At 48.1% G+C, this 139,352-nt stretch overlaps 1 protein-coding gene across 1 annotated transcript; it reads right to left on the bottom strand.

The window, feature by feature from the left end:
• Positions 1–19,147: 19,147 nt before the first annotated feature.
• Positions 19,148–101,523, bottom strand: SLCO2A1 (solute carrier organic anion transporter family member 2A1). Its single transcript, XM_049629797.1, has 14 exons — positions 101,413–101,523; positions 64,528–64,665; positions 59,245–59,407; positions 39,903–40,130; positions 38,949–39,047; positions 36,496–36,632; positions 34,659–34,737; positions 33,940–34,104; positions 32,698–32,887; positions 30,619–30,784; positions 28,100–28,263; positions 24,637–24,701; positions 22,075–22,198; positions 19,148–21,120 (listed from the first exon to the last, which is right to left on the bottom strand). The coding sequence occupies exons 1-14, from the start codon at positions 101,506–101,508 to the stop codon at positions 21,000–21,002; spliced, it is 1,935 nt and encodes a 644-aa protein (XP_049485754.1). The 5' UTR covers positions 101,509–101,523; the 3' UTR covers positions 19,148–20,999.
• Between the last annotated feature and the right edge of the window lie 37,829 nt (positions 101,524–139,352).

Raw genomic sequence — 139,352 nt, 5'->3', positions numbered from 1 at the left:
AAAAAAAAAAAAAAAAAAAAGAACTATTGGGACCTCATCAAGATGAAAATCTTCTGCACAGCAAAGAAAACAATAAACAAAACTAAAAAGCAACTGAATGGGAGCAGATATTTACAAATGACATATTGGATAAAGGGTTAGTATCCAAAATGTATAAAGAACTTATCAAACTCAGCAACCAAGAAACAAATAATCCAGTGAAGAAATGGGCAGAAGACATGAATAGACACTTTTCCAAAGAAGACATCCAGATGGCTAACAGACACATGAAAAGAGGCTCAATATCAGTCATCATCAGAGAAATGCAAATCAAAACCACAATGAGATACCACCCCACACCTGTCAGAATGGCTAAAATTAACAACTCAGGAAACAACAGGTATTGGGAGGATGCAGAGAAAAGGGAACACTTTTGCACTGTTGGTGGGAATGCAAAGTTGTTCAGCTACTCTGGAAAACAGTATGGAGATTCCTCAAGAAATTAAAAATAGGACTACCCTATGACCCAGCAATTGCTTTACTAGGTATTTATCCAAAGGCATTTATACAAAAATGCTGATTCAAAGGGGCACATGCACCCCAATGTTTATAGCAGCGCTATCAACAATAGCCAATTACAGAAAGAACCCAATGTCCATTGACTGATGAATGGATAAAGAAGATGGTGTGTATTTTTATATATGTATATATATATATACACACACATAGATATGTATATATAGTTATGTATATATATGAATATATATACACACACATATATATGTACACATATATATGTATATATGTATATGTATATATATGTGTGTGTATATATATATGTATATAGTACTTGCTGATCAAAAAATGTAATCTTGTCATTTGCAGCAATGTGGATGGAACTAGGGTGTATTATGCTAAGTGAAATGTCAGTCAGAGAAAGACAAATATCATATGATTTCACTCATATGTGGAATTTAAGAAACAGAACAGATGAACATGGGTTAAGGGAAGGAAAAATAAGATAAAAACAGAGAGGGAGACAAACCATAAGAGACTCCTAAATATAGAGAACAAACTGAGTGTTGCTAGAGGGGAGGTGGGTGGGGGGATGGGCTAAATGGGTAATGGGCATTAATGCCCTCCTTAAGGAGGGTACTTGTTGGGATGAGCACTGGGTGTTATATGGAAGTGATGAATCACTGGGTTCCACTCCTGAAAATAATATTACACTGTGTTAACTAACTTGAATTTAAATAAGTAAATTTAAAAAAAAAGAAAATTTCCATTGTCAGAAGGGTCCCTCATGTTGTCATTATATTCTCTTCCTGGCCTAACCCCTTCCTAACTTTTGGCAACCAACCAACTGTTCTTTTCAATAATTTTGTCATTTTAAGAATGTTATATAAGTGGAATTATACAGTATGTAACCTTTTGGGGGTTGGTTTTCACTCAGTATAATTCTGTGGTGATTCTTCCAGTTTGTGTGTATCAGTTATTGGCTCCCTTTTTACTGCTTGGTTGAATCCATGGTATGGATTACCCCAGCTGTTTTTGTTTTTTGATTTTTGTTTTTTATTTTTTTAATTTACTTTTTATTTTTAGGGAGAGAGATAGAGAGCATGAGCCAGGGAAAGGGGCAGAGGGAGAGGGAGAGAGAATCTCAGGCAGATTCCATGCTCAGCATGGAGCTGGACATGGGGCTCGGTCCCATGACCCCAGAAGCATGACTGGGGCCGAAATCAAGAGTCAGTCATGGGGCACCTGGGTGATTCAGTCAATTAAGTGTCCAACTCTTGATTTCAGTTCAGGTTATGATCTCCTGGTTCATGGTGCTGAGCTCCGAGTCAGTGTCTATGCTGACAGTGTGGAGCCTGTTTGGGATTTTGTCTCTCTGTCTCTCTCTGCTCCTCCCCCTTCCCCTGCTCACATGCATGAACAATCTCTCTCACTCTCTCTCGCTCAAAATAAATAAATAAACATTAAAAGAAAAGAGTTGGATGTTCAACCGAGCCACTGAGGTGCCCCTGGATTACTCCAGTTTGTTTAAGCACTTACCTATTGAAGGGCTTCTGGGTTATTTCCATATTTTGGCCACTACCAATAGAGCTGCTGTGAACAATCATATACAGGTTTTTGTGTGACTGTAAGTTTTTATTTCTCTGGGATAAATTCCCAGGAGTGCATTTGCCAAGTCATATGATAGTTGCATGTTGCATTTAGTTGTTTGTTGTTTTTTTTTTAAATCAAATGCCAAACTATTTTCCAGAGTGGCTGTACCACTTTACCACTTTACATTTCTACTAGCAATGTGTTAGGGATTCAGTCTATCCATATCCTTACCAGCCTTTGTTTTCATCACTTTTCATTTGTTTTTTAAGCCATTCTGAGAGGTATGAAGTGATATGTCATTGTGGTTTTAATATGCATTTCCCTAACCACTAACAATGCTGAACAATGCTTATTTGCCATCTATATATTCTCTGTGGTAAAATATCTGCTTATGTTTTTTGGCCATTTTTTAATTGGATTGTTTGTGGGGAGTTTTTATGTTGAGTTCTGAGAGTTCTCTATATATTTAAATACTAGTCCTTTGTCAGATATGTGGTTTGCAAATATTTTCTCTCACTTTGCAGCATGTCTTTTCAACCTCTTAACAGGGTTTTTGTTTGTTGGTTGGTTGGTTGGTTGTTTTTGTTTGTTTTTTTCGTTTTGTTTTTTTTTTTTTTTGTAGAGTAAAAGTTTTTACTTTTGATGAAGCCCACTTACTGATTTTTTTCTTTTGGTGCTTTTGGTGTCATGTCCAAGAATGCTTCATTTGATCCTAAGTCCCGGAGATTGTTTCCTATGTTTTTTCTAAAAGTTTAAAAATAGGTTTATGTTTTACATTTAAGTCTATGATCCAGTTTGAATTACATTTGTATGAGGTGTGTTGGAGGGTTTTGTTTTGTTTTATGCTGTGGATGTCCAGTTTCTTCAGTACCAGTTTTTGGGAAAGGCTATATTTTCTCTATTCAATTACTTTTGCACCTTTGCCAAAGGTTGGGCCCTGTTACTGTAGGGGAAGGAAGGGTGAATGTCCAGACTTCCCGCATGGTCTCCACTGATAGCACAGGTTGAAGCCCTCAGTCCTGCCTGGTGGGGATGAAAGGCATTGTCTCCCATCTTGGCCTTCCTTGACATACCATTGCAGCTCTGATATTGCTTGGTGGTGGTGGAAGTCCATACTCACAGCTTGGACATTTGCCAGGATAGGTAGGTAGTGGGGGAGATCTCAGTTTTTTTCTGTGGTATTTGACTAGAGTAGAGCAGTTATTGACTAATGTTTTCTTTCTTGCTAGGCTCTCCTTTTCTTAGCCCATTGGTTAGAGAGAGCAGGCTTTCGTTGGGGCTTTATTTTTGTCTGTACTAGGCGATGTGTTTTTTTTTTTTTAAGTTTATTTACTATTTGAGAGAGAGAGGGAGAGGGACAGGGACAGGGAGAGGGAGGGAGGGAAGGAGAGAGAAAGAGAGAGAGAGAGAGCACAGAGGGGAAGGGCAGAGAGAGAGGAAGAGAGAGAATCCCAAGCAGGCTCTGCGCTGTTAGTGCAGAGCCTGATACTGGGCTTGATCTCATGATTTGAGCCAAAATCAAGAGTTGTGCACTTAACCAACTGAGCCACCCAAGCACCCCTCAGTGGCGTTTTGAGTCACCAGCTTCTTCTGCTCCAAGTCTAGGATATATGAGGTAAAAAGAAAACATAGGGAATTCATCACCATGTCATTCCTTGTGTCCCAAGTTCCAAAACAGGTTTTCTTCTCTCCACCTTTCAGTTTTTTTAGCTTTATTTTCTACATAACATCTAGAGTATTCACTTATATTTAGCAAGAGGAATAGTGAAAAGTGTGTGTGCTCCACCTTCCGACGTATATATTACCAATACCCTGGAAGTCTCCATCACCCTTTCAGTCATTATGCTGCTCCCACAAAGCAAATAACTATTCAGATATGTCAGCATGGATCGGTTGAGCCCATATTTGAACTTCATATAAGTCAAATAAAACAATGTGTACTCTTTTACATCTAGCTTCTTTCATTAAATACTGAGTTTTTGAGATTCACCCATGGTGTTGCATGTAGTTACAGTTGATTAATTTCCCTGCTGTGTAGTATTGCATTGTGTGATTGTATCAGTTCATTTATCCATCAGTTGTAGAGGGACATTTTGGTTGTTTCCAGTGTTTGGTTATTACCAACACTGCTGACTTGTCCAGAATCAGTAAATGTTTCTGGGGCAGAAGTAGTTCAAATGTTGAGCACACTTTTCTGGATTCTCATTTTCTCCAAGATCTAGGCCTGCCACTTTTTTTTCAATGTTTTAAGTTTATTTATTTTTGAGAGAGAGAGAGATGGAGAGACAGAGAGACAGAGCATGAGCGGGGTAGGGGCAGAGAGAGAGGGAGACACAGAATCCCAAGCAGGCTCCAGGCGCTGAGCTGTCAGCACAAAGCCCTACATGGGGCTCAAACCCACGAGCTGTGAGATCATGACCTGAGCTGAAGTCGGATGCTTAACCAACTAAGCCACCCAGGCGCCCCTAGGCCTGCCACTTCTTTACTACTTTGCTCTCTCTCCAGTATCTTCAAGTATATTTTTAAAACTCTGTGCCTAGTTCCTCTTGTTGTCCTGAATGAATTTCCTGTCCTTCTATCAGAAGAGGCACAGGTTTGTCTTCTTTTATTGCTTCTTGTTCCTTCTTAATTTTACCAATATTCTCTCTTATATCTTTGAATATATTTGTTATATTTATTATACAATCTTATACCGTTGATCTGTCCTAGACCTACATTGTGTTTGGTTTGTTGTATAATCTTGTATAATAGTTTTACTCCTTGGGTCTCCATTGATTGTGGCTTGTGAGCTTCTGTTTCCCTTGTGGTTATCAGCTGCCCAGTCTGATAATGGGTGGGGATATAGTAGAGGTCTGTTTTTGTCCCTCCAGTGAATATGAAGGAAAGAGTGGAGTTGAGCCCTAGGATGGAGAACTTCAGGGACTCCAGAATTGCTACTCAACATCCCTCTTGCCATCGTGTCACAGAGAACTTTCCCTAGTCAGAGATTCCTCTTAAATTCTTTGAAAAAAAAAAAAACAGCACTGAAAGAAGACAAGATCTTTAGAATGGTCAGCCACCATTCACAAGGAGATCATCCCACTGTCATTGAAATGCTCATCTGTCAATCCACGAGGGTTTTGAGGAGACTGGGATGGAAGAGTAAATGCCTGGGCATCTGGTCAGCCTGCATGTGTTTTTATCAGAATCTCAAGTCAGCATGGCTCCAATATTACTCTGCGATTCCTGAGCAGCCAAGCTATTGCCAATGACTTCTTTCCTCCAGTGGCAGAGGCTACCAGTCACCTTCCCTGCGAAATATGGGAGAGAGGAATGAACGGAACTTAAAATCTCCCCTCCCGAGTATTTCTTCCCACCTCTGTACCTCCCACCCCCACTTGAGACTGCTATTGACTTTTCACATTAGTTCACCCCAGCTTTAGTCGCTCCAGGAACCAGTCACAATTTTTATATTAGTTGTGTGACATCATTTCTGTAATTTTTTTTATCACTGATAGTTTTGGAAGCAGCCAGAAGACAAGGCTAGTTCTGTATGTTGTAAGGCACTACTATCCCTCTTTCTCCTCCAACCTTTTCCTCCTGGAACTCCTTGTCATTATGATTAATGTCCTCTTCTTTTTTTCTTTGTCTTTCTTCTTTTCTTTTTCTACTTACTCTAAGTTTGATTATAGTTTCTTTATCTCTACTTTGCAAAATAGTCTGCAAGAGAGTCTTTAAAGTTTGTTTTTATTTCTTTACTCTTTTGATTTGTTTTGACTTGTATTTGTCATGAATAGCCTTGATCCAATCATTCTAGTTGTGAATCGCTTGTTTGAGTGAGCAATTGAGCTTCTGTCATGTCAAGTTCTTATCGAGATCCATTAAAGTGGTGCGTCCCTAATATTTAACCTACCATGGGGGTGGGGAAAGTTAAAGTATGTGTAAATTGCAAGTCACTTCTAGAGTAACTGGGTGTGGATGGTCGGAGAGCTAAGCAGTGGGTCAATCGATAGAAGGTTGTGACTGCAATAAAAATATCAGGGCAATGATGAAGGAGGTCTACAGGATTCCAAATGTAGGCAAAGTTTCTGCCTCATAGTCTTAGGTTATAATCTTTGCTGATGACTCTTCAATAAAGAGAGGATTAGTTACTGTACGAAGATTAGTAGGTTCAATTATTGGGGTGTTACAGGGTACCGTAAGACCCACAGTCTGTTGCAAGAATTTTCATATGAGTGAGAGACAGGTAGGGGCTCAGCCTCATTATTGTGCTCATGGAATACTGTGGTCTTCTCTTGGTGGCTAGGAAATGGAACAAGATCAGAAAAGAATCTTAGAAGGAGACAGCTCCCTATTCTATGGAAGGTGTGGTTTTCAGAGTTGTCGGTGACTGGATAAATTGATAAACTGGTTGAATGAGTAGATGAATTAATAGAAAGAATAAAAGGATCCATAGGAGATAGAATGGACTGATTTGGGGGCACCTGGGTGGCTCAGACAGTTAAGCGTCTGACTTCAGCTCAGGTCATGATCTCACAGCTTGTGAGATTAAGCCCCGCATCGGGCTCTGTGCTGACAGCTCAGAGCCTGAGCCTGCTTTGGATTCTTTGTCTCGGTCTCTCTCTGCCCCTCCCCACTTGTGCTCTGTTTCTCTCTCTCTCTCTCAAAAATAAGCATTACAAATTTTTAAAGAGAAAAGAATGGACTGATTTGTAAAAGGGTAGCTTTGTTGGTGAGTAGATGGATAGATGAATGTCTGGATGAGGGGTTGTATCTATGTATGCATCCAAGTATAGGTAGATGGATGGATGTTGGAGTATATTAATATAGAAAAATGGATAGATAGGTGAATGGAAGGATGAAGGGTTGATGGACAGGTGCAACAGGTAGAATGTCTGGATAGGTGAAGGACTATGTATATATATGTATGTAAGTTTGTATCATATGTGTGTGAATGGAATAATGAAGAAGCAGGTAAATGGATGTCTGAAGGATGGATAGAGGTAACAGATAGATAGAAACAGAGCTGCACAGGTGAGGAGTGATGGATAATGAGCGAATGTATAACTGAACGGTGTCAGTGGATAATGGATAGATGACAACAGGGTGTGCTTTGAAATTAGGCCTGTAGGGCCACCTCGGTGGTTCAGACAGTTGAAGGTCAGACTCTTGATTTCAGCTCAGGTCATGATCTCACCGTTCGTGAGATCAAGCCCCGTGTTGGGTTCTGCGCTGACAGCATGGAGCCTGCTTGGGATTCTCTCTTTCTCTCTCTCTGCCCCTCCCAGACTTGCGCTCTGTCTCTCAAAATAAATTTAAAAACATTAAAAAAAAAGGAAAAGAAAAAGAAATGAGGCCTGCATTTGCATACTGACTTGGCACACTAGCTGTGTGACACTGGGTAAAAGCCTTTAATTCCTCTCAGCCTTGGGAAAAATTTATTTTTATTTTATTTTATTTTTTTAATTTTTTTTTTCAACGTTTTTAATTTATTTTTGGGACAGAGAGAGACAGAGCATGAACGGGGGAGGGGCAGAGAGAGAGGGAGACACAGAATCGGAAACAGGCTCCAGGCTCCGAGCCATCAGCCCAGAGCCTGACGCGGGGCTCGAACTCACGGACCGCGAGATCGTGACCTGGCTGAAGTCGGACGCTTAACCGACTGCGCCACCCAGGCGCCCCGGGAAAAATTTAAATATTCAAGAAAATAGAAGTCACAAGTTACAGTAAAAAATTTAAGGGGAAATACTATTGAAAAGAACTATTTCTGAAAATAAAAGCATTCAAGAAATAAATATCATTAGCTGGGAGGGTATAAAGATCTTATTTGAAATTAACTTTCCATCAACTGAAATGAAGATTTCAGGAGTAGAGAAGCTGGTAAGATTTGGAAACATTTAACTATTTACTAATATTACTACAAAACACTTTACAAATTATAGTTACAAAATAAAATATAAATGCTATTTATGTAAGAATATTAATATCACAATAGGTAAAGATGTGGGGGAGGGGAAAAGAAGGCTCTGGATCTAATGTCCTCATTTTTTCATATCAAGGCATCAAAGGATAATGCCTAAATTGAAGTATGGAATGTAAGAACAATTACTGTAATCTCAATGTGTTTTCCTCCCAAGTCTTTTTTTGTAATCATAAAAAGATCTTTTAAAAAAATATCTAATATTGGGGCTCCTGGGTGGCTCAGTAGGTTAAGTGTCCGACTTCAGCTCAGGTCATGATCTTGCAGTTCATGAGTTCGAGCCCCATATCAGGCTCTATGCTGACAGCTCAGAGCCTGGTGCCTGCTTTGAATTCTGTGTCTCCCTCTCTCTCTGCACCAGCACCCCCCCGCCCCACCACCTACCTCGCTCATGCTCTCTCTCTCAAAAATAAATAAACATTAAAAAAAATTTTTAAAATCTAATATCTAACATAGCTAATAAAAATATATCTAATATATCTAATATCTGAGAAATATATATTTCTCAACCTAGTCTCAAATATATAGCTAATGTATATAATTATATATTTTGATATTATTAGGCATAACAATTAGAATTAGATGTAATCTTTTAGATTCCTTTTGATTTCTTTTTCAAGTTTTCAATATAAATGAAATTAAATGGAATGACATTACAAATAGCATATATAAAACAATCACATATTTATCAAAGTCTTTTGATGTATCTATTTAGCCTTTCTGCAACACACACACGAGAAGACCCTCCTAATGTAAATGCTAATTATTTATGAGCAGTGGCATTTGAAATTTTTTAACCTCCATGCAGTACTTGAATAATTTATAATATGTATGCCTTCTTTTTACAAAACTCATACTGGTTTTCTTTCATGTAAAAGAAAAAAAATTTTAAATTATCTGCCCATTCTAATCTTGCTATCACTACCGTAAGTAGTTTATTTGCAGGAGTGTGCTGTAATCTTCTACAGTTTAACTCTAGAATTACCATAAATTTTCTTGGGAATGTAACCTCTCACTTTAAGGCCTTAGAAACTGAAATGTTTGTTTTATTTTGTATGTGTAGTAGAGAAAAGTGTTATTTTTTTTATGTCTGGTAGAGAAAAGTAGTTATCAAGATGCTCGTTATAAAAAATTATGAATGTTCACCCAGAGCTGAAAACTATATAGGGGGTAGGAAATTGATTTGCTCACAACCACTTGACAAGTAATCCTAGACTATGTCCCCTCTGACCTTGTTATAATTAATCTGGGTTTATAAACTAAGGAGAGTGTCTGTGGAATACGAAATTGAAGGTAAGCTTTCTTCCTTAAAAATATTTAGGCAAGAATTTATAGCATATTCATTTAAAAAGAAAACATAGGGTGTCTTTAATGACAATTATGGAGTGTGGCCAGAGAGACAGGCTGCCTGGCCTCCCCGGCATGGAGCTTTATCTGGTGGGATGCCAAGGGTACAATACTTCCCTACCAGCTCAGAGCTATGAGGGGTTGATTTTGCTGTGTAACCACTAAATCATATACAGAAGGAGTTGCCTGCCCGCCAGCCAATGGGGTTGAGGACCAAAATTTTAGAAGCTCGGTCACAAGGTGGTTTTCATTGAGAATGCAGGGTTCCGGCTGACAGGCAGTGTCCCAGCTTCCTGCGGCCACTGTAATAAATGACCACCACTTCAGTCGGAGTTGGTTCTGACCAACAGAGGATGACAGAAATGTATTCCTACAGTTCTAGAGGCCAGAAGTCTGAGAGTAGGATCACTCGACTGAAATTAAGACGTCGGCAGGGCCACACCGTCTCTGGAGATTCTGGGGGAGAATCATTCCTTACTTCTTCCCATTGCCTTCTCTTCTGTGTGTGATCTTCCTCTGCCTCCCTCTTAGCAGACACTTGTGGTTGTATTTAGGGTCCACCCAGATAATCCGGGATAATCTCCCCATTTTATGATCCTTAATTACATCTGCAAAGTCTTTGCCATAGAGCGTAGCATTCACAGCTTCCAGGGAATTTGGGCATGGACATATCTTTGGGGGCCATCATTTAGCCTACCACAGGTGGTAAGATTAAGAAAGCTAGAAAAGTGTCTAGCTCTACAGTGAGGCTCTACAGTGCCTCACACTGTAGAAACTGAGGTTTCCATTTCAAAGCTGTGAATGCGTGAATTACTCTGATCGGAAGCCCCCACCTGGGCGGGGTCTCTCGCTGTCCCAGACCAAGGTAGAGGTTCAGGCTTTCCTCGGGGCTCCCCTGGCACCCGCTGGCCTCCTTTGTGGGGCCTCTCTGCAGCTAGAGGATAAAGTCTCAGTCAGAGAAGATAGCTGTGCTGGCTGGCTTGAGTGTTTGTTGTTTTGGGCCCTTGGCAAGGACAGGAAGGAAGAAGGGGCTGTACCGATCCACAAATGGGGTTTCACGCTTCTGGTCCCAACTTGTTTCAACAGGAGTCAGCTCTGATCCCATTGTCTCTTTTCTTAACTGTGCACAGGGCATCTGTGTGGAGCACCATTCACATTTAAATGATGGGGCCCACGGTTCAGGAGCCAGAACAAAAAGGAGGTGTTTGCTGTGTATGTGTCAGGATGCGTAGCCCCCTCTCTGGTTTGCACCATCTGCTTTGCACCCCCAGAAAATCCCCATACTCGACTAAGTCATGTGGGTTGAGAGGCCCTCCCAGCACGGGGTTGAGTACCTCCGTGCCACTGTTTGAGTGTGCAAGATGTTCCCCAGGAACACAGTGAAGTGGGCAGAGACAGAAGGGTGTGTCTCTGGGGATTCTCACCCAGCACATATGAATCATGGCCACATGCAGTTATCTATCCAAAGATGTGGAATAATACTCCAGAGGTATTCAGATAGACAGTACAGTGACTTATGTATTCCTGACTCATTGTCATAACAACCAAAGGCTTGATGAACATGTTGTTCTTTCCCCCATCCCTGCAGTCTGAGGGGGCCCATCTTTGCAATTTTACAGAAAGCCAAATGAAAGAGTATGATTTCAAAACTCTAAGATGTGTAGGGGTGCCTGCGTGGCTCAGTTGGTTAAGTATCCGACTTTGGCTCAGGTCATGATCTCCTGGTTCGTGGGTTGGAGCCTCACATCGGGCTCTGTGCCGACAGCTCGGAGCCTGGAGCCTGCTTCGGATTCTGTGTCTCCCTCTCCCTCTGCCCCTCCCCTGTTCACATTCTGTCTCTCTCAGACATAAATAAAAACATTTAAAAAAAAAAACCCAACCCCTAAGATGTGTGTAAGCATATTAAATGAATATTAAAATTCATTGTTAAAGGACAGACTTTATAAAAAACCCAAAACTTTATTCTTGAAAGAGGTAGCTTGTGGATATCAAAGTAAGCTATGTATTAATAATTAAGCTTCCAGGGGTGACTCAGTTAAGTGATGGAGTCTTGATCTTGGCTCAGGTCATGATCTCATGGTTCGTGGAATTGAGACTTGCATCAGGCTCTGCTCTGACAAGGAGGAGCCTGCTTGGGATTCAATCTCTCCCTCCCTGCCCCTCCCCCGCTCATGCTCGCACTCCTTCTCTCTCTCAAAATAGATAAATAAACATTTGAAATAATAATAATAATTAAACTTCCACTGGGGTGCCTGGGTGGCTCAGTCAGTTAAGCATCCAACTCTTAATTTGGGTCGGGTCATGATCACATGGCCAGATCAAGCCCTATGTTGGCCTCTATGCTGAGTGTGGAGCCTGCTTAAGATTCTCTCTCTCCCTCTCCCTCTGCTCCTCCCTGGCTTGTGCGCTCTCTCTCTCAAAAAAAATTAAGGTTCCATTTAATAAGTAAATATTGTGCTCGGACAAGAGAGAACAAATATATGTAGATATTTTTGGGTAAAAAGCTATTAATTATAACATTTCAAGTTCCAGATGAATTTCAAACAATGAAGATTAAAATGTTATTACAATTTATGCTGAATGTTAAAAATGATAATCCAATTTTTTTTTCACATAATTTGTTTTCTCCCCTATCAGTGCAGCCTGAGAAAGCGGGGAATGGAAAAGTCACTTCTTTATTTCTTTTATTAAGTTAAAAAAAATCAGACTTTTGGCTTGAAGCCACCTCCATCTATAATAAATTACAGGGCAGGTGGTACCTTGCAACATGGTAACATCGGCCCTCGTTAAAAAAAAAATCATAAAAGTAAATTGGTAAAAGTTTTACGATAGGGAATGCTTTCCATCTGAGGGCATTTCAATACAAAGACCATTTACTTAAAAAGATAGTAAAATGTTATTGTGTAATGAAACCATGAGGACAAATCTAAAATTTACTCAGAAGCCCGAATTTAACAAACTGTTGGAAAATCAAATCTGAAGTGTGAGTTTTACTTTGAGGACGATGCTGTGTTTTTTCCCTGGGGTGAAGTTATGGTAACAATAGTGCCCAACTGAGATACGTGCGTGACATTTTGCCACTTTCTACTGTAAACTATAATACACGGAAGCGCATAAAGCTCCACGTACAACTCCATGCGTTATCACAAAACAACGCACCCACCACAAATTCAAGACATAGAACACGGAAGGCTACAACCACGGAAGGCTCCCTCATGCCTCCCCAGTTACTAAGCTTTCCTTCCTTGTTTTCTTCTGTCTCCAAGTTTTTGGTCTCATCAGCTAGAAGGCTGGAGTGCCACTAAGTGAGATGGGAAAGTCAGTTTGGGCAGAGAGATGGGGAGTTCAGTTTGGACTTCACTCTCCAGCCGCCTGGCGGTCCGCACCGATTCCTCCCACCTTCTACCCGCCAGTCATCCACCTGCTTGTTATTTCTCAAACACGGCCCTTCTGTCCTCCTCCAGGCCTTTCCCAACATTCACCTGGATTCTCAGTGGCTTCTCTGGACTTTTTAAGGGTGTGTGTGTACGTGTGGAAATGTAAATACTCACAGGGTCCAAGCCAGTGCTGTGGAGACCGCAGCAACCCTAAGGGTACAAGGAGTGCTCTGTGCTCAGCTCCAGTCCCTTGACATCAGGCAGGAGTGCCGGGCCAGGGTTTTTCAAGAGAAACTCCGGATTTCAAACTCTCCCAATGTTTGCAGTTAACTTAAAAACACAAATGTCACGTGGGCCAATTAGAACCCATGTGCTGGGCCCAGAGACAGCCAGTTCCCAATGTCTGCTTTATAACAAGGCACATTCTAGGCACAGGGATCGGCTCCAGCCCTTCAGGCAGCGCACAGCCCAGCTGCTGGGAGCCTGTGTGTGGCTGGGGTGCTCCTGCTGCTGACTGGTCCTTCCCTCAGCTCTGGACCCGCTGGAGCATCCCACTTCCGATCTTTTGCAGCCCCAGTGCCTCCAGCAGCCATAATGACAAGAAGGAGGCCTCCTTCCCTAGAACCCACCTTTGCCAGCCAGGCTCCCTTTCCCAAGTACACCTGCAGCCCCAATGGCCTTTTATTAAGCCCAGAAATCTGGTTGCATCTTGCCTCTTACACTGTCAGTGCCTTTCCATTACCCACAGGCAGCATCCAGGTACTAAAGCAGGTGTGCACGGTGCAACCTAGCACTCATTACACTCTGCCAACTGAGACCTATGCACCCCCTGCCCTCCAGGTAACATACCCCAAGCTTTCTGGCCTCTGAGCCTTCACTGCTGCAGCCCCCTCTGCCCAGAACACCTCCATTCTCAGGCCCTGCTCAACAAATTTGACCCATCCTTCACGATGCAGCCCAAGTTCACTGCCTGTACTCCTGACCCCCAATCTGCTGGGGAACTGGCCTCTCTCACCTTTGTGGTACCACCACATACCTGTTCTTCCCCCTGCATTCCGAGACCGGTGTCCTTCTGTCTATGTGCACTTCTTCATGGCACTGCTGGCCCTGTAATAGGTTATTAGCCAGTTGCCACACTATTTGTGTGCCTTCTTGGTTAGGTCTGTTTTGCTTCCCAAATTGTAAATTCCAAGGGTGAAGGGGTTCCGTTTGTCATGTTCACTCCACAGGCCTGGTGTCCACCACTTACCTGATACCCGAATCCACAGGATGGGCAATTGGGACACTCCCTGAGTGGAGATGCCCAGGATACAGACATAGCTTTCTCTCTGAAGCCTGCTCCTATTTCAGGGCCAAGCCCTAGGAGGTGCTCTGGGAACTGAAGGAAAGAGGGGTCAGAGGGACCTGAGGCCCCTGGAGCCACGGAACAGGGGTTCCGAGAGGGCGACGCTGTGACGACTGACTGCATATGCAGGCTGAGTGAACCGTCTGCCCACAACAGGTCCGATTGCCTCTGGAAGCCCTGCGTGCCTTTTGGTGCTTCCCGGCATCTTTTTCTTTGCTTTCCTTGTTCTTTAATGTGTTCATACACATTCGTACTGAAAACGCAGGTAAACAGACTAAATCGTGCTTTGTCGCGGGGCAGGAGAGAAGGACATTTTCTCAAGGCTATGACCTGTGAGCGGGTGCCCAGACTCTGGGCCGCTCTGGAGGCCGCCGTGGGATGGATGTGTGGAGCCCCGCAGGGCCGAGGGCGCCGGGGCGGGGAAGCCGGGCGGCCGGAACCCCGGGCAGAGCACCCCATCCGGGCGCGGAGCCGGCCCGGCCGCGCGTGTCTTGGGTCCGCGGGGCTGACCTCCTCCGGGCTCCCGGCAGGACCAGGGCCCAGGGACGCGCGCGCCCCCTGGTGGCCGACTGCCACTCGGCTGGCGCACGTGGCCCCTGCGCGGCGCCGCTCTCGGCTCAGCCCCTCCCCACCCCCCCCCCCGACCCCCCGCGCCGTTCCCGGCGCGCGCCGCCTCGCTGCAAAGGAGGGAAAAGCAGCCAAGACCGTGGTCCTCCTTGCCTCAGGCTCCTCGTCTGTGAAATGGCAAGATAATTGGATCTCATAGGGCTGCGGTGATGGGTCTAGGTGCAAAATTGTCTAAAGCATTTGGGACGGTGTCTGAGCGCTCCACACACCCGATGTATTGAAACTCTGCGCTTCAGGAGCCCTTCTGGAATCTCAGTATGTCTGGGGAGGCTGCCTGGATCTAGAGGCCAGACAGAAACAGTGTGAAATCGGCCTGGGTCCTTTGCCAGTGTAGATGGCAAAGGGAGAGCTTCTGTCTCATCCAGACACCCCCGTTCCTCTTCTGTAAACTAGGGGTAATGAGGTGTGATGAGGATCAAGGTTTAAACCAATGTTGGTTCCTATCTGGGATCTCTGAGGTCACTTTTATGGATTTGGCATCTGGAAAAGGGGATACCTCGTGTTTCTCACGCTGATGGATGACAGAGTAGAGGGAAGAGGGTTAGCAACACTGGGGGACTGAACAGGTGCCCCTTTAAATTAGTTACTCTATTCTGCCCTGAGACTGAACCTCTCTGACTCCCAGCTCCAAGCCTGGGGCTTCAGGGCCCAGATGGGCAGAGAGAAGCAGTGGGAAGAAAGGGATGGGGATAGAGTAGTTTTCACCCCACTCTGGGCTGGGACAGCCTTGAAGCTTTGGCCAAGAGGAAGGCTGCAAATGCAGCCTTCAAGCACTGCATTTGTGCATTGTGGCTCCTTCAAGCACAAGCGGTGAGGGGCTCCCTGTGTGAGTGCTGGGAGTATTGAAAGGGCAGCCCCCTTGAGGGTATGGCATGGCTCACCAGGATCCCCCCAGTGTAGACTCCAGGAGGGGACCCTGAGCTAAGAGCACCTTCCTGGGATTGGCTGGCTGGGGCCCTAAGGCCCTTCTCCAAGCCCCTGACCCAGGAGCCGGGAGCAGGCCGGCCCCACCACTCACAGCCTGGTGTAAGCCAGCCCTCAAGACCCTCCAGAAGTCTCTAAGCCTGGACCTGACTGCCTCTCCAGGCCTTATCTCTGAACTCCTTCATGGGTCCTGTGCCCAGTGGTCTCTCAGAACTTGTCCAGGTTTTCCTGCCTCCTTCTCTTTGCCTGAAGTGTCTTTGCACCTTGGAGTCTCTTGAGATCCAGTCCATCCTGCAGGACGAGCATCAACCCATTTTTCTGATCTCTCAGCCAAATGAGCTCAAAGCACTTGAACTCTGCCCTCTGTTAAAGTCTTATTCTGGTTCCTGATATGCCCTTAAAGGCTAGCGACCCTGTGTTTGTCATCTCCAGTCCTCATCTGCATCAGGTACTAAATGAATAAATGGAGACACAAGTGACAACTAGAAGGGGACTCATTTTCCCCATTTGTAGGATAGGACTAGCCATACTGGCTTTCCAGGGCTGGTATGCACTGGCTCATCACTACCTCCTTCCCAGGGTCACTCGGGCAGCTGTACTTGTCTGGCTCCTCAGCCTCCCCAGTCCTTTACCCCTTTCTTTGCTCAGCAAATCTCTCCTGTCTCAAGAGGAGACCCTGTATATCTCTCTCAACTGCCACCCCAGCTCTGCTTCCTCTGCTTCCTCCCCCACCTCCCCATCCCTCTGCAAACTGTCTGCTGGCTCAGCCTTGCCTGGAAATCATCTCATCACCTTTTGGGAGCCAGCATTGATGCTGCCTTCTTTGGAAAGCATTTCCCCCTCCCCGACAGCCTGGCCTAAGTGTCCCTGGGAGCACCCACGTCCCCCAGGTTCGCCCCCAGTGGTAGAAGATTCTAGTACTGTCCGTATCTGCTTTTTATTTCTTCTGAACTCACCCCACACCTGCAGTTCAGTCAGGGACATACATGCAAGTTCTGGCCAACAGGCTGGGAGCAGAGGTGAAAGCATGTTACTCGGGGCCAGAACATTTACTCACCAGTGCAAGACCTTTGAGGATCTGCCCCTGCCTTGTCAACTGTAATGGCATGTTATGAAATGGAGGGACCTCAGAATACTGGATTACTGAGCCACTGCTCCAGAGAGCCACCTAGACCCACAGTGGACTTTAGGTGAGCAAGACAGGAACTCCCGTTATGTCACATGACAGATTGGTCAAGTGACCACAGCATAGCCAAGCCTGTCCTGACTGAATTCCAATTAGATGAGCTTGTTAGGTGAGTGGATGGAGTGGATGGGTGACTGGGAGCCATAAAGATCCATGCATTTTAGTTATTGTTATTGTCATCAAGGTGTGGCAGGTGCCCGGGGGAGGGGGAATAGGGACTTCAGCAAGCTGGAGTGACCCCTGTGTAGTGTGGGGACGAATGGCAGGAGAAAAACTTTCTTTCACTTATGATTTGCCAAGGGCTTGCCCACGACCTCTTTACATATTTAATCTCTGAGGAAAGGTTATAATGAAGCAGGTACTATTGGCAGGAGATGGATATTTTTCCCAGGTATGTACTTCCTGTGCTTGTAGAAGATAGGATATCTCTTTTAGATTTGCACGGTTTCTGTCTGCCTCTCTCTCTGTCTCTCTCTGTCTCTGTCTCTGTCTCTCTCTCTTTCTCTCACACACACACACACACACACACAAAGACAGAGCCCCTGCCAATCTCTCACTTTGGGATTCGGTAATATAATATTTTAATATCAACCCGAGACTGACTGGATTCAGCCCCCAGTTTAGCTGCTTCTCTCCATCTTTGAGAGCGGTTAGAGAACTCCCATTATGGCTTTGTTTCCTAAGCGGGACTCTGCTAACCCACCACCAGGTGGGGGTGTTCCCTTGTGGGTCTGTGTTCAGCTCTCTCAGGGCCTTTTCTCCTGAAAGTTTTTTCCTCCTTGTCCCGTTTCTCTGCGACTCTCCTTTAACTCAGCAAGGGTAATGTTCTTGCCACTTGAATAGAAGCTGGGTAAATGAAGTGGTACCTGGTCCTCCCTACCTCCATAGCCTTCAGTAGATTCTGCCCCCACCATGGGTCAGTGAAGTTCCGTGGGAATAGAGGGGCTTCCCCCCATTTCAGCAGAATAACTCAGTAGGGGCTCTGGGGCTGCAGCTGGGGCTGGAGTAGAAAGATCTGGATAGCCTGGTTTAAGTCCAGACCCAGCCAGGTGTTATATGGGTGAAGTTGGCCACAATGATCTCCTCGATTTCAGATTCCTCGTCTTCAAGTGGGGCCTTAGGACCAGGCTGGTCTCCCTCATGGGGCTGTGGTGAGGATCACCCTAGAGGGCTTTAGGCCAAAGGATAATTTATGAAGATATGGTATTTGATTTTCACTGTGGGCCTAGCCCTGCATCTGGCCTCTGCAAGGTTTCCAGGCTCAGGGGGAAGCAGGGCAACTAGGGAGCCTCAGCCTGGGAAGGGACCAGAGATTCATACTGGCAGGACCCAAGTGCTTTGGGAGCCAGACCTGAGGATGGTTGGTGCTAAATTTCCAGCCAGCCAGCAGGAAGACGGCAAGAAATCAAACATAACTGATTTAAAGAATAATTGTGACTTTTTAAAGCACACTTAAGCTTGGAGAGTGAGAATTCCACTCTCAGTACTGGTATGAACTTAAAATAAATGTGAGCTCTTAGACTGTTGTTCATGCCCGCTGCCTCCTGATTTCAGCCACCCAGGAGATCAGATTAACAGGCACCCCTTCCCTAATCATCTTTTACTTACCAAAGGCCTACAGAGTCTCTAAATTTCTCAGTGGCCTAGGCACAAGTGGGCGTCCCCAAGGTTCTGCTGCACTGATGGCCCACCACACAGGGTTTAGAGACCACCCACATCGGCCTCACATGAGGAGCCGGTTGAAAGTGCCACTCCTGGGCCCTCTTAGATCCACAGAGATCAACTCGGGGGCTAGCTGGAGAGGTCGGGAATTTGCATTTTAACCACATCCTCTATGAGTGTCTAGCACTCTAGGAAGTTCCTTCAGCTTTGCTCTAGAAGTGAAATGAAGGTGACACCATTATATTCTCTGCTGGCAATCAGAAGAAAAGATTTGCTGTGGAGCAGTAGCACTGGCTGTGACCAAGTGACCGATGATGATTATGATATTAATTCTGATTTATGTCATGGACTTAGCTGTTGGTGTTCAATTCCACTTACAGCTATAAACTCAGGCAGGGATTATTAGGCCTCCTGAGAGCCCAGGACCATGGGCTTTGACAGTTATCTGCAGAATGTCACTGAAGGAACAGGGAGCGTCTGCGGCCTGCTCTATACCAGGCTAATGGGTTGAGAGTCGCATTATCTCCGATCTCCATGGCTATGGGCCCCTGAGGTTGTGGCCTGGGCACCTTCTCTGGCCAGAAAGTACAGTTCTGTGGGCTCTCTGACAGATACACATGACAGTACAAATTCATAACCAAGTTATAGCAATAGCAAAATTATAATATATTAATAGCAATATCATAATAGAATAAAGCCTTGGGAGGGCAACCAATCTTCCAGAATCTGCAGGCTGGCATCTGATGTTTGTGAGCTCAGCTGAAGGTAGTGCCTTCAGAATTTGGTTACATCACAGCGAGAAGGACCAGGATTAGTTGCAGGGAATCATTTTCCAAGCAGACCCATTTTAAATGCTGAAACTGGCCCCTGAGGTTGCATGGAGCCTCCCTTCCTGAGTGAGATCTTTGGAAATAAAAAGGTGGCTTAGGTAATAAAGCCATCTCTAATGGTGGCTTTCACAAAGACTTCAGTCTCATGGCAGTTTGGCCACTGACATACATTTTTTGGCTTACTACCATATAAGCCGTTCTCAGAGGTGGCTTCTGGTATGCTTCTGAAGGGTTCTTCTAAGAGGAGTGGCACTCAAGAGAGTCATGTATGGCAATAACCAGTTCCCAGGTGCTCCAGAGGACATGGTGAGCCAGGTGTCTATCTGGCAAAGGGCCAGGTTCAGGGGCAACCTGGTGGGACACTGATGGCCAAGATCCTGTTCATAAGCTCTGGGCTCGTGCTGTGCCTCTCCTGCTGCTGTCCACTGAGCACACTCTGGAAGAAGGCCCAGTGTAGACAGAGGGAGGTGAGGGGAGGTCTCAGGAAAGCTCGGTGGAGCACCATGTACTAGCACTGCCTTGCACAAAGCTGCTTTGCAATAAATAAAATACTTGTTGATGAAAGGCCTCCTTTGTGGACTTCTAACTCTGAACCTTTCCCACATAGCAGCGGGGTAGTGCAACCCAGGCCCACAGAGGGGCAGTGAGAAGAGGCTGAGAAAATGTTAATACAAGCTTGTTTGGAACAGGGGAGCCGACCATGCTGGCCTCTATTTTGCGAGCTGCAGCTTGCCATCCAGCTTGGTAGCCCTTGACGTCCCCTCAGCTTCATCACTTCCTCTGCTGACATCTGGACTGCCCGTCTTTACTCTTTGACACACAGGGTGAGGTCCAGACAGGGAGGCCCATGTGAGGCCACCTCGTCTGCTCCCAAGAAAACTTGGGGAGGGTCTTCTCATCAGTCTGAGTCGAATGGTCTCGTCCTCACTTTGTGGGTGTGGGAGGTCGGGCTACGGACCACTTCACAGCCCTCCTCAAGTCTTCACCATGGTGTGGCTTTCTTAGCACAGAAGGGTCTAGAGTTAACGTGAACAGCATCTGGATGACCCACCCTCAGGTTTCTTGGTCCCTGCTCTGGTGCCTGAGGATGAGGGAACTGAGAGGAGACTGGCCATACTTCCCAACATGGCAGCTTCCAAGATGGCCTTTAAGAGCAGAACACAAAGATCTGAGGGGAAGGAGGCCAGCCCCTCCTGGGCTCCGTGCTGATGCCGAATGGAGACTCAAAGGGGCTACAGCCAGGCTCCCCTCTCCTCTAGCCTGGATCTGGCCATTAATCATAATCCAGCCCTCTTCCTTTTTCCTCTGGGAAGATATGCCTTTCCTCTCTCCACTCAGGAAACCACCCCCACCTCCCAAGGCTGGTGAGGGGCCGGGGCTGCTTCGGTGGTCATCCAGCACTGAGGAGAGCCTCCTGAGGATCCAGAGAAGACCTGGCCCTCCAGCTCAGTGCCCATCCGGCCCAGGTGCACAGTGGACCTAAGGAATTCTGGGGGAGGAGGAGGCAGGGAAGGCAAATGGTGACTGGGGTTTCTCTCTTATTTAAAAAACAAAAAGGAAGTGATGTGTTAACAGTGAATACAGGTGGGTGTTGGGGGGGCAGGGTCCACTTTCTGGAGCAGGGCAGTGGCCGGGCCGGGCCGGGCATCCAGAGTCAGATGAGGCCCGCAGCCTTCTCCTGCACATTGTATTCCTTGTTCCTCTTCACCCGCCAGCTGATGAACACGAGCAGCAGCGTACCCAGCGCCTTGTAGCCCACCTGCAGGCCCAGGTACCTGTATAGCAGGAGGAGGCGGGGCCAGTGAGGGGGTATGGAGGCTCTGTGGACCGGGTCCCAGGGCCATGGAGAAGAGCATCATCATTTCCACAGTGGCTCAGGGACTATGTTGTCAGGTAAGGATCCATTACCACCCAGCTGGGGACCACTTTCCTCATCTCTCTGACCCACGGGCAGGAGCCTCCCAGAGAATAGGCATGATATTCCCAATCCAGTAGTCCTTCCCCACCCCTGCACTGCCCCCCTCCCTGCTCCCCTCTCCCTGCCCCACCACGCTCCCAGGGCCAGAGACAACACTGTAGCCCCAGCCAGTTTGGAGCATCTGGTCCTCCCAGCATAGCCAGGAGACGGGTGTCTGCTCACTGCCCTCTTGGTCCAGCCCTCTCCCAGCCTTCTATGCCACTCTGACACCGTTTCCAGACTCTGTTCCACCCCCTCAAGCCCACTCTCCCCTCGGTTTCTGGTCTATATGGTGATGAGCAACAGGTGAGATGGCTGGAAGGGGTGCTGAGGCAGGTTAGGCCCACCTGCCCTTGACCTGTGCCATGAGCCACGGTGGGGCCACCTCTCTCAGAGCAGTGGGAGATGGCCTGCATCATTCCACAGCCACAGCCTCGCCTCAGACTCCAGCCAGTCCCTTTCCCTTTGACAAACTTCTTTCTGCTGCTGCCCCTCCTGAGGGACTATGGACTAGGGGCTAGCTCCCAGTAGTGTGTGCGTGTGCTGGTGGGCTCTCTCTCTCTCTCTCTCCATCACCTGGACGGCTCTCTGTCACCAGTGACCCCTGGTCCCTGTCCATGGCAGCGCCCCTCTAGTCCCCTCCCTCAGAAGCCTGGCTGCCCCCTCCCCGCCCCCCCCCCCAGAGCTGCCACAGCAGATGGCTGCCCTCTGCTCTGGGCTGGGGTCTGACCCCCCTCTCCAGCCCCCCCAAGGCGGGCTGCCGGGCCCTCACCTGTCTCGGAGAGCATCATTGTTGTAGTAGGCACAGGCCCCGCGCCTCCCTGAACACTGCAAGCTCCACCGGATGCAAGAGTAGTCAATGGTGAGGCCGTAGAGGGCTGGAGACGGCAGCCAGGCTGGTGTCGGTGGGAAGAGAGTTGAGAGAGTGCAGTCACATGGAGCTGCAGGCTGAGGCACCCGACTGGGTGACAGGAGAGCACACCCACCCACCCATCGCCCCTGTGTGGTTTGCCTGAATGAGACCAGCTCTGCCCCAGCCCTGGGAACCACAGTGACTTTGGAAAGTCGAATAGCTTCCCGAGAAGCACGAATTCCTCTTTCACTAGAGGCTTAGAAAAGCGACCTGAGCCATCCTTTCAGGGCAGTGAGTCACAGAGGCCACCATGATGCCAGCTCAGACATACCACATCGTTCTCATGCTGGATTGGTCCCAAGTGGAGATAGGCTGACCTCCACCTTGTGGCAGGAGCCTCCTGAGGGCATCGACTCCTCAAATCCTCACAGGTGGGTGGGTACCCTTGTCTTAAGAAGGAGGAAGGTGGGCATGGCTAGCTCACCGTTGCACAGCCGGGAGGGTCAGGGCTGGGCTCCGAACCCTGGTTTCCTCTGGTCCCACCTTTCACCACAACAGGCTGCCTCAGTGGCTGAGACAGCACCCCCACAAGACCCCCCACACTCTGACTGCTCAGAGCCTCTACCCCAGCCCCCTGAACTTCCCCACAGCTGAGTGGTGAGGCAGAGGCTATGCCGTCCTGGTGTTAAATATTCAGAATGACTCCTGTATTGTTAGCTATAGTTCTAGGCACTCTCGGGACTGGGGAGGGGCTTGTCCGGGATTCACACCCCAAACCCTGCCCTCAGAACAGTCTCCAGACTGTCTTTAGGGCCCTGTGAGAAGCTGCTTCAGGAGGAAAGAAAGAGGAAATCTGCTTGTGGCTCTACCCATAATGGGAACCTTTGAGAACCAGCCTCTCTACTCAGACCCTGCTCACTTCCAAGTCTCCAGCTAAGCGGGGGATGGAAACTGGCCACAAGGATTGTCCACCAAGGATGCTTCCCTAAATAGAAACAAAATCCAGAGAAATTTTCAACCAAATTTCAGTGGGTAATTTAAAACTTGCTGGGTTTTATCCATGTCCTTCTTTCCACCCCAGAGTGGGGCTGCGTTCATGGGTGATGAATGGAAATGCCTTCAGCCTGGATTTTCTAACTGTGGTTCCAGATGGAGTTGTCTGAGCTCCAGTGAGAAAACAAAGGCAGCAGGTGCTTTGAGCAGTGGGACCGTGACTGTTTTCAAGGCGGCTAGGAGAAGGTCCTCAGAGCCCGTCCTCGCTGCTGGCTGTGTTGGGCACAATGCAGGGTTTCCTTCCCAGCAGAGATTTTGGAGCAAGTTATACATGAATCATACATGACAGGCTAAATGACAGCAAGGAGGTGTGGTGATGGCAGTGCCTCTGCCACCAGGACAGGGTAGAGCCCACTGCCCTGCATTCTCCATGCTGGTAATACAGGCCTGAGGAGGAGGGTCCGAAGGCACGGTGCTGGAAGGAGGGGAGCAAGTGACCCGAGCCTGAGAAATCCCATTGAAAAGGCTGGTTCATTCCTCAAAGGTTCTCGCTCAGCAGGCCCCACCAGGGACATCACCAACACACCCCAGAACGATAATGGAGGGCCAAGCGCGGCCTGGCTCCTGGATAATAATGCACGGTGGGCCCTGAAGGGATTTCAGCATGTAGGGTCAGAAAGTCCACTCCCATAGCAACTGAAGTCCCTCTGGGGCAATTGCCATATTCCCCACTGCAGTGTGCACACACTGGGTCCTTCATACTCAGTTGAATTTAGTCCCTTTACTTGGTTTACCTGTCACTGCAAGAGTCTGCACATTAATTCCTGAATGTGTCAAGAAGGGAGGATCCAGCATGAGCCTCTGGGAAAGGGCAGTGAGGTCCACACATGCCCCAGCCTCCCCCAGACCATGCCCTCAGGGAGCTTGCCCTCGGGTGGGGGGTGGGGAGCATTACTGATCCTGTGCTCACAGCTCCATCCCTCCGGAGGGTGGGCTCTGGGCTGCTGGAGCGTGGGCAGGGCTTGTCGGCAGAGGCTTCCCCCCCCCCCCCATCCCACCTCAATGAGAAATATTTGCTGCATAGAGGCAAGGGAGGGAGTTTTGTAAAATGGGAGGGAAGCCAGGGCTGGGCTCAGCTGCTGTTCTGGGACAGGAATGCAGGGTTTTTGTTCCTACAGCCAGTTCTTGGAGAGAGATGAAAAAATACCTGCCTTCAATTCTTTATTAGGTATTCTCAGCTGTGTCCACTTTTCATTTTTCTTACATGGTTTTGTTTGGAATTAATGCCATAGATGGAATCTTTCCTAACCTCAAGGAACAGGGAAACCGTCCATATAGGGTCTTGGCCTTTGCTGATGCTTGATTATGCACAGCTTCTCTTCACAGCAGAGATGAGAGAGGGCTTCCTGCAGCCCCAACCTGCACTTCACAGCCCTCAGATGCCTGGTGCCACTCCCCAGGAAGGAAGGGGGCATCGCAGACACTTACCCAGCAGGCGCATCAGCAAGAACTGTACCCCAATGGCAAATGACTTTTCTTCCTGGTTCACCACGCTGTAAAGGAAGATTGGAAGTCAGCAGCCAGAGGACTGAGGGCTGTGCCTTCGCTCAGGGGCAGCCAACCTCAGAGCATGCCAGAACCTGCCCTCCAGTGGTCTGACAGCCACCTGACCGAGTGGATTCACCTCAGCCAAGTGCTCCTGTTGTTTATATCTGTGGTTCTCAAAGCATCATCGCTGGACCAGCAGCATGAGCACCTCCCCACACCCCAGGAACTTGTTAGAAAGGCAGATTCCCAGGCCCTACCTCAGACCTAAGAATCAGATCCTCTGGGAGTGGGGCCCGGCCATCTGTGCTTTAGGAAGCCCTCCACGAGATTCTGTTGCACACTCGCATTTGAGAACCACTGGTCCCTGTGACTTTCAGGGTTGCCCAGTGTCCCCTCCAAGAGGCAGAGGGCAGAAAAGGCTGGGAACGGACAGAAGGATGGGGAAGGGTGTGTTCAGAGCAGCAGGCCTGAACAACTCCCATGGAGTGTAAATAGCAATAAAGACAGCCCTGATGAAAGTCTAATTGAGGCCCCTGGGCTGTAGGCTTCTGTGTGCAACGAAAAGAATCCTCTCCCTGGGGCCAGCTTCCTGGGCGTGTGGCCTGTGCAGCCTCCCAGGCCCCAACCCTCAGAAAGGCCCCACGTTTGGTTTAACGGTCTGCTGCGGCCGTCTTGAAATTCTCAATAATTTTGGAACCAGGAGCCTCCCATTTTCATTCTGCACTGGATCCTACAGATTATGTAGCCAGTCTTACCCCTACCCTTCTTCCCTCAAGAGGGGATGAATGTTTGGCTGAGGAAGGAGATTCAGAGAGAGATGGGGAAGGTATCTGTCAGTTGTATTGCCAGGCCCTGCCATCCCAGCTGGGCATGGGGCAGAAAGGGAGGACACCCCATCCACAAGGTGGGGAGCCAGGAGGTGGCCTGCAGAGGCATCAGGCTTCTCTGTGCTCTGAAAACCCACACTCCTGGGTGGGTATCTGTGGGGGAAGGGCATTCGGGGCCGAGGGGACATCAAGGAAGGGAAGTCAGAACTAATCTCCAGGTCTCTGCACACGTTTTGTTCTGTCCCTACAGTCCTGCCAGCAGAGTGGAATGGGACCCTCTTCCAGTTCCTCTGAAGGAAGGCCCAGTGAAAAGAGTACTCATGGGGTGCAGCAGGGGAAAAAGACAGCCACTTGGGACCCCCCAGTGGAAAGTGCCTCAAATCTCAATCTAATGGATGCTCCCTTTATGCCTATAGGTCCCTCCAGTGGCCCAATTCATAAGTCTTGGTTATTGTCCCTGGGCAGACTCCCCTAGATTCTGAACTGAATGGGGCTTGGGCACCCCAGTTTGCCTTCTGATGGACAACTTGAGCCTCTTATGGTGTCTGCTGCCATTGGAGGTGAATTAACTCTGGCATTCTGCCCACTCTCTCCTTCCACATTTCTGGTGAAGCTTCCCTCCCAGCCTGTATTTCCATGCCTAGTTGGGGGTCAGGGTACAAACAACAGTTGGGTCACCTACAAAGTTATCTTTAAGCTTCACCTTCTCCACACTAAATAGCATCCGTTTTCCCATCTTTCCCAGTGGGATTTATCTTTAAACAATTTTGGGGTCCTGGGGCCTCTTCAATTTCGCTTCAGCTCCTGCCAGACTTAGAAGGGAGAGGTTTCCTAGGAAAGCCCATCCTGTGGTTGAAATGACACTCCTTCTCCACATCTTCCCTATCCCTAAGGCTTGTTGTAGTCCTCTGGGAGGCAGACTGCTCAGGGACTTCCCTGTGAAATTTCCTTATCCTGTTCCCTCTCCTCATCCTGGCCACCCACAGATCTTTCTCAGGGTTAGAGGGTCCTCCACGGCCCATCTGGTCCTGGTGCAAGAGGTAACCCCACCCAGGGGCCTCAGGTGAAAGTACTCATGCTTGGAATGCACAGGGTGGGGAGTGGTAGAAAGAGGGTACTGATGGTATTGGGAGAAGCAAAATGCTCTGGCTCTGAGCATCCCCACACGTTCCTGTGGAATATGCTAAGAACACAAGATTCTGACTGCTCTTTTTCTGTGCCATTTCTCAGGATGGTGGTTGCAATGAGCAACCTGGAGGCATGGGGTAAAATCTTCCCCTAGACAAAGAGCAGTCTTGGTCTATATAGCTGTGCCTCTCTCAAGCTCAGTGTTCCTCACTGTGTCATAAGCTCACTGCATGTGAAACATACACCTGGGTGCTCCAGGTCACCCCATGGGATGTGGGACACAAGGATAAATGATGTTCACGCTCCTTACTGTGCTGTGAGTAATAGTCCTTTATCTTTGAACCAGGAGTCTCCTGTCTTCTGCCAGCATTCTTGAAACAGTAACAAAAACAGGAGCTTGGTAGTTTGCAAGCTAACTTATAATTAGGATAAAATCCCAGGTCCTGACAAGCGGCTGCTTCTGTTCTTCATCTCCTAGACTTTTGGGAAAAATAGGTCATTGGCACCTAGCTACCTGTTAATGATTCTTAGAGTTTGGTTAATAGTGATAATTAACTAATATGTAGGATACCTTATATTTACAAGGCAATTTACCAGGTAATCCTAACACCAGTCCTTTCCTGTCAATTATCATTAACCTCTTTTCATAAATGAGGAAACTGAGGCTCGGTGAGGTTGGCATTCAGCCAACGCATGGCAGAGCTGGGTCTCTGATCCCAGCGATGGGCATCCAAATCCTGTGTTTTTCCCTTTCTTCTTTCAAGGTGGGTGAGGACAGGAAAGAGGCGGGCAGGGGTGGGTTAGGTGAACTTGGTTGAAATGTTTTCCCTTTTGCAGAGGATGAGGTGAAGGAAGGGTCAGTTCCCTGCTAAAACTTCAGAGACATTTCACCGCCACTGTAATGGAACACCTCTGTCCTCCCCTCCCACCTTGGCCAGCTTCTCCCTTCTGACTGGAGAACTTGGTCCTGGCTCCTCACACACTGGGCTTTTCTTATTTTCATTCTTCCTCATAGCCTTCATTCTGTCTCTGGAAAAACTTTTCACATTTTTCTTCCTTGATTTTGCGCATCTAACTCAATTCTCCTCCTTCTTCTCAGTTCTTCCAGGATTTAAATATGAGTGAATCTACAGGCATTTCCACAGCATGGAACCAGGCAGCCCGGCTTCATCAGGACTTAACTGTTCATGGCTCTGCCCTCCCAGGGCTGGGGTCTCTCAGTGCAGAGTGGAGGTGCCAACAGGGCACATGGGTGCCCTGAGACAGACTGAGGCAGCACAGTGAGGGGCTCTGCACCGAGTCTGGCTCGGCAGGGCCCCCGGCATTGTTGTGTTAGTATTACCATCCCACATCATCCAAAGAGCATTGCAGATTGGCGTTCAAAGGACTCTGAGGGAAAGGAAGGAGAGGCAGAAGCAGGCAGCATGGGGAAGGAGAGGCGCACTCACCGCAGAACCATCATGTAGAGCGGGTTGTGGGAGATGCAGGCTATGAGGGCCACGAAGGAGATGAGGAAGATGGCCGGGAGCAGGAAGTGGGCACAGGGGATGGGGCATGATCCTGTCTTGGCTGAAGAGGACGCCCCGGTCACACAGCTGCAGTTCAAATAGGTCTTGGGAAGGAGAGGGAGAGGGGAGGGGGAAATCTGCTGTTATTATTTGGCCTCCACACATGACAAACGCTTGCACCAGCTCTAGCCTAAGAGCCCCTCAAGTTTTGACAGCTCTGCCCTGGGGAGCTGGGCGATGCTGCATGTGGAAGCTGGAGAGCAGACCCGGTGAGGGGTTCAAGGTGCCCCATGGATACCACCTCTGACCTCTGTTTGGGCAATCAAAACCATCTTCACCAAAACCGGTCGTCTAGCATGGGCTGGGCCCCTCCAGCGGTTCCACTCACATCAGGACATGCAGGATCCCACTGCCAGGCAAGGCCTACCCAGCTTGGGACCAGGGGCTGGGAGGGCTCTCTTCAGGGCCAGGCTGGCCTGTGCCCAGCAGCAGTGGTTTCGTGGGTGGTTGTTCTTGCAGTTTGTGTGCTTATTGCACGGAAGGTAAGAAAGGTATAAATAGGAGACAGCAGTGGGAACCCAGCTGAATCCGCTGAGCTCTTCATCTGTTAGGCCTCTGCCTAAGCGGAACTCCTCCTGTCTGTGAAGGCCTCTAGCGAAGGAGGTCCCTGTCTCAAATCTGCAAGTCCAGATGGTTCAGCGCTCTTGTAAGACTGCCCTTGGTGGCCACTGCCTGTGACAGGTGGTCTTCACCTTACCTTTCACAGCATCTGATGGACTAGCCTATGACCATTTAAGTGTCATAGCAGTTACAAGGCTAGGACCAGAACTAAGGAGCTAGTATGCCTCCTTCTGGCAGACAGCAGGAACTACACACCTTCTTTGTTTTGGCTGCCAGGAAGCTCAGAAATAAGTTATGTGCAGTATGGCTATTAGTTCCCTCAGTCTGGATTTTTTTTTTTAACATAGATCTTTTCCCTTTGTAATTTACCGTCTGTTCTTGATATTATGCTAATGGCTCTGTGTAATTATTGGAAACCTGTCAAGATGATTTCTGGAAGCAGATGAGTCAGAGGTAAGTAAATAAAGATAAGGAAACCACAGAAGCCACCACAGACTCATTTGACTAGAAGGCAATGAAGAGAGCATCATGTCTGCACTCCTTGTCCTCCACCTGCCCACAGAGGTGGCTGTGGGAGCAGCCTTGCCCTGTGCTCTCAGAGGATGATGCTAAGTGGAGCTAGCCTTGTCCATGCCTTCCACACAGGCTTAAAGGAATGAGGCATATGCTTTTCCTTAGGGCATCTTTAGCAGAACTGAACAGACTTTCCATTGCTTTTAGGAAAAGGTAGATCCAAATCCTAGGCCTGGCCTGTCCAGCCTTGGCCTATGTGTGACATGCCTCTCAGCACCAACCCTGGCCTTCTCTGCTTTCTCCTGCACCCAGCTAGGTCATGCCCTAGGGCGTTGCTTTTGCTGTTTCTTTACCTGGAATGCCTCACTTCCAGGACTTTCTAGGGTCTTCCTCTTCTGGTTGTTCAGTTCTAATGTCACCTCCTCAGGGAGGCCCCCAGACACTCTCTGTCCATTAAGTCTCTTGGGGGCATGGGTTACATTCTAAAACTATCTTGTGCGTTTATTTGATAGAATGCAAACTCAGTGAGAGCAGGCACCTTGTCTGATGGGTTCACTGCTGAATCCTCAACTTCTGTGGCCATGCTGGATATTCACTAAATATTTGTTGAATAACTGAACAAATGTCTTGACTTGGTTTGCTGCTGAATGACCCTAGAATCCAAGAAGCATAGCACTCAGAGGGCTATTAGAGCCTTGCCAGGTGGGCATAGTGAATGTGGGTTGCACCACTGGAAGGCTGGTGGTGAGGAGATATATGACCTTGAACAGATGTGTCCCAGACTGAGGCCGGGTCCTGGGTTCTAGTCCCAGATCTGTCCCTAAATAGCTTAGGACTTCAGGTCAGTTGTGTGGCCACATGTAGGGGCTGACAGGTTCCACTGAATGCCCTAGGTCACACTTCCAGCTCTAACCTTCTGGGGCCACATCACAGAAGATCCTCTGCCCTCAGTTTATCTAGGCCTGCCTCTGTGGCTTTCCACACAGCCAGTATGCAGGATCCAGGATGCCCATTAGGATCCTTCGGGATGAGGCTCAAAGGCCTCAGCTGAAGCAGTTCTTTGGCTTGTTTCTGCTCTGAGCATTGTTAGGCCTCAGGAATGTGAATCTGTTGAACATCGGCCAATCTTTAATTGACTTTGGGCTGTAGGCATCTGGTCATGACCTTAGGGAAGGGGAGGTGGAGAGAGGGCGGGTGTGGCCCAGAGGCCAGAGGCTGGGAATGAGTGTGGGGCGGGTGGCAGTCTGCCCATCCTGGAGCCTAGGAGTGGTCTGCGAGGGCACATGCTAAGCACAGAGACCCCACAGGGCTTCTCCCACCCTTACCAGCTGCTTGGAGGCTACCGAGCTGACGTTAATCTCACTGCAGCCGGCGTGGCATGGGGAGAGGTACTCCACTCCATTGTCTCCGCAGACCGGGTGGAAGATGGAATCTGGGCACGAGCAGTCCTTGCGGCAGGCAGGAGGCTGCGGATGTATAGGACTTGATGTCCTGCCAGCAAAACAGGAAATGGGGAATCAAACAAAGCAAGACCAAAGAAAAGTCTCCTCACGCCAGCCCAGTGTGAGTTTCCCGCCTGTTTAGTGTGCCTGTGCGTCTCTGTCTTGGGCCAGCGCCACCCTGGGACCTGAATGATGCTTATCGGAGCTGATGGTGAATTGACTGCCTGATCAGGGCTCATGGCATCACCAGGTGCAGCTCAGCAAGGCATGGTCAGCGAACCCCACACTGAAGAAGGACGTCAAGACACCCAACCAGCCAGGACTCCAATGAAAGAGACGGCAGGTGCTACGCAAAGTCACAGGCAATATTTCCCTTCCCTTCTCCTTCATCTGTGCTCAGGCCGAGGGAAGGCTGGGGCTCCTTGAGGCAATCTGGGGTCGAGAGGGCTCCAGTCTCTGGGTCTATGGAGACATTGCCTAGGTCGCTCCACCCCCTGTGCTGCACCCAAGGGGGTTTCACCAGCTGACCTCACCATTCTCACCACCCCACCCCCCCACCCCCCCGCCACATCTGATGTTCATGATCGTCTCTGGGGAGGGTCGGCATAGGCTGACAAACCACAAGCCAGGGGGCTGCTAAAACAATGACACCACTGATAGTTAACAGTAATGGGGTGCCTCTTATGTGCCAGGAACCATGCTCACGGCTTTTCACACAGCCATCATGACAACTCTTCAATTAATTCCATTGTTTCTGTGATGAGAAAACTGCAGATGAGACAAGTAACTTTCCCCAGCTACAAAGGGCTGTGCCAGACTCTCCCCAGTCTGATGACAGAGCCCTGTGCTAAAAACACCCACTGAGGGGCGCCTGGGTGGCTCGGTCAGTTAAGCGTCCGACTTCGGCTCAGGTCATGATCTCGCGGTCTGTGAGTTCGAGCCCCGCATCGGGCTCTGTGCTGACAGCTCAGAGCCTGGAGCCTGTTTCAGATTCTGTGTCTCCCTCTCTCTCTGCCCCTCCCCTGTTCATGCTCTGTCTCTCTCTGTCTCAAAAATAAATAAACGTTAAAAAAAAAAATTTAAAAACACCCACTGAGAGCAGCCCAGGGGCTCCAAGCTCTCTCGGCCCCTCTCAATCCACAGTCAGCCTGCAGAACAACGCACCCTGGTGGTGGTGGGGGGGGGTCCCCTCCCTGAGCAGCCCTCCCTTCCCTCCTTCACCCACCAAAGACAGAAGAGGTAATTTCAGAGAAAAAGAGAAAACACCAAGACAGAAAGGTACAGTATGTCCAAACGTCGCAACCTTGTTAGGCAAAATGTAAAAGAAGAAGTCGTTGGAAGAGGCACTCAGGTAAAAACAAATGCTCTTTGTTCAGCACCCTTCCCTCACAGGCCCCTAAAGCTCTTCCTGAACATGACACCAGATTCAAAACTTAGGACCAGGTTGCTTTATGCAAACTGACAGGTGTACTTTACCTGCCCTCTTCCTCACCTGCCCTAATTTTGTTTGAGTCTGCCATCACTTTCATTGTTCTTTCCCAGATCTTTTCAAGTCCCCTTCTCTCATCTTTCTTCAGCAGCTCAAGGAGACTTTGTAATTGTAGCTGGCACAGAGCTGATGCTAAACATAGCTTATTTCCTGGTTCCTGAGGCTCACAGCCCTACAGATTCATCCTGAAACCAAATTAACCAGTTTTTGGTACTTCTTAAAAACAAAACAAAACAAAACAAAAGACAGAACTCTGACCCTGATTGCTGGTGACCCAGTAGGACTCTCTGATTTCTTTTCATAATTGAGCATATTATTCAAGGCCTCATTTTCTAAGTTGCCACACAGGAGATTAGATCAAAAGCGGAAAGGAGAGAAAGAGGAGTTGAGGAAGCAGAAAGGAAGATTCACGGCAGCCAGATCCAGGCTCTGGCCTCAGTGAAGGGGATCTTCTCACCTCTCATTCCCATTACCTGGGGGGGTAGACCTCCGCTATAGTGGGGGTAGAGCATCCCATGAAGAAGAGAGGGGCACAGAGGATCATGGAGATGGTGATGATGGTGGCAGCCACGCGGGGAATGGTTTGCAGAGAGAAAACGAAACGTTTCATGAGGATTCCTCCAAACAGCATCCCCAAGGCCGCAGCAGGGAGGTTTACAGCACCTACAGGTAAAGAGAAGCTGGTCTGGGTGTACAGGACTGGGAGTCTTGTGAGGAGCCGCAGACATTGAGCTGAGCCATGGACAAGGATACACGACTACCTGGAGGGACATTTGATACATTCAAATGCTGTGGTAAGAGCTGACATTAATTCAGCGCTTACTGTTTGCCAGACACATCTACAGAGTTCTCTTGATGTAGCAGATTGTCCTGCTTGTGCAAAGGATACAGAAATAAATGGGGCCCTTGCAGTCACAGGGATGTGGGTTGAATGTGCATTTAGTAAGTGCTTTTCATTACCTGGCCCCTCACTGCACCCTCACTGTGACCACATGAGTCACACAGTGGTGCTCCCTGCCTGATGTGCCGGTTGGTGCCTGAAAGCTAGAGGGGTGAGACCCTGGCCACCTTGCCACATCCCTATGGTCAAGCTCACCTGTGGATTGGGCTCAATAATTCACTTCGGTACTTGGTTGGGACCACATCAGTGATTCTCAATCTCAATTGGCAAAAAATACCAATGCTGGGCCCCACCCAGAGATTCTGCTTTCGTTGACTGAGGGTGGGGCCTGGGTATCTGTACTTTTTAAAGCTGTCCAGGGGGTCCTAAAGTGCAGCCAGGGTGGAGAATCACTGGGCCACATACTCCTTACCCAGGCGAATGTATTCAAGTCCTTGGTGAAGAAGGGAAAAAACCAGGAGGCATTTTGCCTAGTCCCAAATTACACCTTTCTCTTTCCTCTGTTGCCCCGGATGATGTCAGGACCTTTGAGAAGCCCTTAGGCTTCCAGCCCCTCTGATGGAAAGGAAGGCAGACCCCAGCCTCTGCCTCTCCCTGCCTGGAATTATAGGGGCCCCAGAGATCTGCCAAAGACCTTCTAGATGGCTAACCAGGAAAAGTGTCCTTAAAATTCTTTCCCCAGGGCCACAGTCCTCTTCTGGCTCTTATCTGTGTCCGGTCTGGCCTCACCCATCCTGTATGGGCGGCAGAGGGCCCAGCCTCTCCTTCAGGCAGGCCCCCTAGCTCCTACAGCGCCCTCACCCTCTGGACTCACCGATGAGGAAGTTGGCATAGGCTGCGGAGGCACCATACTGCTTCTCCAGAAATTTGTTGAGGAATGTGGAGAGGCCGGCAATGACAGAGGAGAAGGTGCACTGGGCCAGGACCACCAGCATGAAGAGCGGGTTCATCAGCAACCTCAGGAAGATGCGGGGAAACCCTGTAATCAGATGGCTGTCAGGGGCCAGGCCTTCGTGGTAGTCATCCCAGGGGTACCTTGATACTAGGTCACTGCCCTTCCTCCTCCTCCAGGCAGCTCTCCTCTCTTTCTCATGGCAGATCTGAGGCACCAAAGTGTTCAGTGGCCAGTCTGGGGGCACAGAGCCGCTCGACTCCCACTCAACATACTCACAGGCTAAGTAAAATGAGGACATGCCTACAGGATATCAGGCGGAGGCTGGATAGAAATAGGACTAACACCGGGAACATTCTCCTCACATGACAGCCACCTCCATGTGAAAGGAGGGGAGAGAACACGGGGCCAGACCATGGAGGCAGGGCTGACTGCTAAATCTGAGTCTCCTGAGACCTGCAAAGAAGCAGTCACCAGGACCCCTGGCAGAACCCCTCCTGGGAGATGGGCCAGTTACAGACCACCTGTTCTTACTGACCTTCACCACACACAACACCACATGGGCTGGGGTACCTCCTGAACCTCCCTCAAGACAGACCCCCACCCCCCACCTCCAGGGCTTTGCCAGGTCAGTCAGTTACGTTTAATGAAATCCAGCAGGGAGCTTCTTGGCTTGACCTCGTCCATCTTCCTTGCCTCGTCCACTATGGCAGGAGACCTCTGAAGGCAGCGAAGGAGGTAAATGTTAATGTCCAAGGCTCCTTGTCATGACCCTTCCCTGGGCCCTTGACCCTTCTGGTCTCGGTGGCTCAGGGATGGGCAGCAGTGAGCTGCCCACCCCAGGTGGGTGTGGGTGTGGGTGTGGGAGGGCACCCAGAGAATGCTCTCTTGAAACGAACACCACCTGCATGTTACTGAACCCAGAGTTGTGGCTGCCGGCCAGAACACATCTATGCCAATGCCTCCTGAAATACCTCTGAGCATGTTATCACCTCTAACTTTCCCTTGACTGATGCCAAAAGGTATCTGATCAGATCTCACTCCCTGTCTCTCTGTCGTGGCTGCACTGCTTCCCTGTCCTCAGATTCCATGGGCTTCAGGCTTCTGGGATACACTGGTCTAGAATGACCTCTGTTTCCAGCTCTTTCTTTCTATCTCCTCTATGGAGTCACTGCTTCCTTCTGGGCCCAGAGTTGAGTCCTGCTCAACCAAGGCTTGGTCCCGGCCCCTGGCCCATGCTTTCTGTTCATACCACTTCAGTGAGCTCGCCTACCACTTATGAACTCGTCAGCTGCAGCTCTGCACCCCTACACAGGTGTGCACGGCCCCCCAGGGGAACACACTACCAGGCGTGGGAGCTCCCATGCACTGAGTGCTTAGTCCACATCGGACACCGTGCCCAGCATGCCACATGCACTGTCACTCCTCATGGCCTCCTCTGAGACAGGTGCTCTATCTCCAGTATTGTAAAGGAAACTTAGACACGAGGAAGCTTGTCCAAGATCACTTGGCAAGGTTTTAAGTGACACACCAGGACTCAGACTCAGGTTTGCCTGACTCCAGAACTACCACGATGTACTGCCAACGTCCAAAACTGTTCCTCAAGACAAGCGAAGGCTCTCCTACCCCTGTTCCTCCTCCCACACAGGGGCCTACATCTCACTGCCCAATGTGGAGCTTTGGCTCAGAACCTTGATGCTAACTTCGGTCCCTCTTCTCCTCCAGTCTGGCTCACTGCTGAGTCCTTGGCACCCCCTCCAAGAATATCTCTGCCTGCCCTTGCCTCAGCTGTCCAGCAACCACTGCCCCGGTGCTCGGTCTCATCCCCTGTCTCTACACCGGCTTTTTCAGATGGTCAGCCTTCACTCCTCCCTGACTCCCTGACCTTCAACCCAGCTGGCCACCCAGTTACTGCAGTGCCCCAGAACTTTAAGTTTTAGACCCTCAGCCTAACATCAGAGCCCCACCAGACTTCTCTGTTTTCCATTTTCATCCTTTCCTGACTTCGTCCCCAGCAGACAGGGCTGGCAGACACATGGAACGTCCAAGTGCTCAGAGTAAGCTCACTCTCAGGCCACCCTTATGCTCTCTAGCTCTAGGAACCCCCTTCCCACTCAGTCCTGCAGGTTCATATGGTGCCAGGTCATATATTCTGCTTTTACTAGCTCTTAACTCTTCATCACAGTTTAGATGAACTCATTTGTTCAACTACTCATGTAGTTTCCCAAACTACATTCCCTGAAGCTGTCCTGATACCTGAGGTGTTGAAGTGGTAAGGGGACACTGGTGAGAACCCATCTTTAGGGAATTCCCAGCACTCTCACCTAAAGCCTTTGAGAAGTCCTGTATCATGCAACTCATTTAGATTTCATGCAGAATTTGCATAAATTGCTGCAGCTTCTCAGTTCAGTTTAATTTGATCCCCACCTCCCTTTCTTGAAGTTCTATAGGTAGAGTCAGGGGTTCTCAGAACCTTACCTCCACTTCTCTGATCATTGTTCGAGGAAAGAAAAAAAAGGGGAAAGAGGTGAGAACCAAGGAGGCTGAGGAGATGAGCAGCCCGAGCCACCAAGCTCCAATCCACCGGGGGTCTCCGGGGCTCAGGTTAACTGCAGCTGGAGAGAAAGCAAAGGGAACAAATGTTTTCTGGATGAATACGGAATCTCACTTAACTGGAATGAGGGCCTCTGATCAAGGGAACTTTCCTCCCATGATAGAGAAGAGATAAGCCATGAGCTAGAACCTGGGTCAAGACAACATTCCCTCTCCAGGCCATCTGGTCTCCAGAGCATAGCGGCCACTCTGCATAAAGGAGAGCATCAGAGAATCCCCAGGCTGAAGGAATCAGAACCTTGGCCTCACCTTATTTTATTCCAAACCCCTGGTAGGAATAATAGCAAAGGAGGCTGCATCCATTCTCCTCTAACCAATCAGAACACTGAGGACCAGAGAAGTCAACCTTGCCCTGGTGCAAGGTTAAGGCTAGTGAGTGCCATTTGATTGCTCAATTTTAACCATTCTTAACCACTGAGTGCTACTGCTTCCCAACTTTATTGACCCTAAGAAAGGAGTCCCCATAGTCCTTAGGAGGAGCCTGAAGGAACAACCATCATCAGAGTGGGCTCCTTAGCCTCCAAAGGAAATGGTTTTCCTGGCAGGTCTCCCATCTGCATCTGAGAGTCTGCCATTGTGTTTCTCTTTGTAAAGAAACTACAGGGGCATAGAGGGAAGGAGAAGGTAGCAGTATGGCCCTCAGCCAAACAATGACAGACATCTCTAGGCACTGTCCCTGGTACTGAGAGCTCAGCTGCTAGTCTTTTGGGGCAATAAGAGGCAAGAATCAACTCAGGAAGTGCCAGTAAAAGGGCAAAGATGGCTTGACCCTGAGGCAGAAAGCTCCTCCTAGCTTTTCCCCATCATGTGAAGTCAAGGCAGGAGATACCGCAAGGAAGGCATCACGGTCTGATGGTCCCCAGGAACAGGAGTCTGTGGACTCTGGCAGCATGGCAGGTTTAATGCCTGTCTACATTCTTTGTGAGATGGGCAGACCCTGATCTGTGTGTGAAGAACTGTTGAGAGCATTATTCCTGAGGGTCTGGCTCAGACCTGCCTTCCAGCCATATCTTCTGGCTGGCAGGAACTTTATGTATCACCCTCACACCCCACACACATTCCACCTTTTGGCTTTGTCCACGAGTTTTTCTCCACCTGGAGGGCCTTCCCTCCCAGTACTACCTGCAGAAATCCCACCCATCAGTGGGGCTTGACGCAGACATCAGCTGCCTGAGAAGCCCTCCCTGCCCACCTCAGAAAGTAGCACTGTCTCCTGCCTGCTTGGAGCTTCCAAAGCACTTCGCCCGCCCCTCTGTTATAGTGCTGGCCCTCCCTGCCTTGTGGGAGGCTGGGTGCCATGGAACAAGCTTACAAAGTCAAGGAGCCCTCGCAGGATTCATCATGGGGCTGGCTCCATGAATGGTTAACTCAGTGCTTGTGCCCTGGTCTATGGATTGTATTTTCTCTTTCTAAGATACACAGTGATTTAGTCCATACCATTTTGTGAAGAACAAGAGCTCACACCTGTGAACCTCTTAATATATATCAGGCATGTGCTAATCCTTACAACGACTCTATTTTACTATCACTAGCCCCATCTTACAGATGAGAAAACTGAGGCACAGAAAGATAAAGACACTTGCTAGAGAGCACTCAGCCAGTGAGAAGTGGAATCAGCATTAGACACAGGTTGTCTACTACCAATGTCCACAGAGTTAAACACGATGTTATACCCTTCTGGATGTGACTCATAATCCATGTGTATATTTTGTGTACTGCTTGGTTTTTTTCCCCTCAAAACAGCTCTTATCAGATCTTTTTTTTTTAAACAATCAAAACCATCTTAGAATCAAAGAACCATAACACTATTTTTTTTTTTTTTTGGAGAGAGAGAGAGACTGAGCACGAGTGGGAGGAAGGGCAGAAAGAAAGAAGGAGACACAGAATCCAAAGCAGGCTCCAGGCTCTGAGCTGTGAGCACACAACCAGACGCGGGGCTCAAACCCACGAACCATGAAATCATGACCTGAGCTGAACTGACTGAGCCACCCAGGTGCCACCCCCATAAAACTATTTTTAATACCACCACCAAGACGGGCAGCTGTGTTAGCAACACCTGAGGCCCTGCTCCAGGTCTCAAGGTGTCCTGTTACAAACTTCTTGAGGACAGAAAGTGTGTTTTCCAGCCCAGCCTGGGAAGAGGAGGTGTGCTGTCTGCTTCTGGCTGGCTGTCTGAGGCTCTGCAGGAGTGAATGAGTGAGTGAAAGAGGAGTCCTGAGCATCTGGAGTTGAAGTTTCATTTTTTCCTCGACTGTCTGGGGCTTGGGAGGCTGCTTCGTGGAACTGGTGATGGAATGGGCATCCTCGCCCACACTCACCTGTGTCCACTCTGCCGTAGTCCACGAAGATCTGCAGCATGACGGAGCCCAGCAGGTACCCGAAAGCCGGTCCGAATACAGAGATGGCAAATAAGATGGCTGGAAACGGGAGCAGAGAAAGGAGGCTGAGGAGACTGAAAGGGTACCAGGTTCTTTCCCTAGCTGAGGGATTCCTGAGATGTCAGGAATCTGTCCCCTGGCCCTGACAAGTCCACACTGAAGGCATTTCCCATAGACAAGACCAGAATCCCTCAAGGATGCGCACAACCAAAACTGTTTCTCCTCCAGCCAGCTGCCAGAGAAATCCACTTGCCGAGAGGAAAAGCCTCCTCAGCATTTAAAGTTTGCTGCTGGGGGTGCTGGTGGGTGAAGCTTCCTGCAAATGCAGGAGCTGTGGGGCCACCAAGTGGGTGGGTGTGCCCTGTCTGCTTTGGGATGTGGGCCCTGAGAATGCTCAATGTGCCGTGCTCTAAGGGAAGGATGGGGCTGTCAGATGGTCATCTGTTATCTGCTTTGCTTTTGCTTCTTTGAAGCCAAACTGCCCCTAAGTGGACGGTTTGAGAAGACATGTGTACCCCGGCCCGTGCCTGGAGGACAGGACGATAATATTAAGGGGCTGATAAAGGAGCTGCCGTGTGCCCAGCATGCGGCTCAGTGGTTATATACATTACTTATGTAATCCCACAGCTGCCCAGTGCACAGATACTATTGGCCCTGTTCTGTAGGTGAGGAACCTGGGGCCCTGGGGCCCAGCCACCTGCCCAGGATCACACATCTGGTAGATTAACAGAGCTGGCCTTCAAACCAGATCTATTTGCCCCCCAAAGCTCTGCCCTCATTTGCTGTGTTGTGGCACAAAGAGGGTTAGGCCTCAATTCAGTCCCTCAGGGCCTGAAGGAGTGCCACATCAGGACTGGGCCCCTCCCCACAGCCTTCCTCAAGCTTGTGACTCACAGATGTACAGGGGTGAGTTGTTGGGCTCAGAGAAGTCATCCACGTAGGAGATCCCGAATGGCTGAATGGGAACTGTCCCAACGCCTGCCAGCAGCTGGGCGACCACCATGAGACCCCACATGCTGCTGGTCTCCTTCCGGGAGTCCCGGGCGGTGCTGTGGCACTTACTGGGGGGCAGGTCCTGCCAGTGCTTCTGACAGAGCTCAGCTTGGAAGCGGCTGCTGTTCCCTGCAATGAGAGAGCATGCCGGTTACCACCACCCCAGTCTCCGGGTTCCACCAGCCGGCCTCTGAGGCTGGCCTTTCTCCCAGGCCTTTTGAGAGTGAGTGGAGGTGACAGAAAGGTGAGTGTGGGCTTCCTGTCCTGCAAGCAGCCCTTCCTAGGTGGAAGAGGACACTATCCACTCATGGGGAACCATTCTTTGTCCTCTATGGGTAACAGGCAGGGAGCTGTGCATGGAGACCAATACCATAATTCCTGGAGGAATCCCCCAGTTGCAAAAGGGGGATCCAGGATCAAACCACTTACCAGCCTGAAGTGCTTTGTGCTCAGCCTCAGGCCTGGGGTCCCCAGGGTGTGGCTCTCTTTAGCAGGACAAAGGTTATTCTGTCTCACAGAAGACAGTGTCACCCCCACCTTGGATGTGTCCCTCCTGTGTCATGACTCCTGGAGCCTGATTCCTGGATAAGCCTGGCACTGTGTCATATTGGAGAGCCTTTTGCCAAAGGCATTTAATGTCCTTACCAAACATGGGCAGCAATCAAGAATCATACGACTTGGGAAGCTGGAAAGGACTTTGAGACCTTCTAGTTCAATCTCTCCTCTTACAAATGGGGAGCCAAGACTGCACACCCAGGAGCCAGGCTGCACCTTAGACCCTTCTGTGAGGCCCCCAGAAACTTCCAGTGGGCACCATGCTGCCTGTGGCTGTGGGGACCTGGTCAGGCTGGACTGCCATCTCATGCCCACACCAACCAGTAAGCACTGTCAGCTCTCCAAGGCCTTGAGAGCTCTTGAGGACTCCCTTCCCATAAGATCCCTTCTTTACTTACCTTGTCCAGGCCAATGGAAACCACTGAAGTCACCAATCTTGCTCTACTAACACGATTTCCTCTAATTCTCATTTGGGATGCTCCCAGAGAGGGTATAGCCCTGATCTTTGTGGGCCTCAAAGCCTTACAGAGAGGAAATATGAAGGCTGTGGACCAGATCTGCCCCTCATGCTTTGCCCAGGGCTGCTCTGGATGGTGGGGCTAGGGAGGTTCTGCCCTCCTCATTGCCCTCTCTCTTCCCCCAGGCACAACATGCTCTGTACAGCCTGGCCCCGCCCTCACCTGTCTTATACGCTGGTGTTTGTATAAGACACACTTGAAAACTGCTGGCCTGCAGGGTTCCCCCATCAAACAGGGAGTCCTGTCCCAGGAACAGCAAGGGACGGCAAGATGTCTTCTTGTCAGGGCCATCCAGACAGGGAGAAAGCTTGGATGCTAAGTCATGAAAAGACTACTGGACCAAATTTCATTCGTCCTCAGTTGTTCAGTTATTTGGCCAATAGTGAGTATGGGCAGACACACCACTCAGGTGAGGACAAGAAGGTGACTGAGACAGGCATAGGTTCTGCCCTTACAAATTCTCCAGCCTTTTGTGGTACACAGATCATTGAAGGAGCACCCACAATAGTGCCTGATCCAATCAAAACCCAATGAGATATCTTTGCACACTCATCAGAATGGTCATTGTGTGTGTGTGTGTGTGTGTGTGTGTGTGTGTATAAACCAAAACAGAAAACATCAAGTATTGGGTAAAGATGTGGAAAAGTTAAGGCCCTTGTACGTTGCTGGAAGGAATGTAAAATGGTGCAGCCATATGGAAAACAGTATGGCAGTTCCTCAAAAAATTTAAAAATATAACTACCAGGGGCCCCTGGGTGGTTCAGTTGGTTAAGCATCCGATTCTTGATTTTAGCTCAGGTCATGATCTTGCTGTCTGTGGAATCGAGCCTTGTGTCAGGCTCTGCCCTGGCAGTGCAGAGCCTGCTTGGGATACTCTCTCTTCCTCTCTCTTTGCCCCTCCCCTGATCACACTCTCTTTCAAAATAAATAAATAAACTTTAAAAAAATACAACCACCATATGATTTAGCATTTACATTTTTGGGTATATACTCAAAAGAATTTAGAGCAGGACTTGAACATTATACCAGCCTTCATAACAGAGTTATTCACAATAGCCAAAATGTAGAAATAATCAATGTGTCCATCAATGGATGAATGGATAAATAAAATGTGATATAGACACACAACGGAATATCACTGAGCCTTAAAAAGGAAAGGAATTCTGACACGTGCTGCATACACAATGGAAGACCCCTGAAGACATTATGTGAACTAAAATAAGCCAGGCACAGAAGTACAAACATCGCATGACTCCACTTATATGAAGCAACTAGAATAGACAGATTCATAGAGGCAGAAAGTAGAATGTTGGTTACCAGGGGCCAGGGGCAAGGGGGAATGGGGAGTTGGTGTTTAATGAGGACAGCTTCAGTTGGGAAAGATGAAAAGTTCTGGAGATGGATGGTGTTGACAGTGGTACAATAGTGTAAATGTACTTAATGCTGTTGAACTGTACGTTTAAAAATGGTTAGAATGGTAAATGTTATGAGATTATATATATATATATATATATCTCCACAATAAATAATATAGCTTGGTCCACATGAGTTGGGAGAGAACAGAAGGCACGTAGGAGGAGCACCATACCCAGTGTTGGTTGGGAGAGGGTTTGGGAAAAGATTCCTGGGGAAGATGGCCCTGAACTAAGAGGAAGCAAAGGGAGTAGACAAAGATTGGTAGTGAGGAGGACTGAGAAGCAGCTTGTGGCAGGGCTCAGAGATGTGGGTAACACGCTCCATGGCACAAAATGAAGTTCAGGGTGGTCAGCATGCAAGTATACTCAGGGTGAGGCATGGCTGCTTCTGGAGGGCTTGTGTGTGCTGGGAAGGGGCATGGATTGTTTCCTAAGGAAAGTTCCAGAAGATCATGAGTGGTGGTAATGCAACGAACACACTGGAGGGATTAAGACCAGTTTGCAAGGCCCCTGTGTAGGGAGTGGAATTGACCTGGTAAAGAGATATTTCAGTGGCAAAATAGGTAAGGCTGTGCATTCCAGGAGGGGCAGGGGGTGCTGGCCGCTCCGTGGTTATGTAGATGGTGACGCACAGCCCAGAGGCATATGTGAGACACAGGCCAGGCTGGCTGCAGGAGTGCAGGTGTGTGACAAATGAAGGAGTGGAGAAGTATTTTTTTCAAGAGTTGTAGTTCTTGGAGTGCCTGGGTGGCTCAGTCGGTTGAGCATCCAACTTTGGCTCAAGTCATGATCTCACAGTTCGTGAGTCTGAACCCCATGTCGGGCTCTGTGCTGACAGCTCAGAGCCTGGAAACTGCTTCATATTCTGTGTCTCCTTCTCTCCCTGCCCCTCCCCTGCTTGCTCTCTTTCAAAAATAATGAACACTAAAATATTTTTTTAAAAGTTATACTTCTTTATTTCTCTGATTCTTGTTATTTTACTACATTCACATTTAATAGAACACTGTTGCTGTCTTGGCTGGCAGAATTATTTTTTTGTGGGACATTTCATGGTCATCGAAGATCGTAAAAACGTTGACTGGCTTATTAAGTCTTCACACGGCACCTTGCATGCTACACCAGTGCCACAAAAATACTCACGAAATTTCACCTAATGAAATGTCCAGGAGGCGAAAACGATCTGGGGATCATTTGTTATTATTAACTTCTAAAGTATCAGATTATATGTCAGGAACTGCCTTTATTAAAAATGTGTATTTAAAAAATATAACCAGTTGGCCCCAACTCCAAGTCTACAGAATTCCTCTTTGGCTCTTCTGCATTCCAAATCGATTGAATATCTCCTAACAAACTCTCTTTTCCTTCTGCCAGTCCTGAATGGGGCCAAATCCACCCTGGCGCAGGCTGTGACTCATGCGAAATTCACCTGCAGAGGGCAAGGATTCCTTCACCAGGGAGCAGTGCCCTGAGGGAAGCAGCAGCTGGCTGTCCTGGAGGCAGCGAGACCTGGAGCCAGGAGGAACAGGGCACCGCAGTGGGTAGGACCCACTGCTCCCTGGCTTGATGTAGGCACAGGTGTTTATGTCAGAGACAGACATAGTGTGAGCTTCCCAAGAACTCATGCCTGGGACTTTCTGCAGTGGGTAGTCATGGCCAGCTTGCTCTGGTGAGAGCAGAGTCTTCTAGAATTTAGACCAGTAGGCTTTTCTCTTAAAAACCTAGAGGACAGGGGTTGGTGAATCCAAGGGCTGGAAGAAGGGGGAGGAAAAGACCTTGTATCAGAAGACTTTGGCACAACTGGGAGTGGTGGGGGAGCTCGGCTTTCTTCACCTCACTGCATCCCTCTCCTCCCTAGAGTGGATTTCTCAGCTTCCTTCAGGAGCTCAGGCCCATGTGAAGGAGAGAGAGCAACCTCTCCCCATTTCGCAAGCATTCCAGCAAAGGGCCTATACCCAGTTACTCTCCATTGACTTATGGAAGCACATCACCCTCCTCTTCCAGTGTTGCTAGCTCCAATCTTCCCACCGTGTCAAATCCGGTGGTAAGGTCAGAAAAATGCCTGCCTCTTCCAGTCACCGCAGACTCCAGAGGCTGCCTGCCCACCCAAGGTCACTTTCCTCCATCTTGGAGGGCCCTGGGAAAGGGAGGGAGGGGAGTCTTCATTAGAGGGATGTCAGTCTGTTTCTCATCTTCCCTGAGGCAGACTTCTGGAAGGCTCAAGTTCATCAGAACACATTCTTTTCCCACAAGACACCAGAAGTCTGGCTGTGCCAGTTTTCACAGGGCTGTGAAATGCTAACTAGAAACAGGCTGGGACCTCTCCCCTCCTCCAGCTACCCCAGCACAACCCCAGCTGCACGTGAGTCAACCCTCTGACTCATTTCACAATATAAATGCAGAGTTTCAGTTCTAATTTCTAGACCTCTCAGTGGGTTTGGAAAGATAGGGGACTGTGGGAAGAAGGTCCACTTCCCCAGAATGGAACCCATAAAGACAGGGCAAATCTGGGCAGACCTAGGTGTAGCCACTCCATTGTTCAAGCACACACGTTCCAGGTGTGGCCAGCCTGAGGTCAGGCTCCCAAGCACATAAAGATCTGAAACTGGGTCCAAGAGAGAAGCCTAGAAGGGTCAAGCAACACAGGAAGGCCATGGCAAATGGGGCTTTCCTTTGATCATTTCATCATTCTGGTAGAGGAAAGAGAGAGTTCTTCTGGGAAACAGCAAACAGAACAGCAGCAGTGAGTCCTCCTTCAAGTCATTTCCTTGAAAGCCACACATTACCTCCCTGCTCAGAAGATGGCGTGGCTTTGGGTGAGTAGAGTCAAGTGAGGAGGAGGTTAGCAAGACCCAAGTCCCAGATGCAATCCATAAGAGAATAATAGGGAAAGGTAGGAAGGTGCTTCCAGAGAGTTTTCTGGAAACATGGCCAAGGTGCAAGCCCTCAGACTATCAGCAAACTCCTGGAACCTCATTCAGAATGTTCCACTCTGAAGGACCTATTTCCCCATCCTCCTAAATTCAGCTACTCAAGTTCTTCCCGAAACTCTGGCAACACCCACCATCAGGCCTGGAACAGACTGTCCCAAACCTGGTCCATGATTCGAGATCTCAAAGTGGTTTGCAAAGTGGGTTGTTCACACGTCAGAAGTGATTAGATTCTCAGTGGAGTTCTCAAAGCCATATTAATCTGTAAATACCCCTGTAGTAATATGTGGTCTATTCCCATTAGACTGACTTTCATTTTGGGAAACTAGGAGAACATATTCTTCTGCACCAGCAGAAAACAAAAGAGTTAGGGTTGACAGCCTGAGTCACATCATGGGGCAATGGAAGGAATTCACATTTTGGAGCCAGATAAACTAAGTTCAAATCTTGGTTCCACTGCTCACTGGTTGGGGGACCTCTCAGAACCTCAACGTCTTCATCTTCAAAATAGATATAATAATAATACCTACCTTGTAATGTTATATTAGGATTAAAAATAATGAGTATATATCATAACCTGGGACATAGGGATCACATAAAATCAATTTTCATCCAAAGGGGTCAGAAGCTATAAGAAATTTAAAGGGAAAAGGGAGATGGCAGAACTCTGGGGACAGGCAATAATGCCCAAGTTTCTAAGAACTTGGGGACTGGGTCTAGAAACCAGAGACAAGTAAGATCAGTGCTGATCACTGGCAGTGGATAGACTGTAATAAAGGAGCTGCTTGGAAGGTTTCCTCTCTGTGAAGGAAAAGAGAGCTTGAGGGAGGAAAAGGAGAATATTCTTGTGTTCTGCTCTCAGACTGAGTTTCCAAAACTAGTTCTGAGGCTGAGGCTGGGCACCCCTTCCCACACAGCCACCCTGGCACTAAAGGGGCCCTGGGGAAAATGCCTACTTGTACTGAGGAGGCCATGCGAGCAATGAGCTGCATTGAAAGGGCAGGTCTACTGCACATTATATTGCAGGCAAGGGGCTTACCCCACCCATACCTTTGCCCCTGCACCCTGAGGAATTGCCACCAGGCCAAGGAAGGAGGCATCACCTGGCTTGGCTTGTCATCAAAACTGTTTCTTAGTGGATAGGAGGGAAGGAAAACATACCTCAATGAGCAGGATGGTGGCTCAAAGTCATTTAATTTTAATTCTGGAAGAGATGTGCACTTACTATGCACCCTCCAACTGGGAATGAAGCAGAACTTATTCACAGATTTATTCAGTAGGCTGATGAGGAGCTCTTTGGAAAAAAAAAAAGTGATTAGCTGAGCCAACATGAGTTCATCAAGAGTCAGCCATGCCAAACCAACCTCATTTCCTTTGTTAGTGGGGCTCCCAGACCAGCAGGAAGTTGTAACATGGTGTTACTTGACTAGAGGAAGCCTTTTGACAAAGCCTGTCATAATATCCTGGTAGACAAGATGCGGACACGTGGCTGGAGAGTCCTCTGGGGAGAACTGGCCCGAAGCATGCCCAGGGCAGGCATCAATGGGCCAGTGTGACCCAGAAGATGGTGGCCCTAACTGCCCACAACTCAACACTGTTGTCATGGCCTGGGGTGAAAGCAGGAACAGCTGACAAATTGTGAATGACACAAAGCTGGGAAGAATGGTTAACAAGATAGTCCAAAGTCTGAAAGCTCAAAATTAGGTCTGAGGGTATAAAGTGGGGCTGCAACCAAAGAGAACAAATCTAATAGAGTCAGTTTGGGCTGTTATACCAAAGTGTCATAGACTGGGTGGCTTGTAAATAACAGACATTTATTACAGTTCTGGAAGCTGGCAGTCTGCGATCAGGGAGTCAGCACAGATATGTTCTAACAAGAGCTTCTTCTGGGTGGCAGACTGCTGACTTCTATGTCCTCGCAAGGCAGAAAGAGAGTGAGGGAGTTCTCTGATGTCTTATAAGCACTCTGATCCCATTCATGAGGGCACGACCCTTGTGACCTAATCACCTCCCAAAGGCGCCACCTCCTAACACCATCATGTTGGTCCTGACTTCTCTTTGCTGTTCTCCCCTGTTAGATCTGAGCCTCACATCGTTTCTGATGGTGGCCAATCTGAGCTCTGAACCCTGAAAATTCCTCTTGTCCCTGAGAGAAAGAAACTGCTCTTGCTGGTTTCCTGCCTCCTAGTGGGTAGCACACTGCCCAAACGTGCCTGGTGATTCCCATTTCAAGCCTTTGGGCCACAGGAGGTGTCTGGGTACCGCCAGAAGTTCTGCTCTACCAGGTGTGGCAAGAAGAGCAGAAAGTTCCTCCCTGTGTCCCCCAGGGATCCTCAGGGAGCCCCAGGCCTCCTGCAGGAGAGATCAATGGTTTCTTCAAACCATATACTCCAGCAGGACAGGGGCCTGCACTCTTTCTGTGGGGCTACCTCTCACTCCCTAACAGTTTTTCTGGGGTGCCCAAAGCCAGTAGAATTGTAACCAGCCTTTCTTTTCTACTCCATGTGCTGACTCTCCCAAGGAGACCCTCCAAGCCCCCCACCGCACCTAAGGGATCCTGCAGAAGTGACTCTCCCCTGGAGCAGGATGCAGGATACAACTTGCAGGATACAGCTCACCCGGCCCCAAGCACAGCTGCCACCCCAGCCTCATTCCTGAATGGGGGAAATGACTAAACAAGCCCTGAGGGCCTGACAGGGAGGGGGAGCCAAGCTCAGGTCCCTACTCAGACCTCAGCCGGAGACCCAGGAGAACAGGGGGTCTCATTTCCAGTCTGGCCAAGGTTGGGGGCGGGAATTGTGGCTTGCCCACAAAACAGATGGGAAGAAAGCCTGACAGAGTCGACTACTCTCATATCAACTGCTTGGGCCTTTAGAGAGACCATGGTGCTATTGCCATGGAGATGACCCATTGGCTCCTTCCCCTAATGTCCAACACTGCAGCTTAGCATTCTCTATCACTTCTCCACAGTGGTTTCTATTCTTTCCTGCACTCCGCAGTAAAGAATGTTCCACATCAAATCTCATTAGTTTTTGTTGGGCTCATCCGTTTGGGGCTGTTTTTTCCTCAGTTGATTTAATAACCCCCATGTGTCTTGTGATTTCTCCCCTCTTGTTGTTTTCTCTTTCTTTTCAGGTTAAATAGATCCAACTGCGCCAACTGCCCACCCACTCATGCCCCCCAACACACACACACACACACACACACACACACTTACACCTCCCTCCATATGCCCCCCACCTCCACATCCCCTCCAACCCCTGCCACACTCACTTTTCCCTCTCACGTATATCCCCATCTCCACCCCCCACATATCCACACTGTTCCCCTACACCCTCCAAACACCTCCCCCAACTTTCTTCCCTTGCATATGGCTCCACCCCCACCTTTCCCATCTTCAAATACATCCACCTCCCCTCCACACCAGTACACCTCAACTCCCTACACATAAAACACCTCCCTCCCCTCCACACCTATACACAATTACCCCACAAACACACTCATACTTCCCGTCTACCCCGCACAGCTTCTGAGCATACCCATCTCACACCACAGCTGGGTGTTCCCCCACTGAACACCCCTAAGCTGGTCTGCCATGAGCAGCTCTCCCAGCGGAAGGGCGCTGCATGGCTCCCACCATTCAGTGGAGTGCATTCTGCTCTGGGGGTTGGGGAGCTCATTCTAAGCCTTGCTTATCATCCACTGAGCAAGGGGCACAGTCACTCAGGGCCCAGAGGCTTCCCCTCCCTACACCTCCTTCCCATCCTCCTTCTCAGGGATGAATGAGCCTGGGTGAGGGGCTGGCACATTTATGAATAAAGGACTAGAAAATGACTCTTCCCTTTCTTTTCTTGACTGCTCCAAAAATACAATCCAACCCCCACCTCTTATCTTACAGGAAACTCCTTGCCTGTGTGCATCCATTGTCTGTGTAGGGGCCCACTTCCCTCTGGACTTGGCCCAGGAGCCTTCAGAGGTTACACCTCGTCCTGCCAGACTCTGGTTTCCGAAGACTCCTCTCTTATCTCCTGAGAGAATTGGTGTCACATTGGCCTGTTTCCCATCTACCGAAACGTTGCTGCGCCTTCCAGAAGTGGTCTTGGAGGTTTGGCTGGGTAGCTAGTCTTTTCTCTAAAGGCGCCAGGGCACATTTCCGGACCCCTCTGACATTTAGAAAATCTAAACATTCATAAATGTCTGCCTGGCCTTTTTAAAATTAGCAATTAGTTGTTAAAGGTCTCCATGATTTCCACAATGTTCAGCCCCTCTTTTTTTTTTTTTCCTAAAATACATAGTTACTCTTCATTTCCCATGTTCATTTCTGGAGTAGCTTTGCTCCAAGGAGACGAAATCAGCAATCAGGACATAATAGGTCTGGGGGTCATTACTCATGAGTAACAAATTTCAAATGTCACAACAAGGGCAGGCCAAGAAAAATGTGCTGGACAGCTAACACAGGCCAGGCACTTTACCTATACTATCTTGTGTTGATTTTGCCCCCAGGACACCCTGAAAGTGAAGGTATTATGGGTTCTATTTTACGGATAAGGAAACGGAGGTTCAGAAAGTTAAAGTAGGAGCTTGGCAAGTAGATGGCTTAGCCATTTAAATGTTGAAGTCCGTGCTCTCTCCATAATACCAGGCTGCTCTAACTGAGGGTCTGGGAAGAGAGCAGAAAAGCAGCCTAAGCTTCAACTAAGAGGAATCCTACTGACTCACATATGGAGGATGCAGCAGGGACTAGGTTGAGGGACAAGCCCTGCTCTGAGCCAGAGCAGAAGACCTACAGTGAGGACCGGGGGGAAGCTGCCTTCGAAGCCCCCAGGACAACAGGCCCATCAGTCATGAGCTGTGAGACTCTGCTCACCACAGGAAGCAGGGCCTCCCCTCATTTGGGACCCTAGTTTAACCAGCATAATACATATCTTGTCCCCACCAAATTCTGAGCATGCATCTTCCCAGCCCTTGAAGCCCTGTGAGCGAGGGTCCATTTCATGTAGGGAGGAACTGAGCCTCAGAGCTGTGGAGGAGGTTGCCTGGGCCGCACTGTGAGGGAGTGTCAAATCCCGAGGACTGCCTGACTCCAGAACACCACTCAGGGTGGTGCATTTAATAAAATTCATTTGTTCCTGATCGCCTTGCATAATTCAAAACTAAAGTTCCCATAGGAATGCATTTGAAATAGGAGTCGCATTTCAAACTTTTCCCATGAAGTAAGACTTTCTGAATATTTTCATTTGCACATTTTAGCAAAGCACCAGCCCATGCTGCACTGGAGCCCAGCACACAGCCCCTGATAGATCCTATGGATGTGGCTCCTGAGCCAAAGTCCTCCTCATCCCACCTCCTGGCACTGGGAAGATGCCCTGAAGGTGGCTCTGCCCAAGCACTTCCAGCTGCTGCTCTGAACCCAGCCAGAGTAAGGGAGACTGCTGGCCTCACCATCGCAGATAGAATTTACACACACAAAATGAGCAACGACAAAGAAAAAGTTTCCTCTACTGGCCTGCGATTCCTCCCCACAGGCTGAGAGGCAAGCTGTGGTCCCTGTCCCCATGCCCTTCAGTCCCCTCTCACTGGAGTTTGGCTAAGAGCACTGAGGTCAAGGAGGGAATGCCAGAGTGAACTCTGAGCAGGGAAGATCTTGGTGGGCTGAACCCCAGCCAATGGACCATCCTTAACAAGGAGCAGAGTGACTGCTTTCAGAGGCCCGCCTGTCTCTAACCACCCTCTGTGGTGGCTTCTCTGTGTGAAGGAAATGCCACTGGTATGTGGCCCAGGCTGCAGGCGGCCAACCCACCAACCCATGGTGTGTGGTGCCTGGCAGGAAGCCCTCCCATCAGTCTGGCCCCTGCGCCCAGGCTCCCTTGCTGATTTCATCAACCCAGTCCTCATGCTGGTGGGGAAGGGCAGGGACACTGGGTCTGGAGTGGGCTTGGCACACAGCTCCTTGGGAGGGTGGCCAGGAACGCCTGACTCTCCTTCAGAGCTGGCCTCAAACCCCTTGTCTAGACTGAGGAGGAGAAAGAGCATGGTAGAACCCCTAGATTTGGTTCTGTCTTCCTCCTGGACCTACTTGAAGGATTCACTCCCTACACAGTCCAAATAGACACAAGGCCACAATGTGTTCATGATAAAAGATTAGTTCGCTGGTGATTTATGTAGAAATCTAAAATATTCCCATGATCAGAACCCAACAGACATCTCATCACTAGATGCTATTATTCCTGTTCCATTCTTTTTCCAATCCAGCCACCTGTCTCTCTCTACCATAGGTCTCACAACCTATAAAGGAATCCCTTCTATCATTCTAAGTGATTCACCTCTCGAATCTGACCTTCACATATAACAACAACAAAAAAGCCTGGTATTTAAGCAAACAGAAATCAGTTGTCCCTTGGCCTGTTTTCTGATGGTTCATTTATCCTCAGACATCTTCAATTCCAATACAGCGGGCCAAGGATGAGCATTTGTGGATTGGCCTCTCACTGCTGTTCATCACAAAACCACTGTCCCTTCTTACATCCCTGAAAAGAAGTGCAAGTTTATCCCAAGCCAATAAATTATCATAAAATTAGCACCAAAGCAGGGTTGTTCCTGGTGTGCCAAGTGAATACAAATGCAAAACCACTTTGTAAGGCTATTTCCCAACCAAGAACACACAAATTTCTTCAGAAGAAAAAAATCCCACTGCAAATGACCCCACAGCCAAACATGACAGAACACACAGGAAATAAGCCACTGTGAACAAGAACAAGCAAACACAAAAATGGGAGGATTAGCATTCCCAAAACTTCAACTAATGTTCTGAAAAAGACTATAAAATTAAAATGTTTAAAATAACTCAAGAGACCTAAATAAAAATATAAATCATAAGTAAATATCAAAAAACCATGAAGATCGAGCAGATAGATTTGAGAAACTATCATAATAACTTTTGGAAGTTAGCAAAATATATAGAGCCATTAAGATATAAAATGTATACTAGGAGTTGGACATCAGATGAAGAGAGTTGGAGGGAGACTAAGTGAACAGGAAGACATATCTGAGGAAATCACAAAGAAAGCAGCTTAGATGAATAAGGCACTTGAAACTATGAAAGATGAGAGACAAGGAGAACGGGAATAAAAATATATATATTTATGGATCTTTAGAGGAAAGAACGGAGAAATAGGGCCATGCAATATGCAATATCAGGAACATTCTTGACGGAAAATTTCTCAGAATCAAAGAAAAACTTTAATCTTCAAAAGAAACAGCACATTGAACTTCAAAATAGACATGAAAAATTAACTTATGTTTAGACACTGTATGGTACACATGCAATACCACAAAAATAGAGAGAAAAATCTTAAAGACAACTAGAGAGAAAAAATGGAATTCCTACAAAGGGATGACAATTTGACTGATGGAGAAGCCCCAATGAGAGAAGCCTGAAGACAGAGGCTTTGAGGTACCTTCAAAGCACTGAGAAGAAATAACTGTGAATTTAAAATACCGCTTGCAGCTAAACTAAACTAACTAAACTACAATGTAAGAACAAGGGTAAAATTGTCATTTTTCTGACATAGATTTAGATATTTTCTCATCCATGGGTCCACCTGAAAGTAATGCTAAAGAATATATTTCAGGAAAAAGGAAATTAAATCAACAGGGGGTAGGTGAAATGCAAGAAGCAATTGTGAGCAAAGAAACCGGTAAATGTGTGGGTAAATGTGCATAAGTGCTGACTTTATAAGTAACAACAATTATAATAATAATGAGCACTGGGGGGAGGTTAAAGACAGGCAGAACTAAAGTACTGGTCAACAAAAACATGGAAGATGGAAGAGGAGACCAAGTAGTAAAACATCCTAGCAACCTTACTTTGTTCTGTTGGAAAATAGAGACATTTGTCATCTTTAGAGTTTGTTAAATCATAGGTCAGTGTGAAAATGTGAGGGTAAGGGTGAGGCATACTGTGTTCATGGACTTGCCAACTGAGTAAACATGTCCGTTATCCCCAAATTGATCTATGAATTTAATGCAATTTGAATAAAAATTCCAGAAGGATTTTTTTAGATATACACAAACTGTTTATAAAATTTATATGGGAAGAAATAAGAATTGATAAAATAATTTCAAGAAAAATAAAATTGGAGGAATCACAGTACCCAATTTTAAGTCTCAAAACTATAAAACTGCCTCTTAATTATGATATAATGCTCTTCTTTATCTCTTGTTACAGTCTTTGTTTTGAAGTCTAGTTTGTCTAAGTATGGCTACTCCAGCTTTCTTTTGACGTCCATGAGCATGATAGATGGTTCTTCATCCCCTCACTTTCAATCTGCAGGTGGCTTTAGGTCTAAAATGAGTCTCTTGTAGGCAGCATATTGATAGATCTTGGTTTTTTATATGTTCTGATACCTTATGTCTTTTGATTGGAGTATTTAATCCATTTACATTGAGAGTGATTATTAAAAGATATGAATTTAGTGTCATTGTGTTACCTGTAGATTTGGTGTTTCTGGTGATGTTCTCTGATCCTTTGTAATCATTGTTGCTTTGGTTGTCTTCCCTTCCACTCAGAGAATCCCCGCCCCCTCCACTCAGAGAATCCCCACTAAACTTTCTTGAAGTGCTGGTTTAGTGGTCACAAACTCCTTTAGTTTCTGTTTGTCTGGGAAACTCTTTGTCTCTTCTTTTATTCTGTATGAACAGCCTTGTTGCATAAAGAATTCTTGGCTGCATATTTTTCCCATTCAGCACATTGAATATTTCCTGCCCCTCCTTTCTGGCCTTCCAAATTTCAGTGGACAGATCTGCTAATCTTATGTGTCTCCACTTGTAGGTTAAGGACATTTTGTCCCCCGCTGTTTTCAAAATTCTCTCTTTATCTTTGTATTTTGCAAGTTTCACTATGATATGTCATGGTGTTAACCTGTTTTTGTTGATTTTGAGGGGAGTTCTCTGTGCCTCTTGGACTTGAATGCCTGTTTCCTTTCCCAGATTAGGGAAGTTCTCAGCTATAACTTGTTCAAATAAACCTTCTGCCCCCTTTCCCCACTCTTCTTCTTCTGGGACTCCTATGATATGGATAGTGTTTTGTTTCATAGAATCACTAAGTTCTCTAAGTCTCTCATGATCTAATAATTTTCTTGTCTTCTTTTTTTCAGCTTCATGATTTTGCATAATTTTATCTTCTATATCATCTATTCTCTCCTCTGCTTCTTCAATCCTCATTGTCATTGTATTCAGTCTGTATTGCATCTCAGTTATAGCATTCTATATTTCAGCCTGACTAGTTTTTAGGTCTTTGATCTCTGCAGCAAGGGTTTCTCTGGTGTCTTCTATGTTTTGGGAAGAAGTCCCCATCTTGTTATTTTGGCTAAGTTTCTGTTGTTTGTGTGTTTTAAAAGCTTGTTATGTTTCCAGCATGTAAGAGTAATGCTATATCAAAATCCAAAGGAGAACTCAGGCAGCAATCTCTTTGACCTCGGCCACAGCAACTTCTTACTAGACATGTCACCAGAGGCAAGGAAAACAAAAGAAAACATGAACTACTGGGACTTCATCAAGATAAAAATCCTCTGCACAGTGAAGGAAACAATCAACAAAACTCAAAGGCAACTGACAGAATGGAAGAAGATATTTGCAAATGACATATCTGATAAAAGGTTAGTATCCAAAATCTATAAAGAACTTATCAAACTCAACATCCAAAAAAAACAAAAAAAAAAAAAAGAAAACAAACAAAACAAAAAACAAAAAACAACCCAGTAAAGAAATGGGCAGAAGACCTGAATAGACATTTTTCCAAAGAAGACATCCAGATGGCTAAGAAACACATGAAAAGATGCTCAATATCACTCATCAGGAGGGAAATACAAATCAAAACCATGATAACTACTTCACACCTCTCAGAATGGCTAAAATTAATAGCACAAGAAGCAACAGGTGGGGGTGAGGATGTAGAGAAAGGGGATGCCTCTTACACTACTGGTGGGAATGCAAACTGGTGTAGCCACTCTAGAGAACAGTATGGAGGTTTCTCAAGAAACTAAAAATAGGGGCACCTAACTGGCTCAAGTGGTTAAGGGTCTGACTCTTGATTTCAGCTCAGGTCATGATCTCACAGTTCATGAGTTCTAGCCCTATATCAGGCTCTGTGCTGGCAGTGCAGAGCCTGCTTGGGATTCTCTCCCTCTCCCCCTCTCCTGCTCACATGTATGCTCTCTCTCTCTCTCAAAATAAATAAACATTTTTAAAAATTAAAAAAAAAAGAAACCAACTAAAAATAGAACTACCCTATGATCCAGCAATTGCACTACTAGGTATTTACTCAAAGATACAAAAATAAAGATTCAAAGGGGTACATGCACCCAATGTTTATAGCAGCATTATCAACAATAGCCAAAGTATGGAGAAAGCTGAAATGTCCATCAAGTGATGAATGAATGGAGAAGATGTGGTGTGTGTGTGTGTGTGTGTGTGTGTGTGTATTCCATTTGCAATGGATTGGATGGAACTAGAATGTATTATGCTAAGCAAAATAAGTCAATCAGAGAAAGATCAATATCATATGATTTCACTCATATGTGGAATTTAAGAGACAAGGAGATGAACATATGGGAACGGGAGGAAAAAGAAAGAAAGAGAAATAGACCACAAGAGACTCTTAATGATAGAGAACAAACTGAGGGTTGTTGGAAGGAGGTGGGTGGGAGATGGGCTAGATGGGTGATGGGCATTAAGGAGGGCACTTGTGATGAGCACTGGGGGTTGTATGTAGGTGATGAATCACTTAATTCTACTTCTGAAACCAATATTGCACTGTATATTAACTAATTAAAATTTAAATAATAAATGAATAAAATGTTAACCAATACAAAAAAACTATAAAACTGCAATAATCATGACAGTGTGATAGTGGGAGAGAGCAGACACAAAAACTAATGGAAAAGAATAGAAAGTCTAGAAAAAGGCCCCCACAAATATGACCAATTGATTTTTTTTTAATGTAGGCTTCATGCCCAGCCCAGAGCCCAACACGGGGCTTAAACTCACAACCCAAGATCAAGATTTGAGCTGAGATCAAGAGTAGGGTGCTTAACTGACTGAGCCACCCAGGCCCTCCCATTGATTTTGGATAATGGTGCAAAAAATATTTAGTGGAGAAAAGACAGTCTTTTTTGACAAATGATACTAAAACAACTTAACATCCATATGCAAAAAGAAGGAAAGGATCTTATAAAAAAACTAACTCAAGTGGATCATAGATCTAAATATAAAGCTATACAATTTAAGGAAACACAGAAACACACACACACACACACACACACACACGAGAAAATCTTTCTGATCTGGGATTAGGCAAAGAGTTCTTAAATGTGCACCAAAAGCAGATCCATTAAAGGGAAAGAATGATAAATTGTATTTCATCAAAATGAAAAACTTTTGCTTTGCAAATGACACTGTTAAAAGAATATAAAGGAAAAGCTGAGGACTGGGAGAAAATATTTGCAAATCTGATGTCCAGTAAAGAATCTGTATTCAGAATTTATAAAGAACTCTCAAATTCAACCATAAGAAAACAAATAATTCAATTACAAAATGGGCAGAAGGCTTGAACAGACACCTCCCCCAAAAGAATACATGCCTGACAAGCACATGAAAAGATGTTCGACATCATAAACTTATATTTACCAAAAAAAAAACTATATGTAAATATTTACAGCAGCTCTATTTATATTGGTGCAAACTGGAAACAATTCAAATGTCTTTCAACAGGTAAATGGATAAACTGTGGTAGAGCCATACAATGGAATACTATTAAGCCATAAAAAAGGAATGAACTGCTGATACGTGCAACAATGTAAGTGAATTTCAAATGTCTATGGTGCAGAAACAAATCTAGTTTCAAGATGTTATATGCTATATATTTCCATTTCTGTGATATTCCCAAAAGCCACAAATTATAGTGATGGAACTGGGCTAATGGTTGCAGTGGTTGGGGAGAGCATGACCATAAAGGAATAGCATGATGGGGGTGTTGGAGTGATGGGACTGCTCTGTATTCTGACTGTGGTGGTTACACAATCTATAAATGTATTCACATTTATAGAACTGCATGTCACCCCTAACACAAAGGCAATTTTACTCTCTAATAATTTTTTTAATGTTTCAACACAAGGATAACTAATAATGTATACCTTCCAAATGAGTAGAAGAAAAAAAAATAAGACTAAAGAAATAGGACATAACAGTAGAAGGAAGAAAAGTATACAAATAAACAACGGGCTTAAGCACACCAACTACAGGAGAGTGGCCACCTCTGGGGAAGAAGTGAGGAGTCAAGAGGGTGTTAATGTCTTCTTTCTTTTTTGAAAAGGGGTATCTGGCAACCCAAGTGTCCATCAACAGGTGAGTGGATATATAAAATGTGTTGCATCCATACAAGGGCATACTATTCAGCCACAAACAAATTAAGTTCTTGATACAAGTTCAACGTGGATAAATTTTGAAAACATGATGCAAATTGAAATAAGCCACGTACAAAAGGACACATATTGTATGATTCCACTGATATGAAATATCTAGATTGGGCCAATTCATAGAGACAGAAAGCAGGTTAGAGGTAACCAGGGGCTGCAGGGAGAGAAGAATGCGGAGTTACTGCTTAATCAGTACGGAGTGTCTGCTTAGGGTTGACGAAAAAGTTTTGGAAATAGTGGTGATAGTTGCACAATACCGTGAATGTAATGAATGCCACTGAATTGTACACTTCTATCAGTTAAGATGGCGTATTTTATGTTTTATATATACTTTATCACAATTTTAAAATAACATGCCAGAACTGCTGGATTGTACACTTTAATTTTTTTTTATGTTTATTTTTGAGAGAGAGAGATAGAGTGTGAGCAGGGGAGGGACAGAGAGAGAGGGAGACACAGAATCTGAAGCAGGCTCCAGGCTCTGAGCTGTCAGCACAAAGCCCGACGCGGGGCTCAAACCCACGAACTGTGAGATCATGACCTGAGCCGAGGTCGGATGCTTAACTGACTGAGCCACCCAGGCTCCCCAAAAATAAAATAACTTTTTAAGAAAAGGGAACTCTTACTGGGCAATCGGGTGTTATTTAATTCCTCGTTCATTACTTGTGTATAATCCTCCTACATCTCTCCTTATACTACAGGGCACATCACTAAGAACCAGGGACTCCTTGTCACAGAAAGGCCACTTATCCAAGAATCGGGAGACCCGGGTCTGTCTCTCCCTAACTGACTGGTACCCTTGGGAAAGTTACTGGACAGCTTTGAGTGCCAACTTCTCATCTTAGACCTCTTCTCTCCCCTTCACAGGTGTCAAGGGGACTCCAATGAGATCACAGTGTAAGTGTGTTGTGACCTCAAGAGTGATGGATGAGTGTAAAATGTTGGGAAGTTTTGAACACATGATCAAACATGCAGAAAATCCACAGATCTCATCATGGTCAATGCTTTGACCCTCCACAAGCCCATCACAGGCACTGCTCACAAGCGTCCCCACTTGTGTGTGCTGGGTCATTCCTGGCACAAAGCACAGGGAATTACAGAGAATCACAGGGGGAGGTGAGCCACCAGCTTCACGCTCTGACCTCAGCAAGCCAGGGCTGCTCCAAAGTTCTTCATGATTCCATATGTTCTCACTTTCAGATGTGCTTTGGGGAGAAACAAAACAATGAAATCCAAGGATGCTTTCTGGTGGGAGGGGACAGCATGGCCCAGAATGGTATCCACTGCCCCAGTGGCATCCCAACCAACTTTGGTGAGATGCCCACTCCTTCCTTATCCTCTTGGAGGCCACTTACCAACACTGGTCAAGGTGTACTGGTAGGGCTCTGAGAGGAAGTGTGGGAGAGTGAGGACAAAGGCACCCGAAGCTAGGAGGAGACCCCCAATGCCAATCAGCCGTGGACGGTGCACCCGGCTGCCAAAGTAGCTGACGAAGATGATGAGGATGGCGTTGCTGATCTGCAGAGAGAGCAGAGGGGCTGAGTGAGACCTGAGACTCTGTCCCTACCCACCCACAGGGAAGACCTGACTGTACCTGGTCCAGGAAAAGCAGAGAGGTGAGAGGCCGCCCAGGGTCAGCCTTGCCCAGAGACCCTCACAGAGGGTCCAGCATGCGCTCTTTCAGCTCTCCCCTATTGGCAGAAACCCTTACCAGCCTCAGCCTTCTGGACCAGACCAAGGGAAGTATCTAGAGACCATGTAAAGCTCACAGCCTAAATTTCAACCATCTTAGAACCAAATCTTTTTGGGGGCAAAGTCCAAGGGAGCCTCCAGTTCTGGCTGGCTCCTATCAAAGCACATGTTCTCTAAATGCCCTAAAGACTCTGGCTTGGTAGTCAGAAAATCACCAAGCAACGTGTGCTATCTCACTTCATCCTGGAACAACTCTCTCTTTATGACAAAAGTGGGGCTCAGAATATCAGATAACTTGCCCATGTTATGGGGTTAGGAGGTGGCTTGAGCAGGGACTACTGAATTTAAAGCACCCAGTCTTAGGTAGACTGGTCTCCTGTCTCTTGGAGCAGTGGGTTCCTGTCCCAGCACGTCTGCTACTGACCTGCCCCTGGCCCTCCTTGGGCCTACTTCCACTCCTGCTAGTGAGGGAGGAGGACCAAACCACCCCCTGAGTTCCTTCCAGGCTGCAAACATCAGTAACTCCACATTCTTGGTGCTCCCTGGAAGGTGTGGTCTCTGAGCCCCACCCTGAGCCAGGGAAGGGAACTGAAGGCTCAGCCTGGGGAGCAGGGTCTCAAATGATAAAAAGGGGTGCTAGCAGATCTTCTGACTACAACTCTATCCAAAGAGATGTCCTCTGCCCCAGAATGTAAGCTCACCTGGACTGGAGGAGCCTTAAATGCCAGCACTCACAGCCCTGCCCTATCCACACCACAGTCTTCTGGCTGGAAAAGCATGCACCCCTGTCTCAGGAAATAGGGGTCAGAGTCTTGCTACATGGCTCTTGCCAAACCACCAACTGGCCAATTCTCAGTTTTCTTCTTACATGACCTCTCAGCACCATGTGATTCCAATGACCATTTCTTTCTCCCTGAAACACTTCTTTCACTGAGTTTCCAGGACACCCACCTTCTAGTTTTCTTCTCCTGGGGGCTCCTTCTCCATTTCCTTAGCTGGTTCCTCCTTGCTCTCCTGAACTCTCGACTCTGCTCTTGTCTTGGTGACCTTACCCGGTCCCACGGCTTTACATGTTCTGTGTGTGCTTCTAATTCTCATAGGCTTAGCACACCCAAACCTCATGTCTCAGTCAATGGCACCTGCATCCCGTCAATGCCCCAAGCAAGACACCTGAGCATCATCCCTGACTGATTTTTCACACCCATATGCAACCATCAGCACGTCCCCCTGGCTGGACCTTCAATAGCCACCTGAAAGCTGAGTGCTTCTCTCCACCTCCCTCACTACCTCCTGGTCTAAGCCACTGCCACATCCTGCCTGAACTATTGCAGCAGCCTCCTAACTGGGCCCCAGGGGGGCCACTCTTGCCTTCCTGTAGCCTATTTTCCACCTGGCAGACAGAGTGATCCTGTTGACATGTCAGACCATGCTTCCTTTGCTCAAACTCATAACAGTAAAAGGCAAAGTCTGTCCCAGAGCCTCCCGAGCCCTATGGGGCCTGCCTCCCTCTGTGTTAAGGCTCTGATGTGCTCTTCTCCATCCCCCTTCCTCCCTCACCCCAGCTGCTCTGCCTCTAGCTGTTCTAACACATGCCCTCGTCGGGCCTTTGTACTTGTTGCCCCTTCTCTTACGTGTCCACAGGGCTCCCTTGTCATCTAACCTACTTTAGACCTCTGCTCAGATGGAAATGTCTCATTAAGGTCTTCTCTGAAAAATAAGGGAGTGGCGCTGGGTGAAAGGGGTGAAGGTGCTCAAAAGGTACAAACTTCTAGTTATAAAATAAGTAAGTACTGGGATGTAATGCCCTCCATGGCGACTCTAGTTAATAACACTGTATTGTTTATTTGAAAGTGGCTAAGACCGTGGATCTTAACTGTTCTCATCAGAAGAAAAACAAGCTGTAACTGTGTGAGGTGCTGGATGTTAACTAGACTTATTGCGGAAATCATTTTGCAATATACGCAAAGGTCGAATTGTTAGGCTGTATACCTGAAACTAATATTATGTTAAATGTCAATTATATCTCAATAAAAAATGAATTAAATATAACTCATATTTATGATAATTAAGTATAACTTATAATTTAAGTTATTTTAAATATATTTTATAATTTAAATTGTATTTAAAAATTTTTATAAGTTATATTTAAATACATATCTTTTAAATTTATTTTAGAGAGAGCGTGTGTACGTGCATGCACACAAGTAGGGAAGGGACAGATGGAGAGAGAGAGAATCCTAAGCAGGCTTCATGCTCAGTTCAGAGCCTGATGCGGGGCTTAGTCCCACAACCCTGAGATCATGACGTGAGCCAAAATCAAGAGTCAGACGCTCAACCGACTAAGCTACCCAAGTGCCTCTAAATACATTTTATAATTTAAGTTCTATTTAAATATTTTCATAATTTAAATAGAATTTATATAAAAAGTTATTTAAAATAAAACCACCACTTCACTCCATGACTTTATCTTTCTTCATAGCACTTACTGTAATCTGATTTACCAAATTTTATTTATTTCTGTAAACAAATGTCCTATTTATCATTAGAATGATATATGAGCAGAAGTTTTTATCTGTCTGTTCATTTCTGCCTCTCCATACCTAGAGCAGTGTTTGACACATAGTTAGTGCTCATTAAATATTTGTTGAATAAATGAATGAATGAATGAATGAATGATAGGCTTTTTTAAGAAGGCACAATTGCTCAGAAGATTCCTGCTTTGTGGCCAAGAGTAAGATGGTTTATAATATATACAGAAAGGGGGTGTGAAGGTACGCGGGGAGGCAGCCTAGCCTGATCTAGGGGGTTGCTCCGGCCCCTGGCTAGACATGGTTCTAGAAGATTCTGAAACCCATACCCGGAAGCAAAGCTTTCATTTATGCTTCTTAGATTTTTATCTCCCCATCCTTTTATTTCTCTATCATTTTTTCAAGAAATGATTGTAACTGTCAGACTAGAAAGGCTAAGCTACCTGAGGCTGACTTTAAAAGGTCTGGGTGAGGAGGGGTAGCAAAGCACCCCACAATGGGGAGGAAGGCCTGTGGTGCCCGAGCCCTGTCCATCTGGATTTGGCCCCTCCAGCACTGCCAGGGCCTGGGCTCACTTCTTGGAGAGAAGTGGGGCCTCCACAGCACTTATGGCTGATGCTGGCTTAAGACCTTAGTCCCCAAAGTTCTCTTCAGCAGTGGAGTCCCTTTGAAAAAGCCATTTTTCCATAGTAAAATATAACATCATTTCATACACATGAATGAGGCGGTTCTAGCTGAGGTGAGGAGGGCCCTGCCATCCACACCTCAGCCCCTCGGCAGCCCCTGAACAGCTCGTTGACATCCCGTTAGACCCCTGAAAGTTGTTACTGAGCCCTTTTGTGACACCTCCCTGCCCATCAGTGTCCCCAAACACGGGTGTCCCCAGGGCAAACTGGTGGCAGGCATTAAGGGTGGAGCCCCGAGGGCTCCCTCTGACTTTGCCCAGGCCTGGCCTGCAGCAGTGAGCAGAAGAAGAGGCTGCCTCACAGGGCAAGATGCCCATGTCTTCTCCCGCCAGCCAAGCTCCTCGTCCTGTCGCTGGCCTTTTGCACCCAGCCCTCCCCTCCCCTTCACTCACCCGCCAGCCTGGAAGGCTCTGGGACCAGGCAGCAGCCCGAAGCCTCATTCACCTGGAGGCTGGCCACACACTCCACAGTCAAGACGGCCTCACCTTCCCCTCCGCCAGGCCCATTCTCCTCTAGCACCTCTCAGGCTTCTGGCGGCAGCCTCCCTGTAGTCTGTGAGACTTCAACCCTGCACTCCAGCAGCTGCCATATCCTGCCTTTTCTTCATTCGCACTGTTGCTGGGGTCCTCTTCTCCCCCAGCCTCTCCAGCCTGGCTTGGTGGCACCAGCTCCCAGCCAGCTGACTTCTGGATGCACTGTCCCCCACCTCTAGTGTCTCCCAGTCACCTCTTCCAGGGGGTTCCCATTCATGAGACTGTTCATCCTTCCTGGCTCTGTTCAAGTAGCCGTGCCAGTTCCTTACCACCTACCACAAAAGCTGGAAGCCTTGAGCTTGACCATAAAGGCCTCCCCTGATTTGGCTGCCCTCTGCTCTCCTGCTCTGCTGCTAAGAGCCCTACTTTACTACTCAGTCTGTTTCCAAATGCCTGCATCAGAAACAACAAGAGTGTAGAAAGCTCTTTGGCTGAGTTTCCTCTCCTACCTTCATACACTCACCCATCTACCTCCCCCACACACAATGACATACACAAATACACAGACAGATACACACTGGCACAGATCTTCATAGACACAGAGACACAAATAACACATACACATAGTCTCACATAGAGGCACAGATCACAGATACATATATGTAGTGACACACGCAAACACACACAAATACTGAGATACAGATGTACACACAGGAATACACAGTCACACATACACACACACGGGATTGTTAGGTCTAAGAAATAAACCTGCTCGGGGCGCCTGGGTGGCTCAGTCGGTTAAGCGTCTGACTTCGGTTCAGGTCATGATCTCACAGCCTGTGAGTTCGAGCCCCATGTCGGTCTCTGTGCTGACAGCTCAGAGCCTGGAGCCTGCTTTGGATTCTGTGTCTCCCTCTCTCTCTCTGTCCCTCCTCCGCTCGTGCTCCGTCTCTCTCTCACTCTCTCAAGAATAAATCAACATTAAAAAAAAATTTAATAAAAAAAAAAAAGAAATAAACCTGCTCGCAGGGCTGCTGTGACTAGGCCCCAAGTTTAGGTGCTGCTAGAGGCTCTTAGCCCCGTGCCTGGTTCAGCAAAGCCTCGGAAAAGGTAGCTGCCTCCATGCCTGAGGCATCTAGCAGTCTCTAGGTCCCATGTATGCATCCCCAGCTCCCCTGCCCCTCTCAGAGCCCTCAAGCAGACCCTGTGATCAGGGTGGCACACAAGTGGGGTCCAAGGGACTGGAACCTCCTGCTTACCTCATTCAAGCTGGAAATGAGCCCTGAAGAGGAACTGGAGAGCCCAAAGCGCTTCTCGATGGTGGTGAGGCTGCTCTTGAAGTAGGCGCTGTACAGGAGCTGACAGAGCTGCAGGAGGCCATGGCAGAGCACGAACACCTAGGGGAAGAGACAGTGAGCCCGGGCTAGGACCTTGGCCTTCCACCACGGGACCTCTGCGGCATGGAGCCCCAGCAGTCCGGCCTGCCTCCTCACCTGTTACTTGGGAACACTTACTTTATGGCTAGGTCCGGAGGGTGAAATGATATGGTTGCATCAGTGCTTTGCCCCACGGACTCACTCAGGGCTGCTGGCCATTGCCATCATTCCCGCCATTCCTAGCCCTGTCAGCATGAAGGTCCCCGCAAAACCACAGGGCTGGAGAAGCACCCTCACCCCCAAGGGGAGGGAAAGGCGTGACTCATCAGCCCCACATCTAGAGCACTCAGCACCTTGAATTGTCCCCTAACTACACCACAGTGCCCGCCCCCCCCCTCCCCTGGCACTGCTCTGCCCTTCCTCCTGAGTCCTGTGAAGACTGGAAGCCAATCTCCAGCTGTCCAGGTCACTCTCAGGGACACAGAAAGCCTGAGGGCACTTGCTTCACTCCTCTTGACCTGTTCTCCATTCCCCACTCCACCATCAATTTCCATTCTCCAAGGCTGGTCTCTAATGCACCATGGTGGGTTCCCAAAACCCCTGGTTTGAATGAATGTCCCCCAGCTTGCTATCACCTCTTATCAGGGGTTTCTGTGATTGTGCTTGCTCCTCCATGGATGAATGATAAGGGTCCCAGGAAGACCCTGGGCCACTGTCTCTTCATCCTTCCCTGCCCTATATGTCTGCCCTAAGAGTATGAGTAAATATGAATGTGAGTTTGGGGTTGATGGGACAGATACACAGCTGGGAGGGTGACAACGGTTTGTAGCACCTGGAGTTGGCTCCAGGCTGAGATCTGGGACCTTTTGGTTCTCAGCCAGTGGGCTGGGCCAGAGCAGGCTCAGAGCCAGGAGTCCCACATCCCTGAGCTCCCCTGCAAGGTGCCCCTTGCTGGAGATTGCACTTTTCCTCCAGGGAAGGGTGCGGTGCCCTTGTGTTTCATAGTCTGCCAAAACTCTTCCCTTAATTAAGGGCTGGCATCTTAGAAGAGCAACTGGGTCTCCTCCTTCATTTCCGTTTCCTTGCACAGCCGAGGCCACCCCCTGTGCGGGGGCCCCCCTCCAGGCTGTGGGATCAGAGCTGACATTCCCTCTCCTACCTGCCAGGGCAGAGCCCTTGTGAGGGCAGCCTGGGGCCTCCGACAGGGCCCGGCACTGGCTGTCTGCCCACACATGCATCCATGCTCACAGTCTCCAAATCCGAGGAGGCCAAGACACCCACAAAACCACACACCTCTCCAAAGTGCCGCCTACTAGAGCCCGCGGCCACCTAGCTCCTCACCAGGGACAGAAGGAAGCCTGTACACCTGGAGGTGGAGGGAGCACTCCATACCTGCCTCCCTAGGGAGGCCTTGCTTAGCTTCATATATTCATATATTGCGATTCTTAAGATTTTGTGATAAAGATGTTTTTGAAAACGATCTAGTCCCACTGTCTTTTATAAATGGGGAAACTGAAGTCCCGACATGGGGCTCCCAAGTGCCTTGCAGAGTATTCTGCATGCAGTCAGCACTCTGGGCTCAGGTGCCAGGCAGTGAGATACCAGGAGTGCACCAGTTCTGGCCCTGCCTCTTGGGGTCTTGATTAGCCCTGTGAGGGCTAAATTGGTGGTTGTTAACTCAGTTCTTATCCATGATCGCTTAATGGGGGCTGGTGGTGTCTCTGAAATATAAGGTCAGGCCCAAACTGAGGCCTGCTGAGTCAAAACTGGTGGAGGTGAAGCCCGAAGTGTGTTATTTAGACAAATTCACCCAGCAGAATCCACTGGGCAATGCGTGTTATGACGCCGTGGCTCTGACCATTTGTGTGCAGAGGGTAATGTATGAAGATGAGGAAAAGAAAACAAATTGAACACAGACAGTCCCGAATGTACAGGGGCTTCTGTTGAGGATCGGCCAGATGGAAAAGCACCTTAAGATAGTGAGGGTGGCAGTAAAGGAGAGTGAGGGACTTTTCCAGTATGGACACGGCAGTGGAGCAGGCTCGAACCCCACTTCCTGGCCCAGGACAGATCCAGGAAAGAGCCAAGTGATCTCAGATGCCTCACCAGACCTCTTCTGACGCTCTGTCTGTGGTCCCCATCTCTGGGACACAGCACCCTTTCTGCACACATTCATTGGAAAACCCATTTGTGGCACCCACATCTCAGTCCCTCATTTAGAACTTTCCCCAGGGCTTGACACTCAAGTCCATCCTATTGTCTGCTGATTGTGTCCACCTGGACATTCTCAGACCCACGTCCCAAACATGACTCATTGTCCCCACAAACCTCTCCTGTTTTCCCTTCTTTCCCCAGCACCTTCACTCAGCTCCCCAAGCTAGAAACTGGGAATCCTCCTAGATGCCCGTGCTTCTCACACTCTGACATCTGGTGCCCTTGCTGAGCCCTGTGATTTCTCCTTGGCACCTCTTGTATTTGACCTGTGCTTTGTCTGCACGGCATGCCTTGCCTCAGGCCCTCCCCTTAAAATCCCCCATCCCACCACCCCAGAGACAGCTTTCTCAAACTCAGATGTGAGCAGGCTATACCCAAATGAACACCACTCACTGGCTCCCCACTTCCTACAAGATAAAAACCAATGCCTTGGTTTTTAAGATGCAATGGCATGGTATTTAAGATACTACAGATCCCAGACTTTGCCTGCCTCTGCCTACTCTGCTGTGGCTGATTGTATTTTATGAAAATGTCTATAACAATATCTGCCATCCCATGTGACAATGACATTCCTTCACCAAGAGGTGGGGTCTTGTGTTCCCTCCCCTTCAATCTGGGCCAATCTTATTTACTTGCTTCTAATGAAGAGAGTGAAGCAGAAGGTGATGCTATGTGATCTCTGAGGCTAAGTCCTGACACTGACAGAGAATCCTTCTGACTCTCCTGGGACCCTAAGAAGCCAGACATCCTGCTCAGTAAGGAAGCCCAGTCTTCCCTGCTCATGGAGAGGTCACGCGTCGTTGTCTCAGCCAACCCCAGCTCAAGTTCCAGCATCAACTGCCAGACATGTCACTGAAAGAGCCCCTGGAGGGTTCCAGCCCCAGCCTTCATGCCAAGTGGAGCAGAAATGAGCGATCCCACCAAGCCTTACACAGATGGCATATTTGTGAGCAAATGAATGCTGTCATTCTTTGAAGCACTAAGTTTTGCATTGTTTTGTAATGCAGCACTAGATTGCTACAACCCCCATGGCCATACACTTTGCCCTTCAAACTCCATCAAGGTCATACTACTCCAGTTCTCCACAGCACACATTCATTGTCTGTCTCTGCTCACAATCTGCGCTGAATTATCTTCTCCTTCTTGATCTGGATAACTAACTCTTCTTGGCTCTTCTTGCCCAGCATGTGGCTCAGTTATGTGTCTAGTTCAAGGTTGCTTCTAAAAATCCCAGCATACTATTGCTGCAGAGGCCTCTTAGAGGCTTGGCACATAGTTGGCATTAAGGGCAGCAGCATCTAGCAGAGGAGTGAGGGCCGTCATAACAGCCTGGGAGAGAGTATGAGATCGGGATGAAGGGTCGGGCAGCGGAGATCCAGGGAGGCACCCACAAAGGTTGAATTCACAAAGCTATCAGTGATTTGAGTTGGAAGAAAAAGGGCAGAGTTTCCAGCCTCAGGGCCAGGAAGGGGGCAAGGCTGTGTGTGGAGATGGGGTCCCAGGCAGGGGAGTGTATATGGAGTGAGAGGACATTGAGTTCAGTTTTGGAGTATCCAAGTTTCTGAGCATAAAGCTCAGAAAAGACCAGTCTCCCTCTAACCAAATTAGTAATGAATTAATAGGAATGACTAACCTCTACCAAATTCCCCAGCAGTCTCATGAGAGGAAGGTGAGGACAGTGGGAGAAAAAAAAATCTGTCTCCAATCTTTCCTGAAAGATCTGCCTTTTCTCTCTCCAGGAAACACAGAAATTCCCCGTTTTCCCCCCCAGATACTAGGTGGGAGCCTCTGCCTAGAGCCAGCTGGCACCTTTCCACATCCTACACCCCCTCACAGAGCCAACCTCATCACCAGCTTTCAGCCAACTTTCACCATACTTCTCCAACCGAACCCTCTCTCTCCCTATCATCTTCAATCCCCTCACTATATTGTTTTTTCTTTCTCATGGCACTTCTTGCTTCCTAAATTATATCATTGCCACTTATTGGCATCTTGCCCCACCAGACAGAGACTGCACAGAGGAAAGATGATGAATGGTTTTTAAGGTGCCACTTCCCCATTGCCTGGAACAATGCCCGGTCCATGTCAGAGCTCAATTGTTGTTGAGTGAATATATGTGTCTTTATCTTTATTTTCTAATTTTGTTTATTTATTTTGAGAGAAAGAGAGAGAAATGCATGAGCAAGGGAGGGGCAGAGAGAGAGAGAGGGAGATAGAGAATCCCAAGCAGGTTCCTCACTGTCAACTCTGCCTGATGCGGGGAATCACACTTGATTCCATGAACAGTGAGATCATGACCTGAGCCAAAACCAAGAGTCAGACGCTTAACCAACTGAGCCACCCAGGCACCCCATGAGTTAGAGTATTTAAAGAAACATTCAGGGGCTCCTGGGTGGCTCAGTTGGTTAAGCGTCTGACTCTTGATTTCGGCTCAGGTCATGATCTCATTGTTTGTGAGTTTGAGCCTCACATCAGGCTCCTCACTGATAGTGAGGAGCCCGCTTGGGGTTCTCCCTCTCTCTCTCTCTCTCTCTCTCTCTCTCTCTCCCCCTCCCTCCCTCCCCCCCCTCAAAAATAAGTAAACAGAAAAAATAAATAAATACTCTAACTCATGAGTCCTTGCTCAAGAAATTCGTCCATCAGAGCCACTGAGGAAGCTGCAGGTTCATTCCAGTGATCTGTCCTCAGTCATTTATGAATGCCCCCTCAGTGCTGCCTTTGATCAGTTTATAAGCCACATAGGTCTCAAGGCACAAAATCACATTTATCCACTCTGCTGCCCCATTCATTTTCTTGGCTCAATGCTAAGTCACTGTTGGATTTTTCTAAACCCAAACTAAAAAGTTCAACATTCGCATTTATGTCTGAAGGGGCTTTCTGGGGTAGTAGAAATATTTTATATTTTGATTGTGGCAGTATTTACACAGGTGTATACATTTGGCAAAACTCATCAATCATTTAAAATCTGTGCACTTTTGTATATACACTAGAGTTCAATAAAGTTGATTTAAGGAAAAACTGATTTTAAAAGGACTTGCAACCATGAAAGTATTCAAGATAATGTTCTGAGGCTTTGAAGGGAGTTCCACAGTTTGGTTTTGTTTTTTAATATGAGCATTGGTAATGTCATTGGAATACATTTATTTACTCAAAGAGCCCACTTTGAAAGGGTCAGAACCCACGTAAATGGCTATGCTTGTGTGGTGTGCCAATATAAGCAGCTAGGTTTCCGTGTGTGTGTAAAACTGTACATGTCTTTTGGCACATCTTGTAGAAGGAAGCTCGAGGAGAAGGCTAACACAGGGGAATATTTCTGCAAGGCGTGGTAGAAGGGAAGCTCTTAGACCCAAATGCTCATGCCCACAACCCCATTCCTTCTCTCAACCCTAACAATCATGATGAGGAGGCTTGGAGAGGAGGTAAGCAGGGAAACTGGGGTGGTCATGAAGGTCTTTCTTCTAAAGAAGAGAAATCTTTTTGCTACATGTGCCAAAGAGCTCCAAAAGGCTGACAAGATGGCTGAGATGCCAAGTGAGGGTTCAGAGTGAGGCCCTGGGCCCCAGCGAAGCTTCAAGATGTAAGTAATACCACCATAGAGGGTAAGCCATAAGGACAAGGAGGGAATCCTTCGCAGCTCAAGATAAATGAGAAAGGGTCAAAGTGCAGCTAATACATGGTGTCCTTTACACGTCCATCACCCTCTTTTCCAAACTAAGCATTATGACTATGATCTGAGGCATCCACTCACGATTATAGGGACACTGGGCAGAGGTTCTGAAATGTGATGCCCATGAGGTTGCTACCTGTTTAATCATGGACTCTGCCGTCCACCAATTCTGATTTTGTACACACACATCCTAGGGAAGGCAAAACTCTAAAAAATTCACTTGATACGTGATGTCCACTAGGATGTGACATCTCTGAGATAATTTAATCTACCAAGAGAGGCTAGGAGTAGGAAGAAAACCATTCAGGAGCAGGAGGTGGGGCTGGACTGAGACCTAGGCTGTGACCTCCCAGTTTGAACAACTACTTCCCTCCATACATGGCAGCTGCCATGAATCTAAATGGAACTATTCTTTGGAAGGAGGGAAGGGAGGAAAGGAGGGAAGGAAGGAATGAGGGAGGAGGGGGAGGGAGGGAAGGAGAGAGAAGAAAGAGAAAAGAAGAGCACAGTGAGACCTTATTCTCACCCTCCCAGCAATTCAGGGAGAGTTCAGGGGTGTGCTGAGGACCACTCAGCAGTTCTCTGAGTGAGGGCGGAGACCCCAAGGCACTGCTTGCTTTCATTCCTCCAACCTCTGGAGTCAAAATCTGGCTCCAGAGACCATTCTGCCGCTCCTGTCCCCCGGCTGGAGCTGACCACACCCCAGACAGGCTCACACGTCTCTCAGGAAGCATCAGAGCTGCAGAGCCACGCTGAAGACCCTCCTGGGTTTGAGCAACAGCTGGCATTCGGAACCCCCTTTCCACGGTCAACTGGAATCTCTCCTATGTAATCAGAAACCCATTTACACTTCTTTTCTCTTTTTCATTCTCTCCCTTCGTTTTGTATCAATGTAAGATGTGCATATATTTTTAAAAATCAGGTAACACGGAAGGGCTTAGACTGCCAAGGCTCCGCCCTGCCCTCAGCTCAAGCCCAGCACCAGTGCAGCAGGAGGTCAGGGACAACCACCTTTGGTCTGAGCTGTTCGGTGGATTACATCCACACATATCAGAATAACACGCTTGTTCTGCAGTCTCCTGATTTATCACTTTGGACTGCATGCCATTAGAGGAGAGGATTTAGCTCATGTATTCCTACATCTCCCACCCCTCTCCCAGTTCCTTCCAACTTGCAATAGTTCTACAATATTGGATCTACCAAATGACCCAACACTGGATCACTTTGCTCTGCGGCAAGCAGGCAGGGAGCCAGAAGGCGCAAAACTCCCCTTCTCAGTGTGCACGTGTGCCAGCTGATGGTTCCTCAGCTGAAGGTTGCCTGTGTTTCCCAAGGGTAAATGGATGAACCCCTTGGGGTTTGGCCCCACTTCCCATCTCTGTCTCTGCCAGCCCTCCACATTCTAAATTGGTTGCTCTCTAGGGCTGTGCCCAGTGCAAGGGTTCCACACGCTGCAGGCCCCATGCGTGCACCTGACAGCGGGCCTTCCTCGGCCCATCGACGTTCTCAGCTGCCTCCATCTACTGAGATTATTGCAACTGTTCACCTACTCATAATCTCTCCTTTCTCTTTTCTGTTACTGGCTTTCACCATTCTTTTATTCATCACTCTCATTATACTGAGGGTGATGGAGATGAGGGGAGACAAATATGTGCCTGGCCTGCCATCTTGAATCATAAACACAACGTCTTTCCTGATGCTAGGTCTAGCAAACAAATTGATAATTCTGTGCCCACTTTTACAACGGAGAAAAAAAAGCAGTATACACCTGTCTGTGGACGAAGTAGTCAAACCAAAACGTGTATCCAGGTCTTTCTCTACAACTCTCCCCCACGACCTCCCTACTACATTCATGCATTCTGATACCTCATTTCTTTGATCAGAATCTTCCACAAAGTGCTATTTCCAGTGGTATCTCCAAAAGAAGGCACATGGCTGGAAGGTGGTGCTGGCTCTAGGTGTCTGCCCATCTCCACGTGTATTTGCGTCTTTCAGTGTCTCTACCCTCATAGCCCAATCTCAGTCCTGGCTGGCAGTTCACCACATGGGTAAGACCTTGGAGGTGAGGCCCTGGGCTCAAGATGCCCTAGTGCAACGGGGACGAAGAAGAGAACTCAGAAAGGGTGATGCTCGCCGTTTCCCAGTGACCTGACAGACCAACGCAACTGAAAGGGGAGGAGGCTCTGTGTTAGCTCCTCTGAGGCCCACTTGAAAGGCCCCTCAGACAGAGTTGGATGGGAAACAGGGATCCCTTTCCCCTGTCCTGACACAAGAAAAAGAAGGAAGCAAAGCAAGGACTCAGAGGTGAAAGGCCTCCTTCATCAGTCGGCTGGCTTACCCCTCCTGTACCTTCTGCAGGGTGTGGCTTTGGATCCCAACCATGGCCCAGTGGCCCCAAAGGGGAACGTCTCTTTCAAGAAGTGATTCAGGAAATCAAATATTTTCCCATGCAGGAAGAATGCCTGAACAAGATAAAGTTCAGAGATTCAAAATAGCCAGCCTAGGGTCAAAGTTGGTGGTATTCATAGGGGCAATAATAAAAGGTATCTTTAGTATTATTATAAACTAGAAAAAGCCTTTGATATGACAGGGCCCTGGGAGACCCTTGGAAGTATAAAAATCAGGATAATCTAAGAAGAAAAACATGATTTCCACCACAGCCTCCTTGTTCCTTAAGAAGGAAGTAGCCAGACTGGAGAGTTGTAACTGGGACCCTGCCTGGGAGGGGAAGTGGTCAAGCCAGGCCCCTGTCTGTTCTCTCCAGCGCCCCCTTGCCAGCCTCTACTGTCCACAGAATGGCCTTACTGTATGGCAGGGTTCTCCTAATATGACAGACAAAGGCCACTCTCTGAGGCCTGTGAGAGCTGCTTCAGGGAGGAGGGAGGCTCAGTGGAGGCCAGGAGGCCACTGGAAACCACAGCAGGCACAGAGGGACATCATGCGCAGGTGGACGCTCTCCCGCTTTCACACCGCCTGGGGGGTCCTGGCCAAGGCACTGTTTGGAGCCAGGTCCCCAACGCTCTGAATTAGAAAAAAGATCTTTTGGCCATTGTTTAGTCTAGTCTACTCAGTTTAGATAAAAATCTCACCTGAAAACTCTCGCCTGTAAGATGAAACTAGATGGACCATGAAGGTCCCAATCTGCATAATTCTGTAGTTTTTGTTGTCATTTTGTGTGTTCTGTGTTTAATGTTATTATGAGCCAGAACAGGCCTTTGATAAGCCCAGGCCCTGGGGGCCTTGCAAGTACAAAGATCAGAACCATCTGTAAAGAGATATGGGGATTGCCATTCAGTCCTTGTCGGAGGGGACACCGGCACAGGAAAGGGAGCTACATGAGCTTTCTAGCTGCTAACACTAGTGATTCTCACTTTTGGTTGTGGTTGTCTTAGGTTTTATCCTGCTGGTGCCTGTCCGGCACTTGGCCCCAGGGAGGGAGAAGGCAGAGGGCTAGATTGATCTGGTAGCATTTGAGAGGGAAAATAAAATGGAGGACAGAGGGTGAGAGACTGCCTGATATAATAGGGACCTGCAGTTCTGGGCTTTAGAAATCAAATTTCTGGAAGAGATGAGACATGAGCACATGAGACTAAATGAGTTTATCAGATTAGCTAGAAGTATGGTGCTCAAGTGTCCCCAGAAAAACAAAAACTGTGAAACAAACATATCATTGACATTTATGTAAATATGTGTCCAAATTCTTCCTCAGAAATTCCCGAAGTTATTATTATGTTTTTAATTCAGAAAAGCTTCCCTTCATGGAGTACAAGTGCCATTTGTCTTTTTTGGAAGTTGGCACAAAAGTAATTTGTTAGATTGAAATAAGGCGTTATTAGGGAAACTTCTTTGAATCCACTTATGGCAGGAAAAGAACATCCAGACTGTATTAATATGGAGACTTTACCTATTTTATATTCTTGCTATTCTTTGCAGTAACAAGATAGGATGTTAATATTTTCCCTTGCTTCTCTGAAGGGTTTGAAGATTAAGCCCGCAAGGAAGGGAAAGCTAGTTTTTCACAGAGAAAGTGGGGATGGGGGATGTGGAGTGAGAAGAGCCTGGAACCCTGAGAGCTGATCCCCAGGAAGCTGGCCAGAAGGGAGGCTGGCTCGTGGCCATGGGGGAGCACTGAGGGGCTGTCTGCTTTCTTCATATCATCTTGTTTGCTTACTTTTTTCTCTTTCCCTTTCATCAGTCTTGGTCACCCTGTATCTTCTGCATTTGGCTGACCATCTGGCACATAATAAATGTCCAATTAATATTTGCTCCGTTAAGTTAGTCCTCGTACTGCCCTGAGAGGTAGGTAGGATTCCTTTTGTTTATGGATGAGGAAATGGAGGTTCAGGGAAGCTTACACAATTGTCTCATGTCACACAGCTGGTAAATGGTAGGCAGACAGCTGATGCCAAATCAGGCCATCACCCTGCCCCACCGAGCTGCCCGATCTTATGAGACTTTGGTGGAAGGAAGCATCCCTGAAGTTGTTTTCAGCAAGATTACTGGTTATCTAATTGCCAATCCAGTGGCCTCCAACGGTGGCTCTAAGTTTTGTTAGCATTCGACACACTTGGTTTCCCTCACCTTTGTGATATTACTTATCATCCCTCTTGCTCTGTCTGTCCCTTCTTAGAAATCCTTGGAGGGGGGCGCCTGGGTGGCTCAGTCGGTTGAGCGTCCGACTTCGGCTCAGGTCACGATCTCGCGGTCCGTGAGTTCGAGCCCTGCGTCAGGCTCTGGGCTGATGGCTCAGAGCCTGGAGCCTGCTTCCGATTCTGTGTCTCCCTCTCTCTCTGCCCCTCCCCCGTTCATGCTCTGTCTCTCTCTGTCTCAAAAATAAATAAATGTTAAAAAAAAAATTAAAAAAAAAAAAAAGAAAAAAAAAAGAAATCCTTGGGGGAGCCCTTTTCTGGCTCCCCACCTAAAAAGGGTGGTATCTGTGCTCTATCCTCAGCCTTTTTGCCCATCTCTCTACACACATTGGCCCTGGGAACCTCGCCCACCAGCCCCCAAAGGGCCACCCTGGCGGGATGCTGAAGTCCTGCCATCGCTGGAGGGCAGACCCCTCCTCCTCTAGCCCAGGTCCTGCAATGAGCTGCATTCCACACATTTCAGCTTTGACTCTCCTCCAGTATCTGAAATCCATGCCCCAAACCATGATCTTACCTTGGATCTCCTCTTCTCAATGTCAGTTCTCACCCTGGGACTTCAACCTCCAAACCAAGACTCAAATCCAGCTCATGGTCTCCAGCTCCACTGCCGCCCTCCACTCCAGCCAATGTCAGATCTCGCCTGGCTGCAATCAGGTTCCTACCCTTTTCTTAAGCTCACGCCTTCCTCCCTCCAATCTGTTCCTTAGCCAGGAGTCATATTTTTTTTTTAAGTTTATTTGTTTATTTTTGAGAGAGAGAGAGCACGAGCAGGGAAGGACAGAGAGAGAGGGAGGGAGAGAATCCTAAGCAGGGTTTAATCTCATGAACTGTGAGAGCATGACCTGAGCCAAGATCAAGAGTCAGACACTTAACCACCAGAGCCACAAGGCACCCCTCCTTCCCCCAAGGAGTCATCTTTTAAGAGCTTTGAGTATAACATTCACACACAAAAGGCCTAAGTCATAGAGTACAACTTGGTAAAATCTCACAAACTGAGGACACTTAAAGGACCAGTGTACAGATCGAAAAACAGAACATGTCCTGCTTCCCAAAAGCCCGAGTACCCCTCTCACCACTCCAGCAGAATGACTCTCCTGACTTCTAGCCACATGGGTTAGTGGCTTCTAGCCAATGGGCTAGTCTGCGTGTTTTGTTTGTACTTTACCGAAATACAATCACATACTATGTCAGCATGATGTTCTGAAAATGAATATCAGAGCCTGTTGTGACCCTCCAATAGATTCCCTCCATCTCAAAGTGAAAACAAGCAAAGTGTCCCAGCCTAGAGGCACCTCCCTCCCCCATCTAGCTCCTGTCTACCTTCTGCTCTCGCCGCACTACCCACCACCTGGGCCTTTTCTCCTATGTTCAGCCTGTTGTAGAAAGTGAAAACTGAGTGGAAAATTCACGGCCCCTGTGAGATGAGGTGTTGCCTCAGAGCCATTCACTTTACCTGGGGGCTCTTTACTCCTGTCCCCTCCCCTGGTTAGCTTCTACTCACCTGTCTTTCTGGTGGCAAAGAGTGGCCCTCCTGTTACACAGTCTCTGTTCCTATGGGGCACTGAGCCCAGACTGCATTTACAACCACCATGAGTGTTTTGGGCCCTGCAGCAATCCTGGAACCTAGCATGTACCTGTCACCTGCCAGCAGGGCAGAGGAGGAGAATGACCACAGAACGCGGCTGCTACTTTATGAGGAAGAGGCGATGGCTCCGCAAATGCTTGATAATGAATAAATCAAAGGGAAGGAATACATTTTAGTGAATTGCACCACTGGTAACCTCGGCACCCAAAAACCATAAGTAAGTGGATGTGCAATTATCAAAAGGGATTGCAAATTCCTTGTACAAATAGGTAGGCTTTTTTTCCTTCTATTGTACTCATTTATCTTCCAAAAAAGTTCTGGAGGCTGGTAAGTTACTTAGCAAACCCTTATAAATTCTTTCACTTTTCTCTGAATTAGTGCTGGACTAGCTCCAAATCAGAGCTCCCAAGCATCTCCTCTTGGAGAAATGAAAGCCTAGACCCATCTTTGACTCTTGGCCTTTCCGGGTCTTTTAGCAGACAAGAGACTGGAGACTTGCCCTGAGCGGTGAGGAGGGAGTGGTGAGTGAGTGTCTGGGTGTGGCCAGGGGCCACCAGGTGAAGAGCCTGAGAAGGTTTAGTGGGTCTCCTGGCAGAATAAGGAAAGAGCCCTTGCCCAGGAAACCCCCACAGTGGGCAGCCTGTGCCCACCCACTGATGCTGGGCCTCAGCAGCATCAGCTCTGGGAAGACCAGTCCATAGCCTCCCTCAGAATTCTGGATAAATCACAGCACGCTCAGCCCATCAAAGCCACAGGAGAGGCCTGAGAACAAAGTGTCAAGAACCTGCAAGAGAGTTAAACACAGCAGGTGTTTGAGAGGAGGGTGAGCCGTTGCCCACTCTGAGAGGCCCAGGCTCTGACATGCGTGTGGCCGCCCATTGGCCCAGGCCCAGCCACTGTGCTGGGCACCGCTCCCTGTCAGCACTCTCCCTCCCGCTGCTCTGGTGTCAGAGTGCCTCCCGAGGCTACGGCACAGGCACACACGCACACATGCACACATGCACACACATGCATCAGACAGGTGTGCTCAGCTCGCCACTCCCACCACGTGCACCCACACAGGTGGGGACTCCCCTGCAACAGGCCTGTCACTGGCAGAGACATGCTTTCCTGCTTGGGAACATTGTCACACCCCATCCTGATCACCCTGGCATTCCCCTGCACACCGAGGGACCCAGGATTCACGGGCTGATCTCACAGATGCCCACACCCTTCCAAAATCTCATTACTCCATGAAAGCTATGCAGCCCCCTAATAACTTGGCCCCAGGTGGAGCAGACCCTTGGCAGCCAGGATAAGACATTCAGGAGGCACAAAAAAGAAAACCCAACCTGCAACAGAGGGAATTGACTGCTCCTACATAGGAAAATCACCACACTTCTTTGGTTATTCCTTCCCTCTGTTCTTCTGGTGGCAGTTGGAAGGATGTCAGAAGGAAAGGGTTCTTTGTCTCACACTCAAATGTCTCTATCCCATCAGAACCTCAAGGGAATAAAATGTCTTCCCTAAGTGCTAAGCAATGATCATGATTCCAGATTCTGCCACTTGACCTCCTATAGATCACAGCAATGGCGTGTAACCCAGTAATCTCAGTTTCCCCACTGGCCCATGACAAAATATCAAAGATATGGACCCAAAGGACTATACCACCTACAGTGGTGGTCCCCCAACACTCTTTGTTATGATCTTCATGACTGATTTCATGTCTCTCTACACCAAACTCTCTTAGCCCCTGGAACTCACAGAAAAATGCTAAGGACATTCTCTACTGCCTATGCTGCCCCCAGCTTCCTTGCTGGGTATGATGGGTTTAACTGTGTCCTTGGATTGTGTTAGGGTCAAAGCCCTAACTCCAGGTACTCAGGAATGTGACATTATTTGGACATAGGCTCTCTGCAGATGTAATCAAGTTAAGGTGAGGTCATACTAGAATAATATGGGCCCCAACCCAATGACTGGCATCCTTATGAGAAGAAGAAATTGGGATCCAGAGATACACAGGGCAATGGAGGGAAAGAATGGATTGATGTGTCTATAAGCCAAGGAATACCAAGGACTTTTGCCAATCATTAGAAGTGCAAGGGACATGCCTTGGTCTTCATCCTCTTGGTTCAGTGACAGAATCCTGTCCCTCTGGCTCAGGTGTCCTCAGCTGACCCTCACAGAAACCTGTGTCACTTTCTCTGGGCCACCACATTACCTCCTCCAGCTCTCAGGAGCGTGTTCTCACCTGCTTTCCAGCTGCTTGAGGAAGTAGGTTGCTTTATTTTTTGAGAGAGAGAGAAAGAGAACACAAAAGAGAAAGCAGGGGAGGGGCAGAGACAGAGGGAGAGAGAGAATCCCAAGAAGACTCCATGCTGTCAGCACAGAGCCTGACTGGGGGCTTGATCCCATGAACCGTGAGATCATGACCTGAGCCAAAATCAAGAGTCAGATGCTTAACTAACTGAACCATGCAGGCGCCTCGCTTTATTTTTCTAGTTGTTAAGTCCCTCCAAACTCACCCCAGCTATTTCCTTAATTCCTCTATTATTCACTTATTGTCCACTGTGGACAAACACTGACAGCCAGGACCTTCTGTGCTGGGCACCCATTTCCTGCCTCACCCCTGTTCCCATCCTTGATCTGCTTGCCCAATTTAGGCTCTGCTCCCCCAACCCTGGGTGTCTTCTTACTTGTTCTCAGGTTCCTCTGCCTTCTATTCACAACTGGACAGTGCTGACTGCTCATGTTTCATGAGAATTTTCCCCAAACACACAGACCTCTTTTCCGTGTGAGCCAATAGTCACAGGAAACCCATGTAAAATGTGATGGGGCAGGGGACACCTTCTCTCCTCCAACTGAAATGGTTTACCTCGTACCTTTCAAAGCTGCCATGTAGAAAGACTTGTCTCCTTGGTCGATGGTAAATTCTCACAAGCATCAGAGAATCGTCTGCAGACATTTTGCCAAAGAATATCTACTCACCATTTTTTCTAGATCTTATAAAGGACATAGCTCCAGGTTGACTTGCTTTTCCAGACTTTTCCTTTTCCAGACTCCCTCTAAACCATGCCTGCCAGCAGGCACACCTGTAAGAGGCCCCCTTCCTCTCTGTGGCTGGCTCTGGGAGGTGGTGCAAGCCCCATCACACTGCACTTGTGTCCATTCCTTAAACACATCTCTCTTCATCTGGGTAATGCCCCCTGCACATGCTGCTCTCGGCCTAGAACACTCTCCTGTGTCCTCCCTGCCCAGACCTCCTTGTCGGCCTGTGATTTCCTTACCAAGCTCTGTTTGAACATCACTTTAATGCCATCACAGCTGTGATTCCAGGGCAATCATGATTATTCAGGGTTGCGGGGGGGGGGGCAGGTCCACTCTTAAAATCCTCACTTAGTTCAAAACACACACAAGTCAAGACTTACCCTTCACTGGATGTGGTATCTCCCTAAGACGACTGAAACCGCACCTCCTCTGCCAAAGGTGCAGATATAGTTTACAATTCTTTGGCCTGCCAGTGCTGATAGATTTTACTAGGGGCTGTGTGTGTGTATGTTGGGGGGGGGTACATTATTGCTAATTTTGCCCAGAAGGAACATTAAAAATAATATAGTAAGCAGATATTTATTGAACAGCACCATGAGCCAAGCATATTCCAGAAGAGACCAAGGGTCAAGTAGGGCCAGACCCTTCTGGGGCAGTGTATTAGTAAGATGAAACATATGTACACAATAGTGGTAGTAACTACTCTCAAGGCAATATGGCAGACGCTAGAGGAATGATACAAGTAATGGTGCCAGAGGCACTCAGAATATGAGAAGGTGAGGGAGAGGTCCCTGGAGAAAATGAGGTCAGAGCTGGGTTTTTGAGGATGAGGAGAATGTCAGAAAGTGGAGGGGAACAGAGGGGTCATCCTAGCCCAGGAGGCAAGATGAGGAATGGAAAAACACAAGCATGACAGGATTGGGGTCAGGGAATGATCTGGTTAGTCTGAGAAAGTTCTGGCTAGGTGAGAGGGGAAAACCCAGTCAGGAAAGAGGATTGGTGCCCAAGGAAAGCCACAGAATTTTATCTCTCTTTGGCCATCACTGAAGACTTCTGGGAAGACATAATGCACGTCAAACATTTTTAGAAAGGTTAAACTGTAACAGGATGAGGGATAGAGGAGAGAATAGGACAACTGGAGGCAGGTAGGCCAATGCAAGGTTTTGGAACAGGTAGAGGAAGCCTCCAGTCAGAAGGGGCAGTGGACCAGGGGACATCAGCAGGAGAAAAGCTCCAGGGAAGGCAATGACTTGACTAAGGGAAAATGGGAGGTAGTGAGTGAGGATCTGAAGACCAAGGAAATGGAAAGAGGGAACTCAAAAGACAGTGGGAACATGGTGAGTGGTGAGAGGCACATGTAGACTATGGGGCTGGGGCAGACCCAAGCGGACATCCAGGGAGCCATCCCTGGGTTTCAGGCTGGCTGGCCAGCAGGTGCCTCTACAGATAGTGAGCCTTACTTCTGACAGCTATTCAACCTCATACCCAGGAAAATAGGATAAGTTCTTTTGGACCACATGGAATATAAGGATCAATCTCCAGAATAAAATGGTGACTCAATAGCTATATGTGGGGTTTTGAAATAAATCCCCTTTGGGCTTTATGCAATGTTGACATTCTTTGGGTGTCAACATTGCAAGAATGCTGCTATGGGAAGATGTCTTATCCCATTATCTCCGTTACCTTTTGTTCCTTCTCCCTGAGGCCAAAGAACCCTATGTTTTGTTAGACTCTACACAGCTGCAAGTTACCATCTATGAGATGCCTGAAATGGAGCCCTGGGGCATACCTCCTAACAGAACTTCACTTTCTAAATTTGCAGAAGAATCAGGTCATTATCTGACGGATCTGAGTTCGAGCCTTGCTTCGGGTGAGCACAGGCTCCACTTCAGGCTCTGCGCTGACTGTGCAAAGCCTGCGTGGGATTCTCTCTCCCTCTCTCTGCCTCTCATGGGATTCTCTCTCTCTCCCTCTCTCTCTGCCCCTTGCTCACTCCCACCATCTCTCTCTCAAAAAAAAAAAAAAAAAGAATCAGGATGATACACAGGCCTTTAACAAGGCTCTCTGGGACAGAAGAACTCTGGCTTTTAAAGGTGAAGGATCTGGAGGCTGACAGAAGTAGGTTGGTTGCTAGCAACATACATGATTTGGTCCAAGTTGAGTCTTTCGTCTAGCCTCCAGATGGGTAGAAGTCTGCATCAGGATATAGGTGGTCTTCTGTCGGCATCTCCGGCCAGCTATTCCAGCTCTATTCTCTCCATTGCTTCAGCTTCTTTCTGGACTCTTGCAGACAGAGGGCCACTCCTTCTGTGACCTTGCCTCTTTGACTTTCCTATGTGTCTCTCAAGGTCTCCCTCTCCCCACCTCCCCTCTGTTTGCCTTCCTCCCAGTTCCAGTCCTCAGCTCAGCCAGGAGGGCAAGGAGGGAGAAACACCAGTGGGCCTGCATAGGGAAAGGTAGAAAAGCTGGGTGGGAACCAGTCTTCAGGCAGAGAGGAGAGAGAGAGAGAGAGGCAGGCAACACTGCAGAAAATGTCCAAAGCCTCTCTTGGAAAATTTCCTCAGGTCCTAGGCTGGTATTCGAGAAGAAAGGAAACTGTTATACTAGAAGTCAAGGCAGGAAGTCAAGCAAGGCATGCTAGCCTCTTTCCCACCGGAAAGTCATGTTTAGATAAGAGCCACCAGAACATCCTTCCCTGCTACCCACACCCTCTGGCACCCCCTCCCACACCACTGCCCAGGACCCCCAGGGAGTGACAAAGGGACAGGGCCACAGTGATCTCCATCACTGTGGGGAGGCTTCACTCAGGGTGCCAAGGTCTTCTGTGCACTGTGACATGTCCAGTCCAAACACAGGAAATGAGGGAAGGAGTAGGAGCAAGGGGGAAAGCGAGCACATTTCTCAAATTCTCTGTTTACCTACAGGATTTAATTTTAAGCTATAAATATCATTAATTCGAACACCCCTGACCTCAGCCCCTGAGAACATTTGCCATTTCCAAACTACCTGGGGGAATAAAAAGAGATTGAAACGTCACTCAGCCTGGTACAGCAAGTCTGTGGGCCCAAGGCACCTCCGGAGATTCTCTGAATTCCAACGTGTGGCTGGTCATGCTCCTCCAGGCTGAGCACACTGCCCTCTGCACCCTCCCCATCCTCCTTTCTCCGTGGCCCAGAGGCAGGTGTCAGGGCCTGAGCTGCACAGCCCTTGGCTTTGCCTCAGGCTACATGTAGCAAGAAGGTCCCCCAAGTTCCTCCCATCAGTTGTGGCTCCACTTGAGAGACCCCCGTTTCCTGGGAATCATTTCAGTTTACTGGGATCACTTCCCATACGTCACTTTAGTGACTATCTTGGAGACAAGGATATCACAGACAGTCCAGTGACCTCTGATGTGAATCAGTGCTCCGATCTGTGCCTTGCCTCAGAATAGAGGTTCTGGAATCTCAGGGTGTATGAGAATTAGATAGAGGGCTTGTTGAAACAGCTGGCTGGGCCTCACCTCCAGTTTTAGATTCAGAAGCTCTGGGATAGGGCCCAGGAGTCTGCATTTATCACAAGCTCCCAGGTAATGTTGATGCTGCTAGTACAGGGACCACACTTAGGGAACCACCGCCTGAGACTCACGTAGGTCCTCTTGAGCTTTAACCTAAATCTTTCCTTCCAGATATCTCTTTCCTGGAGACAAGGTCCAACCTCTGTATGCAAATCCATTACCAAAAAAAAAGGGGGGGTGTAAAATCAAGAAATCTCATGATTTCTCAGCATTCCCCTTGTGCATCTGCCCATCTGACATGAGGTGTCCTCACATGGTGTGGCTCTGGCTGTACTGTTGGTAGAGGCCGGCACACCAGCCCTGACTGTGTACTTTTGTCCACCTCCCCATTCCTTTGACTCCCCCATGCCACCTCACTAGAGTTGTCGGAGGCAAGTGCAAGGGAATGTGTTTTCATCATCCACACCTGGTGTGTTTTGGCTGGGATTGCTACCTGTAGGTTTCAAGACTCATGAATGAAATCATCAATAAGCATCTTTAGATGGGAAAAGATTAGCTAAGCAAATACTTGACGCCTACCAGCTGCAGCCCTAGGAGCAGCAGACATGAGCTCACCCACCTTTCCAACACGGCTATCTACTCATGTCTGCAGCCCAGGGGCCTGTGACCTCAACAGAACAAATACTGATAAGCAACATAAGAAAGGAGTATCAAGGCACTGGTGACATGCTGGGATCTGATCAGCGTAGAGGAGGGAAGAAGACTCCAGTTATGGGAAGTGGATGGAAATGGATGGAATGCCTCATTCTAGGCCTCCTTGCAGCAACTCACCCCAAAGTATGCCTTCCTCCCCTCAGTGACCTCGGCAAAGCCCCTCTGGCCCCTGCGGCACTCCTTTTGGGGTTGTCTATTGCCCGGGAGTTCTCACATTTCTTGGAGCCCTCTGCCTGCTGTTGCCACATTCTGTCATGTACATGTCCTGAATGTCACTGCCCTTTGCCCCTGTGACAATGTTTTTGATGTGTCAGTCTGGCTAGGCTTCAGTCCCCAGTTATTCAATCAACCATTAAGGTAGGTATTGCTGTGGAGGAAATTTGCAGATGTCATTACAATATATAGTGAGATGACTTTAAGTAAGGAAGATTATCCTAGATAATCTGGGTGGACCTGATTCAATTAATCAGAGGGTCTTAAAAGCAGGTGTGAGAGAACAAAGCTAGAGAGAGGGAGGGAGGGAAGGAAAGAGGAAGAGAGAGAATGAAAAAGATAGATGCCCCCTGAACAGGAGCTTTCGCCCAATGCCTGTGATCATCTTTTCCTGAATGCCTGCCCTATGAATTTTCGAGTTGCTTATCCAGCCCCCACAGTTGTATAAGCAAATTCCTTGAAATACAAATACATATACATACATATATGTGTATCTTCTATTGGCTCTGGTTTGATTGAACCCTGAAATAGACAAAACAATGACCTCCCCAGTGTCTGAGCACCCTAATACTCAGAACCTGTGAACACATGTTGCCTTACATGGCAAAAAGGACTTAAGTAGATGTGATTAATTGTTTTAGAAAAGGAGATTATTCTGGATTATCTGGGTGGGCCCAGTGTAATCACAGGATCCTTAGGAGGGAGAGGCAGGAGGGTCAGAGTCAGAAACAAAGGTGAGAGGGAGAGAGATTTCAAGATGTTAACTTGCTGACTCTGAGGAGGAAGGAGCCATAAACCAAAGGATTAGGCAGTCTCTAGAAGCCAGGAAAGGCAAGGAAACAGATTCTCCACAAAAGCCTCCAGAAGGACCACGGGCCTACCAACATTTTGATTTTAGGTCTTCTGTTCTCCACAACTCTAAGACAGTAAATTGGTGCTGTTTTAAAGCCACTACATTTTATGGTGATTTGTTCCAACAGGAGTAAAAATCTAATACAAACCCTGTTCCATCCAGGACGCTTCCCTTTTTCCCCAGTACCAGTGCCTTCATTCAGGCTACCTCTTTTCCCTCAGCAGGACCACATCTCCTTTTCAGTGTCTGCTATAGCGTGTTCTCTTCCTTTCCATAGGAAGTCTCAATCATCTTGTCTGCTGAGCCCTCCTCCTGAGACCAGCACTGCCTCCCTCTTTCTTTTAGAGAAGGACCCTTATTCAACCACAGGGTTCTAGGAGAAGCCGTCAGTCAGAGGACCTTGCCCTGCCTCAAGGAGGGTACCTGACCTAGCTAAGCCAGAGTCCTTCCCCAGGATTATTTCAAGTTGGAACTAAAATGAAAGGCCACAGGAATGCTGGTTGCTGACCATCACTTAGCCATGAAGACAGACATTTACAGTGGACGATAACGGCAATGACGTTCAGAGAAAAGTACAGAGGGCAGAGGGAGCCCAGCTGGCACTCTAGTCCACCTGCCCAAATCCTTTGCATATTTTTCTATTGTAGTTCTTGCCTCTTTCTTGTCAGGAGATCCTATACAATCTAGATATTGGTCTCTAGTCAGTTTTAGACATTGTAAGCATCTCACAATCTGTCATTCTTTTTGCCTTAACAAACTCTTCTTTGTTATTAAAGTAGATAAATCTTCTCTTTAGTTGATATATCTCCTGATTTATCTGCTTTTGTCCTTCGATTTTCAACATTTTCTTTTAAAGAGCATGTAACTGGATTCTCTCTCTGTCTCTCTCTCCTTCCCACCCTCCCTCCCTCTGTCTGTCTCTGCTCCTGTCTCAATCTAGTCTGAGATTCTCTAGCTCTGAAATGGTGAGAGTGGCCCATTTTCATGTGTTGTAATTTCTGACAAATCTAGATGTATATCTACCTCATTTTATCATTTTCTGTTAATGACTATGCATACATTTTAACATACATAACTGACAACAAAGTTAATTAATTAAAAATTAAGTTAATTAATTTTTCCACTCTCCTCCCAAACAAGCCAAGGACTTATGATTTTAACTCCAATTTTCCCTTCTAATGTTTCTTCCCTCCATAAATCATTATTATTTTTTGCCTACCACCAATTAATAATTACTACCACTTTTTGCATCCTATCCTTTTTTGTGTTTCATTTCTTGCTTTATGTATTTCACCCTTCTTTATTTTAGTGAGGGCTTGTGATTAGTAAATTACCTGCTTTTGTTTGAAAAATCTCTAACTTGTCTCCCTGAATTATTTAGTTATAAAATTTGAATTTGGTGGCAATTTTCTCTTAGCATTTTGAAAATTGTTCCATTATTTTCTAGTATCTATTATTTATTTTGGGAAGACTGGTGTTGGTCTAATTGCTGATTCTCATAAGTAGTCTGTAACTTCACCATAGAACTCTTAAAATTATTATTTTTACTGTTCTGCAGTTTCAGTATAATAAGCAGAGGTGTGCTCTTTTCTTTATTAAATTTTTTTTAAGTTTATTTATTTTGAGAGAGAGAGAGAGAGAAAGAAAGAAATACCAAGCAGGCTCTGTGCTGTCAGCACAGAGGTGGATGAGGTGCTCGAACCTACAAACAGTGAGATAACAACCTGAGCTGAAATCAAGAGGGGGTCACCCAAGGACAGAGCCACCCAGGCTCCCGGAGGCATGCTATAATTGTAAATTCCTGTCAGAACTTATGGTGCTTTCTTTATATCATGGTGCCATACGTGTTCTCAATTCTGGAAATTCTCTGTCATTTCTTCAATAGTGTCTGTCACCTATTCATTCTACTCTCTTCTTTGTTGTTCATTTCAGACCTTCATTGCACTTTGTCCTTACTGTTTCCATATCTCTTACCCTGTCCTTCATAGTCTCCGTTTCTTTATTCCTCTGTGCCATATTTAGGGTGACTTCTTCAATCTTATCTTCCACTTGCTAATATCATTAAGCGCAGGTGTGATTAAATTAAGGGTTTCAAATTGGGAAATTATCTAACCTGCTATTTAACCATTCACTGAATTTTTACTTTCTATATTTTTTTATTTCTAGAATTCCCACGTTTCTCAAAACTGCCCATTCATTTTTCAGAGTATTTGTTCTTTCTTGGTATTTTCTATTTCTTCCTACACCTCTTTAAGCATTTTAATATAGTTTTTATAGTCTCTTTCAAAATGTTCCATTATCTCAAAATCTTGAGGTGCTAATCTCCCCCATTGATATATTTGCTGCCTGTTGTTATGGTGGGTCATTTCCTTGTGTAACTTTTTGTTGTAAGCTCCTCTTCCAAAGGCAGTCTTCCCTTGGGGATTCCGGTTGGTCTACATTATAGAAGCATCCTTCTGGAGTGGTTTCACTTTTGCGTCTACCAGATGGCAAAGAGTTATCACCAGCCCCCTAACAATTCTTATGCTAATTTATTTGCTTAGAGATTCCCATATCATGTGGATAGCATAAATTCTGTTTTCCATTCCATGTGGCACAGACTTGGGGTTTTGATTTCTTAGAGGCATTATTTTACCCAGAGGTCCTGTTAGAGATCAGCCTCTTTGCTGTCCCTAGGGTGGTGGGCAGAGTTTAATAAGTTCCCTTCTCACCAAGGGGCCAGCTTTAGGCATAAGTCTGAGGACCAGCTCCCCATGTCATCGTTGCTATCTGTGTGATTACTAATACCCAGTCTCCATTAGGGCTTTCTTCAGGGTTTCTTTACTGATCCAGTCATACCACACACACTTTCCCCCTCGATCCCTGCTGCAGGGTCAGCTGGTACACACATTGTTTTGGTATTCAACTCATTCTTCATTTCTTGCACCTGAAAATTTCACTTTCTTGCAAGCTTGGCTATGCATTTAAATATTTGGTGGTGTTCTATTTTATGCAGTGTCTCGGTATTCATAGTATGAAGTCCCCTGTTATGTGAACCCATCATGCTGATGGAAGCCATAATTCACTATAGTTCTTTATGATCCATCTTATCCTAACTAGCCAGAGCCTTTAAAAGAGAGTTACCTTGTATGATTTGCAGCTGTGTTCCCCATGGAGAGATTATATATCAGAAGTATGAAGGTGACTTTTTAGAATCTAGAGTTCCTGGCCTCCTATGTATTAAGCAGAATCCAGTTCTGTCTCTACCACCTTCTCCCTCATAAAAGCCAGTTCGGTACCCTCCTATTTGACACATTTTGTAACTACATCTATCTGTGCATCTGCCCACTGTTTATATCTCTCATGAGAGCATAGCCCACTCTTTTTCGTTCATTGTTGTATCTCCAATGGTTGATGGTAAGTGAGCAGTAATGACATGTTGCGTGAATGAATGAACAAATGAATGCATCTCAGGCAGCCATCCTGACACCATTCTTGCCCTCAAAGTTCCGAAACTCCTGCTGAATACACCAGCAGAGTGCTATCTTACAAACAGTGGATAGTGAATCAAGGCTTACCAAATGACTGGGTGAAAATCCACCCAGGGATGTCCCCACACCTTCCCAGGTATAAAAGTCCAGGCTCAGGACCAGACCCCAGGCAGCACTTAGCAATTCCTGTCCCAGCCTCTATCCTCACTGCCTCCTCCTCAGGCCCTCTCTTCCTTCATGGCATGGAGCCCATCAGATATACTCACTTCCCTAAGATGTTTGGCCATCTTTAGGGTTAGATTCCCAAGCTCTGAGCCAGCCTCTCGGAGTGGGCACTAGAAGAAAGAGAGGGAAGCAGACAAACACCTCTCAATCTTCCCAAAAAAGAAAATGTTCCATAGGTTGACCTCTCTCTTAGAATTAAAGTATTGTTATCTGACTTTATCTCCAACCCTGAGGAGCCATAGCACTCAAATGCGGTAACAGATTAATAATGCAGGGGGGACAGTGATGGAAACTGCAGGAATGGTCTTTCTAGAGAAGCCCCTGCCCCTGCCTGCCATCCTGGCTTCATCTTCGGTTCCTCCTCAGGTACGTGGAGACCAGAGGTATAAGATATAATGGATATAAGTCCATTATATGGATATGCAGTCCATCTTATATTGCATTTCATATATCACAGCAGAATGTCTCGCTGCAAAGGGGATTGTGGGGGTCACCACAGACTAGAGTTTTTTAGTTGGCAGTTTTTTCTAATTACAAGTCCAGGACCTGTTTACTGCAGAAAAATGGAAAATACAGAAAGTCACAAGGAAGGAAAATAAAACCATTTGTAGGCTTCCCACACAGAGAACTATCTGTTTGGCTATAGACCCTCTTCAAGTCTTCTTGTGACTTTTAAAAATGTGGATCATCTCTACATCTGGTTGCCTATCCTGCAGCCTCTGCTTAACATTATAGAATGAACCCTTCTCCCAAGTTTAAACTATTCTCAATAGAACTTTAAAAATAATTTGTATATATGCTACAGATGGATGTCCCCTGATGTATTTGACTCTCCAGTTGCTAGATATACAAGTCACTTCGTCATTATAAGCTTCTGAGCATTTGAGTCACATGATAAAATGTTGTTCAACTGACTGGGTTTCCATTTATTCTTCCAGGAAGTGTTTCTAAGCCACTTGATGGCCACCCCCGCCCCAAGCCGAGTCCCTGGTCTAAGTGCTTGTGTGCTGTACAGCTGGAGTATCTGTCTAGCCTTATCAACATGGGTGAGGGGACATGCAACAAGGAAAGCTGAGGGGGATGCCTGGGTGGCTCAGTCGGCTAAGCATCCAACTCTTGATTTCAGCTCGGGTCATGATCCCAGGGTGGTGGGATCAATCCTTGTGTCAGGCTCTATGCTGAGCATGAAGCCTGCTTAGATTTTCTCCCTCTGCCTTTCTCGCCCAGTCTCATTTTCTCTCTTAAAAAGAAAATAGAAAAATAAATTAAAATAATTTATTTAAAATAAAGGTTCAGGTTTTATTTGTTTTTATTTATTTATTTTGACAGACATAGAGAGAACAAGTAGGGGAAGGGCAGAGAGAGAGAGAGGGAGACAGAATCCTAAGCAGCCTCCATGTGCTGTCAGCACAGAGCCTGATGTCGGGCTCAAACTCACAAACCGTGAGATCATGACCTGATCCAAAACCAAGAGTTGGGCGCTTAACTGACTGAGCCATTCAGGTGCCCCTATAAAAAAGGTTTAAGAGAGGAAAGCTGAGGCACAAAGAATTACAGGGCTACCAGTGCCAAATTTGGCTTGGGAAAATAAAATACTACAGACATTAGCAGCCCTGCTTGTGTCTGTTGGTATGGAGGACTGAAGTAGCACAGTCTGGCTCAGCTGCTTGGGGTTTGTGGTGTGAAGCAGGCAGCAGTCATAGAGAAGAGAATCATAAGACAGAGTTCCCAGATACCAGCTTTGTCACTGTGTAACGTGCCAATTCCCAGGAGCTTCCTGCCAGTATCCTCCCCTATAAAATGTGGGTAATATGCACCTTGGAGCATGGGAGGGAGGCTTTAGTCAAGACAGCATTTCTGAAAGGACCTAACCTTGTCCACTTATTATTTCACTAAATTTGGCACATAATGGGTTCCCCCAAATACATGCATTTGCATTCACAACTAAATATCCCAATGCCCCCATATATTGCCCATATGTATGTGCCCTAATAAAATGTATCCATCTATGTTATGATAGCTCAGAAAATCGTATCATAAGTTTTGCTAATAAAAATGTGTTGCTGAGGGTGGGAATTCTGAATTTGTGATTTTAGGGCATCCAGAATAGGTTTGTCCCCACTCCTTGCTAAGTTTACATATTTATATGTTAAATTTATAGGTTGACTCAGTGGGACTGTGCTTTCCTGGGATGCTGACTATGAAGAAGAAGGAGTCTCAGGCGAGTCTAGAAGGACAGCCTCCTGATGGCAGGGGCAATGTGAAATGAAATGGACAATCACAAGGCTATGTAGACTCACTTTCCAAGTCAGTGACAAGGTCCAGGGGTGGAGATGGTCCAAAAGACAAGGCTGGTTCTACAATAATTTGACTCTGCCACTTGGGATGGGAGGGATGTATGGGGTGCATCCTTGGAGTATACTCCACAGGTATGTTCCTGTTAGCATTAGGCTAGGTCCCTCTCTGAGGGTCTATGCTGGGCCCTCTGGTGATAAAGTTAGAAGGTAAGTCCCCAGTGTGCCCCTCGTCTACCTCCTCCTAAGAGATGTCCTCCAGTTGGAGGCCAGAGAGTAGACGCAATGATTTATCCAGGGCTCTTCCAGGTTTGGCATGGACACTCCATGAAAGCCCCAAAGTCAGGGGGAAGTGAGAGCTGGGGAGTGAAAACAGAGGAAGTTAGGGGTGAGGAGAAGGAGTGTGAGAGACAGGTTGGGGCAGGCCTTGGAGCTCATGAGGGCACAACAAACTTGCAGGGCCTGATGGGTGGAGGTCCCCATCATGGGAAGATCTCTGCTGGTTCCAGAAAACTCAAGGCCCACCAGCCTCCACACAGCCCGAGGGTTCCTCATGAGTGCTGACTAAGCTGACCAAGCAGTGACTAGAACCAGCAAGAAGACCTTTGTGATCTGGGACAACAAGAATCAGGGGTCATACATGTCCCCTTAATAACGTCCAACTTCAGAGCCTGGTTCACCTTTCAGAGGAAGGTAGCCCAGACCATCTGGCTTTCCATTTCAACCCTGCCTAGCAGCTTTCCAGTTAGAGGGACTTATGGGAGAGGGGAGACTGCTTTCCACTGGAAACATCGAGAGAGTAGCCAAGAAGAAGGGGTTCTGCTAGCTTCCCTCTGGGGATGTACATGGAAGGATAGGGGCAGATTTTGGCTCAACACAGGAGAGACTTAAAGACTGTGGAGCTTCCAGTCCTGGGCCTGCCTTGAGAGGGGGTGAGTTCCCCATTACTAGAGCTATGCAAACAGAGGTAAGGACATCTTCAAAAGGATTCCTGCTTCTTTGAGCAGATGAGCTTTCTTGTCACTTTCAATTCTGAAATCCAAATATTCTATAAGCCAGGAAGTACTATCTTTCTACATGTCAGTTTTATCATGAATTATATGGATTCTACAACATGAGAAGTAAAAAATGCTGTAGAAATCATGATAAGCAAGGAAGATAGCAGGACCTCGGTGTACAGACAAGGAGTCATGGGGCTTGCTGCTCCATGAGTCTGCCTCCAGTGTCCTGGTTCCTGCTTCTCCTTTCTTTGGAAGACTACAATCCCTTCCTACCATAGATCCTTGAGGTTTATTTCCATCACGGACACCATCCCTGACCCTCCCTCGGCATCTCCACTGCCCCACAGAGGGTGGAAGTCCATTTGTGTACAATGTCACAGCAAGGGAGGCTGTAGGGGACCAACTTGTCCCAATTTGCCCAGAACTTTTCCAGTTTTAAAACCGAAAGCTCTGTGTTCCAGAAACTGCCTTCGTCCTGGGCAAAAAGAGGCAGTTGGTCACATTGAGAGGCAGGGAATTTACAGGCTATCATTTATGGGAAGCTTGGGAACCTCTTAGGGAGCCAAATGCCAAAACAGTAATACCTGGTACAGAGCCTCACACGGTGAATGCTCAGTAAAGGCTTCTGAGTGAGTGAGTCCCAGGCTCCTGCACCAACACTCAGCTCCCGCCAACTCCCTCAAAAGCACTGAGGATCAAAGGTAAAGCAGGAAGTTATCAAAAAGGGCCTGAGGCAAAAGGCAGGAATGATGTAAAACGGAATGAGAAAGTGGTCAATTTAATCCCATCCTGCAAACTCCTTGGCAGTCCAATAAGCAGGGCAAGAGTGGCTCTGGAAGCCTGCTGTCCTCCCAGCCCCTTCCTTCTGCCACCATCCCTTTCCCCCAAGGTCCACAGGGACCTCAGTGCATTCTCTAGCTGGCTCCTCTCCTGGGGTGTCCCACAGGGCTCAGCTCAGGAGCTGTCTGATATCCACACCCCATGTCTGTCCCACTTAAACTTTCTAGGTACCTTTCCCTCTGTGCCTCACAAGCTGGCTGAGTGAACTAACCGGATAAACTAGTTCTGACTTGAGGTCTACCTGTGTTGTGTTTCCCAAACTTGGTATGCCCTACCTGCTAGTCACATCTGGGAGACATGAGCCACATACAGCATAGCTTCTGAGAGTATCAATGTTACTCCAAGATTTGGGGGGAAATAGAACATATTCTTTGGAAACACATACCTATACTGTGGAGGAAAATATAAAATTCACTTGATTTTAAGATTAAAACATAAAATATCACAGAAATGTAATGCTCACATCACAGTTCATCCCCTTCATCCTCTTGTCTACTCGTACGTGGAAACCTGATCACTCTGTCCTAGAATTCAGGGCATCTTGGTGAGGCAGTTTGAAAAACACTAGCTTACTACAGCCCTCTCTGATAACATCTGAGTCTTAACTGAGGTCCTCTGTGCTCTAGGCCAGCATCTCGCAAGGATGTTAGATGGGGCATTCTTCAGAACATAAGTAGATATTACCAGTGTTTGAGTAAACAAAAGAAAACTTGTTACCAGGACTCCCAGATTCCTACAGAACTCAGGAACTAAATTTGAGGAACTAGCACACTAAATTTCTAACAAAGGGTTAGTCTGCCCATTTTTAGGGAGGCAGGGGGGCAGCCTGTGGGGAGCCAGCACCGATCCTGACGAGACTGAATGTCCCAAAGCTCATCTGGGATTTACCGTCCCAGGCTGGTGCTGCTCTCCGCCCCCACCCCACCCCACCAGCCACGCCAAGAGCCTCCAGCATCTCCTCTGAGCCTCCTGAGTATCCCGCTCAACAGGGCAAAGAGGCTGGGAGGACAGGCTCTGGAAGAAGGCTGCTCACTGGAGTATCCACCTGTCCTTCAACAGCCAGAGGACACTCCCTGCCTTGGTTTCATTCCCCACCCTGGTCAAATGTAATCCATCCCAAACAGGAGGACACACCCAGAGAATCAGGGTCCTCTAAACTGAGAGAGCTGGGGATTGACCAAAGATAACCACCTAGCCTGCACCTTCCACTTCTGCCAGGCTTCATAGCAGGTCTCCCAGCAAAGCTCAGACCCAACTGGCCCTGCTCCCAGTCTCATCTCCATCAGCAACTTAACAGATGAGAATCTGAGAACTTACAAGAACCTCAGAGATCATTGAGCTCAGGCCCAAATGTTTACGAATGAGAGAATCCAGAACCGAGAGGCATTCTGTGGCCATGGGAAGAAGAGAACTAGGGAGTGCAATGACCCTGGGAGGGAATTCCTGCTTGCCATTTACTGGATAGGTGTTCTTAAATGAGCCTCCATTTTCTTAAGTATGAAAGAGAGATGCTGAGCACCCCCCACCCCTTGCGAGGCCATGGTTGAGAGTAGAAAAAGTTTAGGAAACTTCTTTTCTTGATTAACAAATCAAGTTCAAGGGAAAACACAACTATTTAGATAAGCCCAGAAGAAAAGCTGGAGCACAGAAATACACAAGGTCCCATCCAGTTACTAAAAGCAAGCTTCAAATTTGTCTTTAAATCTTCCCAAAAGGCAAAGTAGAAGGGAAACTGAATGGGTTATGAAGTATGGTAACCATAAGATAAACACATACCACTGCAGACTGAAAATCAATCTTCTACCTGATCCTGATATCAAGACTTGCTGTATAGATACAGTGATCAAGACAGTGTGGTATTGGCAGAGAGATATACACATACATCTATGAAACAGAACAGAAAACCCAGAACAGATCCACACAAGCATGGCCAATTGGTTTTTGACAAAGGAGTAAAGGCAATTCAATAGAGTAAGGACAGTCTTCTCAACAAATGGTTCAGTAGCAATTGGATACCTATAGGCAAAACAAAAACAAAAACAAAAAACAAACAAATAAAATAACCTTGACCTAAACTTCTTACGTATACAAAAATTAACTTACAATGGATCATAGATTTAAAGCAAGGTTATAAAACTTTTAGAAGAAGACATAAGAGAAAACTTTCAGGAACTAGGTTTGGTGAAGAGTTCTTAGACTTACACCAAAAGTAGGATCCAGAAAATTAAAACTTGATAAATTAGATTTCATCAGAATCTAAACAATGTTTTCTGTGACAGACCCTATTAAGAAGATAAAAGATAAGCTACATACTGGGAGAAAATACTTGCAAACCACATGCCCAACAAAGGACTTGTATTTCATATATATAAAGAACTCTCAAAACAATAGTAAAAATTCCAATTAGAAAAAGGACAAACTATAGGAACAGACATTCCAATAAAGAGCACGTACACATGGCAAATAAGCACATGAAAGATGTTCACCATCACTAGCCATTAGGGAAATGTAAATGAAGACCATGCTGAGATGTAACTACACACCTATTTGAATAGCTAAAATAAAAAATAATGACAACACTTGGGGCGCCTGGGTGGCTCAGTCGGTTAAGCACCTGACTTCGGCTCAGGTCATGATCTCGTGGTTCATGAGTTCAAGCCCCGTGTCGGGCTCTGTGCTGACAGCTCAGAGCCTGAAGCCTCCTTCAGATTCTGTGTGTGTGTGTGTCTCTCTCTCTGCCCCTACCCCACTCGCGCTCTGTTTCTCTCTCTCTCTCTCTCAAAAATAAAAACATTAAGAAATTTTTTTAAAAAGTAATGACAACACCAAATGCTGGCAAACATGTAGAGAAACTGGATTTCTCCTACATTGTTGGTGTACATATAAAACTGTATGGCCACTTTGGAAAAGAGTTTGGCAGTTTCTTAAAAAAAAATCAATATGCAACTACCATACTACCCAGCAAACGCACTCCTGGGTATTTACTCCAGAGAAATGAAAGTTTATGTCTGACCCAAAAACCTATACCTGATTGTTCATATCAGCTTTACTTATAATAGCCCCGAACTGGAAACAACCCAAATGTCCCTCAATAGGTGAATGGTTAGACAAATCACCGTACATCCATACCGTGGAATAAAGCTCAGCAATAAAAAGAAACAAACTATTAATACAAGCAACATCCTGGACGGATCTCAAGGGTATTAAGCTGAATGAAAAAAGTCAATCTCAAAAGGTGACATATTGCATGATTCCATTTATACAACATTCTCAAAATGACAAATTACAGTGATAGAGAACAGATTAGTGGTTGTGACGGTAGTCAGTTGGAAGGGGGTGGGCATGACAACAAAGGAGCAGCACAACAGAGATTTTTGTGGTGACAGAAATAGTTCTTGTGTCTTGAGGCAGTGGGGTGGTGGTTCCATGAATCTATACATGTGACAAAATTGCATGGAACTATACACACACATTATAGCAATGTCAGTTCCCTGCTTTTGGTATTATAGTGCAATATGTAAGACAGAACCTTTGGAAGAAACTGGGTGAAGAGTATACAGGACATCTCGGCACTGGTTTCCTACGAATATGGGATTGTTTCAAAATAAAAAGTTTTTTAAGAACTCAAAATAAATCAAGCATTGTCTGGTACTAAGAACTCAGCTTTCTCCCATGGTCCCTCAAAAGGAGCCCCCAAGGACCACAGTGACAACCCATCTGTGCTAGTCCTGTGGGGTACAGACAAGTGTAAGTTCACACAGCTATTTCTTCATGTCCTTTATCAACAGAAACTGACAGTGCAATGCCCAAGTACACAGCAATGATCTTATGATGTAAAATGGGGGCCAGACTCGCCCAGCCCCAGGCAAGGTCCTCCGATGGGTCCATTGCCTGGGACCATCCCGAGCTTCTCAGCTCCACCACGCCCAGCTCTCTGGCTTTGGCACACAACTGGAGCTCTCCACAGGCCAGTGCCTCCACAGGCAGAAAGTGGGGTGAAGCAAGGGCTGGGAGTGGCTGAACCCATGAGACAGCATAAGACCAAGCAGGGATGTGAAGAGGGAGAACAAGGAGGGATGAGGTCTACCCTGGGGACCATGCACATTCCTCTGCATTCCATAAACAGGGCAAAAAAAGGTGAGGGAAAGCCATGGTCCCAACCCAACACCCCAACATCACATCCGGGTCTTCGAGAATGGAAAAAAAGTCACTGTCACAGACAAAAGAGAGTGATGAGAAAGAGATGAGCTATCCATAGTGTGAGACATAAATCACCTTCCCTTTGTTCTGTGGCAGTGTAGGTCACAGTTCATCACCAGGAGAAGGGCTCTGAGCATTATCACAGGAGGAAAAGGCTCTCAGTGACCTGTGACCCCACCCAACCAGTTCCCGTTGGTCTCCCCTCCCCCGACCCCCACACAAAAGCAGGGTGGGCATGCCAGGCCCTCTCAGGGGATAGATGAATGCTGTCCTCATTCACATCAGAGAAACACCCACCAGCCTGGGGGAGGAATGGGCACCTCTTAATCCATGAGGTCTGTTAAGTAATTCTTTAGCTCCAGGGATTCTCTTGAAAGTGTTTTCCCCACTTGTGAGCATCAGTTTGGTGGATATAGCACTTTCCTCTGGAAACCAAGAGGTTAAGCCCAAGATGCCTCCCCACAGTTGGGGGTCAAAGGCCTTAGGAAGTTACAGACACAAGCCAAAACAAAGCACTTCTTCCTCATTTTTGGGCTTCCCTCCCAGATCGAAGGTCCCCAGGCCACTCAGGCCAAGCTGTGACATCTGCCTACCCTTTTCTTCACCACTGTACTTCCCCTGCCCTCCATTCCCACTGGACTCTCCCTCACTGATGAGATATGCACTATTTCCCTAAACTGGGACCTGGGGTGTGGGAGTTCGTGAAATTTGGGCAGCAATTACCAATCATCTACTCCTTTTATAAGATAACCTCGGTTTGCCCCCCAAAATTTCATTTTAAGAAGAAACAGATCTCTTTGAGGCTGCCAGGATGAGTTAGCCACAAAGGCTGTCTCCTACCTCCCCACCCACACCCCCATAATCGCTGAATGAACCTGTTTTTAATTAAGAGTTCTGGATGTTGAACTGCTCTCTCTGACAATGACTAGTGAGCAGGTCTTCTGTTTCTTAAGAATCTTGTAAGCCAGAGGCAATTGAGAATGTCTCCAGATTAAACACAATTATATTTACTACTACAGGAGGGCATACAAAAACCTCACCCCATAAGTGAGAGTTGCCAAGCTTTTTAGGGGAGAGTTATGAAGAATGAAAAGGTATAATGAGCCTGTTAGTGACTGGGGATATCCATCCTGCAGCCACCACAGTGACCCCTGCTCACAGCTGGGATGTGAGCGTCACCGGGAACTGAAAACAGTACTGACTCTGGGAACAACTATACATACAGTATCCCTAAGTGCTAAGCCAGAATTGAGCAGCACTGTGTGATGGTGAGGGCAGGGTGCATGGTGGTTAGAGTCTCTGACCCTGCAATCTCACATATCTGGTTCCTCTACATTCCACCCCTTTTTGGCTATGTGTCTACACCTCACTAAGCCCAGTTTTCCTCATCATTCATGGGGACAGTAATAATACTCACTAGATAGAATTGTACTGAGGATTACATATGGGTGAAATATATCCAAAGTTCTTGGTACATCCAGATGGCTTCATTAGTGTTAGCTACTATTACCTTTATTTTGGACATGACTGCTAACTATAGTTTCTCTTAAGTATGCCTCATGTGAGGCATAATTGGTGAAACAACAGATCCTAAATGATATTTAAACAAGCAGTCCTGTTTGTAGAGGCAAGAACTGACATTTTATTGATGTCAGTCCTGGAGAGTCTTGCATGGTTTACAAAACCCTTTTCCTACACCTCATCCCACATAATCCTTAAGGAGCCCCATGAGGTAGGGATCATTCATAGTACCTGCTTTTTGTTTTTGTCTTTGTTTTTTGTTTTGTTTTGTTTTTTTACGTAAAGGTTCTGCAGTCCAGGAAAGGTAAGAAATGCTCCCCTTTGTCACCTATTTAGTAAGAGGTTAGATTTAGAGGTGAATCTAAGTCCCCTGGCCTCATTCCCTTCCCTTAAACCATACGGTATGTGGGGTTTTGCAGGAATGTCATAAAGCCAATTGGTTACTCTGTTCCAGCAATGAGGAACCCAGAAAAATGATGGGTCCTTGGGCTGGGCATCCCCTGTTATCCCCCATGTCACACATGTCACAAAACATGTGCCATCCATACCCCAGTGAGAGAGTGCAGGGCAGCCACTCAACCAACCTCTCATTGGGAGGAAGGAATCTCCCAACAAATAGCAACCCCCCAAACAACCATTACCACCTCCCTGGAAGAAAAGGCTTAAGTGAGTTTAATGGAATTACAAGCCCCAGATTTGCCTTGAGATATCCAAATTGTACCTGGTTTCAGGTTGATTAAGTGAAGCTAAGTGTAAGTCTCTCCAAACTCTGGTCTCAGTGTTACTATGGATCAATGGAGGTAATAATTAAGAGAATTTGATTTTTAGAGTTAAGAAAAACTCTTAAGGGGCGCCTGGGTGGCGCAGTCGGTTAAGCGTCCGACTTCAGCCAGGTCACGATCTCGCGGTCCGTGAGTTCGAGCCCCGCGTCAGGCTCTGGGCTGACGGCTCAGAGTCTGGAGCCTGTTTCCGATTCTGTGTCTCACTCTCTCTCTGCCCCTCCCCCGTTCATGCTCTGTCTCTCTCTGTCCCAAAAATAAATAAAAAACGTTGAAAAAAAAATTAAAAAAAAAAAAAAGAAAAACTCTTAATTGGTATGAGCCTTCAGGAGGCCAACTGGCCTGGGTCTAGGCCTCAGTCACTTGTGGCTAAATCATCAACATGTGATAAATTATCTCATTTTTATGGATCTTCAAAGAAACTGCTGCCATAAACTCATTTTAGGGATTCAGGGTGGGTCTAAATGAATCAACCTCACTGGGGGGTTACCCTTGCTGTCAGGAAACTGTTCTGGGACAATCTATCTCTCTTGCCCTTGTTGGTGAAAATAGGGAGAGTTTGCCCCTACCCTGGCTCTATCTTGGGCCTCTTTCTTTTCAGACCACCCAACTGTTGCTCCCACCCTTTCCTCCCAGTTCCTAATTTATAAACACCAAATTTGTTACAATTCTCTACTGAAACTTCTCCAAGACTCTTCTGAATGGTGGGACCAAAGCCACACACAGTGTTTTGGCCATCCAGGTCTAGCCAAAGGTGAGGCAATTTGAGGATTATCTGAAACCATCTCAAAATGTCTATGTCTTATTTACATCCAACCATGGAATCAACTCAGCCTTTATTTATTGTGGTGCGGGGATAGAGCAGAAGCAGAAGTGGGGATCCCAGCTCCTCTACTAACAATATGAGTAAATACATTCGTGGGATTCACTGTGACCTCCAGATCCCTTTCTGTTCAACACTCACATTATCACTTCACAGAGACACTCCTCCCAGACCATCCCTTTAATTGCACCACTGGAAGCTTTACCTAGCCCCATCTGACTGTATGATTGTTGGAAACAACTTCTCTGCACCATACCTAATCCCGCCCCCCTCTTCCCCCACTGTCTCCAAGGAGCCCTCATGTGGACTCTACAGTCCTCACCATAGCAGCTCTGTCCTCTCAGGACGTGTACTTCTAGGTCACTTCTGCTCAGGTAGAACCAGTTTAAAAAAAAAAAAAAAAAAAAAAGCCTGTTTCAGGCTTCAACTGTTCCAGGCCTCCCTGGCCTGGTGAGGAAGCGGTAAACATTCCCGACCCCCTGGGGAAGAAAGTGTCCTCACCATAGAGCCACTCCCCATAACTTGCTAGGGGAGAGGCACCTGCTTAGATGTTACTGAACATACCGCGAGGGCCTGCTGCTTTCCTGGGGCCCTTTCCAGACCAGGAAGCACGCAGAGTTGGTTGCCAGCCCGGGGGAATTCTGAACCCTGCGCGCGGCAGAGCGGTGGGGTAGCGGAGCCCCTGTACCGCTGCTCGTCGGGCAGAAAAACATCTCTTCTGCCACCCACCCCAGGATGAGTTAGGCTCTGCCCTCCATCTCAGAGGAACCACAGCCTGTCACCCGGCACCTCCAAGCTCACCCCTTCACGAAGAAACTGCCCTCAGGAGACCTAAAAAGTGTCCCGCGAGATGTTCTTTTTTCAAAGAGGAAGACACTATCCGACCAGAGTTGAACCAATAGGTACTGTCATTGTCCTGTTTCTTAACCCCGACGAGGGCGTGAGTGTGCGCACACACACACACACACACACACCCGTGCACACACGTGCGCACAGACACACGCGCGCACACACTCCCAGAAAGAGATCGCCAGTCCAGGCGCCCCCAGCCCGCCGCCAGGCCCGCAGGGATGCTTCGCAGAGCGCGGCACTAAGGGCTGACGGGGAGCCCCGGCGCCCCCTCCCCCGCCCCGGGCTCCCGCAGCACCCCTGCCCGGGCCCGCCAAAGGTGCGCCCGGAGGTCGAGGGTTCTCCGCTCACCTTAATGTTGCTGAAGACAGAGCGGGGACAGCGTCCGGCTTGGCGCGAAGAAGCGTCGCTGTCCTGGCGCGCGCCAGGCTCGGGCCAGAGCCCCATGGTGGCGGCCCCCGCGGGGCGGGACGGCGGCAGGCCCCGGGCGGGCGGCGGGGCGAGCAGGGGCCGGGCGCCTCGGGCCGGGGCGGCCGCGCGGGTGGCTGTTGAGAGCGGCGGCGACGGCCGCAGGAGGCTCGCAGCGCGGAGACTGCGCGAGCGAGTGCGCGCCCAGAAGTTTTATAAGTGGCCGCCGCCGTCGCCGATGATGAAACGCGCTCTCCCTCCTCCCTCTTTTCCTCGGCTGTTGAAGGCTCTGCGAGCCCCCGCCCCCGCCGCGGCCGCCCCTCAGACAGGTGTGACGCGGCGGCTGGCCGCGCGTGACTTCGCTCCCGGCCCGGGGTCGCCTCTGCTCCCGCAGCTTGGCTAGGACCCGCGAGGCTTGACCGCCCCGGAGAAGGTCCCGCCTGCTGGGGAGCCGGGAGCGGCGGCCCCGGGGAGGGGAGGTAGTGGCTGGAGGGGCAGGGGACGATAGGAGGGTGGGGGCGCCTGCGGGACTGGCGGGACGGGGGGTGCAGCGGGGACCGACAGGCGGGCGACTGGAAGGGACCGGAGAAGAGGTTGGCAGGACTCCGGGGGCAGGAGGAGAACCGAGGGGGTGCTGGAGGGGCCAACGGGAGCCAGGGAACTGGAAGGGAGCGGGGTTTCAAGAGGAGAGGGGTGCAGCGGCGCCCCTCCCGACGCACTCGGGGAGATTTACGGAGCGGGTCTCTGCTTGTTTGCACTTGCCGAAAACCTGGGCTCTCAGTTCCGGTGATGGCTCTGAGACTCGCTGAGGCTGTTTGTGTCGAGGACTGATTTATATTTAAACTGCTCTTTGCGCTGGAGAGGGGGCCGCCCGGGCAGGGCCCGAACTCTCTGGACCTGAGCCAAGGTAAACTGCGGGCGCTGTCAAGTGTCAGCATGGCTGGGTCTGGCCTGAAGTACTTCGGGCCAAGAGAGAGGACCCCCCGTGGACATACAGGACGCACCCCACTGGCCTCCTTCTCAGGGCTGGAATAGAACAGCAGCTTTATTTTTCCCCCAAGACTTTTTCCACTAGAATTCCTACTGCAGAGAAGAGAAAGAAGGTGAGACTTTTCAAGAGAAGGATAAGAAAGTTATGCCAAAAGCAGCTGCAGTAAGGAATCCAATTCTGGAAGTATTTTTCCAGCTCCCTAATCCCTGTAGTCTCCTGATGAGCCAACCTCTGGAAGCCCACCCTGTCTCCTGGAAAAGCATAAACCCACCTTCAATGCCCAGGAAACTTTGGCTAAGACAAAGACCCACAGGATGATGCCTTTCTGGGCCTGGTCTGGGCTTGTCCTCTGTCTGTGGGCTTCCCCTATGCACCTGTGGTCCAAGAACCCTGGACACAACAGCAGGCAGTGCCGGAAGAAAAGCCATTGGACAGTGGACCGCCTCTGCCCACTTCATTCACCCACAGAGTAAAGGGTATCTAGAGAGGCTTTCCAGAGCCCTGCAGCAGCCTCAGACCCCAGAACAGGCAGGAAACTCCAAGTCACTAGTCTGCCCTCTTAGAGAACTTGGAGCACAATGATGGCTGCCACCGAGAGCACCCAATGTATGCTGCAGTACTCACAGTGTATTGTGCCAGGCATTATGTTGGGTAGCCACACGCGTGATTCCATAGAACCCCAGGGTTAGCAACAATTATAGGTACGTATTACTATCTGGATTTTATAGATGATGATGCTAGAGAGGCCAACTAAAAAAAAAAAAAAAAAGTGAAAGACAAATAGCTAGTAAGTGATAGAGCTGGAACCCAAGTCCAGCTTTGCCTGATTCCAAAGCCCAGACTTGCAGCACTATGCCCATTGAAAAGTTACCTATTCCAGCACACTCATTCCACAAGTAAACCAAGCAGAGAGCAGAGAAGGCCCAGGCCACAGGCACATTGCACCTGCGATAGCTAGAGTTTCTTTCTCAAACCCTGAGTGAGGCCTTGTCATGGTCCTCTGATAGAAACCCAGGGAGAGTCAGCTTCTCCAACCCTCATTTTATCCTCCTCCATGAACCTTACCCTCTTCTGGGTAAGGTTGTCAGGACCAGCATCATCTCCAAAGGAAAGGCATATTCAGAAATGCTCCCAGATGGTTATCTCTGCCTTTATCTGCTGTTACAAGGGGGGGTTAGCTAACTGTAATGGAGACCTAACCAAAGTGGCTTCAATGAGATTAATTTGCCTCTCATAATAAAAGCCTGCTAGTAGGCAGTCCAGGGGTCATGACCTAGGCCCGTAAGGATTCTTTAATGTGTGGCTGGCTCATTGTCACAAGATAGCTGCTCCACCTCCAGCCTCTTCTCTTAATTCCAAGAAGGAAGTGGAAGACAGGAAACAGGAAGGGGTTGTGCTCACATCAGGGAAGCAAATCTCTTCCATGCACGCTTAGCTACCAAGACTAGGTCACATGGCTACCCTCTGCAAAGGGGACTAAGAAATGTAGTTTACGCTCTTGCTACCTCCTGAACAAAATTGGGGTTCTATTAGGGAAGAGGGGAGAAAGGATATCGTGTATTAAACTTACAGTGTCTGCACAAAGAGTAACTGATTTCCTAAAAGCACCCCCAGGGTCTGTTTCCAAGACCCTTCCCAAATCCTTTGATTTCAGCAAATATTTCTTAACACTGTAGAAAAAATAAAGCACAAGGACAGTTCCTGACTTCAAAGACTCCATGGTCTCAGGGTGGGGAGCAAGAAAAGAAAGCATTATGTGTTGTAGAAAGAGAACATAGCTCTCTGTTGTGCACAGACACTATGGGGGCACAGAAGGGGGCCCTAATTCATTTTGGGGCAGGAGGAAGGTTTCCTGGAGGAGGAAGGGATCCTCAAGCTGAGACCCAGGGACTAGAAAGTTTGGGACAATTAGGGTAAGATTCATCTAAATCTGCTCCATGATTTCAGTCTGGCTGGAGACCCAGGGACAATGGGAATGTGATGAAGAGGCTGGAACATTGAGTGGCATGCTAGGAAGTGTGGGCCTTATCCCCAAACACAATAGGGAGCCAGTCTGACAGCTGGGTAGGAGAGCATTGGGGCTATCCGTGGAAGGAACCCCAGGAGCTATGATGAGGATGTATTCTGCAGCAGTTGGGGAGGGTGGTAGGGGAGAGAGAAAGATGTGAGAGACATTGGTAGGAGATGGCACCCAGGTGTTAGTGAGGGAGATGTTAGGGACAACTCCCAGGATCTGATTGTATTAGTGATGCCAACCCCTAGCAAATAGAACCCAGAAAGAGCAGCAGCTACTGGGGAGGGGGCATATGCAGGGACCCCCCCCCCCGCCCCCCGCCGGGCTCATTTTGAGTTCAAACTACCTGGAAGTACATGCAGGTCTAGATGCCCAGCAGGGAGGTATAGGGGTTCAGTGCTCAGGGTGGGCACTGGACTAGAGATTGGGTCTTGGACATCCCACATGGAGGTAAGCCTCGGGAACAGATGGGTCTCCCAATAAGAATGTGTTGACAAGAAGTAGGTCCAGGACCGGCCATAGCAGTATTCAGAGGTGGCACAGATTATGGAGCCAGCAAAGCAGACAGAGAGGAGAGCCCAGCAGGCAGGAAAGTAAACCAATAGAGAAGCGGTGCTTCAAAGAGAAGGTCAGGAAACACATCCAGGTTGTGGAGGAGGGAAGATAAGACCTAAGAATGGCCATTGGGCTGGCCACAGGCTGGCATTGAGGACCTTGGCAAGAGTGTTTCCAGTGGGCAGAGATCAGAGTATGGGAGTTGAGGAGGAACTGCAAAGGAGCTATCAGCAACTTTCCCAGAGTTGCAGAGGGAAGAAAGGGAGGGAAGAGCTTTGGGCTCTCCTCTCTGCCTGAATCTCCTGCTTTCTCAGGTTTCGTGCTGGACCAGCTGAAGGTTCACACCTCCCAGCTTTTGCTCATGCTGTTCCCCCTGCCTGCACTGCTTGCCTCATAGTACGTATTTGGCTTCTACCCTTCAAGAGCAGCTCCTGTTACTACCTGTTCTGGGCTTCTGTAACAAGAGTAGAAACATGCCTTGCATGGTGCAGACCTGTCACATACATTATCCCTGCTTTCTCAGAAAACTAGATGTCATTATCCTCATTTTACAGGTGAATAAACTGTAAAGGCTCAGGGTTCTTCCCTAGTGCATACAACGTGTCTCTGCCTTTTTTATCACAGGTGACAGTGGAGACAATACATATGGTGGTTAAGGGCGCAGACCTTATAGTCAGACATAGATGCCGACCACCCTTCTCTTCAGCTGTGTTTGTTACCTTAGAGGGCCTGTTTAACCTTCCAGATACCCAGTGCCTTCTCTTTAAGATGGAGATATTAATGTGCACCTTCCGGGGCTGTTATAGTGTATAATGAGGTGTCAGTGCTGGTATCTGCTCTTGCTGTGATGGTTGGCAGTGTTGATGGTAATAAGTGTGCTCTATATCTCTTTTTCTTTTTTTTTTTTAATTTTCCTTTTAAAGTTTATTTATTTTTGAGAGAGAGAGAGAGACAGAGTACAAGCAGGGGAGGAGGGGCAGAGAGAGAGAGGGAGACACAGAATCTGAAGCAGGTTCCAGGCTCTGAGCTGTCAGCACAGAGCTTGATGTGGGGCTCAAACTCACAGACTGTGAGATCATGACCTGAGCCAAAGTTGGATGCTCAACCAAGTGAGCCACCCAGGCACCCCTATATCTCTTTTTTCTAACTCAGCTGTGAGCTCCTTGAGAGCTTCTCTGTTAATTCTCTTTGTGTCCCTTATTTGGCCCAGCATATCTTGTTGCTTAAAAATGTTTATTAAATGGAATTGAGCTTAACTGAACTCCAAAAAGACCCAGTGACTGGGAAAGGTTTCATTGTCCTGAGGCCTCCAAGCCACTGTCTCTGTCAAACCCCCATTGCCTGAAGCCATCCCTTCTGCCCACACCTCACCCCCAGGCTTCTTATTGTCAACCTTGTCCTCATTGATGGCTGGCATGGGTCCCTTGGTAAGTTAATCAGTACACAGGCCACACCCCCTACTCCTGCAGCAGCTGGTGAGGGTCTCCTGGTGATTTGGATACTCAAGTGTGATCATGAATTAACTCTGGCCACCTGGCTCCTTGCACATATACAGGCATGGAGGAGGACGTCCCCAGTGACTGTCCCCCCTGCCCCTGTGACAGGTAGAGGGCACATCTGCAGCCAACTGCTCTACCACTTTGTCACTGTCACCGGTGGGGCAGCCTGCTTCCCTTGTGGGCCACCTGGCCACTAGTTTATATTTTTAATTAACAAACACACAGTGTTGACTGTCCATGCCTGAGACCAATACAGTGTTGATTCATCTAATCCTTAAAACAACCCGATGAGAGGGATTACTTTTATTAGTGCCACTTTATATGTGGAGTGAAGTAAAATAACTTGCTTGGGGACACATAGCTAGTAAGTGGCAGAGCCAGGATCCAGACACTGGCAGCCCAGTGCAAAGCCCCAGCTCCTGGGGGTTCTTATTCACAGAGACTGAGTCATAGCAGGCAGGCAGGCCAAGTCCAACCCCCCACCCATATGATGGTCTTTTAGGGGTCTGAAGCCCATTTTGGTGTCTTGCCCATCCTTGCCCCCTCAGAACCTCTGCTGCCAGCATCACTGGCCTGGAATGCTTTCCTCAAGTGAGGTCTGAACACAGGCTGGGGCCGCTGGGGCCCTCCTAGATCCTGCTCCAAGATGCCACTCCATTCTGCTATTCCCCACTATGCACATCCCATTTCTGCAGCACGTACTGCGTGCCATTCTCTCTTCCATAGGGCCCACCCTGTACTCCTTCAGCCCCACATGTCCCTTTCAGGACCTGAGGCCAACCTTGCCCTCCCCTTCCTTGAGAAAATGCAGTGAGATGAGAGAAGGGCACTGCAGTGCCAGGATGTTCTGCCTCCTAGGACCCCAGCTTCTCAGCATATTACCTGGGGTATAGCAATCCTTGGCACAGGCAGGGGAACCGCAGTGGGTGGATTTCCATTTGCTTCCAGGAAAGACTTCTCAAGGCCTGGCTGTGCTCTTTCCTCTGAGTCTCACTCCGTGGAGGTCACTCTCTGCTTTGGCAGGAGGCACGGTAGGGGCAGGAAAAGGAGAAACCTAAATAGACCTCACCCTGCATCCCTCCCATGTCTGTTCCCTGTGCGTGAGGAGCCCAGCCTGGCCCAAGCCTCTGCACCCCACCCACCCCCATTCGGGTCATACCAGAGGGATACTTATCACAGTCTGTCATCCTGTGCTGGCTCATCACCATGCCTGTGTGATAATGAGCCATTCCTGGAGAGCTCAGACTTCACCTCTGCCTCTTGATCCTGCTGGGGTCCCACATAACACAGTCGGTGAACACCTACATCATCCTTGGCCCTGTTGCAGCCCAGGACTCAGTGGATCCTGTCATATGAATGTTACCAAGTAAACAGAAAACCAGGGCCTGGTCTCTGCCATGATGCTTGTTTTTTTTTTTTTTTTAAACTTTGTTCATCTTTATACTTTTTCAAAAATAATTTAACTGCATCTTAACTCTACTAGGAGAGAGAAAAGATGTTTCATTCACCCATCATTCCATACTGCTATTTAAACTTTGCTGAATTTTCTATTTTTTCTAATTCTTCACAATGAGTATGTTTTTACTTAGAAAACTCACAGAATACCATTTGTGTCCTACTTTTTAACAATAAGTATTGTTCTGTGTTGAGAAGGGCTCATCATTCTTTAAATGGTAAGGAGGAGTTATTTATTTTATTTTTTTAAATTAAATTTTAATTAACATACAGTGCAATATTGGTTTCAGGAGTAGAATTCAGTGATTCATAACTTGCATACAACACCCAGTGCTCATCCCAACAAGTGCCCTCCTTAATGCCCATCACCCTTTTAGCCCATCCCCCACCCACCTCTCTCCATCAACCCACAGTTTGTTCTCTATCATTAAGAGTAATGAGGACTTATTTAAACCCTGCACTGGTGTTGAATGTTGGGGATGTCTCTAATTTTCATCTTTTACAAATAACAACTTGCATAACTTTTTGCAAAAAAAAAAAAAAAAGTTTGCCTTGGGACTGATTGCAAGCAGTGTAATTTGAACACATTTAGATATTTTCCTCTGCAATGTTCAAAATCAGTCCTCATGCTGCATTTCTACTACTTAGGTCCCTTCTTCCTCCCCAGTGATACCCCTCTCAGCCCCTGTAGAGGAAGACCAGCACCACTCTCTTCCAGCTGGAGAGTCTACCTAGGCACTGGGGACCCCAGGGTCTTCCTTATCCCCAGCAGCCCAGACAAAGGCCTGGAGCTCAAAGAGCCAACTCAGAAGCTGATCCAAGGGTGCTATGAGGTGTGGCTGCCTTGATCCAAAATCCTGTTCCCTACCCCTAGTTCTGTAAAAGGAACTCAGCACCCAGGACTATAGGTCAGAGGCCTTGTATGAGAACCTTCCTGGGGACTGCTGGATCCCTCATCTGTATAATCAGGGTATTGGACTTCATGGTCAAAAGGGGGGTTATCCTCTTATGCTTTCCTTGCTCTGTCAACTTGCTAGCTATGTGACCTATGGCAAGTCACTTAACCTCTCTCGGAGGCACTTGCCACTTAGAGGTGTGTGAAGAGTGAACCGGACTCACAAGCCCTCAGTAATGATCACTGTTATAATGTTGTTTTGTCCTAACTCAGCAGTGCTTCCCTCATGGGTCCCTGTTCCTGCTCAGCTGTCGCTCACTTTTCTCCTTAGGAGGGCCTACTTTCTGCATAACAACATCTTCCCAAAGGCTTCTGCTCAGTAGAACCTGGGAGACAATCCAGCTCCCTAAGTGAGCTTGTCTGGAGCCCTGTTCTCACCTAACATTGGGTCCAGGAAGAGACGCCAGGATTAGGTCTCCTCCCAGGCCCTGCTGTCTTCTCTCCTCCCCGAGACTTCTCCTCTGCATTCACATGGGAGAGTCTGGGAGTCCCAGTACCAGCCCTGGCTTCCACGCCTCTTCCCTGGGAGCCCAAGTCCTGGGCTCTGTTGTGGCTGCAGTGTGGACGGACACACACACACACACACACACACCCTCACACCCTCATGGACAGGCCTCCTTAAAGCCTTCTTGGCATTTCCTGGTTGGAGGCGCCCCTCCCTTCCTCACCTCTCCTTCACCTTGTCCACAGCAGGGGCAGTCCATGGAAGCGTTTGTGAGGGAAGTTCGTGAGGGAAGCATCTTTTCCATTCTGTAAATTTCCCGCACAGCCAGTAGGTAGTACTTTGGTAATCACTCTGGGCCACCTGTATCCGGCCCTGTGCCCTCTCCCTGGTTCTGAATCTAGGTCTGGGCACATGTTCCCACCTGACCCACCCTCGCTTCTGACGCTTCTGGAAGGAATCTTCTCCTTTTCCCTTTGTCTTGCTTCTTGTCCCTCCCCTTCTCCCTTTCCTTTATTTATACAGGTCTGCAGCCTCTTCACTTACAGGAAAGGTCTCTGCTCTATTTCCTTCCCTTATGCACCTCTGCATGCCCTCCCTGCCTTCCCAGGTCCTGTTTCTCTCACTCGGGGAAAGGGAAGAGGTGACCTGCCTTGCCAGGCCACACCCTCCCTACACTGTTTGGACTGACCCTATATCAGTGGATTGTGAGCCTTCGGGGCAGGGACCAAGTTCAAACACAAGTACAGATAGCAGGATGCCACACGCTGGAGACAGAGCAGGGACGACAGTCAGAAGAGCTTGCCTCTCCCCTCTCAGGCAGAAGGGACTGGTGGGGACATGCTTGTCACACACTTTATTTCCCAGTTGAACAATGCTTGGGATGAGGGTGGGTGCTGGCAGCCAATGACTGCTCTGATGATGACCTATTCTGCTGCTCTGTCCTTGCCCTTTGTCCCACTCCTAGCCTGGCTCTCCTAGGCAGCATCAACTGGTTTCTCAGCTGTAAAGTTCGGTGCCTGTAAAGTTCTGTGTGGCCCTGCACCTGGGCCTGGGGTCCCTAACACACCCTGGGCCTTGTTCGCTGTGCACTGAGTCACCTGATGAGGTCACTGGAAGTCAGGCCTCCTCCCTGGTCATGGGTCACAGGGAGGGAACACATTGCTGGGGATTCGGGAAGAGAATATTCATGGCTGCCTGTGCAGCCAGCAGGAGAGGAGGCTAAGGAGGGTGACTAGGGTGGGTTCTGATGTGAAGATGGGGAGACCACAGCTCTTTCACACTGGTGTTCAGGAACTAACCTTTGCAGGGGCTCCTGGCCTCACCTGCTCCAAGAACTTCCCTCTGGCCACAGTAGTAGGATGATGGCCAAGGAATGGACATCTGGTGTTGGCCCCTTCCAGAAAGTGTTCTGCTCCTGGTGGAAGCACTTGACGTTCCTTTGGTAATGAGGCCTGGTGGGTTCTCAGCAGGGTGGGAGGGCATGGGGGCCAGGCCCAGACATTCTGGTCCTGTGTTGGACAGTCCCTCAGTCAGGACAGCATGCCCTCTCTCAAGGCTGCCAGAAGTAGGGGCATCTCCCTCAGTGTTGGGGTCTGGGGCACTCTAGGGAAGAGGAGTGAATGTGGGATGGAGGTCACTGAGGCCTGTAACCAAGTCCGTCATACTCTGGGTCCCACCAGGCCTCTGTATCTAGACTTTGCAGTTCTGTGAGCCAATAGATTCTCCTTATGGTTTAAGTTGTGCTGAGTTGGATTTCCTATTGCTGGCATCTGAAGTTTCTGATAAATCCAATAAGCCAAGGTTTGGACAATACCAGGCAATTCACAGAGTGACCTCAGGGCCAGGACCTTGCAGCTGCCATGTGAGATGGATCCAGTGGTTATTATCCTCATTTCAGAGAAGAGGAAGTAAGGCTTGGAGGTCAAGAGCTTGCTGATCCCTGTGAGAGGTCAGTGTGGCCTGGGTTCCAGGTCTTCTGCTGGGATCTTGTCCTTGTCCTTCTGCTGGGTCTCATGTAGGGGGAGCCACTTATGCTCTGCTGGAGTCAGGCCCTGGAGGCTGAGGATGCAAGGGCAGAGGAGACACCCTGGGGAGACAGCTGAGCTGCAAAGGGTTCTAAAAACATGTGGAGAAAAAGTGAACATGGCCACTGAGAACATGCTTATGAAGAACAGTGAGGAAAAAGCTTATGTCCTGATGGCAAAGAAAAAATAGGGAAAATCTATAGATTATACACACATACATTATATAAAATACTTTCAATTTATGTTTTTCAAAAAGCTGGTGCATGGAATTTTTTTAAGACTAAAAGAAAATAACGCAAAATGTTAATAGAGATGATCTTTCCACAGTGGGAATGTGAGGGTTTTAAAAAAATTTTGTTTTTTTTTCTACGTCTTTCTGATTTTAATGATGAATATTACTTTATAAGAAAGTAAATAAGCTTTATAAAAAAACAAAAGAAGAGAAGAATGGCTTGGCCACAAAATAGTTTTCCACAAGCACCACTTTCAGAATTGAAACTAAATCTCCATCAACCCCTTGTCTAGATGCGTGTCAGGGAAGATACCTCGGTCTAGCCCTGCTTTGGCCTTGTGGTCTTAGGGGAGGGAGATTCACTGCTCCTCACTGTGTCTGCACAATGGGAGGGTATGTGGGTGGCTTCAAGGTGCTCCCAATGTTAATGTTCCACTCACTGACCTCTGTCAAAATTCACAGTCACACACCCTCATAGGAGAGCTCAACTGCTTTGAGCACTCACAGCAGACAAAAGTGCCCCCTCATCCTGACCCCAGACCCTGTGCTGCATGTTCCACCCTCACAACAGCCTGCAGGGGAGCTCTGGTCACTTGTGCCCCTTTCACTGGGGAAAACACTGAGATTCAGGGAGCCCAAGAACCTGCCCTTGGTGACAGGGCTAGTGAGGGACACAGCTGGAACTTGAACTGCAGCTCATCTGATTTCAAGCCACTGGCTGTGCTGTGATGCCACCTCTATTCCCAAACATTCCTGGGTGACTTGTTTATTTGCCCATTTCACACATATTTACCAAGCACCTGCTATGCACATGACACTATTCTTGTTCACAAAGGAGACATGGAGGAAATATAAGACACCAGCATATCGCTCCGGCTCATAACACAGGTCTGTGATCTCAAAGGGGAGTGTATTGGGGGCATAGGACCATCCCAAGTGTAGTGGACAGAATATATCACAACTATTTATAGCTATTTCTGTCTCATAATTTTTAATTTCTATTTTTATGATTGATAATATGCATGATATCTTGATATAGTAACATCCACACAAACGTATGTGATAAATCTTTAGTTAGGGTGCAATCAGCGAAGATTCACCAATTGTATTTCTAAGTCTATAGCCGTGCAACTATAAAATAACCATTCAAGGTTATTTGAGGATTAAAATGAGTAAATAAAATGAGTTATTTGATTAAAATGAATGTGGTATGAGCTCAGAGGCCAAGGATGATTGGGAAAGGCTTGTAGAGAAAGTAGGAGCTGCATTAGGGTTGGTAGGTTCTATCCAGGCAGAGAGAGAGGAAGGAGGGCATCAAAGCCAATAAGAGAACATCACCAACCGCAGCTGGATTTGGGAATGTGCCCAACATAACTCAGGGAATGTGATCACTGCCCCTCTGCCCCTGCCTCATCCCTCAGCCTCAGAGCCTGAAGAACATCAGTCAGCTCTGGGCCTACCCAGGCCAGCAGGAAAGCCCCTGCCCTGGCATGGGGCATGGTGAAACCCTCAAGACCTTCAGATCTTGATCCTTTGCCTTCTCCATCCCCAGTCCCCCCTATGCTTCCTCCCAGACCTAACTGCTCCCACTGCCCTGCCCTTCTAGCTCCTCCCACCCCACCTTGAGCCCTGGATCCATGTTCTCCATCCCCCACCTCCTTAGCCTCTGCCCCACTCTGCTCCCTTTTCCTGCCTTTGGCTGGAACTGGCTTCCCACAAGAGCCTACTTGTGCTCTCCTGAGTGGAGCTGCCCGTTCTCCAACACCCAGAGCCACATGAGTGGCCGGAGGCTTTCTCCTGGGTCCCTGAGGCCACCCTTGTTTCTTGGGCCCTGCCTACCATGAGGTTCACATGTCCAACCCAGCCCCCATCAGCCCCCTTCTTGTTTCTGTCATCCATTCCCCTGCAGGTCCCTCTCTTCAATCCTCAAGAGCTTTTCCTCTGGTTTCCATTCATACCACATGACCACCCTCCTGTCCCCACATCCTCCGTGCCTGACCTTCTCCAGGAGAGGGTGGCCTCTCCCTCTCAGCCACATCAGTCACCCGTGTCTGTCCACACCTGGGGGTTGCCTCCACCAGGAGTTGATCCACCTCTGGAACATCCACTTCTACTCTGGCCACATCTCAACCATAGCTGGCCTTGACTTCACAGAGACGCACAGTGCTTTAATGGCCTCAATCTCCCTTCTGTCTGTCCCCACCTATTTCCACTTCCTTCCAGCCCACAGCCTGGACAATTCCATGGAAGGGCTGTCCCTCTTCTTGACTGAGTGACCAACCCCTTGGGCTGTGCTCTGGGTCCATTCCCTTCAGCTTTCTCAGGCAGATAAATTGTTCCTTCAATTTTCCTCCCTCTCCCTGCATCTTCCCCTGCACTCTTGCTCTCTTCTCTCTCTTCAGGAAATTTATTTATGCTCTCCTGTTTCTCCACATTAATAACAGAACAACTCCTTGGCTTCCCCTTGCCACTGTCCTGTTTTTTGTTCTCCTTTATGGTCAGGCTTCCTGACATTGTCTCTATTTTTCTCACTTACCATTCACGGCTCAAACCCATACTAGCTGGCTTGGAGATTTCACCATCACAGTGGAGTCACCCTTGACAAGTTCAACAGGGGCTAGGCTCTGCTGTTGGTGGGCTCTCGGCAGCCTCGACCACTCTTTCCCTGCGTAGCCTACCCACTCTGCCCCTGCTGCCTTTCCCACCCTGACCCTATTTCTCAGGCTCCTCCACAGCACCCTCATGGTGCGCACACCTCTCACATGCCAGCACTCCAGTGCTCTGATCCTCTCCCCACTGTGATCCCCGTGACCTCAGCTGCCACCTGCTGCTGTTAGTCACTCACACCAGCGTTCTGTAACCTGGATCCTCTCCAACTTCCAAATCACCGGTGGTCCCTGCCTGCTCGTCTGGATAGCCCACAGATGTCTGGAACTCAGGTGAGTGCATCCATCTTTCCCCAAAACCTCCTTATCATCCTGCTCACCTGTTTCCCACCAACTCCAAGGCAGAAATCTCTGAGTCTTGCTAGACTTCTCTCTCACTCCTGATGGCCAAACAGTTATAATAGCAGCAAATAGGAAGGCTAAGGGTCATGGTATTGTGCATCCCAGACGGAGATAAATCACTTTCTGGAACCAGGCTAAAGTGCCAAGGGTATGGAGTCTCGGCACCCAGACAGTGAAGATGTCCCCACCATGCACATTATGTGACCACATGGGCTCCCTGCTCTGTACCTCATGCCACCCTCAATCACTCCCCTCCCTCGTTCTGTCTTTTAGAACTATTTCTATCTCCCTAAAGTTTCCATTTTCCTTCAGAAGTTAGCAACTTCCATGTTTTCATGCCCTTGTAAACTTCCACAGACTCTGCTGTGGGACGTGAGTCTTGGCCATTTTGTACAAAAAGCTTCCCTATGGTGGAGGGGGGGAGTCATTTAGACTCACAGTGATGGTAGAGGGTGGAAAACTATAAGAATGTCCTCCACTCCAGCTGCAACTTGCTTCTCCCCACTTTGGTATGTCTGGAGACCTAAAACATTCAATGTAGCTCATGTGCCAAAGTTCATCCTTTGCTACTAATGTGAGACTCATTCCCTTAGCTAGCCTAACTGCTCTTGCTATGCAAACAGGCCATCTGTCCCTTACGTAACCTCGGGTTACCTTGCAAAACACTTCTTCCACCTGTCTCTGAGAGAGTGTCACAGGCCATATGAAAGCATGGCCCATATGGTCTCTATGATAGCACATTTTGGGTTCCATTCACCTCTGATGCTCTGTCTTCCCCACCATTGAGGGCCTGTTGTGGAAGTTGAAGAGAGAAACCAGTGACAGCAGCAGGACACTGGGGAGTCCAGACCCTTGGGCCACTCAATGAGCAGTGGGATCTGGTGTTCTCACCTGTAGGTTAGGTACCACAATACTTATCTGGCCTGTGCAGATGTAAAGAAGATGAATGGAGGTGTTCCATGTAAAGCAGTGAGATTCTCATATTTGAGGGTGTATCAGAGACACAGATCACTGGGCCCTACCCTTGGAGCTTCCGATGCAATGGATCTGGGGTGGGGCCTGAGAACTGGCATTTCTAACAAGTTCCCAGGTAATTCTGCTGTAAGTGCAGCAACCTTATCCTGAATCCCTCATCAATACAGCAGGCTCATACAAATGCAGGCCACTCCCACCCAAACTGGAGGGATGGTCTGGCCCTGCACTTTGGCTCAGCTGACAGTCGTGCATCCCTTGACATCAGCTTGGTTCTGTGCCTGGACTCACTCTTGGCTCATTTCCTAACTTCCTCTGTGTCACATTTTACTCTGTCTGGAGAGCAGAAAGAGGAATCAATCGCTGTTAATGGTGTGCCAGCCATAGGTAGGTGGTAGTGATGGCCATCAGAGGGTGCTCTGCCTGTTTTCAGGTTAGATTCAGATATTCCTTTCTAACTGTTGTGTTTTCTCTGTGCCCCAACCATGGGAGTTTTAAAAGGACACAAAGGGGGCGCCTGGGTGGCTTGGTCGGTTGAATGTCTGACTTTGGCTCAGGTCATGATCTCACAGTCCGTGGGTTCGAGCCCTGCGTCGGGCTCTGTGCTGACAGCTCAGAGCCTGGAGCCTGTTTCAGATTCTGTGTCTCCCTCTCTCTCTGCCCCTCCCCTGTTCATGCTCTGTCTCTCTCTGTCTCAAAAATAAATAAACGTTAAAAAAAAAATTAAAAAAATAAAAAATAAAAAAATAAAAGGACACAAAGCCATGCCTCTGCAAAGGTAGACAAATGTTATCAATTACATTTAGAATGCTCTCTGTTTCCTCTGGCACTCTGAACTCCCTGACCAGTACCCACAGAAGGACTTTACACACAGGGCAGATGCCAGCCCTGGAAAGGAAATGGAATGAACACATTTGCTGAGGTCAGAGCATGAGCATAGCCTCAACCCAGGCCAGCACTGATCCCCAGGGGCAAAGCCTCAGAGTCTCCCCGGCTCCTTCCTCTCTGCCCTCTGTCTGCAGGAGGGACTACATAAACAGCTTTTACCTTGAGCCCCCAGCCAAATGTCTCCCCTGTTTCCCTCAGCCAGCAAGGGCTGATCATATCTGCACAGGAAGAAGGGGGCTCATTCTCAGAGGGCTGAGGTGTATGTGCTCAAGAACATACGAAGCTGCTGAGGCAGGGGTTGAGTTTCTCTGGATGAAGCCTCAAAGTATTTGATATTTTTTTTGGCAAATGCTATAATAAAACAGTACTCACTTCCTTACCAAGACCCAGATCTGATTTAAAACAGCCATGTTTTAATAAAGCCGGTGGAGCAGTGCCTGGATCACTGCCTGCTGCTCAAAAGATGCTCAATAAATATTTGTTGAATGAATGAACGCATTTACTCCAGGATAATCTGTCCATTCTTGAAGATTTGACACGGTCCTGGCTACTCTCCTCTATAACTGAGTTTTTCCTGTTTCTTTTAATCCTTTCTTTCTTAAAGTTCTCAGATGGGGCATAAAACAAATCCTCTTCCATCCTGCAGCTGGCTGCTTGGGAACAATGGATTGGTTACTCAGCAGCTCACAAATGAAAGTCCCCTGGCCACAGGCTCCCTGTCCACCTGGCCAGCTTGGCTCTCCCCTCCATGGGTCCCACCCCAGAAGAAACCCTCAACTACCTTCTGATGGCCCCCCTACTGGAAGCAGCATCCATGGCTGCCTCCCATTCTCTGGAGATAAAAGATCCAGGAATCCACAAGGGCAGGGTGTCCTCTGATTGCTGTGAGGGCATCCCTTCCCTTGTAGATTCCTCATCAACTGATGCTCCCAATTCCCAGGCCTCAGATTTGGGACCTTGAAAGAGGACTAAAGAACAAAGAAGGGCCAGGGATGGGGCCAAGGGTCAATAAAAGGCAGAGGAAAGATTTTTTTAAAGAGTTGATTTGGTCACCAAATGTAAACAAACCTGTCTTGCCCAGAGCTGAGAGTTGGGAAGATCTGCTCACAGCTCGGCTTCTTTTCGTGCCTGGCTCACTTTGTTGATGGGACTCTCAGCCCAAACAAATTCAGGCATAGGTCTTCCCTTAGGGAAGTCAGTCTTGCTGGACAAAGCCACCTTACTGAACAAACTGAGGGTTGATGGGGGGTGGGAGGGAGAGGAGGGTGGGTGATGGGTATTGAGGACGGCACCTTTTGGGATGAGCACTGGGTGTTGTATGGAAACCAATTGGACAATAAATTTCATATATTGAAAAAAAAAACAAAGCCACCTTACTTAAAATGGCTAAATAACGTGATGATGTGGCATAAGTTAAAGAAGTCAGCCTAGGGCACACCAGGGTATAATAAAATGATTACTGACTTTGATGTTTAGATTGAAATAATTCATAGCCATTTACAAAAATGCTAAAGTTTATGTACCAAACATCATTTCAAGCACCCCGATGGAATATGCTCCTTTCTTGGGCAGTGTTGCCCAGGCTCCTGGTCGGGGGAGAATCCCTTGCTCCAGTGGATGACTGTTGTCTCCCAGTCCAGCCAGGCAGGGCACAGCTCATGCTGGATTGGGGGTGGACAGCGTGGCCCATCTGGGTCACGTGATCCAAAGTCACAGCCCCAGGTTTCCTTCTCTGGGTTCAGAGGCCAAAATGACTTTTAGGAGCTCCTAAAAGCAGAGTGAGCAGGAAGCCTGCTCCTCAAGTCTACCAAGGCTGGGGTCTGCCTGCTGCCCCCCAGCTCGGCCCCTAGCCTGCACACACCAAAAGCCATGCAACTCCCCTCTTGTCTTGCTAATTCTTTCAACACTAGGTCCAGCTCGTGACCTGGCATCTGTAGGGAAACCACGATGAGAAGAAATATGAGGTTCTAGCAGGTTTTTGCCTCAACCTGCCAGTTATTTTAGCCAAGGCTGATGTAGAGGGTAACGTGGCTGCTGACCCGCCTAAATCTGGGGGCTGGGCAGGAGCCCAATCCATGACTCCCTCCCAAGGCCAACAGAGGTGTCAACACATCCCCAAAACACTGTGCAGGGAGGCGAAGCAGAGCACGCTCCAGACATTGTGTTTAGGAGCAGTGTTCGTCCCAAAGCATTTCACAAGCATATGAGTAAACAAATTAGTCTAAAATGTGACACTTTACAGGATAAATGAACAAGACTGATCTGTTTTCAAATATCAAATATTTTGCAATAAATATTGATTTTGCTGGCATATCTCCAATCCACAAGTATTATTAATAGGGCTTGCAAGTGTTGTAGATGTCTAAGAATAAAGAAATCTTATTATTTATTTTACAAATGCATACAATGGTGTCGTTAACCTGGACAGTGTCATAGCAAATACCAGCTCTGCTCTTACGTGGGAATCACTCACAAAAATGTTCACTGCGTCATCCTCACCCAAGTGCAATGTCGAGGTGGGTGTCTTCGATCGGGCTTGCCTTTCTTCCTTTCTGAAAGCATGTTTATGAGTGGACCTACGGGGCATTACGTTAAGTGAAATGAGTCAGACAGAGAAAGACAAATATCATATAATTTCACTCATATGTGGAATCTAAAAACCAAAACAAATGAACAAACAAAACAACAAAAACAGACTCATAAGTAACAGAGAACAAACGGGTGGCAGCCAGAGGGGAAGGATGTGTGTGAGTATGTGGGGGGTGAAATAGGTGAAGGGGATTAGGAGATACAAACTTCCAGTCATAAAATAAATAAGCCAGGGGTGGCTGGATGGCTCAGTCAGTTAAGCGTCCGACTTTGGCTCAGGTCATGATCTTGCAGTTCATGGGTTCGAGCCCTGCATCGGGTTCTGTGCTGACAGCTCAGAACCTGAAGCCTGCTTTGGATTCTGTGTCTCCCTCTCTCTCTGTCTCTCCCCCACTCATGCTCTGTGTGTGTGTCTCTCTCTCAAAAAATGAATAAACATTAAAAAAATTAAAAAAAATAAGCTACTCCCAAGTAAAGTACAGCATAGGGAATATAGTTCATAATATTGTGGTAACTTTGGTGAAAGATGGCTAACTAGACTTACATAATGCATATAAATGTCAAAACACTATGTTTTCTGTACACCTGGAGCTAACATTATAGTGTATGTATGTCAACTACACCTCAATTTAAAGTGTATTTATTTATTTTGAGAAAGAGAGAGACACAAGGCATGAGCAGGGGAGGGACAAGAGAGAGAGGGAGAAAGAAAGAGAATCCCAAGCAAGTTCTGCACTGTCAGTGCAGAACCCAATGTGGGGCTTGAACCCACAAATGGTGAGATCATGATCTGAGCTGAAGTCAAGAGCTGGACACTTAACTGACTGAGCCACCCAGGTACTCCCAACTATACCTCAATTTTTTTTTAAGTATTCATGTGTATCTTAGTCCTTTGGGGCTGTTATGACAGAATAGCCTGGTTTAGAAACAACAGAAATTTATTTCTCACAGTTCTGAAGGCTGGAAGCCCAAGGCTGAAGCACTGGCAAATTCTGTATCTGGTGAGAACCTACTTCCTGGTTCACAGATAGCTGTCTATTCACTGTGTCCCCACAAAGTGGAAGGGGTGAGGGAGCTCTCTAGGGTCCCTTTTATAAGGACACTGATCCTGTTCTTGAAGGCTCCCCCTTCAGAACTTAATCTCTTTCCAAAAGTCTTACCTCCAAACACCATCATGGTGAGGATTAGGTCACAACATATGAGTTTTGGGGGGACACAAACATTGTCTTTAGAATGGGAAAAGAAAGAAAACCCAAAGAGACCATTGAAGTATAAGCTCAGAGCACTGTGCAGATGGTAACTGCTATACAAGCTAATGCACTGATATGACTTCTGTGGGGCTGGGGACTGGGCATCAGTAAGACTGGCGAAAGGCTGCATGCACTTTGTGGGACCTGAGAAAGGGGCATGATGCCAGAGGAGGACAGAATCTGCCCTCATGTGTGGATCTTTGACAAACCTCAGTTCTTTACTACTAGTTACAAGTTCCTTGCAGAGTCTGATGTGGACAGCACACACCAGTGGATATAAGCACCAGGTCAGGGTTGTCAGATAAAATGCTGGATGCCCAGTTCAATGTGAATTTCTGATTAAAAAAAATATTGCATGGAACATACTTATACTAAAAAATTTGTTATTTATTGAAAATTCACATTGAAGTAGGCGCTGTATATTTTTACTTGATAAATCTAGCAACGCTACACTAGGTGGCTGAGGGCCATTAGGGACTAAGTCCAGGGTGCTGGTGACAAGCATCCAGCCTGGCCAGGCCTTTCCAGACTATACAAGCTAATGCAGGTTGGAGGTGCCCACTGGTCAGGTGGCAGCAAAGCCACGTTTGAGTGACCTCCCAGAGAACAGGTTCATTTAATCCATTCTATAAGCATGTGTCCTTGTACTAGCATTTCATCTCAGACACACGAAGCATTTCAGTGAGATAAAAATAAGCAACAGCCACATTTAATGCTAAGATTGAGGGTGACAAACTGAATCTAGATACTTCATATGAAATGTGTTATTGTTTCTTTGTTTGAGGTCACAGATGTCAAAAGCTTAATGGGAGAAGGACTTAAAAGAGATCATTCTCACTGTTGACTTGCTCTGTGAGTTGGGAAAAGACTGTCATTATTTTATCTGAAATGCAGAACTGTGTATTCCTGAGGAATGTCAAGCATCCACCAAGACACGTACAACACAGGTGGAGCCCCTGGCGGGGGGGGGGGGGGGGGGGGGAAAGGGGGGGGGGGGCCGGGGGAGTAAGCCTCAGGCATAACTGGACCAGTTTACAGGGGCCATGAAAGGGAAGCAGGGCCAGCTGTGGGCAGACAAGCAGTGTGCTGACAGGGAAAGATGTTCCTAAGGATGCACGGTGTCTGGTCATGTGTGTGCATGTGCGTTGTTGCTGTTGGGGGCACTCTGGAGAATAGGGGCCCACAGTGGCTGTCCAGCAGAGCCCCAGGACCTGGGATGGCAATGGTCAAGGGCAAAGCAGGCATGACCCATGTGGGAGGGGACATTGGAAGCTGGGGGTTGGTAATCCAGAGAGAAAGCTAGGCCTGGTCATGGCCAGTCCCATGGGAGAGACCTGCTTGAAGAATAGGAGACTCAGGCTGAGAAGTCTTGGGGGGGACCCCAGGGTCTCTGGGGTGAGTGAGGCCTGAGTCGGAGTAGTCAGGGCCTGCCTGGCCTGCCACCAGATTGGGTAGGAGGAGACAGTGAGGGCCAGTCACCCCTTGTGACTTGGTGGCTTGGGTGGACAGAGGTATTGGAAGCCATGCTATCTGGCACAGACTGTTAGGACGTGGGTCAGGAGTTTTGCTCCCGCCTTTCCTTGCTGTTGGCCAGTCAACCAGCGGTGCTCCACCAATCCTAGACCTGACAGCGGGTTCTCTGGTCCCAGCTCTGGCACCAGTGCCTGCGTCTCTGTGGGCAACCACGCCTCCTCTCAGGAGCTGTTTTCTTAGCAGTACAAATAAGGAGGCCCAGACAGCTACAGTGGGTGTGCTCTGGGGGGTCACAGCACCTCTCTTCAGGTGGGCTGGGCTGGCGGATCGTGGCTCCTGAGCCCCAGTCTCTGTGCAGGATGGCCGTCTTGGCCAGGGCCTCTCATGAAGGCGCCTGAGCCGGCACACGTCATGTCATTGCTTCCCCACCTTTCTTGGTGTTTAATCAAGGGGATCTGAAAGTGAAAACAACTAGAAGAAAGTGAAACCTGACCTTTCCCCTTCTCTGGGGGAGACACCAGCCCAAGTGGTGGAGACAAAGGTCACTCTGTGCCTCTTGAAATGAAATGAAAACCCAGAGAAGCCTGTGGGATTTCCTCATTCCTCGTCCTCTGTCAGCAGGTCCCGGGACACAGCAGGCCCCATAAAAGCTGTCATTACAGTCCTGTCAGCCAGGTGGCCAGGCAGCCTGCCCCGCCCCATCCTGCACTAGGGCCAGCAGGGCTGCTGAAGACAGAAGGCGATTTCCTCACACACCCACCATGCAGAGAATCTCACACACACTTGGGCATGCACGGCCATTGCCCATACACAAAGCGCACTGTGACCCCACACTCACCCGTACACGGGGCCACCCTCACACCTGAGCACGTCACCCATCCTCAGGTACACACACTCAGGACACCCCACCATAGTGCTCCCCAGGTACGAGACTGCAAACACATACCCCTCCCTGCAGCCCGCCTTCACACACATCCACCCTGGCAAACAGATGCATCAGTGGACATGGGACACGCTGCACTCTTGTCTATCCACCCATCCCTGTCCACACATACACCCACTTCACACACACATACCCTGGTGCATGGCCTCGTTGCTGAGGGACATCAAGCCCCTGGACAGACCTGGGACATCCTCTTCCTCCCTCCACACCAGTCTTGAAATGACCTTCACCACCTCTCCTCCATGAGCTAGGCTGTGCCCCATAACTGCATGTCATTGTGCACTGACCCAAAGGGCACTCAACACTTAGCCCTTTAAAGGCCAAGCCACCCCCCACAATCTGCGTTCCCCACATGTATAACCTGGGGTTACTGGATGAACTGGGCATCCTGGCCATCTGAGCTCTGGCGTATCGATACAGTTCTTATTTTCACATTAGAGAAGTTCTTCTAAGCTGCAAAAAACACAGACATGCTCAAGTTAGTGGGAGTGGTGGCTGTTTGCTGGAAAGGAAGAAACAGGACAGACAGAGAGATACTTGGGCTGGGCTCCAGCACCGTCTTATAGTCAGGACTCATGGTTTAGTATTAAGACAGCCTTAATAATGATGATAGTGAGCATTTACTGAGCACTTGGCCCACCTGGGTCCCAGACACAACACTAGATGCACCCATTATCATGTGATTCTCACAATAGCCTTGTAGAGTCCCATTACTGCCATTTGAGAAGGATGTTAAGGCTTAGAGAGATTTCTGACTTGTCCAGAGTCCTACAGCTGGCATGTGCACGGCTGGGATGCAAACCCAAGCTGTCAGGATCCCAGCAATGTAGCACAGGAGAACCACTCTGCCAAGGTGACCCCCTGTCTTGATGCTCTCCTGCCCTGGTAGGTCTGCTATTCTCTCAAGATGACTTCCCCACACCTCTGCCTCTCTCCTTTCTCTCTTTCTCAATCTCTCTCTCCTCCTGAAAATCTTCCCCTGCTTCTTCTCTGCATGTCCTGACTCAAAGCTTCCGGAGAGAGGATCTTCAGGGTCAGCTGGGGTCCAGTCAGTGTGGAACCACTCTGAAAGCAAAGCACTTGCCGGGCCGGACCCACGCGCCAGACTCCTTTCCTTCTCACCAGGGAGCAGCTGCCTTCGGGTGGGAGACAGTCAGCTGGGGTCAGGGCAGCTGCTTATGGTCAGTCCACATCAGAACCCTGTGGGTGGAGTAGACACTCTACCAACCACAGATTGTCCACTGTGGCTTATTGGAAATCTTTACTGAACATATTTCTCATTTCCTGACTTTGTAAGATTCATCTAGTAGGCATAATTGAACTTTTAAAACAATTAGGGTTTTATGATTCCTGAGACATTATTCTGAATTCCAACTGGATCAGGCTGCAGAAGTAGGAGGTAGACAGCGCTCATGTATGGTGACAGCCAGGAAACTCCCTAAACATCTTTTAAAAATGCATTCCTGTTTGGTTATTTGCTTTCACCTCAATGTGGAGGCAACAATGGGAAGGAAATTCCCTGGCAGTGGGTTCCTGTGAAATCAGGCATCATGGTCTTAGCTGCAAATGCAGGCAGGCCCCGGGGGATGCAGCTTCCTCCTGTGGATCTTCCAGCTCAGGCTGTTGAGGGGCCTCAGGGACTCCTCAGACATGTGGGGACCTGAGCCATCTCCTCAGTCATCTCCCTTCCCAGGAGCCTCCTCTGCTGACAGGACAGAGGTGGGGCTCTTGGGTCACTCTGGCCTCATAACACCCACAAGCACAGGCTGCTAATCCAGTCCTGGAACTGTCAAGAAAAGCCCATTTTAGTTTGATCCTTTGCACAAAGAGATTAGAGGCCACAGACCTTGACATCTGTGTGTTGTTGGCTTCTGTAAGAAAACATCCATATTTCTGGGGAAGCATGAAGGATGGAGCAAAAGTCCAAAACTCATCATTGAAAATACTTGAGGGGCGGCTGTGTGGCTCAGTCCGTTGAGCGTCTGACTTCCACTCAGGTCATGATCTCGTGGTTTGTGAGTTCGAGCCTCCATTGGGCTCTGTGCTGACAGCTTTGAGCCTGGAGCCTGCTTCAGGTTTTGTGTTTCCCTCTCTCTCTGCCCCTCCCCCACTGGAGCGCGCCCTCTCTCTCTCTCTCTCTCTCTCTCTCAAATAAAAACATTAAAACTAAAAAATAAATACTTGATGGGGACTGAATATTCACACCCAAAGCTGCAGTCTGAATTCTGAACTCATCCAACGTCAGACAGGATTTCCCTGTGGATCTGAAACCCCGTATGCCAGCAGCTACCGTGGAGCCAATGCTTCTGCAGGACAGTCTGTTCCTTTGGGGCTTGACCCCCTGGCTGACCAAGGGGAGCTGAACTTGACTTTTCAACTCAGAGGCTACTGGGAGCAAGGCCTCAGGGCTGGAATTCAGAGCTTTCTCCCTGGAGGCCCCGGGGTGCGTCAGCCAGGGAGGGGCTGGGAGCTCCCATTTTCCTAAGCCAGGAGCCAGTCAAACGAGGAAATTGCCTCAGAGCACTTGCTGCAGTGCGACAGTTACATGACAACAGAGCAGCACTCACAGCTACACCAGGCGGGCCTAGATTTAAGGGGAGTGTGTGTGGGTGGCCCTGTGTTGCCGAGAAAACCCATGTTTTGTTTATTTTTTCCTGTTACTCTGCAGAAGAAATGAGACTTTCTACCAAGGTTTTAACAGGATTTCTACCCCAGCACCTGACTTGGAAACCCTTCCAAGAGGGTCAGTATTCACGGCACTGATATGTGGGTCTCATTCCTTTGACCTTTAGCCTGACTGTTGACCAAAGCAGTTGAAAGGGGATGCCTGGTCTGAAAGGGGGACAGGGTTAGGTGATTCTGGGGAAGGCCAGTGGATTATATCTCATGACTCAATAAGTCTAGTGCAGGACAGGAGAGGACAGGAGAGGAAAGGAGGGGAGAGGAGAGGAGAGGGTCATCTGACAGCAGCTTCCTGGAGCCCTGCTTTCTCATTGGGAGGATCGGAGACACCACAGCTCAGAGGCAACCATTTGACAAAAACAGATCTCCCAAACCTGGCAGCCCAGAATGCCCAGACAGGACCTCCGGAGCATGTGGAGGGACGAGGGGCTTTGGGCACAGGGCCCTGGATTTTCGCCCAGCCCTTTCCAGAGAACAGACTTTTCTCTCCTCTGCTAACAGGAAAAAGGAGAGAAGCTGCATTTTCCATTTCAGTCGATGGGACCAACACCCTTCCAGAAACCCCTCCTCGTGGAACCTCAACAGGGTACGTTCCTGAGGGTCTCTACCCAGAGATGGCCCCCATGGTACTGTCAGGACTCCTCTTGAGCTACTCTTCTGGGACCCAGGGAGGCAGGGGGTGGACCAAGGGGCCCTTGGGGGATTAATGTTTGGGGCCAGTGTGTGTGTGTGTGTGTGTGTGTGTGTGTGTGTGTGTGTGTGTGTAGGAGAGGAACAGAGCAGCACCATTCTCTGGGCTTGCTAACATTCAATGAATCCCACCCAGGCCCACTCTATTGGTTTCCCGGGGCTGTGTAACAAAGTAACACAGGCTGGGTGGCTGAAGCAGCACACATCTATTGTCTCACAGCTCTGGAGGCTAGAAGTCCAAGATCAAGGTGTCAGCAGGCTGGGTTTCTTCAGAGGCTTCTCTCCTTGGTTTTTAGATGGTCATCTTCTCTCTGTGTCTTCACATCATCTTCCCTCTGTGTGTGTCCATGTCCAAAATGCCTCTGCTTATAAGGCACCGGCCACATAGGATTAGAGCCCACCCTAATGACCTCACTTTAATTATTTCTTTAAAGACCCCCATCTCCAAATATCACATTCTGTGATATCCTGGGGGTGAGGACTTCAGCATATTAATTTGGGAGGGCACCATCCAGCCCATAACACCTTCTGGAAGCAGCAAGCACCTTATCCCATATGGGCAGTTATGCACCACACTCATAAAGGCAATCCTGCATTGCCCACAAAGCATGTTCACACATGATTTCTCCTTCAATCCCTTTACTTCCCCCCAAAGTCAGCAGAGAAGGCAATTTTGTCTTATTTAAAACTTTTTTTTAATGTTTATTTATTTTTGAGAGAGACAGAGTACTGTCAGAATCTGAAGGGGCCAGAATCTGAAGCAGGCTCCAGGCTCTGAGCTGTCAGCACAGAGCCCGACACGGGCCTCAAACTCATGAGCTATGAGATCATGACCTGAGCCCAAGTCGGAGGGACGCTTAACTAACTGAGCCACCCAGGTGCCTCATCTTGTCTTATTTTTATAAACGAGACACCTGAGAGGTGAAGCCAGGGGCCCTGAGTGCTTCTGCCAGCAAGTGAGTGAGCAGGGCTGAGTTCTCCTAGCTCACTGTCTGGGGCCAGAACACTTCCTGCCAAGGAGGGAAGAAAATATTTCCTCTGAGAAGAGTCTCACGCCCCAATCAAGTTCATGGGTGCTCACTCTACTTGTCCTATTCAATTTGCCAGAGCTTCATCTCATAACATTTATTTGTCACTTCTCCCTGCAGTTGGCTCTCTCACTCTGCTGGGCAACTCACGTGTATTACATCTCAAAATAAATCATAAGAAGATAAAAGTAAGCAGCTAGTCAGTGCTGGAGGAGTGCTCTGAACTCAGATAAAGGTAATTCAGAAGCCTATGCTGTTTACAGGATTGTGACCTTCAAAAAAATTTGTGTATTTATTAAGGGCCCACTTTATCCCAGGCACTGTTCAACGTGCTGTTCAGGATTCTTGGGATTCATCACAACACACACTCATCTCTGGCCATATGGAGCTTACAGTCACCCAGAGGGAGACAAACAATAAATACAATGAGTAAGTAAATTATGTCATCCATTAGAAAGTGATAAGCTGTGGAAAAAAGAAAAGATGCAGGGTCAGGTGATCAGGAATGCTGGGGGTGGGGAGAGGGCAAGTTGCAGTATTAAATAGGTTGGTTTGGGAAAGCCTCATGGAGAGGGCGATGTTTAAACAAAGACTCTGAAGGAATGAATGAATTAAACGATGTGGATGTCTGGAGAAGAGTATTCCGAGCAGAGAGAACAAGTGCAAAGGTCCTGGGGCAGGAATGTGTCTGATGTACTGCAGGAACAGAAAGGAGGCTGGGTGGCTGTGGAGAGGAAGAGAGTGCAAGAGATGAAATCAGTTGAGAATAGTGACCAGCTGTTGTAGGGCTCACAGACCACTGCTATGACTTGGGCTTTACTCTCAGAAATGGGACCACTGGAGGGTTCTGAGCAGAGGTGGGGCAGGGTGTGGTCCAACTTACCTTTCAGTAAGATCACTGCAGCTGCTGTGCTGAGAACTGACTGCAAGGGAACAAAAAGGAAGTAGAGACATCAGTTAAGACGCTTTTGAAATAGTCCAGACAGTGGCTTGGACAAGGTGGGCCTGGTGCGGAAAGTGACAGACTCTGCTGCCATTTGCTGCTGTTTCTCCTCCTCCTTCTTTCTGGAAAGTCTGTGGATTGGGGCCAACTGCATTCTAGCCCCGCTGGTGTGGGGATTTATTGGTGGTCCCAATAAGCAGTTCTGAGGCCAAAAAAGCTGTTTCAGTTCTCTGGATATCAGTTTTCTTGTTTAGAAAACAGGGCAAAGCAGGGTTAACAATGCCAGCCTCACAAGGCTACTTGAGAATTACCTCTGACGATGGGTGTGAAGTGCTGAGTAACAGGTGCTCAGTTACAGATGGCTCTCTGCAGGCCCTCCAGACTCCAGGTCCTGAATCCTGTCTCAGATTAGGGCTCCAAGCCCTTGCCTTCCTGCTCCCCAAATGGAAGGAGGGACAGATCATTCTCTGAATCCTCCAGAATGGAAGGACTTCAGAGCACATGCCACTATGCAATCTTTCCCTCCTTTGGGGGGTAGTGCTCACAAATGGATGCAACCCCCTGTGAGGCCCCAGAGGCAGAGCCCGAGGTCACAGGGGGAAGCAGCTTAGGGAGGCCCAGGGAACCACAGATGAACTTCATGTCTTCTGACCCTCAGGGGAGAGTCTGCAATGAGCACTAGATTAGGAGTCCAGCAACTTGCATCTCTCTTTTTGAGATATAGTTGATATATACCATTATATTAGTTTCAGCTGTGAACACAATGATTTGATATTTGTATATACTGTGAAATAATCACCACAAGAAGTCTAGTTAACAGCACCCTGTATTTCTATATCAACTCTGCCAGTTTCTAGTTCCATATACTTGAAAAATGACTTTTCTCTGGGCCTCAGTTTCCCCATGCGACAAATGCAGATGTTGGCAAAATTTCTGTGTTCTCTCCAGCTTTCTGGAGGTTTTCTGGGCTTGAAGAGGAGCCCAGGCAGTTGTGGAGTCATGGATTTACTCACTTCCTTGTTTTCCTACATGACTTGGCCCTATTCCCTGGCATCCACTTCTCCCCAGCTAAGCTCTTAACTTGGTCTGAGCCAATCCTACATGGAGGACGGGTGATCTGACGTGGGGTCAGAGAGTCCTGGGACAAACCTGGACCACACAGGCTTACTCTCTCCCCTCAAGGTGTGAGATGCTTCTAAGAGATGAGGGGGATGGTCACAGTGGCAGGAGGTTACATGGTCCGGCTGGAAGGTCCCTCAGAGACCCTCCTTTTACAGGTGGGAAAGCTGAGGCTATGAGAGGGAAGGGACTTGTCCAGGACTCACAGAGGTCACTGGAAACATCTGTTTTTTTTTTTTAAATAAACAACACATTTATTAAGGTATAATAGGCATGCATTGAACTGCACATGAAGTGTACAATTTGGTGTGTTTTGACACTAAACTATCACCTCCAGAAACTTCCTTATCTCCCTCCCTCTGTCATCTCCCTCACCTCGCACTCCAGGCAACCACATTCTGCTTTCTATCACTGTCAATTAGTTTTTGCTCTACTTGAAGGCAGAGCTCCCAGGACTGGTTGGCAGATTGGGGGTGGGCTGTGGGAGAAAGAGAGGGTGACCAAGATTTTGGCCTCAGGACTAGAAGGCTGTAGTTGCCATAATTTGAGGTAAGGGTGGAGCAAAGCTGGAAAGAGCTTCCAGAGCTCAGCTTTGGACATGTGTTCGAGCTGTCGAGTGGTCCCCGGGTGGGAAAGGGTTGGTGGTGGTTGGCCATCCGAGTCTGGGGTTCCAGAGCATCTGGGCTGAGATACACAGAGAAGGACTGACAGCCAGGGACTGGACAGTTCCCCCAAGGAGTGTAGGTAACAACAAGGCCTTGGCTCTCGTACACTAACAGGTCATTAGGGCTCTCTAGAAAATGTACCCTGGCTCCCAAGTCTGCCCCTCATTCAGGGGTCAGGCCTCCCTTAGCCCTAGAGAGGGAGACTTTTGAGGGCAGAGCTATGTCATTCCATCTGAGTTTTCGCCTGGTGCCTGCACAGTGCCTGGTCCTTTATAAGAGCCTGGTACATGTTTGTTGAACAATGGGGCTGGGAAGGGCAAGAAAAACTCTCCCCACCTCTCCAAATTTGCAGGAATCCACTTCTGCTTTTTTCTCAGAGCCATGAATCACAGGAGCAGGACCGCTTCCAATAGACCTTCCCCTAACCCTCACCTCTGGCCGGTGATTCTGCAGACAAAGAAAAAGCAAAGTGACGTTCAATTCACCTTTCCCTCAACTGACCTCCCAAGAACCCCATTGGCTAGGTCTTCTCATCCCACTCTACAGATGGGGAGAGTGGGGCTCCAGAGAGAGGGTGGGGAGATGTGAATGCATGGTCTCTGAATCCACTGCTGACCCCCCTCCCCCCACCCCACAAGGAGGAAGTTTTCTTGTAAGGTGGGGGGGACCCTTGGTGACATTGCATGAAGGCTTGACAGAATCTGCCTTTGGCTGTCCCCCACTGGGCACTGCCCCTCCCATAGGTCTTTCCTTCCTCTGTAAACCAGTGATAAGACAAGCCACTCCCCCTCAATCTTCTTGCCCAGCACCACCCTTTGGCACCCTATCCTCACCTGTGCTCTCCGTATGAGACCCGTAATGCCCCTTACTCTGTCCTAAAGAACCTTCTCTGGGCCATGCCTGCCTCCTCCCACTTCAGGTGTGTGCAGGCCCACATGGCAGTACATTCTGATGCCCCCAATCCTGCTCAAACATTCACTTTGCCCAATAAACACAGCTGGGGTGCTCCCATTTTATCTGGTCTGGCACACAAGTGACAGGCACTATCCTAGCCCTCCTGTGGCTGGTGAGGGGAAGTCAAGGGCTCAATTTCAGGTCATTAACCGTGACCATAAGGAGCACTCTGGAGGAAAAGTTCAGGTTATGGGATAGAGAGACCAGCCATCCCGGGGTCCATGAAGGTATCTGAAGATGTGAGGGGAAAAATGGAGCTGGTGGATGAGCATAAGTCAGCAAGGGGAAGACATGAGGAGAGAACATTCCTGGTGGGGGAGAAAGTGGGACAGAGCTGTGAGGGGCAGAGAAGGCCTGTGTGCCTCAAGAGGAGACCAGGTAGGGGACTTAGAAAGTCTGGAGAAGGGCTCCTGAGTGGCTCAGTAGGTTAAGCGTCTGACTTTGGCTCGGGTCATGATCTCACAGTTTGTGAGTTCAAGCCCTGCGTCAGGCTCTGTGCTGACAGCTCAGAGCCTGGAGCCTGCTTCAGATTCTGTGTCTCCCTCTCTGTCTGCCTCTCCCCCACTTGTTCTCTCTCTCTCTCTCTCTCTCTCTCTCTCTCTCTCTCTCTCAAAAATAAATAAAATTCAAAAAGAAAAAGAAAAAGAAAGTCTGGAGAGAAAGTTAGGACTAGAATTGGTATGTCTTGTCTACCAGCAAAGAAATAGGCCCTTTCCTTAGCTGGATGAATGGCTGGGACCCAGCCATTGTGACCAGGCAGTGGTCCGGGATCCTGAACTACCCTTGGAAGGAAGGTTCCCAGGTCAGTCCTCACTCAGCAGAGACTAGCAGCTCCAAGATCTCTGCTGGCAGCGAAGAGGTTTCTAGTCCCCACACCCCGTGCATTGCAGGTTTCCAGTACAGCCTGGGAGGAGGCCCAGGCCTTCTGTGTGCCGGAGCTTTCTAAGGAGGAAAGGTGGAGCCCTGGAATGTGCTGACCTCTGCCTCCTGCAAGCCCCAGGGTTGAGACCCATTCTTTCCAGCACCAGAGCTCTGCTGTAGCCAAGGGTGGGTGCGGTCCAGTGCTAGCCAGGGCCACACAGGAGCATCCACTTCCCTTAGGATAGTTCCCAGAAGGGCTTTGGCTTCTCCCAAACCTCTGTCCTCCTCCCCAGCATCCTTCCCTAATGAGGAGAGGAAGGCCCCTGAGGCCAGGGTTAGCACAAGTACACAGCCGGGGAAGTGCTGGCTCAATGCTTCCTGGGCAGGGCCTCCCAGCACCCTTGAAGCCAGTGGTCCCATAGCACTTTTCAGGAAACTTGACAGTTGGTTTTGGAAGCAGAGCACACATGGCCTTTGTCCAGAGGGAAGTCACAAGTGGCTGGAAGGGGTGGGGGCTCTGAGGAACCTACAGGGCAGGGCCCGGGTATGGGAAGGGCACCAACTTTGAAGGCCCTTAGAAGGCCACTCACCCTCTCCAAGCCTCAATGACCTCACCTATAAATGGAAACCATGGTTGCTCTGCTAATGCCCCCAAAGAGGTTTGAGGTCATAGTAAGGTGCTTCCCAAATGTGAGGTGAGACTCATCAGTGTCCAGTCACCCTGTGGAGAGATACTGAGGTAAACAAGTGACATCCCTCATGTGGAACACAGAAGTTGCCAAGCTTCCAAGAGCACAGCAGGACCCACAGAATGGGGAGTTAGGCGAAGTCTGAAGACTTTCTTTGCATCCTTGATTTTGAAGTACAGTGCCCTGGGGTGCTTTACCCCAGATAAACTGAGTTCTGCACTCCCCTGTCATACCGAGACTTGGGCAAGAATGGGGGCCAGTGGTTCTTCACTGGAGGCCTCTGAGAATCTGCCACGGGGGTGGGGGGATGCACACGTGAATATTCTAGAGGCTCAGAGAATTCCCAGGGCAGGGGATACATAAGAATCCTGGCTGCAGGACCCCTTGAGGTGGGTGTGTAGGAGTCAGGATTAGGCAGGGAACTGAGAACAAGGCAGGAGCCCACACAGCACTCTGAACTGCATTTTGTGTCTGCCCCCTTACCCCCGTAAGTCTTCCCTGTGGTCAGTGAGTTCTCAAGGATGTGGACTTCATCCTCCTAGAAGCCACAATGCGTGCCACTGAGCAGGGCCTCTGTAAGTTTGCTGGGAAAGGAGCAGAACAAACTTGGTAAACTCTCAACTCAAGCCTCCTGCATACAGCTGGTGCTCAATAAATGCCTGGCAGCTATTTATTTTCCAAATAAACCTGCCCCATGCTCAATATGCACCATTCGGCCTTTCCCGAACATGCCTCTTGTTTGCAGCACTATTCTTTCTGTGGGCTCTCTTTACCAGCTGACGTCGTGAGCATCCTTCATGGACCTCGTTTCTTGGGACACCTTCTCTGACCTGCCTGAGCTCAATTCAGCTCCGCCCCAGCAAAAAACCTCTAAGGACTCTCCTCAGTCCCACACAGACTGCCTGACTCCCAATGCCTACCCACACACCCCAGCCCCCAGCCCTTACCCTGATCCCAACCCTTAACGCAGTGTCCAGACAGACAGCAGTCAGCAACTTACAAACGTGTGTAGACATGTACATTCACTCCCTCAGTGGTGCTAGGAATACACACTGGTAAGTGTGCACACGTACATGTGCTCATTCCCACTCCCACTGTCTCTCAGGAGACACCAGGTTGGCTGAAAAAGCTGAGAGGATCTGGACAAGTCACTTTCCCCCATCAAAAAGCACTGAGCTGATGGTCAGGATGTCTGGGTGGGAGACCTTGGAAAAGTCACCCTGCTGAGCCTCAGATTCCCTGTCTGGGAAGTGAGGAGCTGGACCACGTCATCTCTCAGGTCTCTCTGTCAGCACCAAAATTCAAACATGTTGAAAGTGGTCAATCATATCACAAGAACAAAATTCCCCAAAGTGAAGGGTGCCCTGACTGGTGCCTCTGCACTCCAGGCTCCAGTGGGCTTGTCCTGGCAGCTGGGTCAGCCCCCTCTAAGAACACCACCAGAAATTGAGGACACAGCCGACGGGGTGGCTGTCGGTCCCCAGGCCAGGCCTTTGCCACATTTTGCCCTTCCTATTATCAATTCCCACAAGGGTGCCCTGTAGTCAGCTGTCCCACTTCATTTGAGGCAAATTTCTAAGGAGCGAGCCCTGAAATTGGCTTCTAATTTGGGAGGAGGGAGAAAAAGCAGATTCCAGTGAAGGACTATTTTTGCCGGAACATTAAAGCCAGCTGTTGTTCCTGCAGCCTGTGGGCCCCTACTGCGTCATCCCCAGGGTGGCTGGTGCCCTCATCCCTGGGAGCTGGGAGAGATGCTGTCCCCCAGCCTTTCATCTTACCACCGCCGCCTGCTCAGTTCCATCCAGCAGCACTTCTGCTTGGGTTTTCCACCTTGGACTTGCTCCTGAGAACTTGTGGAAGCATCGAGTTGTGGAAACAGATTGTTTTCATAATGATTATTCTGGGTTTAACCTCCTGGCCCTGCGTCACCAAATATATGGGGCTCTTTCTTAGAACTGTGGGAGGCCTCACCCCCTGAATCAGTCTTCATTTTTCTTCTCTTCAACTCTGGATTCTCTTTGGAGAGGCCCCCAGGCCCCTGCAAACCCTTTCTGCCTCCTCCAGGCATTGTCTGATAAGGTCTTGGGATCTCTGGGGCAGCAGAGGGGCATCATGACCCTGCCCTCCTGCTCAGTCATCAGATTCTGGCCTCTCCACAGCTGCTTCCTAATGTGAATCCAGCATCTCTGAACCTGCTCCCAAAGGGCTCAAGGGATGTGCCAACATTTGGTCTGAATGCTTTCATATGAAGATTTTCCTATTCTTCAAAACTGTAATAAAAACAACACACCCACACAAATGTGTTACATACAAATGTTAGTATATTGAAAACTACCAACACATTAACTTGGGCTGCTGCATTAACTTTTTGTTGTTGTTGTTGTAGAGACCTTAGAATAAAACTTCTATTTAATTAAATGTAGACAGCTGATTTTAAAAAAACCAAAAACACTCTTACCAAATATAAGTACTTCTCCATGTGAAACAGGATTTTTTTGATATTACACAAACAGATGGCAGTGGTTCTCAAATGGAGTGATTTTGCCCCCCTGAGGGACACCTGACAATATCTGGAGACCCTTTTGGTTGTCACTACTGCGGGGAACGTTACTACTTGCATCTACTAGGTAGAGGCTAGGCCTGGTGTTAAACATCCTACAATGCACAGGACAGGCCCCCACAATGAAATATCTAGTCAGAAATGTCAATAGTGCTGAGGTTGAGAAACCCTGATATGTCAGAAGGTGCTGGATGCCTAGGTTGGCATGATTCTGATTGATTTCTAGAACCCTGGATTTCAAGTGGTTATGTTGATCAAATTGCCTGATTGTTCTCAACAATAGACTTGATAAGTACACACAACAAATAGGAAAGCAATAAATAAAGTTATGCTTAGTAAAACACTGTTTACGTGGGGTTCCAGGTAAGATTCTTTAAAAAGAAATCTGTACCTAAGAAAGTCTGCAACCAGTTGGCCTGATTGCTGGTCATGATGCTTCTGACAGCCTGACTTTATATCTCTAGTCCATGCGACTTGGCCACCCTCTTGGCTTCAGGAGAGGCACAGACCCCTCCGAGAGAGCCTTCTCAATGTATGGGAAAGAGGGTTTATCATCCCAGTGGAGTGTGGGCTCCATAGGAGAAGGGGTTTTGGTCTGCTTTGTGCCTGGCACAAGGTAGGGGCTCATTAAATAATCACTGAATGAAAGCGAGACTTATTCCCAATGTCTTCAAGGGACTGAAGGTTCTTTCTGACACCTCTGAAGGGAAGGCAGGTATGCTGTCCTGGGAGCCCCTGCCCTGTGCTTCCATGCTGCTCTTGGCCTGGCTGGTTATTTCCCACCCGAGGAAGTCCTGGACATCCATTCACAGGAGACTGACTCCGTCAAAAGACCCTCTGGACATCCCAGGCACACCTTCCTGGTCCAAATCCTCTGGTCAGGGAGTGACAATCTTGACCTGGCATGAAACGGTCCTCTACTCTTCCCATCCACCTTTGAAGCCTTCGCCCAGCCTCCCACACACTCCACAAAGAGCCTCACTCAGGCCGACTTGGGGCTGGTGCTCAGTGGCACACTCATCAATAGCTTCTAAGGCTAAAGAATATTTTCAAAGCACCATCCCTTCCTAGGGCACAGGATTGGACCCCGAGAAGTCATCAACCGAATCCACCTGCACCTTCTGGAGTCTCACCTGGGCAACCCAGGTGCCAGGGCTGCTGTGCTGATGGTGCAGCAGCCCCAGTCTTCAGTGATTCACTCTTTGTTGACTGGAGCCTTGCCAGGCATCTACAATGTGCCAAGCCCCATGCTAGACCCACGAGCACAACAGACACTGGGCTCATGGTTCACCCCCACTGAAGTTCACCATTAACTATTGTAAGGAAGAGTGTTCTAATGTCTAAGCCCCCAAACACCAGTATCTCAGCTCAGTAACACCAGAAGAACAGGATTCTTTACTCTTGCCCATGAAGGGAACATTTTAAAACAATGACTGGGCCAGAGGCACTGGTCAGGGTGCTGGGCTTAGCTCAAGGTCTTTGCTCTACAAAGCCATGAGTTCCCTGAGGGCAGGAACTTTGTCTCATTCATTCTTGAACTCTCAAAGCAGGCTTGCATGTGTTTGCAAGGCCCTTACCTGTGGTGACTGGTGATGTCCCACCCACCATGAACTGGCACTCTCCGGCTCTGACCAAGAGCAGCCACCACCATGAAGGCTCTTGAATTGGGACATGTGGGCTTCCACTCTGGCCCCACCCCTCCCAGACTATATGATCCAGGCACCTTGCCTAATTTTGCCAAGCCTAGATTTCCCCAACTGTAAGATGGTAACAATAATATCACCCACCTCATTTGGCAATTGTGAGGGTCAGATGGTATGATCCATATCAAGTGCTTAGAACAGCGTCAGGGATAGAGTAAGCCCTCAATAAATGTTAGCCACCACCATCATTGTATTTCTGCAGTGTCCAGAAGCCTGCAGACTAGAATTGGCTGGAGGACACCTATTTGCCTCCTGGTTCATAGGCCAGAGCCCTGACATGGCTTCTTAAAGGAGGAACATGGAAGTGCCCCCACCATGCAGTGGACAGCCTTTTGGGAGGCACTGCTAAGTGGCCAGAACAAAGCCTCAAGCAACAATGTCCAGAAACTCAGACACTTGAGGATCTGCCCACTCCCCAAACTTACAGACCCAGAAAGACCCTCCCACATCTCACTGAAAGCCAGAGTCCTGCCTGGGAAGAACACAGGAACTCTAGGCTCAACCTTGACCTCAGATTTCGGAAGGGGAGTCTCCTTGTAGAAATTATTCAACTTGCAGAGATGCTGGTGGAGGGGAGAAGGGATGTCCCAATAAGAATATCCAATGGGAAAGGTGCTGTTTACATTTCAGCAGTCTCTATTGTTTCAAAAGACACAGAGAGGGCATTTCCCACAACAATGGTGGGATAGGGTCAGAATTCCTCATGTCTTATGGTTGAGGACTGCCTGGCTGGGCTATTTGCTTACAACAAAAGTCATCATTTAACCAAAGTAGCCATCTAGCAGAGTCTAGAAACTATCTTCTAGTATTGAATTAGAGGATTTGGTCCTGAATATGGCAAGTGAGTTTACCTGCTGCCTATGGTCTTCCTACAAAGACTGGGACAGGCTTCATCAGGCCGTTGGAGTGAAAGGAGCAGCCCCTGGACGCCCTACCTGCCAGAAGCCTTACGTAAGAGCTGCACTGCACGGTGGGCTCCAGAAGGGGAACAAGACTGGGTTTTCCTCAAGCCTACGTCCCTAACCACCAAGTATTAAGAAGAAATTGAAACCTGTTGTGGCAAAGGTTTGTGTTGCTGGGTCAGATGGTGACATTGAGAGGGTTTCTTAGGGTCTGTCCCTGTCAAGGGCATCTCAGCACCTGCCCTTCCCGTAGCTTTACCCACCCCACCTTCCAAGTGCTCAAGACAAAACCCCTGGGGTTCTATCAGTGCCTCTCTCAGTCTCACGCTGCCCCCCACCCCCATCTCATCCATCACTGCTAGCTCTTCCTTCAGTTATCTGTCCAGACCAGAGCACCTCCCACTACCTCCACGGCTATCACTAGGCCCAAGCACCATCTTCTGCTTGGGTTACTGCCATGGCCTCCTTGCTAGTCTCCCTGCTTCTGCCTTCACCCCTCTATAATCTGTTCTCTCCACAGATGCAGCATGATCTTTTAAAATGTAAGGCTGATGTTGTCACTTTTCTAAAACATTCCAGAGCCCAGGGAACACTTCTGAGCTCGCTGGAGCAAAATTTAAAGTCCCTTCTGTGGCCTGTACAATCTGTTCCCTTATTTGTCTCAAGCTCCATCTTTCTCAGGAGTTTAAAGAAAAGAATAGGCAGGAGTTACCCATTGAGAGTTCCCAGCTGCAGAGACAATGGCTCATGTTTGAAGGAGGGCAGGTCCACAGATGAGACCCGAGGCTGTTGGGAACCCTCTGGTTCCAGGTGCCAATGGGAGCCTTCATGCCCTAGTGAAGTACTGTTCCACATGTATATTATGTTGCTGGTGTGAATGTTAGCATTGGGACTGCAGTAAAGGGTGAGGTTATTGTGTATGAGTGTTAGGGTTTGGGGAAATCCTTTGTGAGACTGAGGGATGCCTTCAGTGGCCTTTGGCTGGCCCAGCTGGTCAGGGAAAGTATTCCAGAGAAGGGTAACCAGGATGAGTGCTTACAACCTCAACAGGTGATGATAATGAACTCAGGAGGCTATTCCAGGTAGAAGAAATAAAATAGACCAAGAAACACAAAAGTTTCCCTGAGCAAGGGCTGGGAAGCTGGAAAACAATGGCCCATCTTAGCTAAAGTATAAGAGTTAGGCTGAGGGACCAGGAGGAGACAAGCAGATGTCTCTCAGGTACCCCTGGTGTACCAGGCCCTGTGCTTAGTGCTAGAAGACAAAAAAGGGCTGATTTTCCCCCACCCCATCGCACCCTGCACAAGGCAGTGGGCATTAGAAAGACACACGTAGCCAGCATCACACACACACATGCACACATACTCTCACACACACAAGGAGAAGATACACTGGGATGAGATAGCTCAATGGCCTGTCAAAAGTTTCTCCCAACAGAAAACAGGCAGTGGTGCTAAAAGATCCACAGGGCAACCTCGGCTGCACCCAGCTCCTGTCTAGTGGTCCCTGGAGCCAACCTCCAACTTTAAAACAAATCCGTTGGGTAGGTCCTCTTCTTCCAACAAAGCACGCAGTTACTTCCTCCCATCAGAAATATTGAGACTCAGGGTGCCTAGCCAACTCTTGATTTTGGCTCAGGGCATGATCTTACACTCTGTGCTGACAGTACAGAGCCTGCTTGAAGTTCACTCTCTCCCTCTCTCTCTGACCCTCCCTGCTTGCACGCACTCTCTCTCTCACAACTAAGAAAGAAAGAAAGAAAGAAAGAAAGAAAGAAAGAAAGAAAGAAAGAAA

Source organism: Panthera uncia, chromosome C2 (genome assembly GCF_023721935.1).
Source record: "Panthera uncia isolate 11264 chromosome C2, Puncia_PCG_1.0, whole genome shotgun sequence".
NCBI classification, from domain to species: domain Eukaryota; kingdom Metazoa; phylum Chordata; class Mammalia; order Carnivora; family Felidae; genus Panthera; species Panthera uncia.
This window is presented reverse-complemented; position numbering and strand designations above follow the sequence as displayed.

Excerpts from the sequence above, each read along its gene's own strand:
- SLCO2A1 (XM_049629797.1), bottom strand. The coding sequence starts at position 101,508 with ATGGGGCTCTGGCCCGAGCCTGGCGCGCGCCAGGACAGCGACGCTTCT. Across the intron at positions 59,408-64,527 it reads TCATTTCCAGCTTGAATGAG|ATCAGCAACGCCATCCTCAT; the intron begins GTAAGCAGGAGG and ends CTCTCTCTGCAG. Across the intron at positions 24,702-28,099 it reads CTCTACATGATGGTTCTGCG|CGTGGTGAACCAGGAAGAAA; the intron begins GTGAGTGCGCCT and ends CTTCCTTTACAG.